General features: G+C 40.8%; 5 protein-coding genes and 1 non-coding gene across 11 annotated transcripts; 4 read left to right on the forward strand and 2 right to left on the reverse strand.

Annotated features, from left to right (window-relative positions):
• Nucleotides 1-27,239: 27,239 nt before the first annotated feature.
• On the forward strand, nucleotides 27,240-28,066 carry LOC119730481 (ladderlectin-like). Its single transcript, XM_038203456.1, has 2 exons — nucleotides 27,240-27,663; nucleotides 27,987-28,066. The coding sequence occupies exons 1-2, from the start codon at nucleotides 27,240-27,242 to the stop codon at nucleotides 28,064-28,066; spliced, it is 504 nt and encodes a 167-aa protein (XP_038059384.1).
• Nucleotides 28,067-31,503: 3,437 nt separating this feature from the next.
• Nucleotides 31,504-54,916, reverse strand: LOC119744424 (zinc finger protein 143-like). 5 transcript variants are annotated; one of them, XM_038220387.1, is made up of 14 exons: nucleotides 54,814-54,916; nucleotides 52,793-52,995; nucleotides 48,855-48,996; nucleotides 48,461-48,538; nucleotides 43,243-43,320; nucleotides 42,141-42,233; nucleotides 41,532-41,602; nucleotides 40,637-40,822; nucleotides 39,458-39,659; nucleotides 38,743-38,922; nucleotides 36,950-37,183; nucleotides 34,476-34,636; nucleotides 34,012-34,188; nucleotides 31,504-32,237 (listed from the first exon to the last, which is right to left on the reverse strand). In XM_038220387.1, the coding sequence occupies exons 2-14, from the start codon at nucleotides 52,952-52,954 to the stop codon at nucleotides 32,115-32,117; spliced, it is 1,887 nt and encodes a 628-aa protein (XP_038076315.1). In that variant the 5' UTR covers nucleotides 52,955-52,995; nucleotides 54,814-54,916; the 3' UTR covers nucleotides 31,504-32,114. The 5 variants fall into 5 exon arrangements, with proteins under 5 accessions (XP_038076315.1, XP_038076475.1, XP_038076563.1 ...); XM_038220547.1 differs by lacking the exon at nucleotides 54,814-54,916 and adding an exon at nucleotides 54,588-54,694; XM_038220635.1 differs by lacking the exon at nucleotides 54,814-54,916 and adding an exon at nucleotides 54,537-54,559.
• A 386-nt stretch (nucleotides 54,917-55,302) lies between these two features.
• Trnad-guc lies at nucleotides 55,303-55,374 on the forward strand. Its single transcript has one exon. It is a non-coding gene; the product is annotated as a tRNA-Asp (tRNA).
• A 1,110-nt stretch (nucleotides 55,375-56,484) lies between these two features.
• LOC119744717 (SCY1-like protein 2) lies at nucleotides 56,485-75,295 on the forward strand. Its single transcript, XM_038220833.1, has 16 exons — nucleotides 56,485-56,529; nucleotides 57,993-58,270; nucleotides 59,640-59,797; nucleotides 60,446-60,587; nucleotides 62,465-62,614; nucleotides 63,750-63,965; nucleotides 65,332-65,448; nucleotides 66,440-66,565; nucleotides 67,455-67,631; nucleotides 68,485-68,607; nucleotides 69,279-69,392; nucleotides 70,160-70,292; nucleotides 70,773-70,891; nucleotides 72,748-72,848; nucleotides 73,691-73,796; nucleotides 74,039-75,295. The coding sequence occupies exons 2-16, from the start codon at nucleotides 58,118-58,120 to the stop codon at nucleotides 75,125-75,127; spliced, it is 3,024 nt and encodes a 1,007-aa protein (XP_038076761.1). The 5' UTR covers nucleotides 56,485-56,529; nucleotides 57,993-58,117; the 3' UTR covers nucleotides 75,128-75,295.
• Nucleotides 75,296-78,119: 2,824 nt separating this feature from the next.
• On the forward strand, nucleotides 78,120-106,235 carry LOC119744785 (acyl-CoA synthetase short-chain family member 3, mitochondrial-like). Of its 2 annotated transcripts, none has more exons than XM_038220957.1 (16): nucleotides 78,120-78,586; nucleotides 81,570-81,714; nucleotides 82,359-82,547; nucleotides 84,095-84,226; nucleotides 86,041-86,184; nucleotides 91,111-91,191; nucleotides 91,397-91,492; nucleotides 92,804-92,955; nucleotides 94,730-94,833; nucleotides 95,419-95,514; nucleotides 96,348-96,411; nucleotides 96,993-97,074; nucleotides 97,963-98,085; nucleotides 100,339-100,438; nucleotides 103,564-103,739; nucleotides 104,685-106,235. In XM_038220957.1, exons 1-16 carry the CDS (start codon nucleotides 78,255-78,257, stop codon nucleotides 104,775-104,777), a joined length of 2,109 nt encoding a protein of 702 aa, XP_038076885.1. In that variant the 5' UTR covers nucleotides 78,120-78,254; the 3' UTR covers nucleotides 104,778-106,235. The 2 variants fall into 2 exon arrangements, with proteins under 2 accessions (XP_038076885.1, XP_038076965.1); XM_038221037.1 differs by having other exon boundaries at nucleotides 78,331-78,551.
• Nucleotides 106,236-107,862: 1,627 nt separating this feature from the next.
• On the reverse strand, nucleotides 107,863-121,685 carry LOC119744916. Its single transcript, XM_038221162.1, has 9 exons — nucleotides 119,479-121,685; nucleotides 117,972-118,115; nucleotides 115,036-115,254; nucleotides 114,239-114,418; nucleotides 112,835-112,969; nucleotides 111,039-112,377; nucleotides 110,310-110,453; nucleotides 109,785-109,907; nucleotides 107,863-109,068 (listed from the first exon to the last, which is right to left on the reverse strand). The coding sequence occupies exons 1-9, from the start codon at nucleotides 120,895-120,897 to the stop codon at nucleotides 108,800-108,802; spliced, it is 3,972 nt and encodes a 1,323-aa protein (XP_038077090.1). The 5' UTR covers nucleotides 120,898-121,685; the 3' UTR covers nucleotides 107,863-108,799.
• Between the last annotated feature and the right edge of the window lie 211 nt (nucleotides 121,686-121,896).

Below are 121,896 nucleotides of genomic sequence, written 5' to 3' on the forward strand. Positions count from 1 at the left end.
AAGCACTTTATAGCCATTCTCATTGATTCCAAATACAACTGAGATTTAAATCTTATGAATCAAGACTGAAACATTATTTTTACCGTCAGATTTTATATTTTGAATATGGGGAACAATTTAACTCTTTTTCCCTAGAAAAATTGGTGATTTTTTTCTATTTTCCTTTTCAATTTTTCCTTTATTCGTGGAGGCGGGGAAAAAATTCTTCGCTATATTCATCAATTCGTAGACCGTTAAATTGGTATTAGTGGTGGACAGCTGAATTTTGTGATATCTTTATTAAAATAGACACGACTTGGGAATAGAGTATGCAAATTACGTGAAATGTTCACAGTTACTACTCAATAACATGTTCTTTATCCCAATTATATTTTTTACAAAATGGAGCGTGCCATTTTTTTTTATCTTACGGTCACTTTCTTTTTGACTCGCCATGTATTCATCTTTTCATCTGTGATAAACACAAATTGAGCTACTGCCATGTACACACAAAAATAGAGTCTAATTGCCTGCCTCGACTCCTTCCTAAATGTCAATTGCATTTGCATGGGTCGAGAAGAATTGTGTTCCATTAATCGCTATGTGCTGTTCACGGCCATCACAATAAACTATTAATAAATTGGCAACATGTCGTACTTGTTAATCACTAAAATATTCAAGTAAATTGCCCAGCAAAGTAGCTGATACGGGCGATACGATGGCACGAAACACAGAGAGACGTGGGCACTGAGCCATGAATACTAAAAGTACATCTCACCCATCCTAAAAGTACATCTCACCCACCACATTCAGTTTGTGACAGCGCCCTTCTATTGTGTCGGCAATATTCTCAAAAAGGCTAATGACGATGATGACGGCGGGTAGAAGATAGATCAGGCAAATATGGTTCATCAATCTTCTATAGTATATGTAACGTTATTGACATTAAACCAAAAAAAAGTGGCAGTACATTTCAGCCTTAGCCAGGCCTTCTTCAGAGGTAAATGACAGAGGAACAAGAAACAAACATGCAGGGACACACAAACATGCAGGGTTGGAAGGAGAATCACAAAGAGGGATGGGGGGCGGGGGCAGACCAATCCATATCTGGCTACCATCTCTCATTTTTTTGGTCTACATGTACAAATCTATATTCCATGACTGAAATTTTAAAAAATAAATCAATATTTTCTTGCTCCAAATTTTTTTCGAATCAGGTTTACAAGGAGGTCCAATGTAAAATTAAAGTTGCATTTAAATATCCGTTAGTGGTCATTGCTGAAACCAAGGGGTGGCTGTGGAGTTTAGGGTCCGAGTTCCTATAAGGGATGAAACATCAACCTTTAACTTTTTACCTTTGTCAAGTTTCAACATGTTCAAGTTTTGTAAAAACTAGTACAAATTGTCGTACTCCTAAGTTAGAGTTTCTTCATCAGATCTACACTTTATAGTAGTCAAACAATATTAAAAATATATATATATTTTTTAATAAGTGGCAAAAATATATGGAGTTCATCAAATAAGGTTTTCCCCTTCTTTAAATTAGGTTGTTTCCATTTTTTTAAATTGATTGTGACAATAACCAATTCTGTTGCCATGTTGTAATTCATGCCATGAAGCAAACACGAAGAGCACTCGCTTGACACAATTAAGCAGGTACAAGTGATTCCTAACTTTCAATCACTTCCTTCACATCCCCATGAACATCAACATCTCAAGGACAGACTGTTCAGCTGTAATTAGTGTCTTGTTATTTATTTAGATTATTGTTATTTATTATCCGTGGTCTCGGTCTCGGTCTCGGTCAAGGACCATTTTGGTCTCGGTCTCGGTCCGCCTTGAAGGGGCTGGTCTCGGTCTCGGTCTCGCAACTTCAGGTCTCGGTCTTGGTCTCGGTCCAGGACTATCCGGTCTCGCTACAACACTGGTTTGTAGGTATTAGGATTTCAGACACTTTAAATGTAGCTATTCGTAAATTAAGTATAAGTTACTGTGCATCACGACTCACCTATTTATTATGAAAGCAACAGTTTCTGAATAGCAGCAGCATGAAACTGGGCCCAGGTGATTTTATTAGAAAATACCGAAATAATACTTGATATAAAGATCGACTAAACACCACTTTTCTTGAGAACTGTTTTATATACAAGAATAGCATGTTTCAGTAGCGTATCCAGCTTTTGATGTGGGGGGGGGCAACCACACATCCACGCCAAAATGTAGACATGTTTTTGTTCTCTCTGGACACTTGGCCTCCTTAAAATCAACAAGCGGGGGGGGGGGCCTGGTACACATCTTCCAAATGGAGGCGTACTTCAAAACTGACCATTATATGCATACCGGAAAAATAGGCCGATTAGTTTCACTGCACATTGAACTTGTTTTTGAGCTGGTTTTCTTTTTTTTTGGGGGGGGGGGGGGGTTTATGTCAGAACTCTCTAACCATTTATGGAAATGCTTACTGAAAAAAGTATCTCCAAAAAAAAATTATTACTGTTGATTATAGTTTATTTAAGGTTGATCAGTGTTTGAACACGGACAAAAAAAATATGTACATGTACCCGTATTATACGAGAAACAACAGAAACACAGTTGCATTATAATCTGCATGTTACGTGGATATTTAAAGGACTAGCTTCATGCTCAGAAAACAAATATGATTCGTGTTTATTTTAATGTTTGTTAAAGTCTGGTAGTCTAAATACGTATTAATTTCTTGTCATTAACTATGTTTAACAAAATGTCTTTTCCATAGCTGGTTGGCATGAACTGGCGAGCTGAAATTGTATTTTAAAGGTCAATAATGGGGCGAAACCATGGGAGGAATCCCCAACAGCCTCACCACCCTAGAAAAGTAGTCCCATTAAATGCCCCTTGTCAGCTCCCCCCCCCCCCCCACTCCAAAAAAAGTAGGCACCGTTAAATGCCTTTTGTGAACCCCCTAGAAAACTAGGCCCTGTTAAATGCCCCTTGTCAACCCCCACTAGAAAAGTAGGCCCCGTTAGAAGCCCCTTGTAAGTTAGGTCCCAGTTACGAATTTGCGGATACATTGCATACGGTAGTTTGTCTATTTGTAAAAGAAAAGCTTTTAAGCACCTTTAGACTTGATGTTTTATTAATATTATCAACGGTCATTTTATTCAAGCTTTCCAAGAAGAGGGCATAAATTGTATGCACTCGTTTTAGTCTGTGTATTTGTATGCACAATTACTGCATTTCTAAGCACATTTAAATTTAATTATTATGAATATTGTAGCGAAATGGTCGCCTGGTGGCGCTATACACTGACACTGACCTGGTTCCTGGCAGCTGCATCCGGTCGGCTGATCTATGCGCAGCGCATGATTACTGCGTGATCAGCTCATGTTCTCAAAATGTGTAGCCGGCGTAATTTTTATTCCCAGGACGGTTGGAGCTAAGTCATGAATAAGGCATTAGTTTTTGATCGGGCCAGTATTATGTTTATTCATGAGAACAGAACAATAATATATCAATAGCATTGTTGTTATCAACCAGCTACATTAAAACATTTTAAAGAACCATTGTCGTCGAGCTACCACAAAGTAGCCTTGTGTACAGGGGCGTAAATCCCGAGGGGGGGGGGGTATATATCACCCCACTTGTAGACCAGGGGGATGGGCTATTGAATCATTCCCCTCACTTTTTCGTGATGAGAAAAACAAAATGCGGATTTTGAGGTATTTTGCTAACATCCAAACAACCCAAACGTATTCAATAGCACTGAAAAGACTTGAAACAAAGTACAAAAGATTTTAAAATGTTTAGATGTGCGATGTTGATATACATCTTTATCCTGAAGAGCGCCCCCTAGTGTAATGTGGTTTCCAGCCCCCCCCCCCCTCCGTTTTTCGGGCAATTTTAGGATTTTGGTCATCCCCCCACTCGCCGGAACAGATTAACGCAACTGCTGGTGGTTAGCAAGATGAGCTATGGATACAAAGGGTTAAAGGGTTTTCGTTGAGATAATTTTAATTTATGGGAAAAAAAAACAGAACCAAAGTGTCTTGCAATGATTCAAAGACTGAATTATGAAAACTGAATTATGCATGACTTGGCCCCATCCCTCCTAGGAAAACAAATACGCGTGTATCTGGCTTGACGGGGATCGTAAAAGCAGTTCACGTTTGGTGGGTTTCGAGAGATGTTCTAAATTAAATTGTAAGCAGTGCTTGAGAACTAACGTAACTCAGCTGTCAGGATCAGGTCAGTACCAACCAATAATTTGTGATTAAATACAAGTGAGATTCAAAGAGACTGAAGAATAAACAATCGTTTGAAATCAAGAAGAATCGTTTATCGTCCAGTTTATTAACGTGTTGAATAAAGTAACCGAAACAGGCGTTCTCCTGAGAAGGCCGGACTACTGACCGCTCGAGTACAACGTTACATTGGTGGCAGCATTGGGATGAAGAACATTGGATTATCCAGCCAAAGTGGGATGGCCTGTACATTGTCATGCATTTATTAAGTGATGTTGTCGTAAGGACAAAGATAATTTAAAAGAGACAACTTTAGAAGAGAGATCTGAAATCCAGTGCATTTTTATGTCTTAAAGAGAAGTTTAAGAGTTATGTGGGTTTTTTTTAAAGCATAGAGCGATGCTTTGAAACGTATAAACTTAAAGCTTTTGTCATAGTTTTGAATTCTTTTTTTTTTTTTATATATTTACCTAATTTTAACATTAAAATTACCTAAATGCGGTTAAATGATGTAAGGGCGCATCACCATCGTAAAGGTGGGATTTATGGTCGCCTGGTGGTGCCATACACTGACACTGACATAATTCCTGGCAGTTGCGGCCGGTCGCCTGATCTATGCGCAGCTGTAGATCACTTAACACGCGTGGCTTGCTTGACGGGGATCGACCGTAAGGGCAGTTCACGTCTGGCTGGCTTCGAGAGAGGATCTGAAAGACATTGTAAGCAGTGCTTGAGAACGAACGTTTAGCTGCCACGATCAGGTCAGTACCAAACCAATTATTTGTGATTTAATACAAGTGAGAATCAAAGAGAGTAAGGAATAAACAATCATTTGAAATCAAGAAGAATTGTTCATCTTCCAGTTTATTAACGTGTTGAATAAACATTTATAAAAACAGGCGTTCCTCAGGAAGGCCTAACTACCGCTCGAGTGCTGTGCAACGTTACAATATTATTAACAAGCATTGTATTGAAGCTTTTCAAGAAGAGGGTGTTATTGATAATACTAACTTCAAAACACAGAGCGGCTCATTGTGCTAGTCAGAAAATAAATTGTACTGTTGAGAATAACAAGGCAATTGAGGAAACAAAGTTACGTTTGTAGGTATTAGGCTTTCCAATTGTGTATACGTTAAATGATAGACATTGCTTCATTAAATAAGGGTAATTGTGCATCTCTTGATAACACATAAGCATGAACAGGAAAACGCAAAAAACGTAAAGAATACGTAGTTTGTATAGAAACCTAACTCTGGGAAATGAATCAGTATTGTGTGTTTATTGTGTTAGGCAAACAAAATTAAGACCAAATTGTGTCGACCAAGCGTTCTACAAAGAATAGTAAATAAACGTTAAGCAAAATGGGTCTTGGGACGAGTACAGATTGTTATTGGTTTGGGCTTATACATTACATTGATTTGAATTTATTAAGTGAATAAGATGGTAAAAATTGGTGTTTACGTTTTTCCTGATTTAAGGGTGTTTTCACATGCTCTGTGCGAAGTCACCACTCCTTGCGGTGGTGATCTGCTATCCATTTTTAGAATTCCTTTTAGAATTGTTATAAAGAAAATCAATTCTTTTCCTAAAACGTAAACATAACATTCTGGTATATGAAACACTTCTCAAGAAAATATGGGTCTAGTCATTTGTTATATCAAGTATTTTTTCGGTATTTTCCAAAAACAAAAAAATACCTAGGCCCAATTTCATGCAGCTGCTGCTATTCAAGGGTGCTGCTTCAGAAACGTTATCGATATTTTCAAGTCATGAGAAGGGTGAGCAATTCGGCAAAAGAACGATTTATCGTTCACAGGAGCCGCAATGAATGCTCGTTTATTATGACACACATTAATGATATCTGTAGTGACCAAGGTCAACAGCCCATGTCAGCTTTTTGTAGTTGCAATTACAAAATTAGCCGCTATGGATTTTGTGTGTGTTGGCAAAAAATTCTGGATCCGCCCCTGCCACGGGTTCAGAGGAACAATTGTAATTGATCAGTGTTGGGGGCGTGAGCTTGTTATCTTGATTCTGATTGGCAAATGGTCAGGGTCATAATGTTCAAATGTGAGTAATAAAAATGGTATCTGAAAAGGGATTCCTGAAAATGTTCTTCATTCTTTAAAAAAACACCACATTTTTGAAATAGTTATACGCCGAAATGCCAAAAATGCCAAAATGTGTGAAAAGATTATCACTATATTAATAATATATAATGAGAAGAAATCAAATGAACGTTGTAACTGGTTCACAGCCTTCTTCGTTTGTGGATGAATGAAATTGGATGTATGCGCAAATCGCCAAGTTTCTGTCATCCATACTCACGATGCATTTTGAATCTCAAAAAAAGTTTATTCTCCTGAAAACGCGCTGAAGGGTACATAAATGGAGTTTATTATTAGCCTTGACAAAACGAGTTTTTTTAAGGCCTGGAAATGTTCAATATATAATGCCTAACACACCCCCTCCCCACTCATAAAGATATCTTTGTATTTTATCGTTTATAGATCACTTAATTTGGGAGCCGTTGTTATTGTATCATTATTTAGTTCATTAACTGTAATACTGTATAATTGTCGAAGAAATGTTTAAAGAAATATTTTCTGAGAAAGAAACAGTGATTTCATGAAACAACCGTCCTTCTAAGATGTCGTTTGTTTACATTTAGGACCATTTTGTTTTCGACAAAAACATAGTTTCAGAGGTTTTCGCAACATTCATACTCGTACATAACGGTAGAGGGGATTATCAAATAATCAGATTTATGAACTACATATTTTCTCTAGATTTTTTTTATCTCTTGATTGACTGCGTTTGAATATTGTCCAAAAAATGCTCTCTATTATGTTGAGTACGTAACTACGATCTCAGAAAAATTAGGTTTGTTGAGATCTGGAACCACGTATCGCAAGCGAACAACAGGTATTAAAACAATACTGTTTAGTCGGCTTTTAAAATTGCTCCGTTTTATCAAAACGGACAAAAAAAACAGCGAAAAGAAATCTATTGTATGTAAAAGATTGCATCGTGGGGTTTTATGTTCAGTATTTTATTGCCCTGTTAAACATCAAATGTCTAGAAATCTTAGGCCAAAAACTGACACATGAACGACCAAAACTCAGAATCTGTTGGCATCTTAGCAACCAATTTACAAGGGAAAAACACCACATGGATTTTTCCCCAAGGTGAAATTCTATCCAAAGCATTTTTAGGGCTCGCTTGATACGAAAACAAATAAAGTAAATATTTCTTTAAAGTACGCGCGTAAAAACAGTTAAACTTGGCATCTAACAAGAGGATGTGCGCAGTCAAGTTTCCGCCGCACTTATAGATAACTTGTAAATATCGCACGTTCTATGGGAGTGAAATGTACATGGTCCCCTATTTATCTTGACTATAACAGTCGCCGTCGTGGATGCGTACCAGATGGGTTACAACAAGGATTACGCATACTCTGTGCTGAAAAACAGCTCAGGGAGAATTAGCCGCTATGGATTCTTTTGTGTATTGGCTTCCCGCATCAGTGAAACCATACAATAAATATTATAATGGTCAATGAAGTTCATTAATCTTTTTAAACGACACTCCAGTTGACATTTCGGAGACAAGAAAAGGCAGAAAGCAGGCAGAATGGTTGTGCCTCCTTTTGTGTATTTCCCCGGAGTTGTTGCATTATAAATGAAGGCAGCTTGCATTAGGATTTTATTAATTTATTTAACAGAAAAAAATATATTTCAGCCTTGAATGGAGTGCTAATGCAGCAAAATGTGTTGCTTTCCATTTAAAATCAATTAAGGTTTTGCCAAGAGAAGACGAGACTGATGGTTGGCAGTGAATGGATGTGTTCTTTTCTGTCCATTCTCGCTGTTACTGAATTATAAATTATAACAATTCGTTTTAGGTTTTAAAAAATTAAAGACTTCGATTAAAGCAGACAAGCGTCACCGATGAAGCGTTTTGTTCTTTTGTATTCATAAGGCCAACAAAAAAAGTCTCCGGTTTCTGGTATGCGCGCGCGTCGCCGTAGCCATGCGCGTCGGCAAAATGAAAAAGGTTTTTTTTTTAATGAAAGATGATGTCTCAAAACCGCCAAACTCACTGGTTTGACTGGAATCCTGCTGCTGCACAATTTTAACGTGTTTTTAGATTGGTTATGGTCGAGAATAAGCTTTATGTGGCCTCTGGACTCCCATATATTTGCACTAAGTTTAGTCGGGCACCATTTTGCAGTCATCAGCCGACATTTGAAGCAAACAAATCAGGTAAAAAAAAAAAAGCCGCGTCGCCGCACCACTATTTGGGCAAGCTCCATACCAGAAACCGGAGACTTTTTTTTGGCCTAATGGGATGTTTATTTTTTTATATCAAAAAATATTGATTAGTTAGTGTTGGCAGTGAGTGTTGAAAAAAAATAAACGTGCAGTTCATCCTGAAGCTTTTTGGTAATTATTTAATGTAAATTTGTGCTCTTTTATTTTGCCTTATTTGTAGGCGTAATTCAAGTTAAAACAAAGGCGATTACATGTAGGATCAAAGTTGTCGTAAAATGCATTGTGCATGTAAAATGTGCCACAAGCCTTGGACTATTTGTGATTTTAGTGTATAAATTATGCATTTGTCATGACCACAAATTTAGAAGTTTAGACCTTTATAGTACAAACAGCGCGAGAGAGAATAATTATTTCGGTTTAATTAAAGACAGATTTGGAGATCGTACTGTTATCAAGCACCCTATGAAATTATTCTCTGCTTTGCTGTAATAGAAGAAATCGAAAAATGTAGGCCTATGTGATTTCCAAAGATCAGTCAATTGAGTGATTGTTGTTTTGGAAATATAAAGTGCATGCAATAGACGAATATATGTGTATTATAATTCGTTTCTTTATTAACAAAACAAGACATGTGTAACAAAGCCTATGACATTATTGTCACAATCACATGATTCAATGAATACTATAGCAATGTAAGAAGACAATAAGGAAAACAAAACAGTAGTCGATTAATTTGAGGCAAACAATACTTTGAACGAAAAAAAAATCAAGGGAACTGGAACTGGTCATGAAAGAAATTCAGAAGAAAGACGAGAGGGATCAGTCATCCACTCTGTCGATCCAGACTGTTGTATATTTGGAATAAAATATTACGAAAGATGATACCAGAGCTATTTTGGAGAGGCGAGTGATCAAAAGGTGTACCTACATGGTTTTTTTTTCTATTTTCTTGAAAAGTAATATCAACTTCGCTAAAAATTCAAAAGGTTATGTTTTGAACATTCCCCTTGGATTTTGAGGTTTTTTTCTATTTTTGAAGACTCACAAAAATTCATGAAAAATAAATGATTCTATGCCTTTAACACGCATGAACTCTACAGCAGGTCTAACACACGTAACAAGCATGAGTCGGCACAAACATATTCTGTATCCATTTTCCCATTTCAGACAGATCAGCAATGGGTTTCGTCACGTTTTGTCTCGACTTGTTGGTGGCTATCACCGTCGTTTCTTCCGCGGAAACGGGAATAAAGTCCTGCCTCCCAGGTCCGCGGGAGCATCGATTGCTGAGCGGGGAAACCCACGCGTTTTACCGTGGACCGCTGCGGGACCACGCGCTACTTGGCCGGGCCTACCGTAACCACACGGCGCCCTCCTACGCGTCGTGCGCCGTCGAGTGCCTGCGCGAAGACGCCTGCAAATCCTTCAACTTCTGCCTAAACGGAAGTCTCTGCCAGCTCAACTCGGCCGTGTACTCGCCAGACATGAGTGACTTGTATCCATCAAATGGCTGTCTTTACTTCGACGAGCAACCACACGGGGGTAAGAAACCTTTTAAAATCTTACAAAAACAAACTGGCCCCAAGAATACAGCGTTTGCATTCAGCGGCCATATTTGAGAACACAGTATAGTACCAGTGTGGAAATCATTATTTATTTGCCCAGTATATTTGACAGAGTTCCTGTCTTGCCAAAAACAACATTGAATCAGTTTTGTGACCCCATAGAATTAAAGAAGTACAATTGACAGTTTCCCCAAATACGCGGTCGTAGAAAACAACACAAAATCGGACAGAAACAAAATAACCCCCTGGTGACGCTCATTATGAATGAGGCGGCAATGTGTTTTTCCCCCTAGAAATTAAAGATTACGACCACTAGGACAATTGTCTTTTCAACTTTACCACAGATAGCGATATGATTTTTTTTAATCCACCAAGCACCCCTTTAATAAACGGTTGTCAATCTCTGCGACCAGGTCTAAATGTAGACCCCCGTCTCTATGTGAAATGGGCGCACAAGTTGTGTTATAGTTTTTTAACGAAATCTCTCAAGTTGGAAGCCAAGAGTCACAAATCCTTGATCTTCAGAAATATTTTTACGATCCGTCCCAAGTATAGGCCGCAAGGAACTCTTACTCAAAATCACCTGTGGGATCACAAAATATGAATAAGCTCCTGCGCAGGAATTGACGGGTTTTTAATGGTCTGCACCCTGACAAACCTCGCGGATTCTGGCGGCCAGACGAAGAAAGATTATTCTATTTTCTTTCAACGGTGAAAGAACCAATGCTCATCAAATACAGCCTCATATTTATATACCGTATTACATGCAGTAAAAGCTGTGGCACATAATTGCTAACTTTGAGAATGATAATGGTTCAAGAAACGTTACGCCTGAACAAGTGGCAAGCTTAGTAAATTGGTAACAGAGCGCACGAAATTCTATTACATTGATTTATGTATAGCTTTTCGCTGGACGTCATTTCATTCATTAAGTCCGTCACAAAGAGGACACCCGTGGCCCTGTGGGACCATACTCAGCCAACAAAAAAAACCACAGGCGTATTGGGTTTACCAAGTTGATAATCGAAAGATTTGTTTTCATTTTCTGCCCTTGTGTTGATAGAGTGTGTTGCTTTTGAGGCCGAGGGTAATTTTGAATACAATTACAATGGAGTACCACCTATGAAGGCGGGACAGCCCTATCGACTGGACTTCGCCGTGAAAGGCGCCCAAGACGCATTATTGGCTCTGTCTGAAAGTACCGATGGGGGCGTTCATTTCCACATCGGTAAGGAGACCCTTATACATGTTGTTTAATGAATTCGTCGAATTTGGCTGAATAATGTTCTCTTATTTCCAATCATTGAAAACGTGCTGTATTCCGGTCAATTAAGTTAACTCGATCGGACTAGGGGCAGGAGGATTTAAAATAAAATGTCTTTCATGAAATAGCTTTCAGTGTAGTGATTCCTGTCTTTTAAAGTACTTCATCTAAAATGTAACGTATAGCCCTGTAGGTGCTATCCAAGATGTTGAGATCCACAGATTATCACAGAATATCGTCAACTTTCACATGTTCAAAATCATAAAATATATTATCAGGGGACAACAGCATCCTGATTCCTGAAAGTATGACCTATTTCTTATGACTCCACGGAACAACATTCGAAATTACCTCAAGATGTTGGCATCTTCCTCTTTTCAGATGTCGTCGTCCCGGGATGAATAATCTGAGGATGCCGACTTCCTCCTTTTAATTGGATGTGGTCATCCATTGATAAAATTATCTCAGCAAGTCGACATCCTACTTTCAGGATATCGTCATCCTGTGATCAATAACATGATGATGACGGCATTGTACTTGGAAGATGTCGTCATCCGGTGATAAATTACCTCGGGAAGTCAACATCTTAACGTAAGATGTCATCTAGTCTCGAGTCTTGACGCTCCTTGTGTTTATATTCAACGAACGCACAATCAACCCACCCAAAACCATTATCACGAACAATCGCCTGACGAACCGCTATCACACACGAACCGCTATCACAGGAGCGTCTCGGGAAACTCGTGTGATATCATGTGACAAAAAGGCAGTGACCTCAACATGCATATTCAACAAAGGTTAACAGCGGAAATACGCATGCGCAAAAGCACAATTATAATACTGCATAATGAGCATATCAGCCTGGTTCGTCTGCGTTCATATCGTATGTGTGTGTACGTACGTATGTGTGTACGTGTACGTTGGGATCAAAGGATTATGAATGACCGGGATTGTGGAAAGTATTGAGCCACTTCGCACCATGAAATTGTCCCATATGGTCAGCGTCTCAAGTAGCCTCTCCTAACTCCTACTGCCCGGCTTCATGTGCTGATCCCTGTTTCAAATAGTGAGCAGAGGTGTGAAGGCGGGATTCTGGCGCCTTAAAACCAGATAGCTCCGGGCAGATGGGGTTCGTCAGCCATGGGAGGCAGCTTATCTAGGAGAAGGTTACTCTGATTTCAAACCCGGGCAGGTGGGGTTCGTTAGCCATGGAAGGTTGCCCACCAAGGAGAAGGAAAACTCTGATTTCAAACCTCTTTACTGCTGCTCATAGCAACCCCGAACCAGCTGAGGGTAGCCCACGGGTCTAAACCGTCGGTGAGTTAAGGAGTTTGCCTATCCTTCATTAGAGACGAGGCCGGAATGATGGGTGGATGAGATCCACTGAGATCCAACAGCTAGAACAACGGTCTGCAATGCAACGCTTCGTGGAGAGCGTAGGGTGTGATAAGGCATTTAAGACGTCACGGCCATCCACTGCAGCTGAGGTAGCCTCTAGTCGTGACAAATCTGTGTACCACTGGACCCAGGCTTCTGAAGCCGAGAGAGTGGGACTGCCCCTGTGCAACAACTTTCCCACTATAAACCATTCCCGCACAGGCTTCTTTGCGCACCATCAGACCAATCATCATCTGCGCTACCCACAAGTCTTGCGGCGATGGGAGAGGGGCAAAGCGATGGGTGGAGGTAACCACTGGGAGTCGTAGTCTCAAACCTGCACGCAGGCGGCCTTGGACATTGATCGCTCGACTCTGGCCCGGGACACAGAGAAGTTCGGCAGTATCCCAGGTGACTGAGCAGCCCTTTTTAGGATCTGCACAGCTCACCCTTAAACGAGTAAGGAGACTAGAAAAGGTATCTTAAACATTGCTTGTCCCATCTGAACTGGTCAGCATACCGCGGCTGGCAGTTTACCTACACAGCGGTCGAAACAAGTGGAATAATAACAGAACAAGAACGTTGAACATTGGAGCATGGAACGTCCGAACACTCATGGATCGAGAAAACACCTCAAGGCCTGATAGGAGAACAGCACTATTGGCAAGAGAGCTGGGGCGCTACAACATTGCTGCCCTGAGTGAGACCAGACTTGCAGAGGAAGGCTCGATCACAGAGCTGAAAGGAGGCTACACCTTCTTCTGGAAAGGCAAGGGTGTGAATGAAGCAAGAATTCACGGAGTAGGATTGGCCATCAGAACTACTCTCCTAACCCAGCTGCCTGACCTCCCGATTGGCATCAGTCAGCGACTCATGAAACTCCGCATCCCCTTCAACATATCTCGCCATGTAACAATCATCAGCGCCTATGCACGCACTCTGGCTAGCAGCAATGAAGTTAAAGAGGATTTTTACAGAGACCCGGACCGCTTAATCAAAGCAACACCATCTGGTGGCAAACTTCTTCTGCTTGGCGACTTCAATGCCAGAGTTGGCAATGACTACGAAAACTGGAAAGGGGTCCCCGGGCGACATGGCACCGGGAAAATGAACGACAATTGCCTTCTTCTGCTGACCCTATGTGCAGAGAACGACCTGTCAATCGCCAACACTTTCTTCAGGCTAGCTGACAAGACAACTTGGATGCATCCAAGATCCAAGCAATGGCATCTCATTGACTTTGTGTTCAGTCGCAGGAGGGACATTGGTGATATCAGGATCACAAGGGCCATGTGTGGAGCCGAGTGCTGCACCAACCACCGTCTAGTGAGATCAGTCCTCGCACTGCACATCGTCCCAGTGCATCGCATGAAGCCCAGGGTTATCAGGCCGTCTTTTAACACCGAGAAGCTGAAACATATAGAACATTGCGAGATTTTCGCCACCAGCCGCGATGATGAGCTGAAAACCCATGGACCACTGTCGGGAAGTACAACTAATAAGTGGGATCAGTTAAAAACACTAGTGACAAAATCAGCTCAGTCAACACTTGGAATGAAAAAAACAAGCCCACCAGGACTGGTTTGATGAAAATGATGAAGCATCAGAACGATTCTGGAAGAAAAACAGAAAGCATTTACTGCCTGGGAAAACGAAACATCTTCTACATCAAAACGTCGTCGTTTCAAACTCCTACAGAGTCGAGCACAAGCAGCACTGCGCAGAATGCAAGATGAGTGGTGGGATAGGAAAGCAGACGAGGTCCAAAACTATGCTGATACAAAAAAACTCCAAGATGTTGTTCAGTTCTATCAAGACAGTGTATGGACCGTCCAGACCAACCTCCACCCCCCCCCCCTTCTATGGTACAACTTTGCTGAAGGAAAAGAACAGCATCAGTGAGAGATTGAGGGAACACTTAAAATAACAGCCTACTTAATAGATCTTCCATAGTCAGCAGTGCTGCCCTCGATCAGATTCCTCAGAAACCCAACATTGACAGTCTTGACCTCCCCCTATTCTGGACGAGGTCAAAAAAGCCATCAGTCAGACCAGCTCCGGTAAGGCTCCGGGAATGGATGGAATTCCTGCAGAATTATTCAAGGCAGCAGGTCCAGCGATACTTGAGAATTTCCACAGCCTCCTAACGAGCATATAAGCGGATGAAGACATGCCAAAGGACTTCAAAGATGCCTTGATTGTCTCCCTATTCAAAAACAAGTGCAGCACAGCGGACTGTGGCAACTACCGGGGCATCTCCCTCTTATCAATCGCTGGAAAGATCTTTGCCCGTATCATACTCAACCGCCTCATCGCCACTATATCAGAGGAAAATCTACTGGAGTCACAGTGTTGTTTTCGTCCTGGCCGCAGCACTATCGATATGATCTTCGCTGTACGTCAGGTTAAGAAAAAGTGCATTGAGCAAAACCTGGACCTTTACATGGTCTTTATAGATCTGACCAAAGCATTCGACACAGTCAGTAGAGAAGCACTCTGGACTATACTTGCAAAGCTTGGATGTCCTAGAAAAATTGTCAACATGATTCGCCTCTTCCACGATGACATGAATGGTTTCGCACTCTCAGATGGAGAAACTTCCCAGGCCTTTTTGAGATCTCCAATGGCGCAAAGCAGGGCTGCGTGCTGGCACGTGCGCTCTTCAACCTCTTCTTCACCTGTATGCTCAATCATGCTGTCCGCGACCTCGAGCTTGAAGTGTACCCGGAGTACAGGCTTGATGGGTCACTTTTTGACTTTCGGCGCCTGAATGCCACTACAAAGACCAAGAGGATCGTCCTTGAGGCGCTCTTTGCTGATGCTGCGCGCTGATGGCACACAATGAATCTGACCTCCAGCGGATCGTTGACAAGTTTGCAGAAGCCTCCCGTCTTTTTGGCCCCACCATAAGCCTTGGTAAGACAGAGGTACTTTACCAACCTGATACTGCTGCGGTCCCCCTCCTTCAATTTCCATTGAAGGTAGCGAGCTCAAGACAGTGGAAAGCTTCAAGTCTCTGGGCAGTTTCATCTCTGATGATGGCTCTCTTGACAAAGAAATCAGCACCAGGATTTGCATGGGCAGCAGAGCCCTTGGTCGCCTGCGAACACGTGTTCTGAACCAACACAGCATAAAGTTGTCTACAAAACTGGAAGGTGTACAAAGCCATCATCCAATACTAGCCTCCGGTATGGATGTGAAACTTGGACCCTTTACAGAAGACACCTGAAAATGCTGGAACGCTTCCACATGCACAGTCTGAGATCAATCCTTTGTGTACGGTGGCAACATAGAGTCACAAACCTGGAGATGATTGATAAGGCAGATACCACAAGCATCGAAGCTACTATCCTGAAAGCCCAGTTCCGATGGACTGGCCATGCCATCCGAATGGAAAAGTCCAGAATTCCAAAGCAGCTGTTCTATGGACAACTCTCTCTTGGAAGGGGAAAACGAAGAAGACATCTCAAGAGGTACAAAGACTGTGTGAAAGCCAACATCACACAATGCGGGCATCCCTCCCAAGGAGTTGGAACAGCATGCACAGGATCGGGCTTGATGGTGAACCCTTACACATCAGGCCCTTGACAGCTCCGAGGAGCAGAGAAGAGCAGGCATTGCCATCGCCCGTGAGAGGAGAAAAGCGGCAACTGCAGCTGTGCCAGCCGAACCAGGACAATTTCCATGCCCTCACTGCGGACGGCTGTGCCGCTCAAGAATTGGACTTTACAGTCATATGCGCACACACTGATCGTGCAAAGATGTCATCGTCGGATTCGACGGACTACCCACCACGTGTACGTTGTCAGAATGCGTTCGGCAGTGCGTTTTGGTTGTGTATGTACGCACGTCCGTACGCTACTACTGGTGGAAAGTTTTGTTGAATGGCGCGGGGTAGTGGCGGTAAGCATTCATCGAGCTCAGTACGTGTTGATGTTGACGGACTGAAGAATGGCCACAGCAATTGATGCGGCCATACTTCTCTCCCAATCTACGATGCATTTGTTGTTACATACAATTATGTATACACAGAGAAGTTGCTTTTATGGGGCCAAGACTGCTGATGAATACTTGTGTTAATATCAAACCCTCATCATCATTGATCATCATCATCATCATCAGTCGACTGCACAGCAGATGGACACAAGGTTTCCCCATTCATTTCCGTTTTGTGCGAGTCTCCGGATCTCTTTCGGGCAGAGCAGAAAATGCTGTGTCAATAGTCTAGCGATGTACTCTGGGTAGAGTGGGCGCTGACGACCTTGTCTGCGTCGGCCATGAGATGGGGAGTATAGAGCATAGATGTGAACTGGCTCGTATATAGGCTTCTGAATCCAAACCCTATATTGTTATTAACATGAGTCATCCACTGATCCAGTTTAGGAATTAAAATGGGGATCACTATAATGCTTGTATCCACACACATCCTGGAGTGATAACTGGAATGTGTAGTTTATCTTTTTGCAGCCAAAATTAGTTACAAATAACACAACAGCGAGATTTTCTTTTGGCCGAATGCGACTGCCAGCAGAGGCCTCTGGCTCTGCTGCACAATCCGCCATACTTGAACTTGATCCGCCATACTTGAACAAGCCAATTTCGTGTTCAGCAAAACAGTCGTTCAGGTACAAGACTGATCACGTGTTTTCCATGCTAGAATGCATTATGCAAATGAGCAACGTCACAGGCGCGTCAAGTTTTGCACACGGAGTTTCCCCGAGACGCTCCTGCGATAGCAGTTCGTGTGTGATAGCGGTTTGTGGCTGAAAGCGGTCTGTGTGTGATAGCGGTTCGTCAGGAGATAGCGCCCTCTATCAGCGAACCGTCAGTGATACCGTCGGTGATAACGGTTTTGGGTGGGTTGATTGTGCGCTCGTTGAATAAAAACACAAGGAGCGTCGAGACCCGAGACTAGATGTCATCCCGTGAAGAATCATGTCAGGATGTCGAGATCTAGGTGTAATATCTTGCCATCGAGTGATAAATTATGCCAGGATTCTAACATCTTGGATGCTATACATTGTACCTCTAAAGCTCCGTAAAATAAATGTGAAATAAATCATCTGGTCTCAGTAGTTTCACTCTGTTTGAAACAAGACTTTGAGAGGGTGGTTGGAAGAAGGGTGGAAACTGTGAACGGGACAGCGAGCTTGTATTGGGTGAAAGTTGGACGATATTGGGCCCTAAAATTGCTCTACTCTGCGCAATGGAGTGTAGGTGTCTTTTTGTTTTCAAAACGGCAATGGACTTTAGGACTACTTTTAGGCCTGATCATCTTTGGATAGATAATTGGATAACCTCCCCAATATTGAACAGAAAATAAAAGATGCTTAAATAAGCTTTAATAAGCCTTTTCGGAGTTCCAACTGCGCATTCATAACCTGTGACAACGCGCATTGTTTGTCTCAAATGGCCTTTGACAACATCGCGCCACTGACTTTACAAAAAGGCTGTTTGTGCATTGTGGGTACTGTCAAAGGGCATTTGAGACAAATAATGTGCGTTGTCACAGGTTACGAATGCGCGCGCGCAGTTGGAACTCCGAAAAGGCCTTTATGATAATGTGACTACAGGTAGCAGACCAGTAAATAAACTTCCATAGACCCCAATGGTAAATGCTCCCACTTCAAAAATTGGGGAAAAATACTCACAACTCTCCAAGGTGTTCGAGACGCACATCAAATTAAAGCTTATTTCATCATCTTTCATTTTCTTTTCAATTTTTGGGGGGTCAACTGATGACTTTTAGGAGAAATTTCCATCTGAAGATGATCACCCCTAAAAATAGTCCTGAAGCCCATCGCCATTTTGAAAAACGATGCCTACACTCCATTGCAAAATAGAGCGCTTTTAGGGTCCAAATTACATCAAAATTATACAGAACTGCAAGCTCCCAGTCCTGTGCACGGCTTCCACCCATATTTTTTACAAACCCTCAAGTTCATGGCCCACAGCATGCCCAAATACCGAAGATTTTGAGGGCATGCAAATCGTGATTTGGCCGGCGCAGGCAATTTCGGACCGATTTACTGGTCTGCACCCTATAGAGAAGCGAGGTTTTGAAAAATTTCCCCAAACCACTTGTACGGCACGAGGAAGGGTGGATGACTCATATTTCATCAAAAAATTGCAAGAAAAAAAATCTCTGACTGCGATTTCTGGCCTGAAAACAAGCCCTCTGTTTGCGGCTACCTTACTGTAGGGCGCCCCCAACGGGCGTTAATTGAGTTTTCGCTCCTTCCGACCCCAAATTACCCCCCCCCCCCCCTTGTTCGCTCGAAATTGCTGTGATCGGACACCGACGGTCCATCGGCCCTATTCAGATTTTGGGCGCATTTGTTGCGGAACCGCCATTGGTGACCCCTTTTGAAACGCTACCCCCCCCCCCCCCCAGGTTCCGCCCCCCTGAAAAAAAAACACTCCGCAAACATTTGACAACAAACGATGGAAGGCGCCATTTTGAAACTATATAGAGAAGCGAGGTTTTGAAAAATTTCCCCAAACCACTTGTACGGCACGAGGAAGGATGGATGACTCATATTTCATCAAAAAATTGCAAGAAAAAAAATCTCTGACTGCGATTTCTGGCCTGAAAACAAGCCCTCTGTTTGCGGCTACCTTACTGTAGGGCGCCCCCAACGGGCGTTAATTGAGTTTTCGCTCCTTCCGACCCCAAATTACCCCCCCCCCCCTTGTTCGCTCGAAATTGCTGTGATCGGACACCGACGGTCCATCGGCCCTATTCAGATTTTGGACGCATTTGTTGCGGAACCGCCATTGGTGACCCCTTTTGAAACGCTACCCCCCCCCCCCCAGGTTCCGCCCCCCTGAAAAAAAAAACTCCGCAAACATTTGACAACAAAGGCGCCATTTTGAAACTACAGGTAGCAGACCAGTAAATAAACTTCCATAGACCCCAATGGTAAATGCTCCCACTTCAAAAATTGGGGAAAAATACTCACAACTCTCCAAGGTGTTCGAGACGCACATCAAATTAAAGCTTATTTCATCATCTTTCATTTTCTTTTCAATTTTTGGGGGGTCAACTGATGACTTTTAGGAGAAATTTCCATCTGAAGATGATCACCCCTAAAAATAGTCCTGAAGCCCATCGCCATTTTGAAAAACGATGCCTACACTCCATTGCAAAATAGAGCGCTTTTAGGGTCCAAATTACATCAAAATTACACAGAACTGCATGCAAGCTCCCAGTCCTGTGCACGGCTTCCACTCATATTTTTTACAAACCCTCAAGTTCATGGCCCACAGCATACCCAAATACCGAAGATTTTGAGGGCATGCAAATCGTGATTTGGCCGGCGCAGGCAATTTCGGACCGATTTACTGGTCTGCACCCTCAAGCATCTTGGAGATATACATCCGAATAGTTTTGCCTGAGTTTTGGAAATGGTGTGTTTATCACTGGCGTCTATGGCAGTTATTTACTAGTCTGCAACTTTATATCCCACAATCACAGATTGCGTCGTTAAAGCGCCCTCATGCGCTCAAAACACTGGCCAATTTGTTTTCCATTATTTTACATCCAGTTATCGGCGGCTGGGAGAACCTCAGGTCAATAATCCGGGACCGCAAATTCAGCACCAACTTTTACACAGATGTTCAGACACCGGGTATCATGAGCCCCCACGAATACCGCAGGTTCTGGCTTACCTACGACAACGGGACCATCCAGGTGGGTCGTGGCCTCGAGGTGGCGCCCTTCATGGCATACCACGATGCTGCAGGTAGAGTTGATGTCAGGCACGTCGGAGTAGCGTCGTTCGAATATGAGAACGGAGATCCTATTGTCAGCTGGATCTTTTACACTAACTGCCGGGAATAAACAGGCTGCATGTAGTCTGACTGATGATTTATGGGCGATGTACATTCAACATTGTTGTAATTCCTGGTGAAGTAGTGGTACTAATCCATATGTTAATGTTCGCCGTCTGGAATTTAATTCTTTAGTCTGGGTAGGCCTACATGCACACGCAGGAAAATTAACTACATACTGTTCGGTAGGTTTTTGCATATGTTTAATTATCTGACGGTAAACAGTCTTTGAAAAATTCGAAGTGTGCTCGACGGTACTAGCGGAAGAGTTCTGGTAGCTAGTCGTCCCATTTATGTACTCGTACCAGTGGAAATGAGAAAAGTACCTTAGGCCTACTACTACTCGTGACCATTTCTCTTCGGTACTTAAGAAAAACAAAATTGAGTACTCGCGCATGTACTCAAGAATGAGTACATGAGTACACTGCCACATGACTGCCGATTGTGTCCTATCCATTATGTCCAGACAGCCGATTATATCATACCTATTATGTCCGACGGCCGATTATATCCAACCCATTCTTTCCGACGCCCGATTATATCCGACCATAATGTCAGACCCATTTAGGCTATTTCTTGTTTATTTCTCCGACCCATGCTTTTGAGAGGATTGTTAAGAGGAGTGAGATTCCAATTATTTTTCATCAGCACACTATCCACTGCAAAAAAAACCCCACTCAACAAAAGTCCATTTTTACACTCTGACGTCTGAAAATATTCATGCCCTGAATTATTTAATTATGAAGTGATAATAAATCAAATCTGGAAGAAATCACCGAAATACAATTTTCAAAAACCAAAAAAATGAGCCGGAAACAATTCGTTGCCCCTCTCGCTCAGCATTTTCTTACAAAAAAAACAACAGGAACACTGTTGCATTAATCTGCATGTTTATGCGGAACATTTAAAGGACTAACTTCGTACTAAGAAACAAGATATGATTTGTGTTTAATTTAATGCTGATTAAAGTCTGTTTGTTAAAAATGTATTATATTTTTGGTCATTTACTATGATAAGCAAATTTTCTTTGCCATAGCTAAAGTTGGCATGAACTGTAGATGTGATCTTAAAGGGAATTACGGCCTGAAAATGTTAAGTTTTGGATTGTTTGCTTATCAAACGTAAAAGGTCTTGTTGAGAGGAAACTAATCTAATGTCTTACCTTTCCCGAGAAACAAACGGGGAAAAACGGTTGTTTACATGGCAGAAATGTTGTGTGGCATACACAGGCGTATTTCCAGCCGTGATATTTCAATGTACGGTACACGTTGTGTGCGCGACACATAATACACATATATTGTGCACCAATGCATGCAAAAAACGTTTCTCGCACGTCCGCAATGCATTGGTTGAACATGTGCGGCAGGATTCACGACTTGCACTCAACAGCTTGGTTTTCAGAGTCAAAATCAAATTGGAGTCAAAATGTTGTCTCCCGGAGTTTATTCTCGCAAGAATAACACACAAAAATTGATCAGTTTTTAAAGGAGGGATGTGTGGACGTTTATATGTTACTGTTAAATGCTCTTTCCAATTCGGGCGACTCACAATGCATTGCGCCTCCAAGAAAGTTCACTTTTCCCAGTGCATTGTGGAAGAGAGTCGACAAATTCGCAGCGCGGGACATTTGAAATTGTTCGTTTTTCCGGTCAGTAGTTATGTAAGCGCACGATTCGAGTATCTGTTTGCCCTTTTCTGTTCCTTTCATCGATATGGTGGTTTTTGAAAGGCGGCAGAACGATATGTTCCAATCTATAACAAATTAGCTCAAGTTGTCTACCGACACTCATTCGAATGGACAATGTTGTGTCGACCGTAAACTTGACAAATGGACTCTCCATGACAAACTCTTGGTGGTGCATTGCACTGTGAATCGCCCGAATTAACATAAGTTTGTATAAAACGTGATTTGTAGCCCAATTGGGCGCATTCCGTGACGTATTTGTAGAGGTTAATAAATTATTATTATTATTACATTTTGATGGTTTATAAAAAAAAATGAAGTTGAAGGTAAAAAGCTAAATTGCGTCAATTTTTACAATAAAAAACTGTGTGTGAATGCCCTTGAATACTCGGGGCCCCAGTTACGCCACTGCAAACACATTGTTTGCAGTAGTTTGTGTATTTGTATTAGTATAGGCATATCTACATGTTATTAACAGCCATTTTATTAAAGTTTCCCAAGGATAGGGGAAAAATTTGAAACATTATTAGTGTGCTTGACAAATTACTGCATCTGCACCTTTAAGCATTCAATTTGATGTATTTATTAACGGTCATTTTATTAAAGCTTTCCAAAGCTTAGTGTGCTAGTCAAAAGGTAACCTGTATTGTTAAAAAAAACAAGACTTTCATTGTGAAAACAATTCTGTTTGTAGGTTTTCGGGATTTGCGATTGTGTAGATGTTAAATGTACATATTCGTTAATTAAATGTTTCGGCCCCAAAAAACAGTTTATTGTGTATTCTGACGGTTTGGAACAACAAAGAAAATGACACGGAATAGTTGTTTCAACAACTGTCAAGAACTGAAGTACACAATATCTTTATTAACAACCCTAGTTAGGTAAACAATATGATTTAAAATCCACTTTTTTAAAAGACGGGCCTTCAAAAGGACTTTTTTGAATATTTTTAACTTTAGAGGTTAATTTTATCGCTGGTGAAGTTTGAAGACAATTGTGACGATGATTCTTTAAATCGCATTTTTGGACGAAACAGGTTTCAGGGTCATTGTGTTTAAATGGTGATAATCTTTAAACGAATTTGGCAATTTCAGTATTTTTTCATCTAAAAGTAGCCTAGATTATGAAATTGGCTTTCTAGTCATTATCATATTTGGTGCTACATATTTTATTATATATGAAATACAGGTTTGGGGGTTTGGGGGTTTGGGGGTTTGGGTTCCACCTTTTTTTTTAAACTCACCCTGTATGCAAAGTGCTGTTGGAAAGGTCTGGGGCACCCCTAATAAATAATGTTATTTTTTGAATGCCCGCGAAAGAGGGCAGCCATTTTGAGAGACGTGTCAAGTTGGAGTTGTCAAGTTTTCCTGATAAACATTGTACTTTCCTTCTCCAATTTTAAGGCTCAAAGTGCGAAAATGAATGCCCATGATATGGAGTACCGAAGCGTGACGTCATTTAGAACCAGAAAGTGTAGTGCAAACATAGATATAGAACTTAAAATAACATTTAAGTTTGACGTTTAACTTTCCAAATATGGATCAGTCGAAATATATTAAAAACGAAGGACAAACAATACAAAGCTTGAAATAAACCGTTTTGATGTTTACGAAGGTTAGCGCACACGTTAGCATTAGATGTACACTTGTATGGTTAGCAGTGCCCCCGTGTGATGGTAAATAAAATATGTGTCTAAAAAGACAAACAGTTTTTTCTTTTCAATGTCATTTTTATCGATCGATGTCTCATCAAAAAGAAATAACTTTTGAATCACAAAGGAAAAAAGACTATTTTTTTTATAGTTAAAAACTACGTCTATTTTGTTTCGGGGAGGCAGTGAAAAAAACAGCACTGGCAGAACATCTTTAAAGATTCCAAGAAAAAAACGATTTGTTGTGCATGAACTTGGATTCATTAAAAAAAAAAGACCAAACACCAACCTCGTCCCCAGGGTGTCGAGCAGTACGCGCCCACCACTAGCTGCTCTCTCACCCAGGTATTGGACATTAGCATGTGCATGATTTTTGAACACGTATGCAAATGAGGACTAGTCTGGTGCCTGCCTGTGCATTTTATTTGCGTTTGTTTTTGTATGCGGTGTCTGGGGTAAAAACAGAATCAAATCGTCGCAGCGCAAGCATGACGTGAGTTACGAAAATACGATTTATTTTAATTAAACTGTTACGATCTTATCGAGACAACACATGCAGTATCACATTTCATATTAATATGAACAAATTGGAAAGAAAATGAATATTTTCGAGAAGGCATGGACGAATGATTGCGAAAACACGTACTGCACGTTGTGAATAACAGCACTAAGTACACGATATAAATCCATTTCTTGCCAATTGCGGTATCGAATCAGGATACAGGAAGAAAGTTTCCTATCCAGGGCTTACTATTGGAAACGATGTTGGAAATAAAGTAAGCACTGGGGACGAAGTTGACCAAAAACTGATCGTGTAAGCAGGACCGGATGCTGCTGAAGAATTGTATCGATATTTTAAAGATACGAGAAGGGCAAGCAATTTTCACACGAGCCGCCATGCGTGCTTGACTGCTTGTTTATAATGGCACGCTTGGAGAATCGCACTGATGCCATCTGTAGCAACCAAGGCCAACATGTTGTTCAGAGGACATGCATTAACTGTTGTCGTCACAATTAGCACAAAAAAGTGCACAAGGCTTTATATATATACGTCCAAAATTTAACTTGACAAAATGGCTACAATCCCTCTCGAAAGACCAAATGTGTGTTATTTTTTCTCCTCAATGAATGTTCTCTTCAACTCCAGAGCTCCATCATGGTCTAAAATACCAATGTATCACTGACAATGATATTGATGAAATCATAAGTGATATATTAACCAGATTTTGTTAAGTAGTTGGTTTTGTTTCACGATCTCCGGGTCCGTCTCTGGTATTGGTCTGTGAAAGTAGCAGAGAAAGTGTATATAATTCAGATAAAATACCCCCTAGATTGCTCCAAGACATCTGGAGAGCCGTTAAAGACTACCTTTTAGAAGTGATTGATTTTTCCATTTGAATACAACTACGGAGACGTATTTCGAGGCGGCCATGTGTGTTTTTCACACTTGTGTGTTGTTTTTGCAGTGACGGCGGCGAATGTGACAGTGAAGATGCTTGGCAATTTTTGGAAAGCAAGTTTTCAACGCAGACGGTCCTATTCATGCTCATTATGGAGACCAAATTGTCCGATGTGTTCAAAGTGTGAATTCTTAAATTACGAATCCACACTTTCTCGTGTATTCTCCTTAAGGCCATAAAAAAAGTCTCCGGTTTCTGGAATGCGCGCGCGTCGCCGTAGCCATGCGCTTCGGCAAATTGAAAAAGTTTTTTTTTTAAATGAAAGATGATGTCTCAAAACCGCCAAACTCACTGGTTTGACTGGAATCCTGCTGCTGCACAATTTAAACGTGTTTTTAGATTGGGTTATGGTTGAGAATAAGCTTTATGTAGCCTCTCTGGACTCCCATATATTTGCACTATTTAGTCGGGCACCATTTGCAGTCATCAGCACACATTTGAAGCAAAAAAATCAGGTAAAAAAAAACAAAAAGCCGCGTCACCGCACCACTTTTTGGGCAAGCTCCATACCAGAAACCGGAGACTTTTTTTTTTTGGCCTAACATAATCGTTAACAGAACCGAATTTTCTTCTGTAGTTGATAATGTTATACTGATGGAGGAAATGATTGTCGGCGGATTTAGGGGCCACGGAGGGGTCTTCCCTGACTATGTCCCTCTAATAGCCCCTCTTATAGCCCCTCTTATAGCCCCTATCCATGGCATATCTGCGAATTGGTTCCAGTAACCTGAGTTTGCAGATGATTGTGAACTGCCGCGGCTGCTTCATTAGAGGTGATTGTCTTGATACCTATACGTTTATAAAGCCGGTTCGACCGTCATCATCTAGAGGTCCGTTTCAGGTATAGGTACGTAAATAGCATGAAGAGAAAGAACATGTTTATTGTTTCAGATGAATAGCAATTGATTGCTCTTGTAGAGCACTCGAGACCGGAACTCAGCTGTTGCCAGGACAACCGGGAGTCGTTGAAGACAACCTTTTAGGAACCACGAGAAATAATTGATTTTCCATTTGCTATGCCGATATGAACTCTTTGAAAACAACTACGGAGACGTGGCAGACGCAAGGCTGTGTTTTTTTACACTTGCCATGTTTATCTGCTATAGGTCAGACAACGCAGAACTGATTTATTTAGTGGTTTGGATGGTCTCAAAATTGACACAATCACCGAATCACCTGAATGACCGCTCATCACAGATGTTAGATCTTCAGCAGTTTTAATACAAAAAATCTACTTCTCGATTTTGATGATTGGTTTTTTGAGATCGGGACATTTGACTGACGATACACTTCGGTCAGCGCGGTTAACTTTTCCCCTCGTGCAGCTAGCAATTCCAACTTCGACTGCGAGCGAACGGAAAACACTCGAGCTCATGTAGGCCTACAACATTTTTGACGCATCACCTTATAACTACTTCGGTGTCGACGATTGGGCAAGTGAGCCATGTAAAGGCATCGGCTAATCTGGTTGGTCAAACTACTTCAAACCGTCTACATATAAAGTGGACTGTCCAAGGCTTCAATGGAATGATTCTGAAGAACTTGCCTTACTTCTTCAAGTAGGTCTACGAAGCTGTTTCACTTCTGAAGAATAATCAACTACACAAATCGCGACTGAAGAGGAAATCTGCACTTGTACGACACTTAAGAAAACTGCACTTAAGAAAACTACACTGAGGACTTGTGGTCAGTACTAAACATTGTTAACAGTGAAAACGTGCTCATTAGGCCTGAGTTCATATCTCTTCATTTCATTCAGGGGGAGTGTGTGCGTGCGTTTACAGTCCTTTAGTTCTGGTTTGATCTCTCAGTCCCGTATATTGTCTCGTTAAAACTTCACCTGTAGGAACCTTATATATGGTGAAGGCCTGGACCATAGGACTGTGACATCATATGAACACAAAAACATTCAGTTGGTATTATCCTGCAATAATGTCCCTTCGTCAAGCGTGTTCCGTGTTGGTCGGCATTACCGTCATCGTGTTGACATCACCCTTAACGCCACTGGCCAGCTCTGAAGTTTGCCTGACGTCACTTGTAAGCTGTCAACCCGGCTGGCAGCCCTGGGGACGAGGGTGTTACAACGTCACCACGGCCAAGCTCCAGTATTCGGAGGCCGTAGCACATTGCGTGAACCGTGGCGCCCGCATGGCAGCAGCTCGATCCCACGAGGAGAAGGAGTTCATTCAAGCCCTGCTTGTTCGGAAGGTCCCGGGTGTCAAGGCATCATGGGTAAACTGCCGGTCGACTCCTCGTGAAGGTGGTGCTCACCGATTCGAATGCGATGGGGATGAGGTAAGTGGGCTGGGCGAGTACTACCGTAACTGGGCAGATGGGGAACCGAACGGAAATGCAGGTGAGAATTGCGTGATCATGCACCTGTCGCACGGTTTGTGGTTAAATGCATTGTGTTCAACGAAAAGGGTATCCGTGTGTAGACGTCAGTCTAGAAATCTTAATAAGCTTCACATCTAAAATTAATGACCGACAACCTGCCGCGGCCTCCTTGTGCAAAACGCTCTTTAGTCTTAAATAAAAAAGGCTGGATTTTGTTCCCGTTATAATACATGCAGCCATTGGTCTATTGCAAGCGTGGTGAAGCCGCGTCGCTAGGGAGAACCATCAACAAGATAATAATCATAGTCTTGAGGATGTTGGTATTCGGACACTTGAATATAGCCGATCTCGCGCTCGGTCCGCGCCGGGTGCCAGAACTTCTCAAAGACCGAATGGTTCCCTCCAGCGTTAGGAGAGCTTAACCGCGCTTTCGCTTGTATCCACCGCCGCGCCCAAACAGGGCGCTACAAGGGAGGGCTATAATTAATGTCCTTCGCAACATTTTGTGAAGGAAGCACATCGGGTCGGTTTGACAGAACCCGAAACATAAACCGAATCCGAACCGGAACCGGTCTTAACTCCCTCAAACCGACCCGACCCGACCGGACAAAAAAATAAGGTAAAACCGACCAAAACCCGAGGAAAAAAAACGAATATCTGGCTTGGACAAAGTGATGACTTTTTTGTGTCTGCCCTTACCCACGTGGCATGAATTATTTTGCAAAACCATCGTCCTTCTCTCTCTCTGTCATACTCAGTGGGTTGATCGAGAGTAACGCCGCTTATTGACCAAACGCATGGTATCACCACGCGGTTTCATGAAAACTGTCACAATCCATCAATTTCACTGTCGGTCCCGATCTGACTGGAGAAATACCCTGGGAACTTGATAGTACGCACGTTGACCACACCACAATGGGCTCCGGTCACAGTGACTGTCAATAACATTACATCACCTGAATTTCCCAACTGTTTCGGTTTATTTTGTTTTTTTTTCTTCAAAAGATGGACAAACCAACCCGACCCGACCCGAAGTCGGTTTCGGGTCAGGTCGGTTTCGGTTTCGGGTCGGGTTTGCACATCATTAGCGCGGAGCTCACGGCCTCAACCAATGCACGTATATTCTGTGAGCACGGATAATCAGAAGAGACCGTGTTTTTGTTCAAACAAATTTTATGTAATGAAGTCTCGAAAAAAAATTACGCCATGCATCCAGAAGAAATAAACCCTTCACGGCGCCGTTTAAGGGCGGTGGGTACAAGCGAAGACCACTTGCCATGGACTGACTGCAACTTAATTAAAACTCAGAGGGGAAAAAGAATCCTGCCTTGAATCAAGACTACTAAGGCGTCACCGTGTAAAAGGATGGTGACAGTACGATAGTCCAAAGGTTCGATAGTCCGAAGATTCGTTAGTCCGAAGGTTCAATAGTCCGAATATACAGTAGGGTACGATAGTCCGAATAGATGATAAGGTTCGTCGGTCTGACACTTCGGACTATCGGAACTTGATTCGAACTATCGGACCTTATTGTCGATTCGGACTATCGGACCTTATTGTCGATTCGGAATAATTAACCTTCGGACTATTGAACCTTATTATCGTTTCGGACGATTGAACCTTCGGACTAATTAAACTCCTTCTAAATTCGGACTACCGAACCTTCAGATAAATGAACCTTCGGATTATCGAACCTTCGATCAAATGAACCTTCGGACTATTGCATCAAATGTTCTGTTTTTAAACAAGTAACAGTTAAATCTGGAACAACAATAAATCCGGTATGGCCTGTATTTAACCTACTAACTTGTGGGAACCAAAATATCATAATGAGGACCGGTTCGGGTGGCCCATCCTTCCTATTCAATGTTCCCCGGACACTCTGTTCAGGGGACGAAAACTACGGCCCATACCTTAAATTTGGAGCAAAAATCAACCTTTTCGTGTTTCGCAATGAATCTTACTTATTGCCAATTATAGTTATTTAAAGGTTCATAACTGTGTGGGCCTACGCGTATTACGAAAAACAACATGAATTCATATCGTAGAATTATAACGTTGATGACTTATGTAAAATAATTATGGACAAGCTTTGTACATGCTTAGAAAACATTTTGTTTTGTGCTCAATTTAATGCTCGTGAAGCGCACAGTGCATAAACATGAGTCTTGTATTAACTATGTTTAACAAATTTACTGGTTGGCATAGACTGGAGATCTGAGAATGTATTGTAAAGGTAAAATATACAGTGGCGAAACTGGGGGGGGGGGGGGGAGATACCCTCACCTCACTCGTGGCCTGTCCCTGCCAGTCCTTTGCACCCCACCCCCTAGAAAAGTAGAACCCCAAAGTGTCCATTGTAAGTTGGCCTGGCCCAGTTATGGCACTGTGTACATATAAATTACGTTGTGTATTTCTATTAAAAACAGTATGCACTTTTAAATGATAGATGTTGATGTATTTTTATTAACGGCCATTTTATTAAAGCTTTCCCAGAAAAGGGCACAAAAAAGTAACAGTAAATTGCAAAATTCAGAACGGTACATTGTTCACTAGCAAGAAAATTGAGAAATAAGTTACGTTTGTATGTTAGGATTTCAGATTCAGTTACATACACATTTGTTTATTTAATATAAGCGTAGGTCCTAATAATAGTGCACCATTGTGAACACATACAACAAAACGTGTTCACAAAAACGTAAAGAATAACATAGTAATTTATTGTACAGAAGCTTAAATCAGTAAACTGAAATAGAATTGTATGATTTTTGTTGAATAGGCAGACAAAAATGGTGCCTATTTCATGGAACTCCCACGGCCGACCGATCCAGTTAAACCCGCCCACTGTGCACGCGGGCAACAACACGTGCGCCCCATCAATGCCACACTGCATGTTCCAGCCAGCCGCGCCGCGCGCATCATACGCGCTTGGTTGCGCGCTTCTTACGCGCGTGCACGCATGTCGGACTTTTGTGCACGCATCTTGGACATTAATCAAGGTTGTGGATCAGTCTACTTTATATAACCGACATACAGATCCTTGTCATTTGATTGGTGGAACTCACATCACGTGGCATTTGTTATTGCTCCCATTCATGCCGCGGCTCAAAAAGAACTATCCGCCCATGGGGAATGGGAAATACTATTCAACAGTTAGGATCATGACGCGGTATTTGTGTGCAAATGCATGCTGGTGTGCGCGTTCAGCGTTGTGCGTAGCGCGTATTGTTCCAAAGAGCCAGCACTACAGCGTTGGGTTCAAACATTTTCGTGAAGGGGTGGTTGGAAGAGAGAAGTACATTTTCCTCCAGTTTTGTATTGGAAAAAAGTTCTAATATATCAAATGACAAGGATCTATATGTCAGTTATATAAAACAAATATTGAGTGGCTTTAAATTGTGCAATGGGAGGAATATTATCGCTCGGTAAAATCTGGACTTTTCCAGTTCACTCAGCTTCGCCTCGTAAAATGGAAAAGTTTAGATTTTACCATGCGATAATATTCCTCCCATTCCACGCCGAGCCACTCAATATTTGTATACCATAGAGCTATTTTACATTGCTGAATAGCGAAACAAAGTCATGGGATGCTTATAACTTGAAGCTGAAGGAAAGAGTTCCATACCTGCACATCACACCCTGTGCACAAACCCCATACATGTATATGAGACTAGTCTGAAAAATTCCGTGTTTTCTCAGTAAATGCTTCAATATTTTTCCTGCTAAATTTGAGTTTTTCTGACATATTATCGCTTTCTGATGACTGATAGGTCACAGCAGGGAAAAATTAGTGATGTCCATTTAAGGAATTCTTCCCATAGCTTGTTCCCAACTGATTTTTGCTAACAAACAAAATGTACTTAGCAACATAAACATTTTCTGATCAGCAGCTGCATGAAACATACCTTATTCATGCGGAAGCCACTTCTGTGAATCTATTTTATAAATTGGCCTGGTGTTGGATCTTGAAGGATTCAGGAATTTTCTGACTGTAAAATTACTGGTGATGTTAGGGTGCACAGATTTTTAAAATAATGCAGTAGTCATTAAAACAGACTTGAAACACAAGAGTCATTTCATATTACTGCACCTTTGTGAATATACATGTATACTTTTATGATGCTGCTAAATAAAGAAAACTTCACAATATACCAGCTTAGTCTAGTAGTGTTTCAATTTGATTGAATAAGGCATTTTTTTTAACCCTAACCCTGCTGAATCCAACAGGATCCGACTATGAGCAGTTAACCCCTTGTGTACATTCCTCAGGCAAAATGTTGGATTCGGCAGGCAACTGAACCGCATTATAAGAGGCATTGCTTTATAATCACAGAATTGAAGATCCTACAAGATGGGAACTTGAAGCGTACTATCAGTATAGACCAGTATTCCTTCCTTTTGTTAAGTTTTTGTCCCAAAACAATATACTTTTTGCTCTTCTACATTTGCTGCACGCTCCCTTTAAGCAGTCTATGCCTCCAATGAGGCCATGGCTGGGTCTGTTTCGACTGCGGTGACTACATTCTCCATACTTACTCCCTCTGAAGTCTCTTGTACATTTACAGCAACAATGGCATCCTGCAACTGCTGTCTCTGTATCAAACAAAAGAAATGGGTTAGTCAATCGGTTCGACAAGCAATACATTGATCAATATTAGGGCATCTCTTTTTATTTCTATGGGTCTCATATTTGTTTGTCTCCGAAGTAGGGTCGGTCCGTCGGGGGGAAAAAATCTGAAGAGAAACAAATTGCACTCGCATCCGTTAAGATGGCTAAATTAAATGATGCCAAGTGCGTATTGTATCTCGTTTGGTTTATTGCAATGAGTTTATCATGAGTTTACATCACTGAATAAAATAATAAAACCGTACTTGGCAAGAAGTGGGTGACTTACACCATATCGACACCTTCAGGCACCTAATACAGTGGAACACCGCTATACCGACCAGACCGCTATACCGAACATTCGGCTATACTGAACATCATCCTTGGCTTCTGGTTTTAAAGTACAAAACGTACCGAACATTGTTGTTGAAAAAAAGTCAACAGATTCACAACAAATCTACCGACTGTATTAAATGTTATTTGGGCCACTTTTAATTTCCCCAAGGAATAGAAGGAAAAACCACCCGTTGCTAAATTTTGTGACGACTCCTCCTGCCGCCTCAGAATGTGGGAAATGCCAGTTCACTATTGCTCAAAAGGGGGCCGGTGGTACAAAATCGCTTAACCATACGATCACTTATTACGAACACTTCCTGTGGATCCCACGATGTTCGTTATGGCGGCGTTCCACTGTATAATGAGAGCTAACATCCTCTCCTCTGCAATTCTACTGGTTGCTATATGCCGTACTTCGCATAAACACTTGTTCATTTTTAATAGCCCTTCATAAAACACACAGCCTGATTGCCTGAATTTCATTATTTTTGCTTTATTTGTTATTTTTGGGGGGTTAATAGGGTTCCAGCCAGGCTCGGCCGTAATAAAAAAAAAAAAGTTTAGGCCAAAAAAAAAAAGTCTCCGGTTTCTGGTATGCGCGCACGTCGCCGTAGCCATGCGCGTCGGCAAAATGAAAAAGTTTTTTTTTTTCAATAAAAGATGATGTCTCAAAACCGCCAAACTCACTGGTTTGACTGGAATCCTGCTGCTGCACAATTTTAACGTGTTTTTAGATGGGGTTATGATCGAGAATAAGCTTTATGTGGCCTCTATGGACTCCCATATATTTGCACTAAGTTTAGTCGGGCACCATTTGCAGTCATCAGCTGACATTTGAAGCAAAAAAACACGAAAAAAAAAAAAAAAAAAGCCGCGTCGCCGCACCACTTTTTGGGCAAGCTCCATACCAGAAACCGGAGACTTTTTTTTTTGGCCTTAGGGAGCCCAAAATGAGAACCAAAGAAATAAAAAGAGATGCCCTTATCAAGAAAAAAAAAACCAAATTATGAAATGGGCCAAGGAAATAACTACCCCTCCAAGAGTAAAACTGAGGAAATTATATATCAGCAAGACCACTTGAGTGCCATTTTTTTTCCCCACTGGAATTCATTTTCATCACGCACAAAATATTAATGAAAGTTACAGCAGATCATTTGCAGCTATCAAAAAAAGAAACTGACAAAATTGTTGTTGAAAAGCTCACTTGGTTTAAAGACAGTAATGCAAATAAACTCACTGTGAAATTATTTTGTTCTAGCATGCTGTCATTTGAAGAAATCAATAAAAGAAGGCCATTTCCAAAGATATGTCAAGTGATGCATTTTCGGAAATTCACATTAGCAGTTGGTTTGTGATTGGGCGAATCTGTGTATCGGTGCGCGCAAGCATTGACACGACGTACTTTGAACAATTCTGGCCACGTACCTGGTCTTCGGTCAATACCTGACCATCGCCCGTCACCACGTGCAATGCCGTCTCCTCTGCCGCGGCTTTGATGGCTGCCATGGCAACCTCGGGATCAACGCTGGTTACCATGGTAACTTGGCTCGACGAACCAACGATATTACTCATCTGTGACTGGATAACGTTTGCTGCTGCTGCCTGGGAATGGCAAAAGGTACAACAATCAAACTTTTTTCTTTTTTTTATTTCAGTTTGGATTTTATGCTTAACCTATCTTGGTATTACATATTTTGATATTTGTACTGTCCTGTATCCATCACAATACAGCAAAACTAGAGTTGGATTTTGATTGATTTTGAAGGATTTTGACTGATTTTGAAGGATTTTATTGATTTTGATGGGTTTTTTTTGTTTTGAGAATTTGATTGAATTTGAAGGATTTTGATGGATTATTTTTAATGAATTCAGGATGGTACCAAGCTGACCTGTTGGAGTATGCCTGCCCCTGAGGCATGTATGACAATGTTTTCCGTGGCCAGGGTAGCGGCCTCGCTTGTCACGGTTGGGATATCATACTGGACCGGTTGTCGCTTTGTGATAGCCATTGGCACGGCACTGCTCGCAATGCCTGGATTTGCTCCTGCAACTAGATAATGAAGTCAGTTTGAGCTATACATTTCCAACAAATGAGTGTGCGAAGAGTTTAAGAAGATGGGGTGACATCAAATACTTGATTATTTTGAGATTCTCCCTTTCAGTTTTTACACAAATACAGCATGGTTTGAGCCTGAGGGGAGGAAGTTATGCACAATTAGTGGTCCTGACGTGTTTGCTAATGACATGAGAGCAAAAAAAATTAAATAACAAATTCAAAGTCACAGCCAACACCGAGGGGCCAGTAATTTCGCACTTTCTTTCACACAGTAACAGGCTTCCCAGCATTTATGAGAACAAAAGTTCTCCAAGTATTTCCAGATGTTTCCCTGAGAAACTTCCAAAATTCCATGAGGAATATGTTCAGTTTGACGAGGTTGCTGGGGGTCAAGAGGTGGTTGGAAGTCAAGAGGTGATTGCAGCAAAGCAACCATTAGATCCTGAAAATACACAGGCAACTTTTTGACTAGCGATGGCCTTGCTTCTCCCCTTAAAGCAAATTGCTATAAGAGGAGAAGCAAGGCCATCACTAGTCAGGGGAGAGGCAAGGCCATGTGCTAGCAGACGGGGCGGTACGTACGCTGGTACCATTGCATATCATCTTTGTACATAGATGCACGCACGTGCGACACAGCGATTTCCATGTCACCTGTCAATGTTTAACCTTTTGTCCAGCCGGAAAAGGCTCCAATCAGTGTTATGGCCTGTGTTTCTACATTAAAACTACGTTCGCGATGATTATAACGTACCATTTCCATCGACTTTTCATCGACTTTTCTTCGAAATTATGATTGAAATAAAATTACATTTTGTGAAAAAATCTTTATAAAATCAAATTTTGTGGGACACATGGTAAGAAAATCAGAATTTTCGTTGGAAAATTCAAAAAGTCGGACTTCTGATTAAAATCAGAGAGGTTTCATCTCTGAGCAATCCTTTCCTCACCAATTGCAGCAGATACGCACATGTATACGCCAAACTAGCGACAGTCTTTCCCTTCTATCATGCAGATCAGTGTGAATTTCCCTGAGTTTTCCCTGATCTTTTGGTGTTATCCCAAATTTCCAGAGTTTTCCCCGACTGAAAAAATTAAAACTCTGTTTCAAGATTTTTTTCTGATTTCGAAAGTGGCTGAGAACCCTTACGCCTTAACCAATGTTGTATTGTCATTCTTGTTTCAGTCTCACTATCAAAAGTTCTGTGAAAAATCACTCTGATGTATTTTGTTTAAATCCATTCATCATTCATGAAGATGTTGGTATTGTCCCATGAACATCTGATCCCTTAAATTTTCATTAAAAGTCCATTTCTCTGTGAAAAGAATCTTTAAGAGATGTTTCATGGCGTTTACATGGGGCTTATATAGGACTAATCCTGTAAGGGTATTTTCACGTTTTTTTAAATGACCCTGGCCACTGAGGATTATCATTGGTTATACATAACGGTACTCTGGGTCTATCTCCATGGGTAAACAAAGGACTTTCTTAAGGGTGTTTTCACGGACTCCTACGTGTAATCTGACTTAACCCTAACCCTGCCAAATGCAACAGGATGCAACAATGGCAAGAAGTTGTTGCAAGTTGTTGCATTTAGCAGTGTCCGGATCTGCATGATGCATTCCATGCCTGCATTCCGTTGCATTTGGCAGGGTAGGTAATGAATTTTTAAGGGATGAAGATGTTCATAATGACCACCAGCAACCTCACTAGCAATAAGTCATTTGAGAATAACCTATATACCCTTTGCGAGTTAAATTGAATAACATCTGGTACACTCATGCCTTGCCCATAATGCTTGGCACATTTTAACTTTAAATTCTCCAGACCAAAGACACTGTTGCTGTATCACATGATTCGGGGCAAGCTTTTGCATAGTTACGTAAGAGATGCTCAGCATTAATACATTGTTCCCAAAGGGTGAGAATGGCACAAAGACACCAGACCATTCCGGAACTGGGATAATGCTAGTGTAAGGCTTGCCCCGAATCACGTGATACAGCAACGGTCTCTTTGGTCTGGAGAATTCAAAGTTAAAATGTGCCAAGCATTCGAGCAAGTCAGGGTACCAGATGTTACTCGAATTTAATTTGCAAATGGCTTATTGTATCACTTGCAAAGTTGGAATTTTAGGAGCTAAACTCTGGGTTCTAATTCCTTGGTGCTATTGGCCCATCGGGAAATGGTACGTGCGTTGTGCGAGCAGGATAGCTATTCTTAATTCCCTGATGGATTGGAACAATGACCAATCAAAGAACAATGTTTGGTTAACAAAATAGTATGAGGTATAATGATCTCAGATACTTTACCCGTGTGTGTGGTGAAGAACTGCGTCTGAGCTTCCATTTCTTCGTTTTCCTCGACGTCGCCGTGCGCCGTGCGCTTGTGCATCGCCAGCGTGGACGTTTGACGGTAATTCTTGCCGCAGTGACTGCAGATGTAAGGTTTGGAATGTGTGTGGACAACGTGATGCTTGTACAGACTGGAGTACTCGGTGAAACGCTTGCCGCAACCAGCTACCGTGCATACATAGGGCTTCTCACCTGAAGAGCAATAGAAGGCCCCGTCTCAATCTCTTGTATGGTATAGGGCTATTGTCTAGGTCTTTGACAATTACAACTACCAGGTATGCCAGCGGTTTTTGTTACACGGCTGGAAAAAAACTGCCACGATCGCAAAACACCACACATACCACACACTGTAACGTATGTCCACAACGAACGTACAATTTATTGATTCGTCCAAATCAATTCGTGATGGAGCAGCATATATGAACAATGATCCGAGACTGGCACACCGGTACACTTGGCTTTAATGTGACGGCAGTGAATCCATGCAGAAAAACTTATGCTTGATCGAGCACATGTATTACGAGTTTAGCACACAAACAACACATAGCACGTAACCATTTTCTTTTTGGCCATTGAGCGACTGTCAAACTACGCACTACGAATCTTCCTATTTGCTGAACGACAACATGTTGCCAGGTTTTTTTTTTTTTTTTTTTTTAATGCAACAACACAAAGAATTCAGGCCTGCGAGAGATGGGGTTCCAGGCTTTGTTTCCAAAATATATAAAAAGCTGGAATTCCGGCTATAGTTTGAAAAAACTGGCATCTCTGCAACTACATGGGAACAAGCTGATAGTAGTAATAGCTGTAGCTCTTGACCCTCGTTTTGGACAAAACCTTCAAGCATGCATTGACAAAATCAGCCAATTCTTAGACAAATGTTAGAAAATGAAATAATTCTCACGGCCGGTTCATACTTTACGCAAATGTCAGTGCGAAGCAAAATTGTTAACCCTAAACCCTGTCAGACGCCATAAAGTGCATCAGGTGGAAAAGTCGGGTGCACTTTGATGAATTTACATGTAGCTATCAACACCAGTACATAAACTACCAGTTCTCAAACAATGAGAGCTAATCCCATTGAACAATGTTACAATTGTATCCTGCTGCAGTTGGTGACACACAGACTCTGAGGCAGTTTGGCATTCAGACTTTCGACCTCATGGATCTTGCTACACTGGGGAGGCTTGTCATTTAGACAAGTGTTGCACATGGGCGTTACCAGGAAGATTTCAAGGTGGGGGGGGGGGGTTGGGGAAAGCACATTTTTCCCCCGAAATCCTTGTACTTTCTCTAGCATATTCTCAATTTATCTCTTTTTTTTAAGGGTTGGCGGGATTTTTACCGACCCCACGCCCACGGACACCCCTGCAGATGCCCATTTTGTCAATGTGTATTACATTTATAGTAAATATGACTTCACACCTCTTTTTCTTTCTTTTTTTTTTTTTTTTTTTTGCTTGTCCACAAGCTTGTCTGTGCACAGGCAACCCTTTCTTCAGTTACAAAGACAGAGTTAAAACCCTGGAACAAATTACTACTGCCTGGGGCTAACACAAACTTGCTATTGGCTTGAGCAAATTCAGATGAAAGTTATTCGTGTGTCTACTGTGCGCAGGTTGTGAAAGTGTGCTGGAAACAGTGCGTGCATGCAGTGTGTCTTGCAAATGTAGTTTTTGAGAGTGGCCTCAAAGCGCCAAACAACTTTAACTACAGCACTTGAAGATTCCTTCGAGACAGCTTCCTCCTACCTGTATGAATCCTCATGTGGTTCTTGTAGTTGGTGGCGCTGGCGAAGGCTCGCCCGCATTGGGGCTCGTCACAGATGTAAGGCCGCTCTCCTGTGTGCGTGCGAATGTGAACCTTCCGGATGTTGGACGTTGTGAAGCATTTGTCGCAACCTTCAAACGGGCACTTAAATGGTCTCTCTCCTAGCACATAAACACACATAACAAATACAATTAAAGTAGATCACAGATCTACTTTAAGTAGATCACAGATCAAGTCACAAGTAAAGTCAAATGCAATATCAATTCTATTGCAAAGGCCCCCTTCATTGACTAGAGCATTGTGCTAGATATTGTAGAGAATAAATGTTGATATAAGAGAGAGAGCTGAAATCCAGGGCCAAATTTCATAGAGCTGCTTAAGCAGAAAATTTGCTTAAGCACGAAAAAAACATTGCTTAGTAAAATTAGGTTACCGGCCAAAACTCCATGTGATGTACATTGCTTGTGACTGGTATTTAGCTGTTGTTTACTTAGCATAACAATCTCATGGAGTTTTGGCCGGTAACCTGATTTTATTAAGCAAGACGTTTTTGTGCTTAAGCAAAATTTGTGCTTAAGCAGCTCTATGAAATTGGCCCCTGGCAGCTGGTACGGGCTCGGGCAAAAACCTGAGTATAAGCTCTATATTGTCTTTTTTTTCTTAAAAGAGGGTTTCACGGCATGGGTCTACACTTACCTGTATGCGTCCGCACATGTTTCTGTAGATCGCCTGATGTCTTGAAAGCCCTAAAACACATATCCTGGGGGCAGCGATACGGCTTCTCACCAGTGTGGACCCGCGTGTGGCTCTTCAACCCGTAGCCTGAAGCAAACGCCTTGCCGCAGCCTTGCACTTCGCACTTGTAAGGCTTTTCACCGGAGTGAGAGCGCTCATGGACCTGAAAAATATCAAATCCCAAAAGGAAAACATGAAATTACTAAATCACTCTCAAACAAATTTCACCGTTTTCCTCCAGAAAAATTTGTAAAACTTAAATAGAATATACTACAGTAGACTCTCATTAATACAAACTCAGCCGGATCCTAGCCAAAATGTCTGTTATATCAGAATTGTGTGGTTAAGTAGAGTGCTGGTCCCATTCATTGTACACATAAAGCAGAGTTGGGACCACGGCTTTGTTTGCTTTCACCATAATTTGTACTAACAGTGTCTGTACTAACAAGAGTGGAGTGTATATCAAACAATTCTTTTAAGCAATTTTAAATTTAAAGGATTCCATATAGAAACTGTACAGTACAGGGTTCAATTGCGGTCAGATAGACAATTACCAACAATTTACCGAATTTTTTTCAACAAATTTAAAACTTGAAGTGCATTATATCTTAGAGAGTGATCTCTTAATTGATTGGTCTTGTTTCATCTAGACAGCATTTTCTACCTTCAGCAGGGAATACAGTAGCCTTGAAGGTGGGAGGGGATTTGTGGCGTTGGGGATGGGGAAGAGATATGATCCAGTAGCCTGGAAAGAAGAGGGGTGGGGGTGGGGATGGGGGAGAGAAATGGATTATTCCCGTCTGTCAATCAAACCGTGCACACCGACCAAACAGATCATGACTTTTGGTCAGGTGACTTCAATGGGCCAAGTGCACAAGTACCCTCTCAACTGTAAGGAAGTAAAAGTTGGGGGCGACCACTTGGAGAGACATTCGACCGCACTGCCAATGACGCCTGACGCAACACACATGCTTTGTGCACATTTGGTATAAAATTAGTCGTGCGTACTTAATTCGGGCCATATGCACACGAACCAGTATGTGTAAGAGTGTGTTCTTGCCACTGGGCTTATGGGGGGCAGAGCTTATGGTCAAATCTGGAATGGTCCATTATTGACAGGTGTATAATGGCACAGCCTACCTTGAGATGGTGTGCCGTAGTGTACATTCTCCCACACCCGTTATACCGACACCTGTAACCCTTTGAGCAGGATCCGTCCCCAATACCGGAATTGACGAGGCTGATAGTGGTCTTGATGCTAGACATGATTGCCGGCTTGCGCACTTTGGACACGTCATCCTGAGAACCGCACGCATCAGGTTCGATCTGCGAGGTGACAGTTCGAAGGTCATTTAATACTATTTAAGCAAGATACAAGTAAGCACTTAAAGGGAATATACAACATTTGCTTTTGCTGCAATTTTCAGAAATAAATGGATCTGGAGGATAAGTGTGTTACAGAAAATATTGTTAAACTGACTTGCTTCACGTTTTGGGTTTGGAGATGCTGGAAACTCCAAGAAAACTAGCCATGATGCATGTTCTTGTAGTCTTGTTCCCTGACCCCACTTAAGATGAAATGGAGCAACTTGTGGACTTTGGGGAATCGTAAGGTCAAAGAATCTGTCTAGCAGGCTCATACCCATTCACAAGTGTGTAATCAATTGCAAAGAAAGTGCAGAATAACTAAATATGAACAATTTGAAGCAGTTTTTGAAGAAAAGCCAGTTTTCTCCAACGCTGGTCGGCCGACTAGCGTTGGAAAAATAAAAGTTTTCTTGAAAATTTCAGCACGCAAGGAGCCACGATTTTACAGGATGCTTTATACAGTCATTCCCTAACAATCCAGTAAAATATTTTGTGATAATTTGATCATTTTGTTTTTTGATGTTTGCAAATGTTGTATCTTCCCTTTAAGGAATGCATTTCACATTTAGTTTAGCATTCCACAAGTGATCTATATAAATTGGCTCACATATTAAGTTGCGGTTTGGGGCAGAGTTAATAATATGCAAACTGGAAACAAATAATTTACCTGTTGATTTGCAAATTGATCCAGTACATTCATGGTAGCTGGGTCCACAGAATCATCCGTGTTGGAAAAACCTGAAAAACGTTAAGAAAAGTAGAGATAACTATAAGCCATTTACAGTTTTCCTACTGAGTGAATATTTAAATCTTAAATTTGAAAATTGTATTCTTAATGAAACCAAGTTTGAAATTGGTCAATTGTTACAAAAACAATCAAATGTAAGACAGTTGTTTCAATCCAACCTTTAACTACATTACATTTGCAACAACAACAAAATAAAAATAAAAATGGGTGGGTGGGTGGAGTGTTAGACAACAAAATGTTATGCGTCTGATGGTTGTCTCGCAAAGTTTGTTGTAACTTTTTCTTGCAACTGGTATACATGTATTAAGACAAAAAGGATGTGATTTGGTCGGTAATAATGAAACAATCCTTCTGATTGGTCAGTTGTTTCAACATAAACATCATGATTGGTCAAGTTTTACAAACAAATGTTGTGATTGGTCCCTTGGTCACAACCCCTTCAATTATCAGTTGTTACAAAACAAGCATGGTGATAGAACACTTGTTTTAAAACAATCCTTTTTATTGGTCAGTTGTTATTATACAAACCTTGCGATTGGTCAGTGTATCCCTCAGAGGGCAACTGTGTTTGAATGAAGGCTGTGGTTCCATCTTCGAGTTGAACAGCTTGCAAGTTTTCACCTGTGCAGGAATATCAAAGATTTGTAAAGTAGAATTCATTATTACTTTGCTCTTCTACGAATATTCTTCAACTAGCAAGCGTCACTTTCATGAACATGCTAACCTGAAAAATTTGTTAACCAACTAGAGGGTGAGTCAAAAAAAGCGGAACCCAAACCCAAAAATTATATTTCATATTTTAAAAAAATGTGTAGCACCAAAAATCATACCGACTGGAAAGCCAATTTCATAATCTACTTTTAGATGAAAAAAATTAATGAAATTGCTCAATCCATTCAAAGAATATCACCATTTAAACGCAATGACCCTAAAACCTCTCTCGTCCAAAAATGCGATTTCAAGAATCGTCGTCACAATTGTCTTCAAACATCACCAGCGATAAAACCTCATTTTAAAAGTAAAAAAATGTCAAAGTCCTTTTGAAGGCTCACCTAAAAAAAAAAATGGATTTTATAAACCATATTGTTTGCCTAACCAGGGTTGTTAACAAATATATTGTGTACTACAGTTGTTGATAGTTGTTGATACAAGTATTTTGTGTCATTTTCTTTGTTGTTCGAAACAGTCCGAGTTCACAATAAATTGCTTTTTTTTTTGGACGAACAGGTTTTCGATTCATTGCATTTAAATGGTGATATTCTTTGAACAGATTGAGCAATTTCAGTAATTTGTTCATCTAAAAGTAGCTTATGAAATTGGCTTTCCAGTCATTATCATTTTTGGTGCTACATATTTTTTTAAATATGAAATATAATTTTTGGGGTTGGGTTCCACTTTTTTTTTACTCACCCTGTAAAAGCATTTCAATACGTTTAAGTTTTTATACCAAGCTGCTAAAAAATACGAAATGACTTGTCCCTCCCAGACTGAAATGTGCCAAGCCAGTTCGGTGCCCGAAAGGTCGAAGCTTGGCGGATAACTGAGCATGTGACAGTAAAATGGTCGATTATCAACGAAATCTGTTGGGAAAATTAAGACCCCCGGATATCTTAGAATGGACTACATGTACCTTTAGGTTGGGATCTTAGGATGTAGGCAGTAGAGCCATCTTCCAGCTGCACTGCTTGACCATCTTCAAAACTGGGTGCTGAAAACAGGACAACAAAGAAGCTACAGACTTATCCGGCAATCGCCTGTATTGCAATGGCACCATGCTCACGTGCATGTCAGATGCATTTGTAATTTAAAGAGGTTGTGGAATGCTCGAAGACATTTCCGTCATTTTTCGGGTATATGTAGCCTAAGGTGTGATGAAATAAAAACGACTATTGTTTCTGTCATGAAATGAGTACAAAAGGTACTTTTGAGAGCTGTTTTCAAGTCTTGTCATGCCTGTTTCGACGCGAACGTGCAATTTGTGTAAAAGTCGTCGTTGCGGGCAGCAAACAAAACACAATCGTGACATAATAAACAGGACTCCCGATGCAGAGTAGCATAAACGAGTCCTGTTTATTACGTCACGATTTCCTGTGTTTTGTTTGCTGCCCGCAACGACGACATTTACACAAATTGCACGTTTGGGTCGAAACAGGACCTGAAAAAGAGCTCTCAAAAGTACCCTTTGTACTCATTTCATGACAGAAACAATAGTCGTTTTTATTTCATCACACCTTAGGCTACATACACCCAAAAAATGACGGAAATGTCTTCGAGCATTCCACAACCTCTTTAAGAAGGCAATTAATATGAAAACTGAGAATGTGTAGGAGCACTGAGTGCCTTGGCATAATGGCATAGAACATGGTGTCATCGCAGTAACGGCGTCCTAACAGGATTAATTAGAACAACACAAGAGCTTTTGCACACAGAATGGTAAATGGAAACTGTATATCTCCCAGAAGACGCATTGTGTAAACTCTGTCTCGCACAGCTGGCCACTTCGATCTGTGGTCAGCTCAGCGGTACTGGCCCATTTATATACAATTGTAACAATCATGTTGGCTCACTCAAAAGCATTTAATAGTACGTTGAACCATGGTTGAACAGGATTAAGAGACACAACTGTAGAGTGTTAATTGGTATTCAGAAAGGCCTCAGACAGTTTAGCTATTCCTATTGGTCGAGAGCCCGTCACGTGGCCGGTCTTAAACGGATGATAAAGACATGGCTAGCTGGTCTTAAACACTTTTCTAGTGTCACATAAAATGTGGACTCCTAAAAATCCAGTGCCTCTTACGGTACCGTTTTATTGGTTGAACGTTCACAATCCTCACGTAGGCATGCGCAACACTACAAGCGAGTCAGAATTTTATAGTTCTAAATTCAAAACGTAACGCCCCAGGTGCGTTCTGCGCGACATCGCACAGAACATTCTACGCGCGCGTCAATCTCCATAAAAGGGTTGTTTACATCTTACTCTGACATCTTACATCTTACAGCTGAACACTCCATTATTTTGCTAGAGGGATGTTTCAAAAAGCATGAAGTGAACTTGTTGAACAAAATCGGGATTTTTTGAACGAATTATTTGATTTTTTTTTTACCGAAAAGGTATTTATGAATGGGAATAAATATGTGCTCGGTCAGTATTTATCACTCTGTTTAAGACCGCTTAGAGTCTGGGTGCTGATAATTACCCTCGCCTCCGGCCCTAGGAATTATCAGCACCCAGACTCTAAGCGGTCTTAAACAGAGTGATAACTAGAGCTCAATGTCTGTTTGCAACAGAACATAGGGCTTTTCCGCATTATGATTTTTTTTAATCAATAATATGCCCTGAATATTCATGAACATAAAATCTGTCAAAAGAATTTTGCATTTTGCATGTTGCGTTCGGGAGATATGGCTAAAAGGTCCAAACAAATAAATATTCATATAAAATCTCAGGATGACGACATCATGACGTCACCTCATTTTTAATCTATAACACATCCTGGTATAGCCACATACCAAGTTTCAACCCAATCGGACTTACATTTCTGTAGATATAAGACTTCACAATATGTACGTAAATTTTCAAAAATCAATAAAAAAATTAGGTGATGACGTCATCGTGACGTCATAGTCTAGGCAGAATTTTTGTATGAGGGTCTTCCTTGGCTGTAACTTTGATGACGATTCCAGATCGCCAAGTTATAAAAATGGTGGCTTGAAAACGTGTACACATAAAAGTCAATGGGTTAAAAATCCAACAGCAGAAAAACTGCACCTTTATATACGTGATTTGCCTTTAAACTGAAACTTTTTTATCAAATATTACTTGATATGCTGACTCTTGGGAATATTTTCAATCAAATGACAGGCGAAAAAAAATACGATTTCTTTTTCCTTCTCATAGTAATTCTCAGCCGAAGTTCAGAACTACTCAGTAAGATATATCAGTGTTGTATAGGGAAAGACTTGTGGAGAAAGCTGTGTACAAAGTCTATGAGAAAAATTAATTATTCATGAATCCATAATAAATCATTTGATGATGACGTCATCATGATGTCTTAGTCTTGGCATAATTTTTGTATGAGGGTCTTTCTTGGCTGTAACTTTGATGACGATTCCAGATCGCCAAGTTATGAAAATGGTGGCTTGAAAACGTTAATAGGTTACAAATCCCACAGCAGAAAAACTGCACCTTTAAATTAGTGCTTTTCCTTTAAACTGAAACATTCTTATAAAATATTACTTGCTATTCTAACTCTTGGGAATATTGTCAATCAAATGACAGGCGTAAAAAAATACGATTTCTTTTTCCTTCTCATAGTAATTCTCAGCCGAAGTTCAGAAAATCTGTCAAAGTTAGCCGAAAATCGGCTAAAACGGTCACTGTGGACAGGATTTGACCTCAGCAACACGTGCGCTGCAGGCTGACTGACATACGATGTATGTGCCTATGTACAACGTACGTGCATGTACATGTACATGTACATTGTGGACGTCCTGTCCTGTGCATCTTTTGAAGCAGAGGTATTGTCAACGTGAAGTTTTAGGCGTGCGCAGGGTATGTTCGAGTTCGCTTATCGCCTCGAAACTTTGAAATGTTTTAGACCTACCCTTCAATCGACAATTAAAGTAAAAACAAATATAAAAACTGCCATGGTTGATTTTTCAGGAATTTTCAAATGAAAAAGGGTCTTTTTATTATAACTTCTGGTCTGATGACGTCATTTGCCTAAAACTTCCCACACGTCTTAAGTGGGTCAAGGTCATTATATACACCAATATTTAGGCGATTCCGACAAACTTCGCCACAGACATCTATTGAAAATACATTTTTGCTAATTTTCAACCTGTCGGTAGAGGGCGCTCGAAGATTGCATGACGTCATCGGTAGATGATTTGAAGAATTCTATCGGCCAAGAGACTAACACTGTTAAAAGCAAGTTCATATCTATTACCACTTTCAAATAATAAGCCACTTCCGGTTTGGGCCTTTTTCGACCGGAAGCAAGGGTCACGCTATTGCACGCACACTGAATGAAATGAAGACCTTAACCTGCTCTACCACTTGCCGGCAACAGAATGCTGCGGACGCGTACGGTTGATTTCTTATGCATTTTTAAATATTAAAAGTGTCACAATTTAATTGCCTATAAATAAACACAGGATGACGTCATCATGACGTCATCATTCCACACTGTTGTTTGAATTAGGGTCTTTGCTTGGACAAAGATTGGTGTTAATGAATTTCTGGCAAAGAGTCAAAAATGCCCTTTGAAAATCGACAATTATTTTTTTAATTTCTGTGTACAAAGTCTATGGGAAAAATTAAATATTCAAAAATCTATAATAAATTAGTCGATGACGTCACCATGACGTCAATCTTCGGGACACATCTTTGCTATAGGGGCTATGCTTATGCTAACTTTGAATGATGTATGACAAACATTAATGCCAAAAGTGGCGTGTAGAATAAACGTGTACAAAGTCTATGGGGTTTTGGGAAAAAAAGAAGAAGAGGAAGAAGAAGAAGAAGAAGAAGAAGAAGAAGAAGAAGAAGAAAGAAAAAAAATCAGAACAAAAAGAAAGACTTTTCCGCAACAATGCGGAAAAGCCAAAAACTTCCGGAGCACACATTTATTCCCTTATTTATATTTGGGAGAATGAAAAACAGGTGTGTCATTGAAGTGCTAGTGGCAAGCCATTCTCGTTGTTCAGTTAACTTAATCAGTACTCGCGAACAATCACTACTCGTGATTCCCTGTTACTACTCGGGCTGGTACAAGTAATCGAAGAGTTGAAAGCCACCAAAAAAAAAAAATCCTCCTAGCCATGCCGGCTAGTCTTCCCCATTTTTCCTTCTAAAAAATATCCTCCTAGCCATGCTGGTTAGTCTTCCCCAATTTTCCTTCTAAAAAATATCCTCCTAGCCATGCTGGTTAGTCTTCCCCAATTTTCCTTCTAAAAAATATCCTCCTAGCCATGCTGGTTAGTCTTCCCCAATTTTCCTTCTAAAAAATATCCTCCTAGCCATGCTGATTAGTGTTCCCCAATTTCCTTTAAAAAAAAAAGTTATTCTTCTAATGGAAGTTATACTTATAGCTCTGATAATAATATAATACCTTCAACTAAAATAAATAATTCAATTCCAGGCAAAAAAGATTTTTGTTCGTCTGTCGTTTTACATGTTGCCATCTTTGTGTCTGTAAACATTTGTATCCCCTCGTGCCGAGCTTGGCAATGATTGGATCTTTATAACTGGTCGTCAAGCTCATTTAAAGGCACTTTCCGAACGGTTTGAACCCCCTTTCTCCACGAGGATCGTCTGATGTATCGTGAGGTACGCCTAGGGACAGCTATAGACCTTATGTTTGTAGCAATACAAAAACAATTGAAAAACCACCAGTAGTGCAAAAACAGATCACAAGTACTCAAGTACTCAGGGTACTCACACCAAATGGTTATCTTAAGGGCAATTCCATGGTTACTCGTGTTACATTTTCGTAACGCGAGTAACAGATTTTGTGCATCTTGTTTATCATACATACATGTAACACATTTTTCTGGATGTCCTCTTTGGTGCTTAGGTAGGTCTAGGTCCACTCTATCTACATGGGGATAACTGTTATAAAACCTTTTCAGTAAGGTAATTACGGTCCAAGGAAACTCAAAAGTACATCAAAAATGTAACGTGAGTAACCGTGGAATTGACCAATCACGGATGTGATGTCTTACAAACATGGACAAAAGTCCGACAAGCGAGGACAAAAGTCAAACATGCCTGCATGTACGTATGGCTAGAGATGGTGTGTGATATTGAAGAGGTGCACATGTTGACCAGATTGGCCACTACTTACTCTTCTCAGGTGTAGGTATTTGTTGGATGAAAGCAGTAGAGCCATCGGCAAGCTGCACTGTTTGACCGTCAACGAGATCTGTGAAATTTTTAGTAACCATCATTTATCTGAATGATTCCTTTATCAAAACATATCCACCGACATTTACTGAATTGAATTATTTCTTTACAAAATGTTTTGCGACAAGGCAAATATTTGGCACTCATAAAGACCAGATTCATTTGTGCGTAGTATGCAAGCCCTTTTGCAGAAGGTTGCAGACCCCCCCCCCCCCCACACACACACACAATTGGAAAACATATACAAATTGTAAATTCATTAGGAGTAAAAAATAATTTGGTTTAAAAAGCAAACGGCAGCAAAAGCTGGCTGCAGTGCAAACAACCCACAATACCTTTCTGTTGAATAATGGCAGTGGATCCATCCGAGAACTGTACCGCCTGTACATGCAGATTTTGTCCATCACCGAAGGTCAGACTGCTTGCATCTGCCACTGAGGAGGTTATGGTGCCAGTGGGTAAAACCTCAGCCCCAGCCTAAAAATGTTTTAAAAATTAGGCAAACTTTCAAGTTACAGCTTAGTTTAGTAGGCATTGTCATGACATTCACCACTCACTTTAACTCAAAAAACTGTTAAACATGAAGGCCCCAAGCTGTGGAATTCTCTCAATCCGTCTCTTAAACAGGTGTCAAATGTATCATTGTAAAACGCAAATATAAAGCCCAATTAATTAACAAATACGTGGTAGAATAATCTCATTTTGTAAGACCAAATAATTTTAATTTTATTTCGTATTACTAGCTCTGTACCAATAGTTTTTGTTATTTAACTCCTATCGTTGTACATGTACTTGTACTTAATTGTAACTGCTATTGTAATTGTTCTTTATTACAGTGGGGGTCTCCACTCGACAAGCTTATGCTTTTTGGAAACCTCCATCCATCCATACACAATAATTCAAATGTTAAGTAGTATTATATGTACATGTATGTGTTGGAAAAAATTAAAGATTTGATTGATTGATTGATTGATTGACAGATTCGATTTGAGAAAATCACTTGCAACGAACGGCACTTTAATTTGAAGAGGAAAATCAATATCCATTAAATGATTCAAATACAGTCACAAAACCAAGAAAACTTTTCTCTTAACTCTTGGCACACTATCTTCCAAGGTTCATGCGTTCGTGCATGTTTAACTCTAGCTACAAAAGGCAGCTAATGAGCAGGCATGGTGAGTCAGTCCAACGCCCAACAAAAACACAATATTCACCCTGCAGCGCGCGCTTAAAAAGTCTTATCAGCGGTGATGGAGTGGATGTTGACTTTCTACTGCAGGAGGGTGAGTAGCTGACTACCCGCCATCAGGTCTTCTGTCCTTGTTTACCAAGAGAGGCTGAATTTAGGTGAGGTAAGAGTTCAGTTGTCTGACAAGATGGGCTATTTGCTATAAGACAAAGTTTTTTGCATCTGCAAATCTGTACGATGTCAGTATTGTTCAGCTTTAGTTAGAAATTGTCATCCGTCCTATTGTGTCCTTCGCAAATCATCCTCCTCAGGAAGGAGCTATACGTACAATCGAGTCTGTCCCTCTCATTGATTTAGATTACACGTTTGGCAAGGAAAAGTTAGACAGCTTCGCACCACTGAGTTCAGAACAAGGATCCTGGTACCCAAGAAAATTGAGTACATGTGTAGTCCGCAAGCTTTGATTTAATTTTCCATCTGCAACAGCAATCCTTAGGATGACTTCAGCATCCAAGGTCGCTGTTTCATCATTCCTTATGTCATCTCTTAAGTAACAGAAGACCTCAATGTTTTCAACAGGCTTGTTGAGGTTGATGATGCTCATGGGGTAGATGGTCTGTTGGTCGGCAATAAAAAAAAGCTCTAAGTCATCAAAATACTCTGGCCAGTCAGTGGTATGCTCACTGCACTATCCGGTTCATTAGTGTGACGTCAGTTCAGCTTAAACCACGCCCACTGGCCATTCAGTAGCATTGGAACCACTGGAACCGGAAGCTAACGCAACTCGAGTGTTTATCAAATGGGCGCTAGTAATCAGTGGTGCGCGCGTGTATGACGTTTTTACTAACGAACCGGATGCATTCCGCCCACCTGCTACCCTCTTTGTTGCGGTATCTTTGACCCGAAACTTGAACAGCAGAAATTCCACTCCCTATTGGTCCCAAAGATGAGAAAAGACACGCATGATCATAGTACAATGTTGAAAGAAAAACATTGTATAGCAGCGGCGAATCTGGTCTGCCCTGGCATACGATGTTTGGGCGAGGGCTTCCAGGAGCTTGAATACCAAAATCTCGATAGCCCCTGGTTTGAAATTGAAGCGCTTGTATAGTCGAAAACCAGCCCCTTTAAGGCGCTAAGATCGATTAACAATACAAAAGCCGGTACCTTCATGCTTTCCACGATCTGTTGCACACCCTTCGTAATGTACACGTGCTGTCAGCTGTGCCATGACCACTATTAAAGCCTTGTTGTTGGTCAAGTAGTTGTAGATAGTACCATGCCTTAATACGATTGATGATGATAATAATCATTATCTTGCAGAGGATTGACCCTAGGTAGACTTTAGGATTTTTGATGCTGTTTTTTGCAGCGCCTTTCCATAGTGCTTCTACTCCGCAGTGACCCCTGCTGGGTGGAATTTTCTTAGTTTCCTAGATTAGCGCCGTAAGATTCTTCAATTCTGACACAAGATCATCCGATTGCGAAGCATACATGTTTTTGAAGAATTCTGCAGGGATAGCGGATGCTGATTTGCTGTTTTTCGTTGCTCTGAGGACGCTTTTGAATTCTGCTACATCTGGCATTGTCTGGAGGGCCTGTCTTCATTGTTTTGTGAGTTGAGATCTCCTGTAGCTGCTGGATGTAGTTTGGAATTTCCTGCAGCTTGACTGGGTCTTGGTCGGGGGAGGGGGGGATTCAGTTAATGTGCTCTGCAAAATGCATTTTGAGCTTTTCAAGATCACACTTGGCTTGGTTCGTAGGCCAAAACATTGAACTGTTGAGCTTGATACACCTAAACAACTCCTCCGCTTCTCGTTTTGTGGCATACGGGTTGATTTCATTTGCTTCCAAAGGGAGCTTATTTTGCAGATAAGAAACTCGTTGCTTGAATGATTTGATGACACTCGTGTAGCTTGGCCATTTGCACACCAGCTTAGAGCATTGGTCCAGTACCTGATTCTGGACCATGTCAGTCTTCCACAATTCTGAGTACCTGTCAGATTTCGGATGCTGCGGAATGGTTTCAGTGGCATTCGTATCCAAGACATTGACAAGGTCGCTGGACTGACCGTAAGGTTGTTGTTTAGGCCGCTTGAGACTGCCGAAACACTTCTCTGCCGGACGGCCGGGTCCTGTAGTGTCTTGAGGTCTAACCTTTGGCACTGTAGTGTCCCGAGGTCTAACCTTGGCTTGGAGAATTGCTTTTTTGTAGAACTTACACCTACCACGCCCCGTTGATGGGGTCATCACCGTAGCCTTCAGTTGCTGGAGAGCAGTGTCGAAGTGGCATCATCCCTAGAACCTCCTCCTGGAACATCCTTCTGTTGCATTTCTCAGCCTGTTCTATACATGTAGATGTTATCATCGTATGTATGTGCTCAGAAGGTCTTTTACTTGTCCCTTCCGTTCACACCTTCACTCGCAGCACACATTTTGCAATCTTCTCTCATCCCTTCACTATATCTGTTCCAAAGGCCAGTGCTGTGAGATATTCTTCTAGCTTTTCACGTACTGCTGCACTTTGCAACTCCTTACCTGTATCCTGCTCTCCGCCATTAGGTACGAGTTATGAATGTTCAAAAGAAAAGTGGACACATCTTTTCTCTCTGTAACTTTTTTTCTCTTAACTTTCCTTTGTAGCTTACACTTGAGTGGCCCTCTAGGCCCTGTGATTGGCGATAAATTAAAAAATAAAACAAAATAACCAAAATTGTTATGAGAATCCCTAAATTAACACACGTCAGGTGTGTTAATTAGGCTGTACTATTTCTGGGTTCCCTTCTTTTTGTTCAGCCTGCTGGGCAAGCATCATTCAAATGACATCCTGGTCATTTCCACACACCGTGAAACATTCATCCCCTTCCCCTGAAAAAGTAATGGCCATGAACATCCCTAACCAATTTAACACACACCTCAGATGTGTTGGGCTGTTCTATTTCCAGGTCCCCTTCTTTTTGTTCAGCCTGCTGGGCAAGCATCATTCAAATGACATCCTGGTCATTTCCACACACCGTGAAATATTCATCCCCTTCCCCTGATAAAGTAATGGCCATGAACATCCCTAACCAATTTAACACACACCTCAGATGTGTTTGGCTGTTCTATTTCCAGGTCCCCTTCTTCGTGTTCTGCCTGCTGGGCAAGCAGCATTCCAATCACCTCCTGGTCATTTCCGGATGCCACGCTGACCACTGGCACTGCAGCCACCTCCTCCGCCGTGATTAACTGGTCCTCAATCTCCATGGTAACAGGCTGATCACTGGCCGGCCTCGCTCAGGATAAGTCTAGTTGATAAAAATTAAAAATGGTATTTTTAGACTTCTTTGAATTCTGTCAAGTTGTACTGACATTGACAATTAATTATTGTAATTGAATCTGACAACCATAGTATTTTTGTTTTCATAACAATTTGGTAGTTTTGTTTTGTTTCTTAGTTGAAAATGTTGTATATTACCTTTAATTCTGATCAACAAACTAAAATTTAACCAAGCCAGGGCAAGAGATCTGTTAGTGATGTGAATGTAATACTAATAGTCCCATCTTTCACCGAGTTACAGACGTTTCCCTTCTCATGTAGCACACTTCTGAATGTTAAGTTGCAAAATCCCAGTAACTAGGACTCTAGAAATTGCCTCATCATTTCAAAATGTCAGTGTAGTGGCTAACGCGATTTCCAACTGCTATCAATCATTTTGTCAATACGGAACATCTGGTTCCCTGACCATGAGTCTTCAACGTCAGGATTTTTGGCTGCTGGAACCAGACTATCAACCGAATAGTTCTCGGACTATATTTCCCTTTTAAAAAAAAATCTTCCAAAGCCACTGATGACATAGAACTTAGAAGCAAATGAAATCTACTTAAATAAAAATAACGAAAAAAAAAACACATAACACTTAAAAAAAACTATTAAAAGTTTAAAAGAACAGAAAAACATTTGCAGCGTGGGGGTCGATCCTGCCCAGAACCTTCTGCAGTATTAGCTACACGGTACCTTTATCCAATCGAGCTACAAAAAGCATTCTGGTTGGACAGGCAGTTGGCAATGTTCTTGTCACAACGCCGTAACGATAGCAGTTTAAATTTGTGTTACCGCTGTTGACTGTTGTATAACGATAGCCATATGTTTAGGCAAAGCAAAGGCAATTGTAATTGTTTTGTGGAGTTTCTCAGTTCGTAAAGTAGCCCTAATTTAGGCACTTTACGAACTGAGAAACTCCACGATTGGGTAAGCATGGTAATTAATCAGGATTTTGAGATGAAGGAATTTGGGGTAAAATTTTCAATCTATTCTAGTCATGGCTCATGCTACTTGCTAGTTCTCAACAAACAGAATTTTGGCAGTGTGATCCTGCATATATTTTTGTCCTAGGCCTAAAGTAAAATTATTTTTACACGAAATATGTGACACTGACAGTTTTCTTTTAGAGAATTCTTTTTTAATTTGTTTCCTCCTCAGTTTCTTGGAATAATTTAGGTCTTGTCCCTTCACTTGGTCATTAATTTAGTGTGGAACGGCATGCAGAGCACCTGACTAGCTGTGCTAAAAATGTCATGCATTTCGTGCATATTTTTGCTTGCTTTCTCGAAACCCACCCGTCTCAAACAAAGAGGTTTGATCATGATTAACAGATCGATTTCTCCACACAAATGGAACGATCGAGTTTTTAAAAAATGCCGCTCTATTGTTCAAGAATACGCTTCGAATGTTCATTTCAGAATAGCAGCCGACGAAAGTGTTGTATTTTCAGCGGAATTCTGGGACACGGGGGCTAGGATTTCTGGGTAGGCCCAAAATGCACTGCTGGAAAAAAATTATAAGCACCGGGAGCGTGGATAACATAGCTCCTGTGTTGCTCTCCCAATACACACTTATGTTTATCCATGGTACGGGGCCATCAACAAGGAGCGGCGCGGCACGGCATTGTGGGAGATATTACCTACAATTCCGTGCAATTTTCCGAACTTATTTGCATGTTTGGGTGTATTTCAACCAGGAAAATGTCAACAATTGTAAAAATCAAGGTATATTTATAATCATCCAAACAGAAAACAAGTAAATGAATTTCATGAAGTCGATCAAATTTGTCCATATTTCTCACCTGTTTCTTGTTGGCTGTTTTGGCGCATTTTATTTCTTGCGAACGATTGCGCAGCACAAATTACGCATGCACAACAGTGCGCGTGCCATGCCAATCGACCGGGGGTGTCACTCACTCATTCATATAGAGGAAATAAATCATTTAAAAATTGAATAAAATATTTTTAATGATACTATTTATCACACCTACTATCTGAATAATATCTTTAGCCTCAAAACTCTCCTATAACCATGGGTCTTATTTTTAAATTAATAATACGTCAAACAATAACACACAGTGGAAGCATAGGAGTTGTTCCCTGATAACATATCATTTACAGTAAGCAAAATTGTATTTTTTAAATCCCTAGAATCAAAATGGGATGCCCTTAAATCAAATAGATATCGACATCGTCCTATTGATATCAACGATAGGAATTATAATTGATTTATTTCGAATTTCTTTGCTTTACAGTGATTATATTTATTAAAATTTTCAGTTTTGTATCAATCCTCGGTAGTATAGTGGTAAGTATCTCTGACTGTCACTCAGGAGACCGGGGTTCGATTCCCCGCCGGGGAGGATTGCATTTTTTTTTTATCTTCTCTATTTTAAGTCCGAATTGCTCCTACTATTTTTTCTCATAATTAGCCACCTCTTACGGCAAAATTTAAATTTTTCTTCCTCAGTTTAAACAATTCATTTTCCTCTTCTTTAATATTTTTTTTTAAACGAATTTCGATTTGTACTTGGTTCTGCAATGTTACGGTTAGGCGTCTGCAACTTATGAATGGCTTTCGTTTTGCTCAAAAGTTGTCTGGTAGCGAATAATGCGAATTTTTTCAGGGTCACTTTTTGTTAGGGGGATGTTAAGCAAAATAATTGTGATCATCCCCCCTGCGACTGCGAGTGATTAAGCATTAAAACTCAAATTTGTCAATTGCCAGGGGAAAAAATGGGGGGGGGGGGTCCATTCCCAGCATTAATAATCGGCGCAGTAGAAATACTCTGAAGACGAAATTAAAATGACGTGATTATTCAGTGATTGATACAATCCAGAATCGAATGGGAGGTTCAGTTCAAAATCAAAAAAGTCATCTGGTGATAATCTGCTAAATAGACAAATTTAATTTCAAATCAGCGTAAATCTCAAAATTAATAATCGGCAATCATTATACTTGGGCTATTAGGCCAAAAAAAAAATAAGTCGGTCTCTGGTCAGCGCGCGCGTCGATTTTAATCATGCGCGTCGATCTTTTTTTTTTTTCCAAAATGTTCTGCGGTAGCTCCAACAGCGCCCTCTATTTCCGCACCTCCTCACTTTTGTTCACCAAAGAGCACCAAGGAATGGGAAATTGCTCCAAGGCAAATGATCGAAAGCACCAAGGACACCAATGTACACGAGGACACCAAAAAAGCAAAATAGTACCCCACGTTGTCTGTGCTTGGAAAAAAAAAAAAAGCCGCGTGGCCGCGTCAATTCCGGAACTTTGGTCTGACCAGAGACCGAATATTTTTTTTTTTTGCCTTAGCTTGAGTAACTCCATGCTCCAGCTCTAATGAGCTGGAGTTTACTCAAGCTGTACCAGATTTATTTTGACGTATTAAAAATCCGACAACATTTCACCAATTGAGGGCGCCCTCGCAATCCAACACCCACCATCACTGACGGAAGTACAAGCATGGAGGAATAAGAACAAGTAGACGCTGTTGTAGTGTCATGACTGTCGAGAAAAGGTGAATTTATGTGTTTTCTGCCATCGAAATATAATTATAACACTGAAGGAATTGTGGTAAACATTCCTTCTGTCTGTATTACCTCCATTTGGGGAAAAAATCAATACTTGATCACCACTTGCCATGCTTAACTGCCGCCGGCGCCAAACATAAACACATCAATTTTCACCTCACCTGGTCATGCTGGTCATGCTGGTCCTTTGATAAGTTGTGATTTCACCCAAGAGGAATGCGGGAAGACTCGCAATATGCGAAATATTTTTGAGGAAAAATTTGTTTTTAGAACACATTTTGGATGCACACGTCGTGCAGATGACAAAGCATGAACCGGCCATTGATAGTGTAATACGTCATTATGAATATTTATTTTCTCCTTAATATAGGCCTAGGCCCTAGGCCTATAGTTTATTTCAGTGGATACTTCAAATACGTCCAAAGATCTATCATTGCAATACGATTGTGTGCGTGGTGTAGTGGTAAATGTCTTGTCTCTCAAGCAAGTGTCCGCAGTCTGAATCTCGATGAAGTTAGTGACTGATTAATAAATAGGAATAAAGGAAAGGAGCAACATACAACAAGTTTCAACTTTGTATTCAAATGTTGGGTTGATTACAATGTAGGTGTCCTCATTACCATGTAGGTGTTATGTACAATGAGGGTGCCTTTCAGTGCAGATACATACAATGTACAAATGTGCAAGTCAAAAGATCCATGAAACTATGGACAGGCTGCTGCTACTGCTCCCCTAAACGCCTCATACATGTCATAAGTTGGTGAGGATATATAAGTGCTTTCAGGGAGTGCATTTAACCAGGCGACTGGGAGGGGGGGGGGATGAGTTGCAGTATACATGTAGTAGCAGTATAGAGAATCCCTGGGGTGCTCTTACTAAGTCTTAGAGAACCCCCCGGGAGTGCTCTAGGAGAACCCCCATGGTTGCTCTAAGAGAACCCCTGGGGTGCTCTAAGAGAACTCACTGGGGTGATATAAGAGAGCCCCTGCTGGTGTAAGAGAACCCCTGTGGTGCTCTAAGTGTACCTCCTAGGGGCTCTAAGAGAACCCCATGGGTGCTAAAATTTAAAAAAAAAACCTGGGGTACTCTAAGAGAACCCCCTGGGGTGCTCTAAGAGAATCCATGGAGTGCTCTAAGAGAACCCCTAGGGTGCTGTAAGAGAACCCCCTGGGGTGCTCTAAGAGAACCCCCCCCCCCCAGGGGTTCTCTAATAGAACCCCTGAGGTGCTCTAAGAGAACCCCCGAGGTGCTTTAAGAGAATCCCTGAGGTGCTTTAAGAGAATCCCCTGGGATGTTCTAATAAGAGACCCCACGGATGCTCTTAAGAAGACCAACACATTCAGCATAGTGTGGGATGCTAAGAACCGATGGGATGCTATAGAAGAACCACTGGGATGCTCTAAGAGAATCTGGGTGACTTGTAATAAATTATTTGCTTTGTTTGTATTAGGGCTATATTTTTCAAGACGCACAGTCACAGAATAAACGCTGTGTGAGTTTATGATGACAATTTGCACAGTGCATCAGTGTGGAGACTGGAAGTACACGAAGGCCGAGGATCGCTAAATCGTCATCATGGAAATGCTGAACAGGCTGAAGACTACCGTTGGGGGCTTAATTGGTAATCCTGTGGTCAGTCAGTATGACATTACAGTGGGGCAGATCGCCAGCGGAGGACTGGACTGCTTGTGGAAGATCTATCACGGTGTGAAACGATCAACTAAGCAGGTACTGTATTAGTGGATTAGAGTCGGTCAGTCAGTCAGTCAGTCAGGGGAGTCTGTATCTGATCGTTATGCACCTGCCAATTGTAAGAGGGACCCCATGACCTATGGCATGGTGAATAAAGAGTGCATCATGTTCTAGCCTAACCCTGCTGAATCCAACAGGATCCAGCTATGTCATATACCCGATTGAGCCTGTTGGATTGAGCAGTACACCCCTTGTGTACATTTCTGATGCAAAATGTTGGATACAGCAGGCAACTGAACCACATTATAATGCCATGTTGGACTCCGTTGGATTCAGCAGACAACTGAAAGTAAGGCACAGTGGATTGAGCAGGACACTCCGGTTGGACTCTGTTGGATTTCGCAGGGTAGTCCTGAGGGGTCAGGGTTAAGGTTGTGACACAGGGGTGCGTCAAGTCATGATTAATGGGGTGCGTCACTTTTCCTCAGTAGGTGCATCACAATCTGTGAAATGTGGGTCAAAAATGTTGCCAAATAGCATCAAAGCTGTATTGTTTGGTGCATCACTGCTCTGTTACAGGGGTGTGATTCCATAAAATGATGATCCACTATTGGACAATGATGCACTATTCCTGGGAGTCATGTGGTTCGTCATACAATTGATAGGTGCATTGATAGGTGTGGGAATACGTGGGTTTGAACCCCGACGAAGAAAATATTGCTTGTGTTCTTGAGCTAGACACTTTACTGCAATTGCTTCTCTCCACCCAAGAGTATACATGGATACCTGTTGAAGGTAGAGTATATCATTTGCAGCTATCCAAAAAGTAGCTGGCAAAATTATTAGCATACTTGGTTTAAAGATAGTAACAGCACTAAACTCCCTGTGAAATGATTCTTCCTGGCATGGTGTCATTTTGAAGAAAACAGTAAAAGAAGGTCATTTCCAAAGATGCGTCTAAGGATGCAGTTTTGAAAATTTCAGTTAGTAGTTCGTTTTTAATTATGCAAAGCCGTGAATGGGTGCGTGCAAGTATTGACACGACGCACGCGTGCGCGGTTGCTATTATTCGTGGGTTCATTGTGTGACATGGCGCAGCTGCAAATTCTGAATGAAAACGTGTCCCGGACGCTGATTTTGGGCGCAATTCAAAACATGACTGGACAACTTTAAAATCGAATTTGAGATCCTAAAAAATTGATTTCTCGGTCTATACAACACTAACTGCGCTGAAACTTCCATCAGGTTAGTTTTAAGCACCTGTCTTTAGATTTTGAGCAGTTCTTGCTTCAAACAAAAAAAGATACAAATGACAAATGAAATACTCTAAGTCAAATGACAACCCTTTCAGATGACCTGTTTTCAAAAGCATTCCCTTGTCACTTATTTCTTCCTTTCATTTCAGGAGGCAGCGATTTTTGTCTTTGAGAAGAAACTCCTGGAGCGTTTCCACAAGAAAGACCGTGAGGGTGTCCTAGAGGTCTTGAGAAGGGGCCCCTCCCAGTTGACCAAACTGAGACACCCCTGTCTACTGACCATCCAAACCCCAATGGAAGAGTCCAGGTATGTAAATGTTATTATAATTTTTGTTTGGACCAATGCAGATTTAAAAATTTACAGGTTGTTTATTAACCATCTTCATGTTTCCTTCAAATACATACATGCATGGGTGTATGAATGAAAGCAGATTCAACATTTTTACACCAAGTGTCTGGTTCTGAATTGGCCACTACCATTTTTAGGGAGAGATGGGGATAACCCTACTCTTTGCCAGAGTAGAGGAATTTGGATGATAGAGGTTACATGGCAAAAGTGCGTTACTGATTTCATAGGATGCACTTTGTCAAGGTCTTGGGCCGGACCTTGTGTTGTTTTTACTCAGCCATGGCCATGCATAAATATAGGCCTGGATTATGCTTGAAATCCTCTTGTACTGCTTCAGGATGTCACTGGCCAAGCCTCAACAAATTGACAGTCACTGCCGAAACATTTTGCAGGATTCAGGCAGTGGTCACCCATATTCAAGAAATAATGGAGGAATTTGTAGGATTGAGGCTATATGCTATTTTTCCATGAGGCCAATTGGAGGATTTTGCAGGATTAAGGCAACATCCTAGCAAAAACGCCTAGGGAGTTAGGGTAAACCAGTGGTCTCAACTTTAATGTGCAATGTTTTTGTTTTTGTTTGATCCTTTTATTTTTAATGAACAGAGACAGCCTTGCTTTTGCCACTGAGCCAGTCTTCGCCAGTTTAGCCAATGTGCTCGGTCGACATGACAACTTGAGCCCAGTACCAGAGAACATCAAAGGTCACGAGTTGTACGAAGTCGAGATCAAATATGGACTTCTTCAGGTAAAGGGTTTAATAATGAAAAAGAATAGTTGTCCAACTCAACGGAAGAACAAAATGTCTTTTAGAGTTTGGTGACATTATCCCTGAAGACACTGTTGTCTGAGGATGATCTCAAAATTGAAATACTTGGTGTAACCCTTTGGAGATGTAGTTTGCACCTGGAAGCACCTTGTACGAAAACATTAATAAGCACGCGAACCCGTTAAAGGGAATGTACAACATTTGCTTTTGCTGCAATTTTCAGAAATAAATGGATTTGGAGGATTAGTATGTTATATAGAATATTGTTAAACTGACTTGTTTCATGTTTTGGGCTTGTAGATGCTGGAAAAACCAAGAAAACCTATAATGTTCTTGTAGTCTGGTTCCCTGACCCCACTTAAGATGAAACAAAGCAATTAATACACTTTGGGGAATTGTAAGGTCAGAGAATCAGTCTAGCAGGCTTGTACCCCTTCACAGGTGTGTGATCAATTGCAAAGAAAGTCAGAATAACTTAATATGAAAAATTAAGAACAGTTTTTGAAAAAAAGCCAGTTTTCTCCAACGCTGGTCGGCCGACCAGCGTTTGAAAAATACAGTTTTTCTTGAAAATGTCAGACCACCAGGAGCAACGATTTTAAAGGATGCTTTAGACTGTCAGTCCCTAACAATTCAGTAAGGTATTTCGTGGTAATGCGATCATTTCGTTTTTTGATGTTTGCAAATGTTGTATTTTCCCTTTAACTTGGCAGTTTCCATGCATGGTTCCAGGACTGTAGTTTGTAGTATAATAGGGGTCGAAATTCACTCAACTAATTGCTGTAGCAAAGTTAGGTTGTAAGGTGGTCAGAAGACTGCAAACAGCAGTAATTTGAACTTGCTGGCTGGTCTTGTTGACAGGATGATTGATTATACATGTACATGCCTCCCTCTGCATTGGCATGGCAGGTACTACAGTTTGTAGTGCACGTTAGAGACACACTGCGTGCGAGCACTTTGCACGAGTAAATATTTTGAATGAGCACGAAGGCCATAGCGTCTTCGTGCCAACATCAGGCGCAGTTGGGAATGCGTTTGAATACCACTTCTAGTGGCCTCCCCCAACTCTCCTTTTGCAAGGCTGCATCCGAATCGTTGTTTAGAACTATTGTCTAGGTCTTTGCCCATTACAACTACATGGAACAAGTAGACAGTAGACGTAGCCGAAGCTCTGAATGCCCGTTTCAGGCACGGCTTAAAGGGAATATGCATCATTTGCTTTTGCTGTAATTTTCAGAAATGGATGGAATTAGGGGGTTGGAAATATATAGCAAATATAGTTACACTGACTTTTTTGAGGTTTTGGGTTCAAAAATGCTATAAAAACCAGGAAAAACAATCATTTTCCTGTAGTCTGGTTCCCTGACTCCATATTAGAAGAAACAGAGCAGTTTACATACATTGGGGAATTGTAAGGTCAGGGAACCAGTCTAGCTGGCTTGTACCCGTTCATAGGTGTGTAATCGATTGCAAACAAGTGCGATGGTCAATTGGGGCCAGTATTTGAAAAAAGCCAGTTTTTTTCCAACGCTGGTCGGCCGACCAGCGTTGGAAATTGATACAAAAATACCACTTTTCTTGAAAATGACAGTATACCAGGTGCCATGATTTTACAGGATGCTTTACACTGTCATTCACTAACAGTCCAGCAAGGTATTTCAAATTGATTTGGTAGTTTTATTTTTTGATTTTTGAAAATGTTGTATTTTCCCTTTAACTGTTAAGGGGGTCTTTGTGCACGGATCAGTGGATTCAATATTCCTGACCTTGATCGTGTTCAACATTCAATCATCTAACATTTACCCCTCATATGTTTGTACAACTCTCCAGCCTGATTGAATTTTGTATACTCATAGGTCACAGAAGGGCTGAAGTTTCTACATAACGATGTTCACATGATTCATGGTAACGTTGTCCCGGAGAGTATCATTTTGAATGCCAATGGAGCTTGGAAACTAGCAGGGTTTGACTTCTGCAGCCAGTCAATAACACCGCAAGATCAAGCAGTAAGTCCTCTTAACCTATCAGCACCTGTAGTGTACTAAATTGTATAACATCGTATTTATTCCCTGATTTTTTGTTTGGCTGGACACCATCTGACTCATGGGGGTGCTGTTCAGTGTGGATGATATTTGATGCTACTGAACAATAGACGGCGTTATATAACTGACATACAGATCCTAGTCATTTGATTGGTGGAACTCACATCACATGACATTCGTTATTGCTCCCATTCACGCCGCGGCTCAAAAAGTACTATCCGCCCATGGGGAATGGGAAATACTATTCAACAGTTAGGATCATGACGCGGTATTTGTGTGCAAATGCATGCTGGTGAGCGCGTTCAGCGTTGCGCGTAGCGCGTATTGTTCCAAAGAGCCAGCGCTACAGCGTTAGGTTCAAACATTTTCGTGATGGGGTGGTTTGGAAGAGAGAAATAGATTTTCCTTCAGTTTTGTATTGAAAAAAAGGTTCAAATATATCAAATAACAAGGATCTATATGTCAGTTATATAAAACAAATATTGATTGGCTTTAAATTGTGAAATGGGAGGAATATTATTGCTCGGTACAATCTGGACTTTTCCAGTTCACTCGGCTTCGCCTCGTGAAATGGAAAAGTCCAGATTTTACCTCGCGATAATATTCCTCCCATTCCACGCTGAGCCACTCAATATTTGTATACTATTTGTCGGGCAGTGGGTCATACACAAAAATTCATTTTGTTTTCAGACAGGTGAACTGTAAGTGTTAATTTTCCATTGCCTAGACTCTAAAGTCATTCCAAAAGACTGCAACGTACAATAGGTCTCTCTCAAATGACAGCACTGCCTACAGATTGTCGCGTGCATTGGCATTTTGTGCCACGCATCGCCTGTGTCGCGCCGTATTTCGAAGAAATTTATGAGCAACATGTGCGCGTTTAGAACATATTGCACACTGCGCGCACATGTACATGTACCTGTTGGCGTCGTATGAGAGGGGTCTATAAATCTATCAAAACACTCGGACTGTTTCAAACATCAATTTCAAATCTTCAAAATCATTGTGTTTAGAATCTCTCTGCAAAGCCAGTATGAAAGGGGCATATTAAAATGTCATTTGCTTCAGTGGGATCATGTGAATACTTATTCCCTAACAGCCAACTTTCCCCATGCGCGAGTGGAACACAGACTTCCCGGCTGCGGCCCAGCCCAGACTGGAGTACCTCGCTCCAGAGTATGCGCTAACGATGAGTTGCGAGACGGCTAGCGACATGTTCTCCCTCGGCATTCTGATGTACGCTGTCATGAACCGGGGCAAGACGCTGTTTGACTGCAACGAAAACCTGCAGACCTTCAAACGGAACTGCCAACAGGTGTGGTAGGCCAGATTTAATTGAGTAAAGCGTCCTCCACTAGGACATCAGGACATATGAACATTTTTTTCATCTGAGACATGCCAGTCTAAACTTAATTACACACTGTATAAGTCAACAAGAATCTGCAGACATTCAAAAGCAACTGCTAGCAGCTGAAATGCTTAACCCTAATGCTTCAAAATCCTCTTTGCCAAAGTGGAGGAATTTCGAGGATTAAGGTTACATGGCAAAAGTGCGTTACTGATTTCGTAGGATGCACTTTGTCAAGGTCTTGGGCCGGACCTGGTGTTGTTTTTGCTCAGCCATGCATAAATATAGGCCTGGATTATGCTTGAAATCCTCTGCACTGCTCCAGGATGTCACTGGCCAAGCCTTAACATATTGACAGTCACTGCCGCAGAATTTTGCAGGATTCAGGCAGTGGTCACCCCGCCAAGGACCATATTCAAGAAAAAAATGGAGGAATTTGCAGGATTGAGGCTATATGCTATTTTTCCATGAGGCCAATTGGAGGATTTTGCAGGGTTGAGGCTACATCCTAGCAAAAAGGCCTAGGGAGTTAGGGTTAAAGAAATGATCAGTTCCAGGACAGGTTTTTTTTAACCAATATTACAGTAAAATGGCTTGCTCACAGACACGCATATTTCCTACTTAAAAATTCTTTACTCATGAAGTCAGCGAGAACCAGCGAGCAATCAGATGCAAACTACAAATTCAAAAAATAGCCAAAGAAATGTTCAGTTCATGACACAGACTTTATCAGTGTTACAGTAAAATGCATTGCTCAGGGACACACATTGTCTCCTATCTCAGAGTCTTAACTATAAGTTAACAAGAACCTGTAGACTTTCAAACACAAACTATTAGATAAAATGCCCTACGCATTGTCCAGTTCTTGGCATAGAATTTATCAGGTGATATTACAGTAAAACGTTTTGCTCAGTGACAACTTATATTAAAAAAAAGTCAACGATCCTGCTAATGTTCAACTGCAACTACATTTGTACGTACCAGCAGATGCAGTATCTAAGAGAACTATAACAATAATGTGTATTTATAAAGCGCACATATCCATCAGTATTGGTGCTCATTGCCCTACATCATTAACACACTACATCAGTTACACGAACTGGAAATTTAATGAGCCAGATATCAATATTGTAGTAAAGTGTCCTGCTTAAGGACGCAATCACCATTATCCTATAGATGTATCTCATACATAGGGATAACATTATATTAAAATATGAAAATAAAAGTAACACAACTTCTTAGTCTCGTCAAAATATGACTTTGCAGAGTTTCAAAATTAACAGTTCCTTAAAATTGTTGATTTGTTTTTGATTTTTCTACGCCCCTTTTACAGCTGAAATGTTTGAACATATCACTACTTGGAAGCCTCAGCGATGGTCTTAAAGAGTATGTCAAAATGTTGCTGAATGCTACCCCTACTGTCAGACCAGATGCAGACCAAATTTCCAAGGTAATTTAATTCGATGAATGAAGACTGATGCATTTTATCGTACCAGACATCTTTTCACACTCATACAATAATTGTCCAATCTAGATGCAGCCCTAAGCCCGGCCCATCTTTGGTATGTGTACAATTCTCAAAGTGTCAGGCACTGAGTTTTACTGAGCTACTATGGTCAAACGACCAAAGGTCATAGCTATCTTAATTAAAAAGGTAATAATAAATGATAATAGTAATAACTATTACCCTGGATTGGAAATTTGGGAGACATCCCCATAGACTTGTGTACAACATTTTTCAAACTTAAATGTGCCCTAACCCAATATTCCCTTGTCCTTTTTCCACAAATTTCGGTATGTTTACTAATTAGACCACGAGCAACAAATATAACCTAATTGTGACAATAAAATTGTGCCTCTAAAGGGGGGCTGTGACAATAGGAAGACATGAAAATATCTCCCTAATGACCGATAACGTGTCTCCTTATTCGTACCTTTACACGTATAATAATTTCTACTAATGCTATAATAGGGCGACTTTCCCATAGACTCGTGCACAAACCTAAACTGTCACCTAACCCAACTTTACCTTATCCTGTCTCCACGAAATTCGGTATTTTTTTTACTAATTTGACCACGAGGAATTGATCTAGATGGTTTGCGACAATAAAATTCCTTGTCCTAAGGGTTGTTTTAACCATAGGGTGACACCAATTTGTCACCCCAATAAGGCGTGTCGCCCTAATCCAGACGCGACTTGAAAACTGTCGCCGTTTGCGGGATTCTGTAGATTACAACCATTCTTATATTGCTCATTTCACCATGAGGTCTCTATGCGCTTTCATGAAATCAACAATTATACAACTTGAACGGAAATGTTTTGACCCGGATTTTGAATTGCTTTGTTGTTTCGGTTTGTTTTACAACATCTGGTAAGTTGTTCCGTAACTGAACTGCAGGTTGAAAGATCTTCTCTCTTTTTTTAATAAACTGAATTTCAGATCCCGTTCTTTGAGGACGTGGGCTCCATCACATTGCAATATTTGGACTCGCTCTTCCAACGAGACAATCTAGCCAAGTCCCAGTTTTTCAAAGGGCTCCCAAAAGTCCTATCAAGTCTTCCAAAGGTAGGCAGGTTTTTTTTGTTTCTTATGGCAATATTTCAATTTAATTTTCAAACCTTTTTAAAGACAATCTCATCCCTGATACGCATTGCAAAACTTTCATGAATTAGCCAGTTTGGTATTCCCATTACGCATGTGCAAGTCAAGATTGGATGTTTTTTCCTTTCGGGATAAACAATTTAGTGAATTGACTGAATGTGTGCAAAATCATGTGGTACCAGCAACATTACAGAAATTGCCTTGTTCTGAAGGAAGCTCAACATTTCAAAAAGTTTTGACAGCAACAAGTTTTTCAGTGTTTTGCGAAGAGTTTTTCAGTGTTTTGTTCCCCCCAGCTTAGGTGCAAATGAATGTTTCTATCGTCTTTTTGTTGCATCAGGCATAAGATTTTTCAAATTTTTTTCTGAAATCAGACTTATTGAATTTGTGAGAAAGATATTATTAGTGTAGAAAGATATGCATCTTTCAGACCTTTCATCGATTTCGAGACATTGTTTAAAATTGACAATCTCATCCCAGTTGCTTGAAAAATTGCAAAATACAGATTGGGTTACACGTCCCCCCATAGACTCATGTGCATTTATCTGCCACGTTTATCCCGAACTAGAAATTGCTGAATCTTGGTATGCATATGCGCAGTTGGAATACCTATTTGGCTAATAGTCATAAGTGAAGTTACTTGCTGTAAATTATATAAGAAGGAGAGTCACTCACTTCCTTTATATTTTGGTTTGGCTGGATCACCGATGGATTTTACGGCAAAATAACGGAATTAGTGAATACAAACAAATGAAAAAGGATTTTATTTTGTTTGAGTATCCTGTAAGAGTCTTGCGTGAAGTTTCGTGAAATCGGCTGCATGAGATAATAACTGTTTTTCCCATTCGTACAGCGAGTGGTGCATCAGCGTGTCCTTCCCAGCCTCAGCAAGGAACTGGTCAATCGTGACATGATCCCGTTCGTTCTGCCTAACCTTCTACACATCGCAGACAGCTGCACCGACCAAGAGTACGTCAGGCTGGTCCTACCCGAACTCAAACCTGTCTTCAAAATCCAGGAACCAGTCCAGGTACGAAAGGAAATGATAGCCTTGTGACTGACTTGCGATTTGACTTGTGACTGACCTGAGCTTGTAATCTGACTCATGACTGACTTGTGATTTGGTTTATGACTGACTCGTGATTTACCTTGTGAATGACTTGTGATTTGGCTTGTGATTGACTTATGATTTACCTTGTGATTTACCTTGCGATTTACCTTGTGAAAGACTTGTGATTTGGCTTGTGATTGACTTGTGATTTACCTTGTGAGTTACCTTGTGATTGACCTTGTCAGTGACTTGTGATTTGGCTTGTCATTGACTTGTGATTTACCTTGTGATTTTACCTTGTGAAAGACTTGTGATTTGGCTTGTGATTGACTTCTGATTTACCTTGTGAATGACTTGTGATTTGGCTTGTGATTGACTTGTGATTTACCTTGTGATTGACCTTGTAATGACGTGTGATTTGGCTTGTGATTTACCTTGTGATTTACCTTGTGATTTTACCTTGTGAGGGACTTGTGATTTGGCTTGTGATTTGGCTTGTGATGGACCTTGTGATTTAGCTTTTGATTTACCCAGTGATTTCCTTTGTGAATGACTTGTGCTTTGGCTTGCGATTTACCTTGTGATATGAGGTGTGATATGATTTGTGACTGACTTGTGATTTGACTTGTAACTGACTTGTTAAGTTGTAACTGACTTGTCACTTGACTCGTTACTGACTTGTAATCTGATTGTGATTTTACTTGTGACCAACTTGTGACCTTCTTGTGATTTGCATTGCGACTGACTTGTGATTTCACTTGTGATTTCACGTGTGATGGGCTTTAGTCTGGAATATAGTTGGCGTAATTCTTTGGTTGTGTGGTCTGTGCAGGTAATGCTGATCTTCATGCAGAGGATGGATATGCTCCTGACTAAGACGCCTAAGGACGACATCAAAAACCACGTCCTGCCACTAGTCTACAGAGCACTGGAAGCACCCTCACCACAGATACAGGTAAGACCATTTTCAGACAAGACTCTGAGTCATACTGAACTACACTCAACCAAAAAAAAATAGTCCCCCCCTTAATACTTTTTTGTCTAATTCAAAAACTACTGGGCACATCTGGCTCAAATTACAACTGATCACTGCAGAAATTCCTTAGCAATCTAGCCATACTCTTTGTTTGGCCAAAAACAGTGATAATGTGTACAAAATGATGCAATTTATGACAAGTGGTACAAAAAAAAAGTTGCACTTTTGTACACTTGCAAGGTGAGTGTGAACCCCAACATGCACGTATACAAAAGCGCAACTGTTTTCAGTATCACTTGTCATAAATTGCGTACATTTGTACACATTATTAGTATGGCTGGATTGCTAAGGAATTTCTGCACTGACCGGTCATAATTTGAGCAAGATGTGCTCAGTAGTTTTTAAGTTAGACAAAAAAGTATTGGAAGGGGGGACTTTCTTTTTTGGTTGAGTGTACATTATTTCCAAAGATTTGAATTAAAGATGCACTCCCCATTTTTCGTTTAAGTGTACAGTCCAGGTCTTGGATGTTTTCCATTAAACACAACAATGCAGCTAAACTGACAGACTGACTAACAGACCAATATGCCCTAGATATGACAAGCTTTCGTGTTCATTTTGTTCAAGTTTTATTCCTTTCATATATACAGGAGCTTTGCCTAACAATCCTTCCCACCTTTGCCGGTATGATAGACCAAGCTTCCATGAAACATTCCATCATCCCACGGATCAAGAAGCTGTGTCTGGAAACCGACCGCTTATCGGTAAATACATCTTCAATCCAAATAAATTCATCCATCTAAAATTATGTATATAAACTTGACTTCAGGAAAATCAGAGTCCAATATGTGTTCACAAAACAAAAGCTTGGGCCTCTCAACCTATAATCTGACAATCTTTAAAAGTTTTGGCATATATGACTGCGGCTGTGTCTGAAAATGGGCATTGTTGTTTATAGCTATGGCTGGCTATAACATGGCATTTTGCAAACACTAAAAGCCATAACCTTAAACTATCCAATTCAGACATGGCCTGTGTTTTAATAGAAAAAAATTAAAACAGACAAGATAGTCAATATTTAGAAAACCAAAATTTAGCCAGGACAAGAGGTGTGGGCCCTGCAACATTTTGCTGTTGAAAACAGTCCCATTGACCAGTCAATATACCTTGTATATTTACCAGTTATTATATTGACCAGTCAATATATATTGTATATTGACCAGTCAATATACCTTGTATATTGACCAGTCAATATACCTTGTATATTGACCGGTCAATATACCTTGTATATTGAACTGTCACTATACACGTACCATGTATATTAACCAATCAGTGTACCTTATGTTGACTGGCACGTGAGTTACAGAAGAGATTTCAACCCTCCAAGTAAGTCAGTCTTCTCATTTCTGTTGAGCCCTGCATTTTTTGCTGATAATCTGACCTTGTGCAATGCAATATTCTTTTCACTTCAGGCGTGAGACATACACTTCATTAATAATAAACTTGTTTTCCTTTTTTAAATTAAACTCAGTCCCGAGTCGGTTCCCTGGTTTGCACTGGCAAGCTGATGGACCACATGGACAAATGGTTCGTCTTGGACGAGGTGCTACCTATGGTCATGGCTATTCCCTCCAGGGAACCTGCCGTCCTAATGGGCGTATTGGGTAAGCATGCACTTTATCTACATATTATGAATATGAAATAACTTGGCTATTTCCTCAAGAGAACGTACCATCCTTATGGCCATATTGGGTAATTTTGCACACATTTAAGTATTATAACTATTTTAATAGTATAATTCATGGCCATGGCTATTCCCTCCAGAGAACCTGCCTTTAGTAATATAATGATATCGCTTTCTTTTGAGATGGTGAAGACATGGACTGGCAACCTTATTTGGTCAACTAATTAGCCATTCATCCAAATATATGTATAGTTAACGCAACATGTATTGTTTGAATATTTAAAAGCATTCTGGCTTCTATCATTTTGGAGGGGGGGGGGGGCGGGCAGGGGAAATGTAGACAAGTTTATTCCCTATTTACTCTTATTTTGCATTTGATCTTGAAAATGTTTTCAATTTCAGGTTTTGGATAATTTTTATACAAGCTGTGTGGGTTTTTGCATATTTTTGCATAAATTAGGAATCATCAAGATGGCGATCAGTCACAAGAAGCTCGGTGTCACTAAGGAGCTAGCCGCCACCAAACTGCTCCCATTCCTGTTTCCGCTTTGCATCGACAACAATCTCAACTTGAATCAGGTGAGAAACCTTGCAGGCTTGAATCAAGGCTACGGTTGCACCTAGGACCAGTCTCAGACCGGTGTTCAAGTATCATGCCATATTTAGTGCAACCAAAGTCGACCAGAATAGAATTTTGGTTTCAGACAGGCGAAATCTCCCAAAGTCCACTCAGAATAGTTGTTTTGACCTCATTAAGGCAGCACGTCATAGAAATTTGTACCCGGAAACCTTGCTAAGTTGTATTGTAGGGAGCTTATTTTATCATTGTTATTTTTGGCTGTTCAGCAGTGTGCGGAAAAGCCTTTATTTTTGTTCAGATTTTTTTGTTTTCTTTTCTTCTTTTTCCTCTTCTTTTACTGCTGTCCCAAATCCCATAGACTTTGTACACGGTTTTTGTACCATTTTTGACACTTATACTCAGATCTTAATCAATCTTACATAAAGACCATATAACGAAGATATGTGGGGAAGATAGGCATTATGATGATGTCATCACGTGTCATGTAACATCATCTTAGAGGTGCACATTTTCAAGTCCTATATCTAAAGAACTACCAGTCTGATTGGGATGAAACTTTGTATGTAAATAAACCAGGACGTTTCATAAATAAAAATGGATGTGACATCATGATAAAGTCATCATGTGATTTTTATGCAATTTTGATTTTTTTGTATAAATTTTCATCATATCTCATGAACAACACATGCTAAATTGAAAATTCTTTTTGTAATATGATTGTTAGGTCATAAGTATATGCACAAAATTTGGAAAAAAATGTGTGACGTCATCATGACCTAATATCGATCGTGATTTTTTTTTTACACATAGAAGGGTAGGCTTGATCGTCATGAAACTTGGCGTGGAGAAGATAATGTTACTAGTATGCATGCCAAATCCGAAGTGGCGTCGCGATGATGTCATCGGTTTATTTTTTTATGATTTTTTTTCAATGTTTCAGATTTTTTTCTACTTACAAAATTGTACGTTGTCTTCATAAACTCCAAAACTTGGCACAGACAAAGACATCTTAGTAAATGTGTGCATTGGTAAGCGACATCATGATGACTTCATCACACTTCACGTGACGTCACACTAAGGTTTATTATTTAAAGGCCTATATCTACAGAAATATAGGTGCAATTCTGTTATAGGTGAAAATTGACGTGTTGTCATGATGATGTCATCACATGTCGTGTGACAACACATTAAAGGTGTATTATAGCCTATATCTACAGAAATATAGGTGCAATTCTGCTGAAACTTGGAATGTATATAGTCAGGGACGTGTTTGCAGTGAAGTTCATTCAAAAACATCTGCCGAAAAGTCTTGTGGTCTGGGCCCAATTTCATAGCGCTGCTTAACAGCCAACTTTGTGCTTACCGAGCCTCCATCTATTTCATAGGGACCGTTAAGCAGTAAGCACAGCAAAAGCACGCTTAACCCCTGAAGAATACTTTGCTTAAATCAGTGACATAACGATAGAAATCTCCATGCGCGCACAACCGTTAGCATGAAATAGTGCTTAACTCCTTAAGGACGGGAAGCGGTCATGGCCGCGGCCGCGGCCGCTAATCCTCATTGGAATGCAGTTGCCAGCTGTGGTATGCCGTGGCACACGGCTAGTGGGTAGTTCCACAGCTGCTGCTTTTGTGCAGTCCCGCTACCACACAAAGGCTGTGCAGTCATGCGGGCCACTTGCTCTATGTGTGGAGGAATGTCCCCATTACACCCCGTCCTTAAGGGGTTAAGCAGCAGCATGATTTTCTGCTATAGTAAGCACCGCTTCTCTGCTTACTGTTAAGCAGTGCTATGAAAGTGGGCCCAGTTCTCAGACAGACACACAAACCTCTCGTTTTTTTTTTTTTTTTGCAGTTTAATGCCTTCATGTCAGTCATCAAGGAGCTCATCCGCCATGTGGAGAATGAGCAAAGAGGAAAGCTGGAACAACTCAACTCAATCCAAGAAGAACAAAAGTTAGTCTGTTTGTCCACACATGTGTTGCTATTGTTTGCCATCTCCATTGTCATCTTTATTGTTACCTTTAAAGTCATCTATGTCAAATTTGTTGTCATGGTCACCTTTTTCATTATTGCCATCTTTGTCATCGTTTTCGTTGGAATGTTTCATCTATAATACATTCTCTTTTAATCTTCACTGCCATCTTTATTGCAACCATTGTTATCTTCATTGTTAATTTTGTCATCATGGTTATTGTCATTGTCAATATTGTCACAGCTGCCGCTGTCGCTGTCATCTTTTTTCCTTCATCTTTTATCTGTTGTCATCTTTGTCCTCATCTGTATTGTGATCTTGGTCATCACCTTCATTCTCTTCATTTTCACTGTCGTTTCTGTTTCTGTTACTGGGGGAGTGTGGCCAAGTGGTTAGGGTTTGTGACTCATGATCAGAGGGTCAGGGGTGTGAATCCAGCTGCTGGTCATATGTTGTGTCCTTGGGCAAGGCACTTCACCCCCACTTGCCCCTCTCCACCCAGGAGTATAAATGGGTACCGGCATTAGATGGAGAGTAACCTGCCATAGACTAGCATCCCATCCAGGGGGAATAGAAATACTCTCAGTTGTTTCATGCTACTGAAACCGGAGATAAATGCCGTTCTGATGGGCCACATTGGCTCATGACAGACTTTATTCTTTGTTTTACTTTTTCTGTTATTTCAATGTTATACAAGTTATACCGTCACCATTGTTTTAAGTAATGTCATTACTGGTCTTTTTTCAGATGGTGGAGATTGTAACTTTACAGACTGTGAAAGTGCACCTTCAATACTGATTGTTACTGTCTTTGATTGTTTCAGGACGTCAGTCGATTTCAACCAACGGCTTCAGAATCAGACCAAGACGGAGGAAAATCCCTTCGCAACAATGGGAATCAGTAACGGCACCACCCAGGCAGGATCCATGGTCAGTTTATAAAATTAGTTTTTTTGCTGTTGCCATTTTGTACATGTTAACCATTCAGCCCCAAACCCAAAAGTGTGAGTTATGTTTAAATTCTACAAAGTCAGTGCCTCATTGTTTTGGAATATGCACAAGATGTTTAATTTGGTGATTATCATATCGGCTTAGACTATAGACCATTTTATACTGAAATTTGCAAAATAAGAATTTGTTAATATCTTAATGTTTGATTCTTTTGACATCAGATGGATGACATGTTTAAGACATTCGGCTTGAGTGAGTACCTTGGGGATGCCACTAACAAAGTTGAAGCTATTAATCGGGGAACCAGTCCAGGCAGCTCCAAACCGGCTCAGACCAGTTCACCATCATCGTCGGCATCCTCAACCGCCCCAAAATACAAACAGCCAACCCAGGTGTCACTGAGTATGGAAGAGAAACAAAGAATTCAGAGTGAGCAGGAATTCCAAGAGAGGGTGAAGAAACAGAAACCTTTAACAGCTGGAGGAAAGACTAAGTTATCAGAGCCGAAACCGCAGGCCAAGGACCTGTCTCGCATGCTGCTTGACTCATCACTGAACACCAAGCCCAGCTACAATCTAAGTACATGTACAACAAACAGTGCAATTGGTGGTTTAGGCTCAAATCAAGCCGCCACTTCATTTGGCAGTAGTGGCAGTATGGGAGGACAGACATGGAGTATGAATTCCTCCATGGGATCTGGAGGGACTGCAATGAAGACTAGTCAGGCATCTCTCGGTGGTGGAATGGGGACAGGTTTTGGGGGATTGTCAAACAGCCAGTCACCATCAACTCAAAAACCCAATATGGCAGCCTTCGATAATTTGCTGGGACCGTCACAGAAGCCAAAACAGACTCTGAGTCAAATGGCACCCAAGTCATCGACAGGAACACAAGGCATGATGGGAAACCAGGGAATGATGGGATCCCAAGGGATGATGGGAAATCAAGGGATGATGGGAAACCAGGGCATGATGGGAAACCAGAGCATGATGGGAAGCCAGGGCATGATGGGAAGCCAGGGCATGATGGGAAACCAGAACATGATGGGAAATCAAAGCATGATGGGAAATCAAGGTGCAATAGGAAATCAAGGCATGATGGGAAACCAAGGCATGATGGGTAACAGCCAGAGATTCATGGGTGCCAACCAGGGAATGATGGGTAGACAAGCGCAAGGCATGATGGGAAACTCCCAGAATTCCATGGCAGGACAGCAGCAAAGCATGATGGGAGGATTTGATCCACTTGCTGGCAGTCGGACAAAGTCACAGCAGCAGAAACCAGACAGCCTTATGGGATTCTTGGGTTGAAAGTTGATATTGCATATTTAATTAAAAAGAACCAGTCCAAGTGGTTCAAAGCAAAAAGTAATCCCCATAACAACATAAAACAAAATTGCCTTTTTTAAAAAGTGATTTGCTTTTGTTGTAATTTTCCGAAATGGATGGATTTGGGGGGTTAGTATTTTATAGCAAATATTATTACACTGACTTGTTTGATGTTTTGTGTTCGTAGATGCTGGAAAAACCAAGAAAAGAATCATGTTCCTGTAGTCTGGTTCCTTAACCCCACTTAAGATGAAACGGAACAATTGATAGACGTTGTAGAATTGTAAGGTCAGGAAACCAGTCTAGCTGGCTCACACCCGTTCACAGACGTGTAACCAGTTGCAAACAAAATGTGGACTGAATTAATTTGGTAACTTGGGGCAGTAGTTGAAAAAAGTCAGATTTTTCCAATGCTGGTCGGCCTACCAGTGTTGGAAATTGATACAAAAATACCACTTTTCTTGAAAATGACAGCGCACCAGGTGCCATGATTTTACAGAATGCTTTAGTCCGTCGTTCACTAACAGTCCAGTAAAGTATTTCATAATAATTTGGTAGTTTTGTTTATGTTTGCAAATGTATATTCCCTTTAATCTGCCTTGAATGAGCATTTTTACTGAACATTCAAATAGAAAGAATCAGATACAGCGGTACAGTGTATTACTAATTTTCTCAATATTTTGTAAATGCACTTTCAAAACTGAATTCCAACAGCTCCAATGAGTCTACTATTTCATATTTATTCAGTTATGTAATGTTTACACTCATTGAGGATATATAGATAGTCATGAAGGTAGTCTGCAAATGCTGCAATTTTTAATCCATGAGGATGCTTATGTTATCACTGATCCCTGACAGCCAGCAAATATTGCAGCTTTGCTGCACAGTTCACAATGGCAACTTTTCCTTTATAGAGCTTTTTAATCTCATGTCTAATGTTTGCATAGCCACCCAACTGCTGGTCTGTTCACGTTCGAATCAGTCTTTAAACAAGGCTGAGTTTGCTGTTGCAGACATTTGTATAAATGATATGGTCTGGCTACAAGTTGGAAAACCATGCACAGTAATAAGCATATAAAAGCAATTTGCTTTGTAAAACTGCATTGCATTTAAAAAAGTAAATTGTACCAGTAAAATGATAAGGTATGCAAAGGAGGCTACAATATTTTGAAAGGTTCAACCAATTTTGTGTCAGCAAATTTCAGGCTTGAACCATTTCTACACTCTGGTTGGCTGTTCAAAGGTTTCCAGCACAGCTCCGGATTAACATTTTCAGAAGTGCAATGTCCAGCAAAATTCTCAGCTCATACTTACAAAGTCCATCATAAGACTGGATCGTTCAAAATGATTCCAAAGCCAACCGAGTTAGTTTTCAGCTCTGCAATTCTTATAAGCAGTACATATTTAGATATATACAAAACAATCCTAGTTTAATTTTGGCACTACATTTACACTTTTTAGTGTATAGTATTGTTCATGTATAGCTATTGAGCTTATTTTTTGTAGCCCGTAAAATATTTAAAAGTCGCGTTGTATAATGCAAAAATTCGTTGTCTGCGTGATAACTGAAAAAAGTCATTGCTTTTATGTAGGCTCTGGTTTATTGTTAACCCTTGCTCCCTGGGCACTTGTCAAGAAGCTTCAGCCTTTCAGGTGGAAAGTACTCACAAAATTGCAGAATGTAGATGAGCAAAAATATAAATGTAATGTTCAACAAAATAATGTTCAATAAAATGTACATTTGTCCTTGGTAAAAGCACTTTTGTTTCATAAAATTTGCATGTGTCCTTTGGCGGAAAGAAACAAACTTTTGATGTAAAGACTGATAAGTGATCCTGCATCTAAGTTCCATATATTTACTCTAAAACTTAAGTAAATATGTCAGCTGCATGCAGTTATTATTGTGAATCGAGATGCATGTACATGTTAGTATATTTTTACATGGAAAAGAGGGGCCTACATGTATATTGCAATATGAATGTGCCTATATGTACTCTAATGCGCAATGTGTAATAATGCCATTCCATATAATTGGCGAATGTTTCTGGGGAAAATCTCTCTTATGTAATGATTTGGCGTTTTGTAATCATCAGTACTCTGTTTCTTTGGAATTATTTAGTTCTTAATTCTTGTATAAATTGGTGGTGAACAAAATATTGGTAATATTTATATTTTAATGCATGAATAAAGACTTGAAAAAGTGAACGAATAAATTGGCATTCGATATATATATGTATAAACTATTGTATGGAAAGAGTGAAAGATTTTATTAATATTTGAACATCGAGTAATAAAGAAGCATGCCTTTACATATTCAATAATGTGTATATCAGAAATTGTAGCCACTGCAGTACGGGAGTGACCAGATCGAGTAGTTTTTTTAACCGTTTTTAATAATATACAAAAAAGTGTGTCTCAGTTTGGGTTTTATGAAAGAAATATCAAAAGGTTTGTCCCCTGTGGCATTCTGTCGGTTATTTTATCATTCTCAAATTACTTTTAAAACATTACCAGCTAATTTTCTCCCGTGCCTGGATGGCTTGTAAGCCAATAAATTCACAGGGTCCTTGAATCGTTGCGCACGGCCTACTACATCATGTACATAAAATAATCGATTGCACAGTTATTTTCCAAGCAAACCCAATACATTGTACCGCTATGTACGCAAAAAAGTGTTGACAGGTGCGAAGTACACGCGGAGGGTGATCAGACGCGTCTATAAAGTTTTTGAGGGGTAATTTTTGTTACAGGCGTTTAACGGTAAACAGGAAATGGCCCTAAACATTATAGTCGTAATTTCTATGTAAAAGAGGCAGTACCTTATATACATTTTCAACAAGTAGTATAATTGTCAACTGCGTTTTGTTGTAAATGTAAACAAAGCAATACATCCACTTCTTCCCTCTGTATAAATGGTATGTTCCTGTTTTATGTTGGGCAGTATTACATTGTGTGTAATCATAGAGCTAGTATAGCGAAGTTCCTTGCTCTATTTATTGTCAAACGTAACGTACACGTACGTGGTTGGTGCAAAAGAAACTTCGGAATTTCTGTTTTGGTCAACCTGGCCGCATGTAAATAGGCATTAATTGTTAAAACTACCATCAGCATGCAGTTCCTTAGATGTTTGCCTCACTCAAGATGGACGTCGTTCTTGTCTCACCACCGGAGGAAACTTTTACCAGCCGTGGGAACTCGACCGGAAAACTGGACTGGAACAACTTTACCGCGGAGCCTCGGCACGGCAGCAGGATGCAGCGCCGGGCGCCAACGGGAACACACGGCCGACCTGAGTGACAGTTCACGGTGGACTTACGATGAGGTTTACCGGAGGTCGCTGCACGAACCAGAGGAGTTTTGGCATGAACAGGCTGAGAAAATTACGTGGTTTAAAAAGTGGGACAAGGTACTGGAGGACAATGGGTCACCTTTCACCAAATGGTAAAATTAAAATAAATTAACCGTCCTGCTCAGGATCTTTTGAAAGCCCCCTCCCCCAAAAAAACCTACAGCAACAACATACATGATGTAAATCAGCCATCATGTAGCCTTTCCATTTTGTTATTTTGATGCCGTACCTCTTTGAGTTTTTTACACCAATTTAAGAAGCCCAGTTTAGACTAAAATAGTTGAATATGTGGGCTTGCAAGTTAGTACATGAAATATAGGGGGGGGGGGATTGTTTTAATTATTGAATATAATTAAAATAAAGTTGCATTTGTCATCACTGTAAACGGTTTAATATTGATCTTTTTTTTTTTTTATAACTTTTATTAATTGAAGTTAATCTCCATGCATGTATCAAAGAATTGTAGTGGACGGGAAGGTTCGCATAATGCCACAGGACGATATTGTTGACTCAGAATTAATACTAACTTTAGTTATGATTGATTTATTCCGAATTACAAAAAGTGGAAATCACATTGTTGGTCAGCCATCTTTGATTTATACATCCCAGCATCCGTTGTCAAGTTTTGACGCCATGAACGGCCTTTTGTAGTCTTGTGTCATGTACGTCGTTCATATGAGTCACTATGTCATCTCTTCACATTGCTCGGTCTTGTGGTGCCTGTACTGCCCCCCTCCCCTTCTCCCCCACCACCACCAGAAAAGTCACCTACATGTACATGTAGTTGTCGGGTGTTTTCTGGGAGGTCGTTGACACTCGATGCCCACAGGTACCTGTTGGCAATTACAAGATGTTTCCATTAACATAATCACAGTTAAAATGCAGAACGGCATTGTTTGTCGTCGTGATGCTTTCGCTTCTGGTAGGATTTCTGCATTCTGCAGAGGCCTCCTCTCACCGTCTCAGCATCTTATTTCTCTGAAATGCTGATGAGATTCCATTTGTTAACACCGCAGCTGACAGTCAAACATCACAACACACGAGGGCCCACACAAGAGTGAGCGACAGAATTGAGCACAAATTATGCAAATTCTGAAACATGGATGTCCCGCAGGCGATGATCATCAATGAGGGAAGAGCGCATCATCGATCCCCTTGATATTACGATTGACCCGTACAACCCAGTTGGTTTGTGGGTGGTACTAGGGGTGCATGTACCGGGTATGAAGACCTGATCCACACCCCATTTGTCACACACAGTTGCCATTGCTCTGGAGATGAACTGGGAGCCATTATTGGACAGAAGCTTCTTGGGGGCTTCAGTCCTGTTTTAAGGCGTGCGATCACACCCCCACGCCATCACACGCCTAAATGCTTCCTGAGAAGTGCGAATAATCGCACGCCTGAATCCCTCGGTACCGCACACCTCGGCATACATTTACGGCATAATTACACTTCATGTCGGTGAAGAGAAAACGGCTTTATTGTAAACCAAGATGAATATTATGAAAAAAATACCAGATTGTTCAGTCCCAGCTTGGACCGCAGAATCACACACCTAGAAAATCACAAGCCTAGAAAAATCATACGCTAGAAAAATCCATGCGTGCGTTTTTCCAAACACCTGTGATTTTCAAATCAGAAGGACTGGGGCTTTGTAAAGTCAAAAGAATTCACGGACCATGAGGGACACCACTGCCTTTCCTAATGCCTGCCATGTGGGAAATACCTCATTATTACTCCATTTTGAAAAATGGTCTACCATGACAAGCAGATACATATGCTCTCTGTAGCTATTTGGAAAAGGTTCCATCAGGTCTATTCGCACCACCTTCAAGGGCTTCTGAGTGTGTGAATGTGAGATATCATCAGACCCGTTGGTTTCCTGAACACAGGCACATCTGTTTGCATGTTTTACAGGCTGTCACAAAGTTACGCACATCTTTGTGTGAGCAAAGGTTGTCTCTAGAGGCGGTTCAGGGTCTTGGCATGCCCACTGTCGGTTTGAAGTGGCAAGCATGGAGAACATCTGGCTCGCTGCAATGCCTTTGGCACACCAAGTTTCCTTTTCGTCCTATCGGTAGTTTAGTGGTAGAGGACCTCATCCTTCACATGGAAAGCACCTGACTTGTCTGCCTTCAATTTCATCAGGGTCGGGTCACGTGCCTGGTCTGTCTTGAACGTTGCCAGCTGGAAAGGGCAGAGACTGGGTGTTCATCCAAGCATCTCCAACTTGGAGATGCTTGGATGAACACCCAGTCTCCACCTGTCTGCCACTGAAGTTCCATTCAGTTCTGCCAGCGTGTCTTCTTGCACTAGGTGCAGGTGTATACACAGGCAAAGTCTCAGCTAGGCTATGGTTAATAGTGACACACATCATGTGGTACCAGACAACCATGACATGCATGAGCTCTGGACAGGGTGTCTTGCAAAACATGGAGTGTACCCGGTCGGTCTCTACATGCATCATGTCAAAGCACAATTCTTGCAACCGCAACATCCAGCTGGCAAGTCAGCCATCTGGCAAATGGGTCTTCCTGAATTACCATATATTAGGGCATGGTAGTTGGTGATGACTGTACAGTGTCACCCTATCGATTTTTCAAGAGCCTTATAACATCTGCAAGACACTCGCATTCCTGGCCATGCTGGCCATGAGTGAACGGCTGGCATACACACATATGTAAGCTATACATGGTACACATGTCCCTATCTTTCTACCCGTACATGAAGATATATGTAGCAAGACGGCATCCAGTCGGGTGCAGCTGGCATTGGTGTGCACCATAAACAGTTGGGTTAAGTCAGGGTAGATAGGTACATGTAACTATGGGCTCAGGATTGTCTTCAGATTTGAGAAGGCAGATGCACACTGCTCTGTCCAGTCCCACTTGGCCGTTAGGTGTCGCAGGAGGTTCAGGGTTTCTGTGATGTCAGCCAGATGAGGAATAAAATAGGTAAACCAGGTCAGTCACTACATTGTATGTCCTGTCATCTCATTGTTCATGTTGATCCCTTTATAACTTTTCTTCTTTTGCTTATTTTCTGTCTCTCTTTTTACCCATACTTGGCCAGGTTTATTGGTGGAGAGACGAACATTTGCTACAATGCAGTCGACAGACATGTGGATTCCGGTCACGGTGACCAAACGGCCATCATTCATGACAGCCCAGTCACAAATACAGTACAGAAGATAACCTACAAAGAGTTGCAGCAAGAGGTACAGAAATCTGTATAAACTGAATTGTTCTCGCCTCCCAGCACCTCAAGCTTACTTTAGAAGCTTGTTCAGGTGGGCCTCAAACTCACGTTCGACCTCCTGGGTTTAGATGCCACTCAATTTTTGTTCTCTTTTTTCAGATGACCACTCATTAAAAATATTTTCATAACCTGCATTTACCAAACTGTTTAGCATGAACAAGTGTAAATAAAACAAACCTAAGTCAGATTTAAATTGGAACCCTGACTACCGATGTACTGAGTAGACACTGTACAGGTACATCATTGTCATTAAATGTTGGTGGCAAAACCTGTGAGGGCACTCTGTGCAAGGGGTCTATGCATAACACCTGTTTTAGATGGGCGTTCCACAGGAATTCCAAAACAATATGGTTTTTGTGGCGAACCAAACTGTACACGTGTATACAGTTTCAATTGACAAGACTCGGCAGTCATTTAAAACAATTAACATGATTTGACTATATACTGCATCAACACTGTTCAATCCTTTTACAATGTACTCATAGTCACTCCTGTGTCAAACAAACTTAATTTAAATCTGAGGAATACTGATGGCCCCAACTTGGGATCCGTGCAAGTCTGGAACACAGGTCTGAAACGGGTGTTAACGTCTTGTAAAATCAGGTTGCCAAGTTGGCGCAGGTCTTCATCAAGCAAGGGGTGAAGTACGGCGACCGTATCATCATCTACATGCCTATGATACCCCAGGCCGTTATCGCCATGCTGGCTTCGGCCCGCATCGGGGCAATCCACGGATTAGTGTTTGGAGGATTTGCATCCAAGGAACTCGCCGTGCGGATAAACCACGCCAAGGTACCCTTCTGAACTTTTCATTTTTAAGATCTACATGCTCCTTTACGATCACAAGACAGTTTTTCACAAATTCAGACTTCAGACGCCTGAAAATGAAATAGTTTTTGCTTTTCTAAAATTATTCATAATTTTTAAGTTGAACAAAGAAATTGTCTGGTGCAGGGGTTTTAACCTGTGACCTCTGGATTGCCATTCCAGCGCTCTACCAATAAATAAGCTATCCAGCCCTATATTGGCGGTGCCTCATTTTGTCACTGTCTTTGTTCAAGGGGTGCTAGTCAGAAGGCATTAATTAAGGCATTTAGCTGTAATGTAGCCAGGGACCACTGCCAAATTCACAGTGCTAGCAACATTAGCAATGCTGCAGATCTGGGAAATAGCAAATGGGATCATTCAGAGAGGACGAAGTTTTTTTTTTTAGATAAACCATATTACCACAAGGTAATACTTTTCCTGCCCATAAGGAGCAAGGCAGTATTTATTATCAGTTTACATTGATATTGTATGTATAAAACCTGTTAATTTATGAACATCTTATTTGAAGTTATGCAACCGAAATAGATTGTATGTTTTTTATTGCTATTACATGTATTTACTTTTTCTGTAATTTGACAGCAGTCTTGGGTGATCCTCTACAGAAGGCTTTGTCCTTCTCTCGGATGTCACCCCCATTCATATCAGTATTCTACCCTTGATACAACATTTGTATTTACCTATTTTATCATTTTGTGTAGCAACTTTTTTGTATGAATGGAAATTCATAAATACCTCAGACAGTTTAGCTATTCCTATTGTTCGAGAGCCTATCACGTGGCCGGTCTTAAACGGATGATAAAGACATGGCTAGCTGGTCTTAAACACTTTTCCAGAGTCACAATAAAATGTGGACTCCTAAAAATCCAGTGCCTCTTACCGTTTCATTGGTTGAACGTTCACAATCCTCACGTAGGCATGCGCAACACTGCATGCGAGTCAGAATTTTATAGTTCTAAATTCAAAACGCAACGCCCCAGGTGCTTTCAGCGTGACATCGCGCAGAACATGTTACGCGTGCGTCAATCTCCATAAAAGAGTTATTTACATCTTACTCGCCAGCTGAACACTCCATTATTTTGCTAGAGGGATGTTTCAAAAAGCATGAAGTGAACTTGTTGAACAAAATCGGGATTTTTTGAACGAATTATTTGATATTTTTTTATGGATAAGGTATTTATGAATGGGAATAAATATGTGCTCGGTCGGTATTTATCACTCTGTTTAATACCGCTTAGAGTCTGGGTGCTGATAATTACCCTCGCCTCCGGCTCGGGTAATTATCAGCACCCAGACTCTAAGCGGTATTAAACGAGTGATAAAAACCTCCGTAGCACACATTTATTCCCTTATTAAAACAAACAAACAAACAAGGGGAAACTGACTAGGTGCATTATTTCACAATTTTTCACAGGGAAGTACACTGTACAGGCCCCAACCACCCTGCCATTGTAGCACCTGAAACCGACCAAACACTGAATGGCTTTTATGGATTCATTTTGGTTTACTTTCAGCCAAAAGTGATAGTGTCTGCATCTTGTGGTGTCGAGCCGAACCGTGTCGTGGACTACAAGGAACTTCTGAACAAAGCAATCAGTATGAGCGACTTTACACCGGAATGTTGCATCATCTACAACAGACCAGATGTAAGGAGTGTTTATAACTGACAACAATAAATCTGAACATTTGAAAGGACATTCATAAATACCTAAGACAGTATTCTTATTGGTCGAGAGCCCGTCACGTGGCCGGTCTTAAACGGATGATAAAGACATGGCTAGCTGGTCTTAAACACTTTTCCAGTGTCACAATAAAATGTGGACTCCTAAAAATCCAGTGCCTCTTATCGTTTCATTGGTTGAACGTTCACAATCCTCACGTAGGCATGCGCAACACTACCAGGGTGTCAGAATTTTATAGTTCTAAATTCAAAACGCAACGCCCCAGGTGCGTTCTGCGCGACTTCGCGCAGAACGTGCTACGCGCGCGTCAATCTCCATAAAAGGGTTGTTTACATCTTACTCGCCAGCTGAACACTCCATTATTTTGCTAGAGGGAACGAATTCCTTGATTTTTTTTTTTACCGAAAAGGTATTTATGAATGGGAATAAATATGTGCTCGGTCGGTATTAATCACTCTGTTTAAGACTGCTTAGAGTCTGGGTGCTGATAATTACCCTCGCCTCCGGCTCGGGTAATTATCAGCACCCAGACTCTAAGCAGTCTAAAACAGAGTGATTAAAACCTCTCGAGCACACATTTATTCCCTTATTCGAAATGTTCAGATTTAAAGTTGTCAGTTTAATCACTACTTACTTTTACAATTAAAGTAGAGGACCAAGTCCATCAAAATTCATCACTCACTCTGCTTCACATACATGTAGGCCTACCATGCCTACATGACATAATGAAATCCCCCACTGAAGTGCTGGTGGACTTTGATGGACTTCAGACACTTGTGGCTTATAATGACAACAGCATGACTGGATGGTTGGCAGGATTCATCAAATTCCCCAGCAGTTCTTGGTTCTTGGCTGGTTCCTCTCCTAAATACTCCACGTGGGAGTTTATACAGGAAGCCAGAAACACCGGGGCAAACCCCTTCTCTTAGCGATAAGTGTTTACTTGGTTCTTTTACATGCATTTATACAACACACACGGGACCTACGGCTTAACGTCCCATCTGAAGGACGAAGCAATAATGGTTAAGTGCCTTGCTTAAGGGCACAAGTGTCCGCCGGTAAAACCAAGGATTTTATAGAAAGTACCTGTAGTTAATTACCCTGCACATCGCAGAAAGGAGTCACTGAATTTGTTACTTGGGATTTGTCATTCTAAGACGGTGACTCAAGTTCAGTCTAATCATTATGGTTATTAAGGTTGAGTCGAGTCAATACGAGTTGCGTTCTTGCTGGAGTCAATGTCACTGACATTTAAGCTGCATCAAGGTTAAAGGGAATATACAACATTTGCAAACATCAAAAAACAAAACTACCAAATGATTATGACATGTGTACCTTACTGGATTGTTAGTGAATGACAGTCTTAAGCAAAATCATGGCACCTGAAAAGTGTTATTTTTCTATCAATTTCTAACGCTGGTCGGCCGACCAGCATTGGAAAAAAATGGCTTTTTAAAATACTGCCCCCAATTTGCCATATTTAATTAGTTGGTCTGCAATCCATTCTGGGGTTGTGGTGCGTGTATCCTTTTGACAAGGCACTTTGTGTCACTCATTGCTTCTCCCCACCCAGGAGTATCTATGGGTGCTTGTGTGGGCAGAGATGGTTATTGTGATTGATTCTAGCTGCATTGTGCCAAAATGGCTGCATCGAGCTGACATTGTATTGGGAATGTTTCATTGCCCAATGATCAGGGTTAATAATAATGTAAAGCGCTTTGCTATTAAAAGTGCTATGTAAGAACCTAGATTATTATTATCATAATTATCTCATTCAGTTTCATCCTGTTGATTTGATCGCTGATCGCGACATTTGCTGGCACGAAGCCATGGCACGAGCAAGAGGCCACGACTGCGTTCCTGTACAGGCCGCTGACCCAGTTTACCTGTTGTACTCCTCTGGAACCACAGGCCAGCCTAAGGTCAGTATGGTTCTTTTTTCTTCTCTTTTTACACCCCCAAGTACCCCATCAACGGCCAGAAAAGTAGAGTTGGTGGTGACCTAGACTGGTTCCCGGTCCATCCACTGCGTGTTTTGAATGTATCCAAAGTTATTGGAGGCAGGGATTAGTCTCGGAGACCATTGCAAGTTTAATTCTGAACGTATTCGCGCGCCGACGACGCCTGACGCTCACGCAAAGACGCGGTGGCTATAGCTTTTGCACATTTAGGAAGTCGTGTGTACTTCGCGCGCGAACAGTAAGTACGCGGTGCACGCACGCAGTGTGTCCCGTCCACGGAGCTCTCAAAAGAGGTAAAAACGTGCCGTCTTTTGTTGGCGCACGGAGCCTATAGGATCATTTGCATTTATCCCAAAAGCAAACTACCGAATTATTATTAAACAGCTTACTTAGTCTTAGATTAAAGATCGTCTTACGAAGACGATCAGAGCATACTGATCGAAACGTCGAGTTAACAACCAACTGGTTCTTTTCAGAACACATCTCAAAAGAGATTCTTCCAAATGGTGTAACCGCAAACCCTCAATAGTTTACACTTCTGTCACACATAGTTTTAAATCTTATTCATAAATACCTCAGACAGTTTAGCTATTCCTATTGGTCGAGAGCCCGTCACGTGGCCGGTCTTAAACGGATGATAAAGACATGGCTAGCTGGTCTTAAACACTTTTTCAGTGTCACATAAAATGTGGACTCCTAAAAATCCAGTGCCTCTTGCCGTTTTATTGATTGAACGTTCACAATCCTCACGTAGACATGCGCAACACTACCAGCGATTCAGAATTTTATAGTTCTAAATTCAAAACGCAACGCCCCAGGTGTGTTCTGCGCGACATCGCGCAGAACATGCTACGCGCGCATCAATCTCCATAAAAGGGTTGTTTACATCTTACTCGCCAGCTGAACACTCCATTATTTTGCTAGAGGGATGTTTCAAAAAGCATGAAGTGAACTTGTTGAACGAAATCGGGATTTTTTGAACGAATTATTTGATATTTTGTTACCGAAAAGGTATTTATGAATGGGAATAAATATGTGCTTGGTCGGTATTTATCACTCTGTTTAAGACCGCTTAGAGTCTGGGTGCTGATAATTACCCTCGCCTCTGGCTCGGGTAATCATCAGCACCCAGAATCTAAGCGGTCTTAAACAGAGTGATAAAAACCTCTCGAGCACACATTTATTCCCTTATTAACAATCAGTCAGTTGACTGATTCTTAAAAATAATGAAAGCTACATCATGTACATGGATTTCAGTAAAATTGTGTTTCTGGATCAAAAGGTCGTGTGTGGTTGTTCAGTGTTTTTCTCGAAAAGTGTTATCTCCACCATTTCCACTGAGCTGAAACTTCAACAGGTTAGGTGATGAACATTCTTCTTCGGATTTTGGAGTGGTGTTTTTATTGGAAATAAACAAAATACATTAAAAGCAAAGATCTTTACGTCTTTAAAGGTGTGCATTTTGCCAGATTTTGCCAAATGCTCACAATGTTTTAAATTGTTTAATTACCTTACATACATGTACATGTACGTCAAAGGTTAGGGTCACAGAAAGTCCACATTATGTCTTGCACTTGCGGAGAAACCATTGGGAAAAAAGTGTTTGTTTACATCTGTGGCTGCAGCCTTTTTATGCCTTTACACCTTACCTATGGGCTACATACATTTTTGTAATAGTACATTGCTATAGAATAATACATTATAATTAGGCAAACAAATAAAAATTTCTGCTTCCGGTTACCCTACCTACCCTATTTTGACAGCCCCTACCCTAATTTTTTTTTTCAAAAATGAGGATAAAAACCTAAAAACCATCAGTTACATGTACTACCTTTTACACTTTACTACACGTAGACACATCCATATGAACGTACACAAAATAAATTGGCCCCCCCCCCCAAAAAAAAAATTCCCTACCCTCTTTTCAAATGCCATTGGGAAGCAGAAGGTTTTTTTTTTGGCTTATCACTGTACATAAATTATGTACACAAACATGTGCAGCATATGATACCACTGTTATGCATATATATGTATACTAAACACGTACAGTGTAAACATTCAGTTGTTGATGCCATTCATTGTATGGCACAATTGTTACATGTACTACTCCATTGACACTTCACTAACACTGGGTTATGAACCTGTTGCGTGTCACAGCCTTGAACTCAATCTTGAAGAGAGATTTGTTGTCATGACAACCATGAAAAGGCCTATTGGGTGCTGAGGTGGCGGACGTGCCACAACTCACTTTTACAGTATAAAAATATAACATGGTTTGAGGGTGGATAGTGATATTAGCTCCCTGAGGTATTGGAAGTTGACAAGCTAGGAACTAGTTTTTCAACTTCCAATACTGAGAGGAGCTCATTATTTGCAGGGATCGAGGTCCTTATTTGCAGGCAAGTTTTTGTTGCTTCGTGAAAACTCGGATGTCCAAAGGGCCTTTTTCCTAATCTGACCCTGGCTATTTTGGCACTTTGCCCATAATTTGTGCAAATATCTGGGTCATCCCCGAAAGTGGGATGATTTTGTTTACTTTATGTGAACTTTGAATGTGTGTACATACATGTGTGAACAACAGCAAGGGCGGATCCAGAACACAATTTTGGGGGGGGCCCAAAAAAAAATTGGTCCCCCCAAAAAAAGTGGGTCTAAAAAATTACGGCGTGGGGTTCGGGGCCCGTGAGGGCCCCGAAAAATTTTTGGATTCTAGATGCTCTGTGGTGCGATCTGAGGCAATTTCTGACCACTTTAACCAATTTTTTTTGAGGAAAAGATGGTGGTGTACTCATTGCCTGCCTTTATTGCGATGTCACATTAAAAAAAAAAAAATTGGTTTCGTTTTGGGGGGGGCCATGGCCCCCTTTGGCCCCCCCTGGATCCGCCCTTGAACAACAGTAGGTTCTTGCAAGGGGGGGGGATATTTTGTAATTTTCAGAGGAACAAATTATGTGGGAAAAATTAAGAAACTAAATACCAAGTCATTTTTTTTCCAAGTCAAGTCAAGTCCCAAGTCAAATTTGAGCAAGTCAAGTCAAAAGTCTCAAGTCATTTTATTTCCAAGTCAAGTCAAGTCTCGAGTCAATATTTCACAAGTCAGTAAAGTCCCAAGTCAATTTTTCAAGTCAAATCAAGTCTCGAGTAATTTTTTTTTTTTTTTTTTTTAAATTAGATGTATATATATACTACGTACGGGAACCAGTTTATGTGTTCGACGACGGAGCAGGAGTAGAGATGGGAATGGGGTTTTATCAAAGCGTGCATCATTTAAGGAGGTTTAAAAAAAAATCATACTTTTCAAAAATCCTCTCTCAAACACCTTATTTGTGTCTAAAGAGTCTAAAAACACATTTTGATATATATAATATTTTCAAACTTGTTCCATCATGTTGAATGTTTGAAGGACGTCTAACAAAATGTCCTTCCGAACGTTTTCATTTAATGCATGATGTGAATTCTTGTTGCTTTATGGCGGATTAGGGGTAGCAGCCGTTTCCAGTCATTTAAACCCTAGTTGCATTTAGCATGCTGACAGTAAGCATGGTAAGCCAGTCAATGTGTACTATGGGCTCTATGGAATGGCCGCTCTATAACAACGGATGGTACTCGGACTGCGCACAGCACAAACTTCACCTCGCATGTCGAGTATGATACGTTGTCCTTAACACACGCATAGTGCTAGTCATGTACATGACGTGTGGCAGCTAGCTAGGCTCAGAATGCCCAGCCATCGCGTGCTGGTTTCTAATTCGCTATGTACAGCCTGTCTCCAAAAAAAATGGTACAATCAGAAAAAAAAAATTGTTAAATATGAAATTTCAAAATAAGTCATTCTTACTTGGCATAATATTAAAGAACAAAGACTGGGCTTTCCAATAGTGTTTGTTTGATCTTATTTGCTTTTGTCAATTCAGAGATATAATCAATTTAGTGCGATACACCAAAATCGATTTTGTGCCACTTTTATGCATGGGCAGAGTACTGTGCCATGCTGTCTTGAAGCTCACAAAAGATTGCAACTTGGCAAAAGAAAAAACTCGATTTTTGTGTTCCGCAGTAAAACTGGATTGACAAAAGCAAATGAGATGAAACAAAAAGTATTGGAAAGCCTGGTCTTTTTTCTTTAATGTGATGCTCAAAACGACTTACTTATGTTGAGATTTAATATTGAAAAAAAAAAATAGTTTTCGATTGTACCATTTTTTTTTAGACAGGCTGTATATTGCATTCTTGGCAACCGATTATAATTCTAGTGCGCACAAACGCCCTGAGGTGATTTTTTTTTTTGTTGTAACTTTAAGAAACGTGTTAATGTCAGCAATTCAAATTTATTCAAGTCAAGTCAAGTCACAAGTAAAAAAAAATAGCGACTGAAGTCCGACTCGAGTCCGAGTCAGCAACTCGAGTCAACAACACTGCTAAATAGTTACATGAATTTGTTAGGTAGTGCCAAGAACAATATTAAACAAAAAGCTTAATATCCCACTGACAACATGGACAAAAACAAAAAAAACTCGATATTTTTTTCCCGTGGTAGTGCCTACGCATTCAGCAAAAGAAACTGATAAATGGCGCATGACATGTTACCAAGTCAAATGCAAGATACCGTACCTTCACTCATCTTCACTATTCATTTCATATTTCATGCGAATATGAATGCTAATATCAGGCCTTTTAGTGAATTTGTGAACATTGCAGCAAATTTTGCCAGAGTTGGAAAGTGCTCATCTTTCCAAATTCACAGCATGAATCTCACTATTCTCAGTGGCAGTGCAGTATGGACCGTGATAATGTCACACTGCTGTGGCCATGGATCGACCAATCAGGAAGGAGGAAACAAGTTTGCTTTTAAAAAGTTAACTCTAATTTTTGTTTCATTCTCTGTAGGCAATTGTAAGGCCCAGTGGCAGCCATGCTGTGGTCCTAAACTGGTCCATGAAGACCATTTACGGGATCAACCCGGGCGAGGTAAGTCTTGAGGGTTAAGTCACCTAGCTCATGCATATTTATAAGCCATTCTGGTAATTTCATTGGTCGATATATATTTCCAAGAGCCTTACTGTCCTACTTAGTTTGCTTGAGAAAGAAAGCTGACCTGTTTTTCATTTAAATTGTTTTCTTTTGTTTTATTTATTTTGGCGTTGTTTAATTTTGTTTAATTTTTTTTCCCCAGGCATGGTGGGCGGCCTCTGACTTAGGGTGGGTCGTAGGTCATTCCTATATTTGCTGGGCTCCGTTGCTGACCAGATGCCAGACGATAGTTTACGAGGTAACTGTGTCCACATATCAATTACTTCGTCGCAGAGCTGACATGCCGACGAATATAAAGCGAAAACCCTGTCTGGAGTAATTCGCGTTTGAAGTTGGACATTTTTCTGGGCGTCGTATTTTACCCCTAATGTTTCGATAATAACCCTTTTAGTGTATATTCAAAATAAAATAGGAAATGTAGTATCCATCAGGTCACTTATTTAATCAGAAAAGTTGTGCTATATGATTTTATTTGATCGTAAACGTATTCGTCAACGTTTGCGTGCATACACGGCCTCCGGCGCAAACTGGATAAGCAGATTTGTGTGGTTATGCTTACTATACTTCTGTATTTCAACAGCTCAATGAAATTGACCAATTTTGTGATATATATAATTTAATTAATTAATTACCCGGTACATGCAAAGGCCTATGATGTTGAACTTAATATCATCAGCTTGTCTTTTGCAAAGAGTTACCACAAATAGGCTTGTGCTGTGTTGGCTTTTGAGAGTCAACTGCATGCCATCACAACAATACCGCATCTCCGTATTCGGTATTTTTCTGGACAGACCTTAATGCCATCTGAATTCAATTATGACATGCGGTAAATGGGAATCTGCAGACAGGCAGCATGCACAAAACTTTAAAAGCCGTGCTGGATCATAACTAAGCACAATTGTCACCTTTTCTAGATACTGCGACATGACCACAAGAAATTTAAACAGTTATCCACGTGATGTTGATCTGGTCACTTTGTTTCTGTCAGTTTACCCTTTTAAGGGGCTTTTACTCACATCATTAAGAAGGGTAAGATAGGTTACCCCCGGTAGGTTATCGGTACTGTAGAAATTGGCACCTAATTACCTCAGTGCGGGGTGCACAGCGGTTGATAGGTTGAGCCTTGGGTGGGGTAGCTCAGCACACAGTACAGAGACTTGATAAGGAGACAGGTGTAGACCGGATGAAGTTACTCACAAGACTGCCTCGTGGCTGGCCCACGCACAGGAGTGCCAGACCAGCACGACACGCTTGAATGGTTTATTATGTAATCACTACAGTATTTCGGTAATTTGATAACATCACTCGTTTTTGTCCACTAACACAAAAATATTGTCAGTATCTGGTATTTTTTGAAATAAAGTCCAAGCCTTATCACAAAACTGTCTGGCTTATAGGGTAAACCTGTGGGCAACCCAGACCCAGGTGCTTTCTTCCGAGCCCTTCAGCAGCATGACATCGCTGGTATGTTCACTGCCCCCACCGCGCACTGATTGCATCTGGGTTCTCTTAAAGTCCAAGCCTAATCACAAAACTGTCTGACTTATAGGGTAAACCTGTGGGCACCCCAGACCCTGGTGCTTTCTTCAGAGTTCTTCAGCAGCACGACGTTGCTGGTATGTTCACTGCGCCCACCGCCCTGAGAGCCATCATGAAAGAAGATGAAACTGGGGAATACGCAAAGAAATACCCACTAACAAAGTAAGTGGATCATTGCAGAAAGTGAAACGGCAATCACATTAGTCCTAACCCTCCAGTGTATTTTGTCCAGAAATCTTGACCAACAGCAGCATCAGGAACAGTTGTGGAAGTGGTAAGCTGCAAAGAGTAACAACATGCAACAGATAAAAAAAAAGTTACGACGTGTAATGAAAGTTGCGATGTGTTAAATGCGTCGTAAGTTCCTTGACAACGGCTTAAAACACGTCGCAAGTTACGACGTGTCTAGTGGTCATCGCAAAATAAAAAGAGTCCCTTTCTTAGCTAGTTTAATGCCATAAACATTATATAAATGAGATAATACCGAGGCAATGTGTGTAAAGTTGTAAATAGAAAATTCATGGAATAATTATGAATTAGACTGAAATATAGCAGTTGAAATTTCAAAGTGTCTATACAGTCCACTGAGAGCTTGTTTTCCTTCAAAATTGCATCGCACGACCCCCATTTTGTTTTACGTTTTAACAAATTTCGAGCTGAGATCCGACGACTGTTTGTTGAATATCAGACGACTATTTACTGTACGCTGACTCAAGACATATAACAGTCACCGAGTTGTGCTATAAATACACATACGACGCGTCGCACTTACGACGTGTTTTGTGAAATAGATTGCCGGACGCGTCGCAGCTGCGACGCATCGTAGGATACGACGCGTCGCAGCGCTGCGATGCATCGTAAGTTACGAAGAGTTTGGTGAAATCGAGTGCAGCCCAAAGGTTCTGTTAAAGCATCTCAGACCACACCTCGCTGATTCCATGAAGTTTCTCTTTAATATAGCAACCCATGTGAGGCTGGAATGCTCTAAGAGAACCCCAGGGATGCTTTGAGAGAACCCCAGGGATGCTCTGAGAGAACCCTCTGGGGCGGTGTAAGAGAACCCTCTGGGATGCTCTAAGAGAACCCTCTGGGGTGTTGTAAGAGAACCCCAGGGATGCTCTAAGAGAACCCTCTGGGGTGCTGTAAGAGAACCCTCTGGGATACTCTAAGAGAACCCTCATGGGTGCTGTAAGAGAACCCTCTGGGATGCTCTATTAAGAGAACCCTCTGGGATGCTGTCAGAGAACCCGAATACTGTATGGAGAAACAAGGCAGTTACAATTGGTTTTTTTCTTGCGATCGTGGTTTCATGAAATTTCGATACTAGAAAGTTGTTTTGTTTTGTTTTTTGTTTGTTTGGTTTTTTTTTCTCAATATCCTTGCAACCATGTACCGGTACCAGGCTGTCCTACACACAATGCACACTGTGTGGGCCGGCTATCATAAGCCACGTACGTCACCTACACACACCCGCGCCAAAGCCACGAAGTCTGACACAGTTTCACAAGGTGCAACGATCGGAGTCTCGCATCCGGTCACACAGGTTCTCTGAGAGACGTATTGAAAGAAGATATTGATCTGCGATCATGCCACATCGGTGGAGTGTCATGGCTTAGCGGTTAAGAACACCGAACTCACGTTCTGGTGTTTCAGAGGCAACAGTGACGTGGGTTCGAGCCTGCCGGCGGACACTTGTGCTCTTAAGCAAGGCACTTAACCATTATTGCTTCGTCCTTCGGATGGGACGTTAAGCCGTAGGTCCCGTGTGTTGTATAAATGCACGTAAAAGAACCCAGTAAACACTTATCGCTAAGAGAAGGGGTTTTCCCCGGTGTTTCTGGCCTCCTGTATAAACTCCCACGTGGAGTATTTAGGAGAAGAACCAACCAAGAACCAAGAACATCATTAACCTAAGGATTTGACATTGTTTGACCAGATTCCGAACCCTGTTTGTCGCGGGCGAGCACTGCGATCAGGAAACTATGCACTGGGGCAAAGCAGTCTTCAACACCCCAGTGCTCGACAACTGGTGGCAAACAGGTATGGACAAATTGCCAGTTTGTCAACTTTCAAATAAAAAGAAATTGGTGAAAAAAAAAATTGGTTCCCCTCTCAGGAATAATAAGTTTCCCCTGTTCCATTCCAAAAGGTCGAAATTCATATTGTATTTAATGCAGGATTGTAAGTCCTCCTATAGACCTTTATCATGCTGCCGCCATTTCAGTACTGTTCCCTGTATCCAATGACAGAACTGAATGATAATGTGTTTGTGCAAAAAGGAGCCAGACTATTTCTCCTCCCAGCCTCGCTTTGGTTGAGTTGATTTGAATGGGGAAAAAATCAAGATGGCCGCAACATGATAATAGTCTATTGTTGCCCATTTTCAGGGTTTTTTATTCTTCAACAAACACCACATCAAAAGTTGTAATCTGACAATTTTTTGTTATTGTGCTTAAATACAAAAAAACGCCTGATTAAGACTTTTTCCCTACGAGGCTATATGAAAAATCATATTAATACTTCAGGATTAACAACTGTAAGTGGTTATTTTCTCAAAATCTTGCCATTCACCATCTGAATGGGGTTTACAAATCACATCACAGTTCTGATGTTTGTAATTCACAGAGACGGGCTGGCCCATTACTGCTTCCCCTGTTGGTCTAGGAACGGACCTACACCCACCGCATGGAGTCACAGGAAAACCTGTACCTGGATGGAATGGTACACTTCGACGGATTAATTAACCATAACCCTCCTCAATCCTCCAAAATCCTCTTGGCATTTTTTTAGTGGATTTTTGAGGATTGAGGCTGAATGGCAAAAAAAGTGTGGGTTTGATTTTGGAGGAGGCATTGTGTCAAATTCATAGGCTGTGCCCTGCATTGTTTATGTTCAGCCATGCATAATTGAGCCCTACGTTATGCTCGATATCATGACATTCTGAATGTCATTGGCATTGCCTCAGGGTACATTAACAGTGACTGTTGGAGGATTTTGCAGGATTGAGGCAGTGGTTCCCCCCCCCCCCCCCCCGAATAAATTAAAGAAATAATGGATGATTAAGGCTGAATCCAATTTTACATGGTGGCAATGGAGGATTGTGCAGGATTGTGGATGGTGCTAGACAAAAGGGCCTGGGGGAAAATTTGCTCACCATTTCAGTCGTAATACTATGACTTTGATGGAGTTTGGGGTCAGGAGATGGAAATGTAAAAGCTTGCTCAGATGGACTTGAACCGACGACCTTCTACTCACAAAGTGCAGATGTTATATTCACCCTTCTATCCATCACAGGTTCTATTCTGGATCAAATATTTTGACCAGTTCTGTTTAAAAGAAAATATAACTGATGGAGTTTTAATTCTGGGAGATGGAAATTTACAAGATTAATTTACAAGCTCGCTCTTTTTCATCCGTTGTGGGTTTGAGTCCCACCCAAGCCACTATTTTGTTTTTTTCCCCTTATAATGTACATTGGTGAAGGGCAGACCAAAAATTAAACTTATTGAACCTTTTTTTTTGTTAACACGATGTGTACACTTTTATATTTTTAGTGAAAGTCTTGAACGAAAACTGTGAGGAGGCTAAGCCAAATGAGCTGGGAAGAATCGCAGTCAAGTAAGATTATTTTTGTCTCCTTGGCTTTAATTTGTGCCAGAAGAAAAAAGAGTCTGGGGTTACGTATTCCAAATTTTGAGCTAATTCTGTGTGCAGAATAACTCAATATAACGTTGAACGAAGAAATTGTCTTGAGCGGAATTTGTACCTGCAAGTTACAGAACACTGTACCAGAACGTGAGATATCGCAGATTCAAATCCTGCTCTGGTGAATTATTTTGTCCAACCTTATATTGATTTGAAGTTGGTCAGTTTCCCAAGTGTAGTTTATGTGATGAACAAAATAATGTATCAAATTTAGAATTTGTGTTTGACTTGTCTGAAAGCGTTGGGAGACAAGGGAAAAGGGAACGAGAGAAACGTCCTAGAACAATTTCTCAAGGGGAACCCAAACAATGTTGGGAATGCACAAGTTCGATCAATGGCTGAGTGAGAATCGAGCTGTAGTCTCCGGAAGGGTAAACCAAAAGAAATTCCTGTGCCAAAACATTCTGCTCAAAGCAACCACGTCAAAGTCAGTGTTTTGAAAAGACTTTCCTTTCTTACATAGTATTTCTTTATGATGTTATATTTCCGTGAAGATTGCCACTTCCCCCTGGTGCTATCAACACACTTTGGGAGAACGACGAACGCTTCGAAAACCTCTACTTTCAGAAATACCCGGTAAGTCAGTGCAGCTTTTTCATTCCCTCTGCTCATGAACCATTGAGGGTGCTATGTAATCGGCTGACAGAGAGCAAATCATTGGACTGGAGGCCTGACTAAAAACCATGGAAACAAGACTATTGGTTTACGTATTTCGAGTTGGACCCAAAGTCTTGGTTTTTAAAGGGCACTATATTGCAGTGACTTAGCCAGTCTATCACAGTCAGTCAGTGAGTCAGTGAATCAGGGGTGAGATTTGTCAAATATTATCCAGATTTCCATACTGTAAAGTTGCTTGTTGGCTGATTGTGCAAACTTCCTGAAACAGCCTTTTTTTTCCGGTTTTTTTTTTACTTAATTCAGTAATTTTGCCCATAGCATTTGTACACGTTTATTTGTTCCTGACACTTTAGGCACTACAATCAGTTGCCTTTATACCTGGCACACACTTATTAGCCCAACTCCGTGAGATGTGTTTCGAACATTGACGTCAACATGACGTTATCATGAGTCACGTGGCGTCACATTAAAAGTGCATATTTTGAATGTCTACATCTACAGAACTACAAATCCGATTGGGTTTAAAATTTGGTATGTACCTAGACATCATGTGTGCTAAATCATGCGACCCTTCCTACTGGTCCAAACCGGAAGTGCCTTATAATTTGAAAGTTGAAAAAGATGTGAACTTGCTTTCAACAATGTCAGCCTCTGGCTAGGTTGTACTTTACAAACAGAATTAACAATGACGTCATAAAATGTTAGAGCACCCACATCCGGTCACACAGGTTCAAAAGAAATGGGTATTGTAAGGGATGCCTAGAGAAAAATACAAACAAATACTATAGACTCCTCAGGTGGGCCTTCAGTGACCCTAAAACCCTTTGCCAAAAACCTTGTTTTTAGGGTTACTATGACACAATGGATGCAGGATGCCGAACGGAAGAGGGTTACATCTCGGTCCAGTCAAGAGCTGATGACGTCATTAATGTAGCTGGTCACCGCATTGCAGCATCTGCAATTGAAGAGGTGAGCTCCATTGCCCGAAAGAGGGCGAGGTGTGGCTTACCTGAACAAGCCAATTTGAGATTTCACTTGTCCATGGGCCAACCACTGATCTGTATATAAAGACTGGGTGGCTAATAAAGAGCCGCACAATGAATGAATTTGACGCCATATTGGTGAGACCGGCTGGTGATCTACAAAGGACAAGTTGCCGTCTTTATAGACGGCATGATTTCTTTTGTAACGTTGACTTATATTTTGGCCACCACCACTGACCAACTGACCAAGGTTTACTACAATTTTTCTAACGTCGTGGTTACTTTTATAATGCCGCAAATCACTTTTCGGCGTTTTTGAAATAATAATCACTACGGAAATGTGTCCCTTTTAGAACATCATAATATGTGTACGTGACCAAAATGCGCGTCAACTGTTGATACAACGCGCGCGTATTTACGCGTAGAACGTTCGTATTATACGCGGCCATCTTCGTGAGACTAGGGGCGAATTGGTCAATATGCAAAGTCTACTGTGTGAATGTTGTATGCATATCCGCTATCCAGTCTTTATATAGAGATCAGTGGGGCCAACTCTCCTTAACAGCATTTAGATAAACGATACACATCTTAGTCCAATAGATGTTAAGCTTAAAGTTACATGTGGATCTGATATTGTATCCAACAATTCTTTGCTTGGAGGAGACTTTGATTTGGCTTTCGGATGCATTGTTCCAAAAGTTGCCTACCAGCTTCTGCTATTTTGATGAGGGTACCCCAACATTTTTGAATGAGGAGACTTTTTTTCAGGAGAGTGTTTTCAGTCTGTTTTTGCCAGTTGTCTGGTTGTCAATTTCAATAAAATTTCTGTTTGCGTGTGTGCATGAGTATGTAAACACCGGCAATCGTGGACCTGGGACAAAAGGGTTAGGGCACAAACAATACGTCCACTATTGACCAAAAGACCACGATTGAAATTCGTGTACAAAACCAATGAGAGCTGTTGCTAAAAAGTTGAGTACAAACAAAGGAATGCGGATCAGGGACAATACCGGATTGCCGGTGTAATTGAGGACAAGAGTCCAATCGAGGACGTCCTTGATTGAAAAGACGTGTTCAAACCCAGTGGGAGCTGTTCCTAAAAGGAGGAAAAACGGTGCCAAAAGTATGAACAAAAGAGGAACAATAGAAAATCTTTGATTTACACTAAAGACAAACGTGTGTGTGTGGGGTTGGGATGGGGCGGGAGCAATTAGGTGGCTCAAGCTTTAGCTGGGGCATGCCCCTTCGCCTCCCTTGGGATCACCACTGCTTTTGAGGGACACGTTCCATTAACCCTAACTCCCTAGGGGTGTGCAAAATCGTATTGAATTTGTAGGATTCAGGACTGTTACGGCTATAAAAAACAGTTTTTCAAGTTCAACAAATATTTTCGACAAAAATAGCACCCGTCTGTCAAGTCACACCTTACCAAATACATGTAGAATTATATTAGGAGCAATTTAAGTTTTTGTTTTAGCCGGGGAAATTTATGTGTGTATACTAATTTTCCTTAGTTATTCCACGGATCCTCTACACAAGGATAAACGACTTCCCCAAATTTTTGATAAGAGGCGTGATATGGCACTTGTGCGTCGTGCGTGCGCGAAACTCGGTGCACCACTGCAGTCTTTCAGTGTTCAAATTTCTGTCAGGACGCCAGCTGTCGGCAATCGTGGCGCGCGCACATTGTTCTACATGTTCTATGCGTTGTTCTATGCACGGACGCGGCATGTCACGCATGTAGACAAACCATTTCGCACATTTTGTACGCGAGCTCAGTTAAGTCTTTTATCCTTGTGTAGAGATCCGTGGTTATTCGTTCCTTATTGTTTCGAGCATTAACCCTTACTCTCTGAGGGTAGTTTACTGCATGTCAGTTGGTTATGCCAATGCCCTCCAGCTGCAGTTTATTGGCAGATAGTTAATCTTAACAGTGAAGGCTCCAATTGGCAGGAGTTGGAGGCCCTGGAGGGTGCCTGATACTGACCAGCTGGGGGCACTCACTTTGTTATCAGAGGACTCTCATTGTTCTCTGTGGCATGTATTGGAGTGCCTGTCCAGTTACCCTTGAAATGACATGGCAGATATTGGAGGGCCATGCAAAAAACATAGGAGATTTTCTTGAGGCACATATTGGCATGCGTTGGAGGGTCTAGTAGGGTAAGGGTTAAACCTGTGACATTATTTCCAGTTACATTAGCTTGGTGTGAGTGTTAGTTTCTGGATGTTTCTTTTTTAGGCCATCATTGATCAGGGAGACGTGGTGGAATGTGCTGTGATTCCGCTGCAGGATGCTTTGAAAGGTTTGATTCCTGTGGGACTGGTTGTCATCAAAAATGGTGAGTAACGGGCAGCTGAGTTTTCCGTTTCTAAAAATACATACTATTTGGCAAAGTGTATACAAAGTGTATGAGCTCCGTGCGCTACCAAAAGAGGGCGCCCTTTTACCTAGCAACGACGTCCCATGGGCGGTACATTTCGGTGGTTGACGCGCACCGTTTCTTGTGTGTGACGCGCGTACACCAGGGGATTTGTTCTATGTACACGCAGTGGCCGCGCACCCCCAACTGTAGTTCCTTTGCCGGTGAGGGGGTACTTGTGAACGGAGCGGATACAAAGTGTATACAAGTCTTTTTCTCATGATGCACTGTATGTTGGTTGATGCAGAATTTGTGACAGCAGCAAATTGTCAGTTTTGAGCAAGTTAGGGTGAGGACCATCAGTCAACTAGTGGTTGATTTGTGACGTAACTTACGCCTGCGCACTAAAGCAACTTGTGAATGCCTGTAGTCAAACAACGGTCAAAACGTCATCACGAAACTTCCTGAACCTGGTTCCCCATTGTGCTTTATGATATGCATGACTATAGAGTACAGAAGTGTGACGTCATTTAGAACCAGAAAGTGTAGTGCAATCGAATGGAGTACGCGCGTGTGTTGGTTCACGGGCTGAATCACGCGCTAATGTCTTTTACACACATTTTGTTCGCGTGACGTATTTACTTTGGTACTCTATTGGCAGACTTGTATTCGAGTCACAAAACATCGAGTCCAAGTCCGAGTCCGAGTCACATTTCTCGAGTCCAAGTCCGAGTCACGAGTCCTCAGGTCGAGTCCGAGTTCACGAGTCACAAAGGTCGAGTCCAAGTCCGAGTCACGAGTCACCTCTAACATTGTATTGGAAAAACGTACATTTTAGGGAATTCAGAGATTCAGAGTCACCTTTGATATAGTATTGGAAATAGGTACATTTCAGGTGCTGTAAATTTCCATTTTTTTTCCCATAGCTTTTCTCTAATTTTCTCTGGAAATGAGGAGTTCATTTGCAAAAAACAGTTATAAAGGCAATTCAGACAAAACTGGTATTGGTCTCTTTAATCAATATATCGGTAATTGGCCACGGCCATGCATGCACCGCATCGAGCGCCCTGTACATGTATTGCACAGTAAAGAAAACGATCGACTTACATATTTGCGCGTGTGCAGTGCGGTAATTTCCGTCGAGTCACAAGTCAGTTCGAGTCCGAGTCCGTAGCCCCGAGTCTGAGTCCGAGTCCGAGTCATAAGTCAAAGTGACTCGAGTCCGAGTCCGAGTCATTAAAAATGTGATCCGAGTCACGAGTCATACAAGTCTGTCTATTGGTAACCAGCAATGGAACCGTGCCCTGTGGTCTGATTCCAAATAGTTGACTAGAGTAGTCCAACCATCCTTTGTTCTAGCAAAGTTAGTCAAACTACGGTTAACTATACTTAGCAACTGAACTTGTTAATGTGGTACCCGCTGCTATGTACGTCAGATTCGAACCAGCCAACCGATCCCGTTAGCTCGGTGGTCGAGCGGTAAGACGTCTGCACTAGACATGCTAGAAGGTAGGAGGTCGTGGGTTCGAGTCCCACCGAGTGATTTTTTTTTCCAACTTTCACTCTGGAGGTAACACACTGAGTATACAGTGTTTATTCGTCAGTGAAGGGCAAAACCTAATTTGATGAACTTGTTCTCGTCTTAATTGGGAACTTCACTTTCTGTAATCTCATTTGTGACCCAACCAAACAAAACGAATCACAAAATGCCAAAATTACTTTTGAATAAATACATGTAAAAAATACCTTTTTTTGTCCACAAATATTTTGTACGTTTGTACAGTGAAAATCAATAGGAAAAGTCAATATTTTCACCTACATAATGTCTGCACAATGTCTGCACATTGTTAAAATGTCAAAATGAGTGATACGTTGATTTGTTATATCGTGTACTTGGATACTGTAATTTCATTAGTCTAGAACGGCCACGTGTCCATTCTGTAAAAATAGTTTTATTGGAGGATTGTGCAGGATTGAGGATGGTGCTAGCCAAAAGGGCCTGGGGGAAATTTTCTCACCATTTCAGTCGTAATACTATGACTTTGATGGAGTTTGGGGTCAGGAGATGGAAATGTAAAAGCTTGCTCAGATGGTCTTGAACCCACGACCTTCTACTCACAAAGTGCAGATGGTATATTCACTCTTCTATCCATCACAGGTTCTAATCTGGAATGAATATGTTGACCAGTTCAGTCAAAAAAAAAATTGCAACTGATGGAATTGTAATTCTGAGAGATAGAAATTTACAAGATTAATTTACAAGCTTGCTCTTTTTACTGTTTCATCTGTTGTGGGTTTGAGTCCCACCCAAGCCACTTTTTTTTTCATTTATTTTCTTCTTCAGCTTTCAGACACTCTTGAGTATGCAGCATTCTTATAATGTACATTGGTGAAGGGCAGACCATATATACTTCATATATACTTCATATATATGCACTGCTTTGCATTTAAACTATCTCGTATACAATCTGTTCAAAAACTAAACCACATACAGTGCGCTGCATATAATTGCGCGTGTTGCGTGCCCTGGCACTCGTGACTAAGAACTGCAAACACTCAGTCTCATCATGTCCGACAGGAAAGCCTGTTTTTTTATCAAAGGGTACCAGTACACCGCATTAATTAAATTTATTACTTGCATAGTAAATTACTACAACCATTTATCTTTTTGACATGGTATAACAAAATAATTGTCTACTCTTGTGATGTCGGATACAGTCAACTCTCATTATAAAGAGCACTTTTATAAAGAGGTTCTGCTTATAAAGAGCAAATTCTGAGGTCCCAAATCTCAGGTTCTCTTTGTGTTTCTTTGTTTCGCTGTCCTTGTATAACAACATTGCTGTTTTAATGGGGCAATTTGGCTAGTCCCATCGACCTTGTTATAACGAGAGTCGACTGTATGTAGTTTTTAACCCCCTTGGGGAGCATAGCCCTCACAGCTTCGCCCCGGATGCCATGTGCCAAAATGGGTGTTAAATACGGCATATTCCACATCACAGCAGTCAACAATTGTTAAATGAAGAGCAGAGTGTGCTGTGTATACTGCTTTTTTTTTAAAACAAAAAGGGTAACATCTGGGGAACTTAATTATCTTCTCCTAGGCGTGGACAAACCCCATCAGCAGATCATCAAGGAGGTTATAGATGCAGTCCGCAGTGGCGTGGGTCCGGTAGCCGCCTTCAAGAAAGCCTTGATCATCGGCAAGCTGCCAAAGACGCGGTCCGGCAAAATCCCACGACAGAGCGTGGCTGACATGGCGAACGGAAAGCCTTTTAATGTAAGCAAAAGCTTTTTTGTAACTGGCATTCCAGAGTCACATTTTTGAACAAGTCATCACATTCAAATTTTGAGTCGTCTTTAGTCTTGTCTGACAACAGCAGTCTTTAACAGCAGCTCATAACCTTTTATTTCAAATTTCAACCTTGCTCTTGATTTTAAATCTGAGTGCCTTGTGATTGATTTGTGATTGTCTTTAAGATTGACTTGTGATTGTCTTTAAGATTGTCTTGTGATTGTCTTTAAGATTGACTTGTGATTGTCTTTAAGATTGACTTGTGATGACTTATGATTGATTTGTGATCGTCTTTAAGATTGACATGTAATGACTTGTGATTGATTTGTGATTGTCTCTAAGATGGACTTATGATGACTTGTGATTGATTTGTGATTGTCTTTAAGATTGACTTGTGATTGATTTATGATTGTCTTTAAGATTGACTTGTGACAACTTGTGATTGATTTGTGCTTGTCTTTAAGATTGACCTGTGTCTTTAAGAACGACTTTTGATGATTTGTGATTGATTTGTGCTTGTCCTTAAGATTAACTTGTGATTGATTTGTGATTGTCTTTAAGATTGACTTGTGACACCTTGTGATTGATTTGTGATTGACTGATTGTCTTTAAGATTGACTTGTAAAGACTTGTGATTGATTTGTGGTTGTCTTTAAGATTGACTTGTAATGACATGTGATTGATGTGTAATGAACTGGGATTGACTTGAGTGACCGACTTAAGATTCACTACTCAAAATAATTTTCTCTTAAAAGAAAAAAATAAATGTTGTTTCAAGAAAATATTTCTTGTCTCACTCCTCAGACACTATTTCTAGGGAGTGAGACAAGAAAGGTTTTCGTTAAATAAGATGTTGTTCTAATTTTAAGAAAACTTTTGACTTGATTACAACTTGATTGTTAATAACAAACCAAAATGTTTCTTTTTCAGATCCCACCAACTATTGAAGATGCATCAGCCTATGGTATGATCCGTGAAGAAATGGTGAAAAATGGCATCCTCAAGCAGCAGAAACCGGCTTGAACCAGCAATTGTAAGTTGATCCGATCCACTAATCTTTTCAGTCGTTCATTGAAATGGGGGAAATGCAATAAAAGAACCGGATAAGTTCTGTATCAACCAGCACAAACTGGTTCGGATGGGTTCCTATAAGTCATCCTGATTACTACAATATTTTTCTACAATACAACGTTATGGGGAAAACAATTGAAGAACTAGTCACATCCAGATTCAGCCAGCCAAAACCGGTTTGAACTACATGTAGCTGCTGTAAGTTGATCCACATATTCACTTATTTGACTTTATACAATGCCTAAATAAATTCCTGCCGTCTGATTGGTAGGTCGTTGATCACATGTCATTGAATTATTCGTCCCAACCCACGGCCCAGCTGCACCGCAAATATAGAAGTTCCATTCCCCGGTATATGGAAGTTCCATTCCCCGATAAATGGAAGTTCCATGAAAGTTCCACCTTTGGCGGCTCTGACCAAACAGATGACGAGGATTTATTAAGGTGTTGTATAAAACAAAAAAATGAACGTTTCACTTTTGTGCTGTTGAAAGAGTAATTTCATTCAGTGACAGATGGAATGTTTTATTACACTTGGTTTGGCCTCGTGGAATGGAACATTCCATCTGTCACCTCATGAATTTATTCCTACCATTGCACTCATAAACATTAAGTATTTGTATAATATTGGCTGCATCAGTTGAGGAGGAATGAAAGTGTGGGGGAAAGGTAATCAAACCCTTTACATAATAGTAGGAGTTCAAATGATAAAAGAAATTCATAATAATTCATTGTGGGAAATGGATTATGAGATAATATTTATGAGATTTACTTTTTATTCCATTAATTTTGCTGCAAAAATGAATAGTTTTAAATGTACTATACAGAGTCTAAGGCACACGTTAAAATCATGTTGTTGGGATATAAAATGGAACCCATGATCTCTTTTTAAAAATAATCATAATCTAGGGCCACTCTGTGAGATATGACTCCAACTAGCACCTAAGGAAATTTGCTGCAGATTGTTCAAAGCTTTGTACATGTAACTGTGCTTCCATTTTCTCTTAAATATCTACCAATTTTACAATCTACATGAACATTATTTTAATAAATGCCTATCTCACGTATATATATTTTTAAAATTCTGTCAATCATGCCAAGTAATTGTGTGTTGATATGCAGAGAACATAACTGTAACAACTTTTCTCCACGAAAAAACTGTGGCTTTGCAGTAAACAGTTAATTATATTTTCAGGCTTTCCCACGGTTGTTTATTTTCCTTTGTACCGTATTCATTACTTTTGCTTTTGTTTCGATTTTGTGTGTCTGATGTTTTTGCTTTCTTGATTAATTAAGCAAATTTTATACTGTAAATATATGTTAAATTGGTAGTCATTTCTATTGAAATTTTTCCAAATAATGTTTGATTAAAAACGATATTTTTTTATTGATTATTAAGATCAACAATTTGAAAAAAATTAGTTTTGCCAAAAGTCATAACAGAATAATAAATTTTATGAAAATACACGTACCCTTATATCCAACACTAAATTCATCTACCTTTTACCTAATAAATATTTCGGCATTGCTTCTGTAATGACACAAATACGTGTACAGGGTGAGTAAAAAAAAGGAAACCCAAATAGCAGGACCATTTTTTAATGAAGTTCTGCATGTAGGCCTGACACTTTCAAAATGTAGAATATGTAAGCCCAATTAATAAGCTTTCTTTTAGTACAAGAAACATTCAAATCACTCATGTACTTTACAAGTTACGGAATTTTAAACACATCAGAATGTATGTGAATTGTTTTTCGTTTTCCTGAAAGAACACTTACCTTTGTTGCGATCCGTGGACAGAACCTTAAAACGGTGTCTGTGTTAAAAATTCTGTAATTTGAAAAGTACATGAGTGATTTGAATGATTCTTGTACTAAAAGAAAGTTAATTGATTGGGCTTTCATACCCTAGATTTTGAAAGTACTACACATGCTACATGCATAACTTCATATATATATATATACGGTCCTGCCATTTGGGTTTCCTTTTTTTTTTTTTTTTTTTGACCCACCCTGTACATGTATATGCAACCATATACTTTCTATGCTTGTATATCTGCCTGACATACAATGTAATTGCATTCAATTTCTAATGAATTTTAATGAAACAATCGAGAGAAAAACCATCATTATTAAAATATTTTATAATTTTACAAAGACAGTACAATGTTCAACTATTTAGTTTATAGATTTTACGATTATTATGGGCTTCTGGAACAGTACAGCCTATTTTAAACCTTCCTTGATTCTAAAACAGATTTGTAATAAAGGACATTTATGACTGGAAAAAACAAAGGTTTGCCGTAATATCAAAGTATGTAAGTTATTTTGCTATTGCATAAACTTGGATTTGGAAAATCATAAACAATTTCTGTACCAAACATGTTCAATACATACAAATGCATATCTTGAGTGTTTCAAGTCATCCAGTCTCAAGTGACAAGCTACATGTATTCAATTAGCTGTGACAAAAGCATTCCTTTTGTCATTGTCATCTCCTGTCACTAATATAATAATAACTAGAGCTGTATGTCTGTTTGAAAACAGAACACAGGGCTTTTTCGCGTTTTACAAATGTTTATGTTTTGTTGGTCCTTTTGCAGTCACTGTTTAGAGTGCTTCATGCAGTTAAAGGTTTGCTTAGAATAATTCCTAAAATATAATTTCATCACATGACGCCACATGCCCTGCAATGACGTCATCTTTACAATACTTGTCAATGCACATTTTGTCACTGTGGTCTTGGTTTGTATTAAGTTTGAAGTCAATCCGATGAAAGGAAGTGTTCAATTTTGAAAGCGGAATGAAATGGTACATATTTAAAAAATCATATAAAATCAACTGCTGACGTCATGGTGACGTCATTTTGGATTTTGCGTACTAGTACCATTATCAATCCAAGTTTCATGACGATCGGATTTTGCATGTTGCGTTCGTGAGATATGGCTTCAAGGTCCAAAAATTTAAATATTCATATAAAATCGCATGATGACGTCAACATGACGTCACCTCATTTTTTTACCTATAACACATCCCGGTATATACCACATACCAAGTTTCAACCCAATCGGACGTACAGTTCTGTAGATATAGGACTTCAAAATATGCATGTTTGTGATGACGTCACGTGACTCCTGATGACGTAATCATGAGTCACTCTTCGGGGGACAACTGTGCCATAAGGACAATGCATATGCTTAATTTGAATGATGTATGACAAAGTTCAATGCCAAAAGTGGCGTGTACTAAATTAAATTAAATTAAATTAGGACTGCAGTCCACACAGCTAGTGCTTTTCAATTTTGAAGTGTTTTTTGTTTGTTTGTAGACTCGAACATTTTAAAGATGAGATTTTGACTGCACGTTATAGAGCAAGGGTTTATAATAAATGTGCATGCCTCTGTTGTCCCTTTTACAGTACAAGATACATGTGCATAGGTTTTTTTGGGTGTTACGAGGCTTGCAGACTCACAGGCATCACGCAGTCTTGAAAAAAAATGTTCGTATGTGACGTGACATGAAGGAGATAACGCGAGCGCATATAAGGCATGCTGCCTTCGAAATACGCGCTGTACGCTTTGAATAGTCAATCAGCGTCGTGTTTGACATGGCCAGGGTTGAAGGAATGTGCATGCAGCTCATGGAGTTGAACCTGAACTGGAGGTATAATTGGCTTGCAATTTGACCAGATTGAATCGTGATGGATTTGACTACACCTTGCAGGATCCGTTTTGTATAGTGGTAATTTCCTTGCCTTTTACTACTGTGACCAAGGTTCTAATCCCAACTGAGCCAACATGTGGATTATGTGCTTAGTTCCGACCTGATTCCATGGATTTCCCTGGAATGTCATTCCAAGGTTTTCCTCCCACCTCTAAAACTGGAATTTGCTTCCTCATCTTCTACCAAGGAACCTGGCAATGCTGAATAACACAGAAACAAATGTCTTGGATTGGTTAAAAAAAAGAGCACCAGTTAGGGTCTCTGTACACCACCTTGTCCTATTGGCATGACTTCGTAGGTCTCTTCCGGCTTCGGAGGAACCGCTCTGGGAACTGTTTTGGGAACAAATTTCCGGACTGTTTTCAACTCCCCACTCGTGGTCTTAACTTGGACCATCTGTGATCCTGTTTGGGTTGGAACTGTCAGCGAGGAGGTGTCCTCATAGACGTCCATATTGTGCATCACACTGCGGTTGTCGATTGAGGTGGGTAGTTGTGGAAGCGGTTTCCTGTAAGAAGCCCCTTAAAAAAAAAGAAACCAATATCTATTTAAAATTGTCAATCTCAATCGCATTGGTTGAGACCATTCACATTATGCCGATTTATAAGAGTCTACCGACTCTTGAAAAATGTTAAGATGATTGAAACTTCTGTGAACCATTCTTGATGTCATAGTGAGTCATCTTGCAGAGGCTGATGAAGTCGACAGGGGTCAAGGATTTAAATGGCAGGGTTGTAGTTAAGTTATAACAAGTCGTAACAAATCGCAACACGTATAAACAGGTCAATCACAAGTCATCACATGTTAAACAGAAGGCTATCACAACATGTCACAATTCATTACAAAGTCAATCACAAGTAGTCAGTCAAAAGGAAATCACAATTCAGTCAAAAGTAAATCACAAGTCAGTCACAAGCCATTACAAGTCAATCATGAGTCAATCACAGGTCAGGTCACGTAGCCTCTCAAAAGAGCTGTGATTATGGCATATACATGTACCTGTTCATAATTGGAACTTGTGACCAGTGTTATAATCCGAGCTATAGTTTTGATCAGATTGGTGATGGACATGGGATTGACATGGGATTGACATGTGATGGACATGGGATTGACATGTGATGGACAAGTGATTGACATGTGATTGACATGTGTTTCACATGTGACTGACTAATTTGCTCCAACTCGAAAAACACATATAGTTTTATACACAGATTTTCACAATAAACTGATAACTCACCACTGCATCCTGGAACAATAGTTCTAGGCGGAACCTTTGGTTCATTGATTTCTTCATAGCAGCACCTTTCATCTGCCACATCACGGGGTTTTACATCAGGGGCGGTCTTTTTGACAACAGCCCCTGGAAAAGATAAATTGGTAGCAATTACTTCAGTAAAAGTTGAAATTGAAATTAAACAAGTGTTGGTTGGATACAGGTACGTAGACAACACTTTAATTAACAGTCCTGAATCCACCAATAACAACATGATTTTCCATACACCCTAAGGTGTTAGGGTTTATGACATAAAGTAACAACTTGCGAGAGCTTCTGCAACAGCTAACACTTAAACAGATACAAATTTAAAGGAAACCACTGCAGGGCAAGAGGTTTTTGTACAAGTGAGTTCTCAAACACATTTATTCAAGGTAAACATATACTTCTTTTACTTCTGCAGCCTCTTTTGGTGTGTTACAGAATTGAGAAAACTCTCCACCGCTTTGGTATTAAAGATAAATTCATAACCAGCTCTGGCTTAATTACCAGAACTTTCTGCCTCTTGAGACCGATTGAATGTCCTCGCTGGAACCTCGGGGCCACTTATGGGTTCGTAGCAAACCATATCGTCATTTACAGCTGTAGATTTCAGTTCTTCTGGGAAGGGTGGAATTTTCTTCTTGGAGGTGTCTGATGTAAGAAGTAAAAATGATAGGTGACATTATGATTAGTGGCATCTTTCATGTCCTTTAAGAAGTTTAAAGGAGGTCGCCTAAAGAAACAACGTTGAATTCCAAACTTATCTGCTTTATTGACACTGGAAAGGAGATAAACGGAAGGGCAAAACCTAATATTAAATTTATATCACCCCGACGCAAATTCCATCTTATGAATAGTTTCAATGTGGTACCCGCTGCTGCAACCAATTCGAACCGGTCAACCGATCCCGCAAGCTCGGTGGTCGAGTGGTGAGACATCTGCACTAATACATGTAGGTGGTCGTGGGTTCAAGTCACACCCGAGTGATAATTTCCAACTTCAGGAGGTAACACACTGGGTATACAGTGTTATACGTCGGTGAAGGGCAAAACCTAATATTCAATTTACAGGAAATCTAGTTCTGCAGTTTGGAATATACTAGAACCTCCATATATCTGAATCGAGCATTTGTCAAGTAGAGGTGTAATTTTTTTTATTGAAGGTGAAAGGGTTTAATTCTTAAGATATGCAGTCCTCTTATTGTACACCAGAAAGGAAGTCGTTTGATGAACTTACTTCGTGGAATCTTTGACAAGAGACCCCTGATAGCAGAGCTTTTCAGGATCTTCTCCACAAGCTGCCTCCCACCTGGTTCCTCTTGCATCATCTCTAGATCTTTGTTCTCCTGGAGAAGGATCTCGACATCGTCATAAACGGACTCTGGGATTGATCCAATTGAAGAGGTACTGTGGCGTCGTACTTCAGGATCTGCTTCCTCCCTTCCTGTTGCCTTGAGTATTTTCTTCATCAAGATGTCTTGCAAAGCTTTTTTCTTCAATTGGAGGGATGCTGCATACTGTGGATGCTCCTCCACTGAAGGTATTTGATCAGGTTCTTGATGGCATTCATAAATGACTTCTTCATCATGTTCTCGTTCATGCTGAATCTGATCACTGGCAGACAGGATGTCAGGAACTTTTGGAAGTGAAACGGTTGAAGGCTCAACCTGTTGGGAACCATGCGGCATCTGAAGTCTTCCTTTTCTCATCCTGACAGATGTGGTACGCTGCGGTGGAGTTGGGGCTTTCAGTTTCTTATTGAACGTCGTCGTAGGTCTAATGCTATGAGGTTTCTCCATTGTCCAAAGAGGTCCAACTTTGTCTTTGACGTCAGGTTGTAAGTATGGATTCTCCTCATTAGCGGCTGCTTCTATCGCGTCTTCGTTTGGTGACAGAAGTGGGATCGGGGGTGGTTGCTCTTCAAAGCCACTTTGCTGTTTTGCATCTTGACAAAGAGTGCTGTTGCTTCCATCCTCTCTTTGGGGAGGGGCACCGGACTGGGATTTTTTGTGTTGTAAAACATTGTGTGCTGTGTTCCATAGAGTGGGCTTGGGGAGCTGTGTCAGAGGTGGCTGGTAGAAGTACCCTGTTGGACTTGAAGCCGGGCTTATAATCCTCTCGGACCCAGAGCTTGTGAAGTGCAGATTCTGGTTGAAGGGGCTTTTGTGTTGCCGTTCTGCATCTTGGCGGACAGTTGTTTGATTTTCAGCGTCCGGTATATCTTTCTTAACCTGATGGACTGGATCGTTTCTCTTGATAACAGTTTTGGGGCTACTTCTTGGACTTGGAACAGGTATCCGATTTCTCTCAGAAGGTGCCTCATATGAATTCTTCCTTTGTAATCTGGGGCTGCTCTTAGCTACGCCCTTGTCTACAGCACCTTTCATAGCTTGGTTAGCATCATCGTCGATGATTTCGTAACATCTTGGGGGTTTTGTGCTCCAGTCCTGTCCTGGATCATTGTTGTCTGTGTTTTGGATCTCTCTCGTTAGGATGGTCTGGAGCTCTGGCCAGTCCATATCTCGGAAAAGGTCAAGGAGTCTTCGTAGCGCTTCACGTGTTGCGACCAGAGCAACCTGTATAACCAACAAAGAAACAGCCAAGTGAGTAAATAGCAAGATAATATCTTTTATTATTATTTCAGTATTTAAGCCAGATTTCTTTTACAGGAATGATAATAATGAATGCCGTTGTGGAGTTTTCAATCATAACCTCATACAACCAAACGTACAATTACAAGTTCAATTTACTGTAAAGTATTTTATACACAACTTCTAGGTAACCATTTGGTCATTAGACAACATCAATATTGTTCTCACATAGATACCAATATGCTTCTAGATAGCTTTAAGGTACAATTGTATATCATGCTGAGGGACACAAGTACCATCTGTAATCAAATCCATATTTGGAAGACTGCTGTCCCATGCAGACTTGTCAAAAAGTTATCACTGTTTAGAAAGAAATGTTTTCAATGGCTGGCCGTTTGCTGTCAGTCTGCCCTACAGGTGTTTTTTATTCAAATAGACCTACCTGTTGTCCAAGGTACCAGTTCAGGAGAGCCTGCCCGGGGCAGAGGTATCTCTCCCTCAGGCAGCAGATATGAGGAGCTGAGAGACCCATCTTCTGTGCCAAGAGTTTCCAGCCACGACCTGAGATCACACTGACCTGGGAACAAAGTGGAGATTTAATCTAATTAAGTATTTATTTTCTCAGAAGTCATCAGTCACTGGAGTCAACCACAGGTCAGCTGAAAGGCATCCATTGTTAAGTATAGTATAAAAACTATTCAATTGAACAGTGACAGATAAGGCATTACTTGTGACTTAATATTGACTTGTGACTTACCTATAATTTGGCTGCAATTTCGGAGCCAGACAGCTCGTAGTAGGCCAAAACAAATAGTTCTGCTTCCGATTACATGGTATCTGAAAATAGGGTGGGTAGGTATGGAGGTGTCTGCGTGTAGTCAAGGGTAAAGGGTAGTAATTGATGGTTTTCGGGGTTTTTTCCCTCATTTCCCCCCCCCAAAAAAAAATTAGGGTAGGGCTGTCAAATTAGGGTAGGAAGAGTAACCAGAAGCAGAACTATTTTTTGTTTGGCCTAATATGGATCAACTTCACATTGAGCTTTCTTGGGTGTGACTTGAACACAAGTCCTTGCCCTTAAATCTGAGTTTGGTTATTAGGTCTACACGTTAATGGACCCTTTCTGTCTGTGAAAAAACTTCGCATATACTAATTAGATCATATAGGTTTTTTGTCAGGTGCCCTATCGCCGTTTGCGAGTTAGCCACGCCCCTTAGACAACACTTTGGAATTTTACGTTAAGTTTTGTTTGTCTGCGCGTTCCGCGTCCATTTGTATAAATTCTACAATATATTTTACAAGCTGCGTTGACCATGACGCAATCGACCTATGGCCGTTTGCGAGAATAGCTACGCCCCTTAGACAACCCTATGGAATTTGTGTACGCAAAGTTTTGTTTGTCTCAGATGTTGCGCGTTCGCGTTCATTATTTTGTATATCATGTAATTGGACAATAGTTCACAAGCTGCGTTGACACGATTCTTCCACGATAAGTTAAATAGCTATGTCAAACTCGGTCACAGGCAAAGATCCTAAAGCGCCGCTATAGGATCTTTGGTCACAACAACTGTGAGAAAGTTGGGCAGGGCTTATGGCCAAATCCGGAACGGTCTTTTCCTCCTTTCCAGCTAGACACGCTTGAATTATATTACGAAAGGCCCCCTTCAATGGCAAAAGACATTTTGCCAGCCGTTGTTCAGATCATTCTGTCAGGTGGCAGTTGCTTTTTACAATAGCGTGCAGAATAGTTTTTCCATTGAGGGGGCCTCGAGAGTGTACAGTGCTCACGTATCCGGATATAGTTTCATTCGGGATATGGGGTATGGCATCTCATCCAGGATCTACCCACCTCTAAATGAAGGGATAGCTCCCCTAGTATTTTGTGCCTGAGACCAGCTGGTGGTTTGAGCAGCGGTGTGAAGGTGACGATGGATGCCTTCTGGTTAAGAGGCACCCTTTGTGGAACCGTTGGGGACATTTGACTGCCAGGCAGCGAAGGCAGCCTGGTTGGGATCACTGGCGCTGTGGACTTGAGCAGAATTTTTAATAGTGAATAATTTGAATAACTGAGAGGTGACTTGGGAAACTAAAATTGCCAAAATTGTAGGATTAAGGTTCATTTTACAAATTTGGGTCCAATCGTTTTCGTGTCCCTGTTACATCTCATATAAGATATTGTTAGTTTAGGACACATTCTTTAATGCCATCTATCTCCAAGAGCGATTTTGTAAATAAGCAACAGACTGCTCCAAAATAGTTTGAAGGCAATTTAATGATATTTGCATGGCAAATTACACAGGTCAGGTGAACAAGGACACAACAATGTCACTTTTGGAAGTCGCATTTTGGAATGCCCTTAAAATAAACTGCTTATAGATACCAAGTCACAAAATTTGGTATTGTGGTCACGTGATGCCCCTTTCTACAAACTGTTCTATGATCTCCTGAAATGCATATCTCTTGAAACATAAGTGGTTTAAAAGTGTTAACCTTTGTTATATAAATGTGCGGAAATTTACACTACAGAGTTGCTTAGGTGTTTGTTTTGCCTGTTGGATTGCCAGCTAGCTTGAAGTTACAAATATTATGGTATATTATTTTTGTCCTGGGAACAAGGTAAAAATTCATCACACGTAAGCCTACTGCTTCTTCGTCCACGACGGCCACAAACTGCACGGTTTCGGACTCATCCTCTTCCACCTCGTCCGCATAGCCGCCATCTTGAGACACCTCAATGGTGCAGCTGGCCACGCGGGGGGTCTGTGCGGATGCGGAGCCCCCTGTGTCCCGATACAGTGCGAAGGTGCAGGACGGTAGACAACCGTCTTTTCGATGCTGGGAGATGAAGCGCTCAACTGATAACCTCTGTGGAAAGAAAATTCGCGTGCAAAGTTCTTCTTAACAAGTACAATACAATTAATCGAAATACTCACTTCGGGCTTAGCTTATTCATAGAGCAATTATTAAGTCCTTGCCTGGTGCCAGAATTGTGGCAATATGGTATAGCCCACTCCGGTAGGCACTACTTTTAAGCTTGAGATTTTGCTTTGATTTGTTAAAAAAAAAAAAAGATAGTTTATTTAAATCCCATGACTTATCGAGTAATAAGAAATGAGTGTTGAACACTTAATCTAGAAAAAAAGGAATATCGGTAACATTATTCATGCTTAATTTAAAACATAATGCATGCTTAATTTGAAGGAAAAAAAATTCGCATTATTCAAACTGAAAAAAATACCAAGGTAGGCCTATTATGTTAATGTTAACGTTAATTTTAAGCAGGGTACCCGCGTTTAGCTATTGTATTTATGCTTATATTTCATCGTGTTTCATTTTCTTGAGTGATTCAATCGGGCCTTCTCAGCATTTCCTCCTTTGTCTGATGTAATAGATTTGTTTTCTCTTTTGCCCTTTCCAGGCCTTTTATTATTCGCATTTCTCCAACATTAAATATTAACAACAAAAAATCACTTAGTTACACATTGAAATAATTCTCTACAAACTTAAATCACAGAAGACAGACTTAAATCACAGAAGACAGATACATTGAAATTTGATAAGAGTGATTCAGTAAATTTAAGTTCATTTACAAATGTCGTCCAAAGAAACCCAAGGTTAAGAATTTTCTTAGAATAGTGTGTATTGATGACTCTTCATTTGAAAACAGTAAAAGAGGCAATTATTATAAAAAGGTTGACATTATCGAAATTTGTGTCGTTAGTTCTATTACCTAGCACAATCTCTTTGAAACTGATGTCTTTCTTAAAACTTAGAATTAACAGATAAAAAAGTGTGATTTACACGTTTCCAAAATTGAACGAGATGTTTAGATCGTCATACTCATTACAAATGTCGCAGTTCCATGAGTTGTTGAGATTCCACCTGGAAAAATTCGATTTAGTAGGAAGTAGGTTGTACAGGACCTTAAAACAAAAAGCTTTATATTTATTTATCGGCACTTTTTTTAATTTTAAAACTCCAGACTTGTTTCCAGTTAAAGTCATGGGGAAGCTGAAAAACAGTTTTCCAGTAAATTTCACTTTTACTAACCATACACTTTTTTCTGATGTAATAGATGTGTGCAGGTTCCAGGAGCTTTCAGCGAAATAAATTCCAATCACTTCCTGCTGTCATTGCTTTTAAGTATACAGTGCGAGTCAAAAAGAAAGTGACCTACAGAGAAATAAATGTTTACACAAAAGGTGGCTCGTTCCATTTGATAAAAAATAACATAGAGATAAAATACATATTATTAACTAGTAACTGTGAAAATTTCACGTAACTTGCTTACTAAGTGCACAAATTATGTCTATTTTAATACAAACATCACACAATTTAGTGATGATCATTTACCGTTTAAATACAATGAAACAAGGACGTTTTCCTGAACGAAAATTTGCTCAGGAAAACAGACAAAAATCACCATCAGTATTTCAGAAAACAAATTCTGATATTCAAAACACAAAATCTGACAATGAAATAATGTCTCAGTCTTGAAAAAAAAAAAAAAATCTCGTTTGTATCTTAATGCGTGTAATGGCTGTTTCTCCGATCAGATCGTGCAATAACTTCAAATGGAATTCCATGGACATGCAGCTGTAAAAATTGATTTCAGTTAAATATTCAAAACTTCTCATAGCATGGATCAATTTCAGTATTTTTTTTCCAAGTGAGTGGAAGACCATGCTCATTTATTATGCTTCGTTGATGTGTCAAATTAAATTAATAATAATAACGGAGTCTTATATAGCGCACGTATCTACCAACAATTAGGTACTCAAGGCGCTGGAAATTGTGTCAATTATTAAAGAAAGGTAAATAAAGTTTATGAGAAATATGAGACCCATTATGTAGCACCTTATAGTGGTTTACAAGATGGTGCGGCGCACATTTCTTTTAAAGGGTATAACAAATCATTAATCCTCATCCAGGTCACTTTCTTTTGACTCAATCTCTATAGTGCGCTCGAAACGGGGATATAAATAGCAAGATCAGTGTTGTGTTCTGAATATCATTGCGAAATGACGTCAAACGAAAGTACAAATGAAACTTGTATACCTTGCGTTGATATGAATTTCTGCCGTGCTGGCAGATTTTGTTTCTTTTTCGGACAAAGCTTTAAAGGTGAAAACAACAACCCCGAAAAAAACTGGAGCCAAAATGCTACTACCAAAATGAATCTTCCTTGTCTTCAAGAAACGAAGTGGGGGAGTGGTAATTTGGTGAAAATTTTACAAAGATTATGAAATTGCTCGGCTTGAGTTTCAATGCTTATTAACAGAATAGTTCCCATGCTCACATGTGAGTGAACGAACATTCTGGGGAAATCATACACATTTCGCGTAGACGGGACTCGAACCTACAACCAACTGTTAAAATGCATGTGTCTTAACCATTCAGCTATTTGGCCAAACATATTTAGATCCAGGCAGCCGCGTACCGTACAAACGAGGTTGTGGAGGTCGTGGGTTCGAGTCCCGCCCTTATTATTGTATTTTTTATTTTTGGTTCTACAGAGTAACTGATCTTATGCATAGAATGTATTAATTTACTCGGTTGGTAATGAAATTTCTAGTTCTTACTTCCTTATCCTTTGTCAGCATAGTCCAGCCTGGTATCACGTGACTGGCCGTTACCCATACTGCTCTGCGGTATTTACTGATCACGGCCATGCGAACTCGGTCCAGCTTACGGAAGCGATCTCGCCCCTCTTCGGCAACAATGCGCTAAAGCAATAATGGACAAAATAATGGTGTAAAACGCCGCTATAACGACCACCGTTATAACGAATATTTGGCTATAACGAACATCCCCTTTGGCTCCCAAAGTATTAATTTATATTATATTACACAATCACTTTAACAAACGACCACTACAAGGTGACCCCCCAAAAATGCAATACATTTGCCTTTTTTTTCTTCAAAAACCTGATGTGTGTATTTTTATGTTTTGGATATCAGATCAAGGCTGAAAGTTTTTACTTCAAATACTGACAAAATCACGAAAACAGTGCATTGGGTCCGGTTGCTGAGAAAATACCGGTACTAATTATATCAACTCCTTTTTTGTCCTTCCCAATGACATTACCATAGTTAGATTTACACTGTACCTATTTGTGCATGAAATGCACGTGGCGCAGTTGTGTCCTAATCCTTACAAACAACACAGCACACAATATGACAAAAGTACAATTCTATTCGACCTAACTGGCATTTCCTCAACAACCCAATGTGCTGTTTCACAGTGATTTTGTTTCAGTGTTTGAAAGAAAAAAACCTCTCAGCTTTAAGCGTATATCCAAAACATTCACAAATCACGTTTTTGAAAAATAGGTAAATGTTTCAGGGGTAGTATATTTTTTTTTTTTGGGGGGGGTTCACCTTGTATAACGAACATTTTTTTCAGGACCCCATCATGTTCAATATAGTGGCGTTCTACTGCTTGATTTTCATTGATAATCGTAATTACGAACGGAGAAGGTGCGGCTAGAAATCGGTCAGAAGTCACCGACCTTAGCCGATTCTTTACGATTCATCTGTGCTCAAGTCTGTTCCATCTGTGCTCTCACGGTTGTGTGGGAATGGAGTATTTATGTAGCACGTGAAATACATGTGATGTCGTAAATCGTTGACGAGTAGGGGGACGGGGATGTATCCATACCGCAAAATTCTGCAATTTATTGCCCGGCCGTGGACCATTGGAAAGTTATTATTATCTCAGAATCGGCATTTTGGTTTCTTACCACAAAATCTGGTGCGATGATCAAAATGACCTTTCATATGGTCAACACGTGTGGGGGATAATCCCCCAGGGTTTACGCCCATGGGTTTTTTGTACTTGGCATTGGCAATTTTATAGTCAGGATTTGAGGAAGTTGAGGGGGGAGGTTGTACTACGACGATTAACTGTACATGTATGTTTTTGAAAAGAATTGCTTTTGTACCTGTTGTTAGCAAAATCGCCGGGTACTACGATTTAGACCCACAGTATTTTAACACAGATCTTATAGTAACGGGACGAAAAGACAGATTAAAAGTTGAATTGTAAAATAGGACCACAGTCTATTGTTTACCTACAATTATGGCTTACCTGCGTTTCCGCATCGGAGTCTTTCCAAAATATCACCCTGATTTGAGCACTTCCGGTCCCCGCTAGCTGCCTGCCGAACACGCCCACCCGATAGTTCAAGAACTCATCCGAAGGCTGACTCGCGTACCGACCTCGGAACTCTTCGGTCTTTATCGGCGCTTGAGATACGACAGTGAAGCTGCCTAATTGGTTGACCATCATCGTGCAGCGATTGTCGTCCACGGAGAAGAAACAGTCCAGAATTTTGTCCATGACCTGCTGTTTGGGTTTTTCCGAGGGGGAGGTCTGCTCCGATACGATGATCTGATGTCTGGCCGCAGCGCTTGTATCTTGGGTTTTCACGGGGAAGGATAGAACGACATCACTGGAGAACTTGAGGCCTGTTTTACCGCAGACAACAGTGGGGCTGATGGGTTTAACTCCCGTCTCCAAGTCCAGGAGAGCAGTGGGCGGGTCAGGATGGATGAAGATGAAGATGGGTTCAGGGTTGTCCCCCACGATGGCGTGAGGGGTGACATAGAGGGTTATCTTGTGGTTGGGGAGAGGGAGGAAGCCGCCACGGTGGTCGAACATCCCGCATGCAAAGCGGTCCGTGGTGAAAATGATTCGGCCCTCCGCCGCTTCGGATGCATAGTGCTCCATGGCCGTTTGGCACTTCCGGAGGACCTCGTCAAGGGCCGGGTCGGGAGTGTGTATTTCCGTCAGGAACTCCGTCCTCCGACGAGAAGCTGGCATCGGGTTTCTAAAACACAAAGGTCCCTCAATTAGAGCTTGGCTCGGTTTTGCGTCGCTCACATCCTTTTGTGGCGAGTGGCTCGTTGCCTCTGATGAGCCCCAAGGGACATTAGAAGCCCTCGGGTTGTAAGTGACCAGGGGTTTCCGAGCAGGTTTGTGGGGGGTTCTGTTCAGCCGCGGCTGTACCGTGGGGGCGTTCCCCATGCTGCCTTGCTGAGGGTGAGGATGATCTAACTCTGATCTCTGTGGCTGAGTACTGGGTACACCTTTGGACAAGGCGGAGTAAATAGATGGGCTTGTAGTTCGGAGCTCAGCGTATCCAGAAGTCTTGGTAGGTACTCTAGGTGTGTTTTGGTAGCACACTTCGGATCCCGGATTCTCCTTGGATGGAAGAGCTGGCTTCAAAGGCAGCAAAGGTGCTACAACGTCTGAAGATCTGCCTAGTCCCCCGATCGCTTTCCCCTGCACCTTGCTGCTTCTGAAGGAAGGCTTGATCTCCTTGAAGTGTTTGATGTTTTGGTAGTGCTGATCCAACTCAGGTTGGAACTTACCAACCGGAGTGACGTACCCACCAGCGGTCTCTGTGGGGGTTTTGTCCCGTGGCAGCGCTAGCGGCGGCGATCGCACGGTGTCGTAAACGGCCGCCAACTCAACAGCCAGCCGTTTTCCAGCAGATGATGACATGTTTTCGAGATTGCCTGGAAGATTTCATTGATCACCAGTAGGCTATATTTTGCTTGGGAACGCAAAACCTGATTTAGATTTGACTGTCGAGTGAAAGCCAGAGCTTGTCCCTGACCGCGATTTTTCCCAATCCACTATTTGATTCAAACTTAAAAATTGTCTTTCCTGTGTGTGTTTACGAGGAAACTTTACAAAGATACACTTTTTTTATATGCTGGCCGAGAAAGATCTGGATCATAATAATTGTCTCTCTCATGCCAAGAGAGAGTTTACACACTACTTATGTATACTTTATAGCGAATGTTGAAGCTCCTTTCATGAACAGTCGACATGGAGGTAATCTATAAAACCATGGTCCACCCATATTTTTACGCCTGCGTGAAGTCAGAAAAAGACTTGGTCATCTTTCTCCTTAACATTAATGTGACAGTTTAACAGAGCGCCAAAGGCGTAGATCACCAGGAAGTGTGTTGGGTCTAATTCCGCTGCTCTCACAAAGTGTCCACAATTCTAACAGCTCGATCCGTGCAAGTGCAGATGGTATCGGCTTTGGACTTCCCAGATGGACTGCATTTTTGTGTAGGTCTATTCGGCGAAAGTTTTTTTTTTCAGTTCCTGTGCCGAATCGAAGTGCCACTTCCTTGTTGCGTCATGCAGTAAAACCCCCTCGGTTTTTCTTGTTAGACTTCGATGGCCGATGGGCACTCTCGCAAGAGTTTGACGACTTTGGGTTATGGTGTGCATGTATTTACGAAGCAAGAAGTCTGCACATCATGACGTATGCTGCGTTAAACATTATTTATTCACTCTCAAAACGCTGGTTAGAATTTTGTTGGCTAAAAAAGTTACATACAGTTTTAACCAACGTTGTGTAAAATTGTCCAAAGTTTGCCCAACGTTTGCCCAACGTTGGGCATGTGTTGCCCAACGTTGGTTAATTCTTTTTAACCAACCGTTGGGCTGTTCAGCTGTTAAGCAACAGTTGGTTAAAAGTATTCC

Source organism: Patiria miniata, unplaced genomic scaffold (assembly GCF_015706575.1).
Source record: "Patiria miniata isolate m_02_andy unplaced genomic scaffold, ASM1570657v1 HiC_scaffold_1, whole genome shotgun sequence".
Taxonomy (NCBI): Eukaryota; Metazoa; Echinodermata; class Asteroidea; order Valvatida; family Asterinidae; genus Patiria; species Patiria miniata.

Bases quoted from the DNA above. Each gene is read 5' to 3' on its own strand.
- LOC119730481 (XM_038203456.1), top strand. From the start codon at position 27,240: ATGTCCCTTCGTCAAGCGTGTTCCGTGTTGGTCGGCATTACCGTCATC. The intron at 27,664-27,986 runs GTGAGAATTGCG...ACTTGAATATAG, and splicing joins GGAACCGAACGGAAATGCAG to CCGATCTCGCGCTCGGTCCG.
- LOC119744424 (XM_038220387.1), bottom strand. From the start codon at position 52,954: ATGGAGATTGAGGACCAGTTAATCACGGCGGAGGAGGTGGCTGCAGTG. The intron at 48,997-52,792 runs GTGTGTGTTAAA...AAACATTTTTAG, and splicing joins AACAGCCAAACACATCTGAG to GCTGGGGCTGAGGTTTTACC. The intron at 38,923-39,457 runs GTAAGTGTAGAC...TTTATGTGCTAG, and splicing joins ACATGTGCGGACGCATACAG to GAGAGAGACCATTTAAGTGC.
- LOC119744717 (XM_038220833.1), top strand. From the start codon at position 58,118: ATGGAAATGCTGAACAGGCTGAAGACTACCGTTGGGGGCTTAATTGGT. The intron at 62,615-63,749 runs GTAAGTCCTCTT...ATTCCCTAACAG, and splicing joins TAACACCGCAAGATCAAGCA to CCAACTTTCCCCATGCGCGA. The intron at 69,393-70,159 runs GTAAATACATCT...AATTAAACTCAG, and splicing joins TGGAAACCGACCGCTTATCG to TCCCGAGTCGGTTCCCTGGT.
- LOC119744785 (XM_038220957.1), top strand. From the start codon at position 78,255: ATGCAGTTCCTTAGATGTTTGCCTCACTCAAGATGGACGTCGTTCTTG. The intron at 84,227-86,040 runs GTAAGGAGTGTT...TATCTCATTCAG, and splicing joins TCATCTACAACAGACCAGAT to TTTCATCCTGTTGATTTGAT. The intron at 95,515-96,347 runs GTACACTTCGAC...TTATATTTTTAG, and splicing joins ACCTGTACCTGGATGGAATG to TGAAAGTCTTGAACGAAAAC.
- LOC119744916 (XM_038221162.1), bottom strand. From the start codon at position 120,897: ATGTCATCATCTGCTGGAAAACGGCTGGCTGTTGAGTTGGCGGCCGTT. The intron at 118,116-119,478 runs GTAAGCCATAAT...TTATTGCTTTAG, and splicing joins ACTCCGATGCGGAAACGCAG to CGCATTGTTGCCGAAGAGGG. The intron at 109,908-110,309 runs GTAATTAAGCCA...TATCTTTTCCAG, and splicing joins TCAAGAGGCAGAAAGTTCTG to GGGCTGTTGTCAAAAAGACC.